General features: G+C 42.8%; 3 protein-coding genes across 4 annotated transcripts; 1 reads left to right on the top strand and 2 right to left on the bottom strand.

Annotated features, from left to right (window-relative positions):
• The first annotated feature begins 26,950 nt into the window (after window positions 1-26,950).
• Window positions 26,951-45,933, top strand: VPS37D (VPS37D subunit of ESCRT-I). The gene is made up of 4 exons (XM_032216105.1): window positions 26,951-27,079; window positions 31,987-32,158; window positions 39,129-39,211; window positions 45,436-45,933. Exons 1-4 carry the CDS (start codon window positions 26,951-26,953, stop codon window positions 45,931-45,933), a joined length of 882 nt encoding a protein of 293 aa, XP_032071996.1.
• A 15,032-nt stretch (window positions 45,934-60,965) lies between these two features.
• DNAJC30 (DnaJ heat shock protein family (Hsp40) member C30) lies at window positions 60,966-63,789 on the bottom strand. Its single transcript, XM_032214858.1, has one exon. It carries the CDS (start codon window positions 63,436-63,438, stop codon window positions 62,725-62,727), a length of 714 nt encoding a protein of 237 aa, XP_032070749.1. The 5' UTR covers window positions 63,439-63,789; the 3' UTR covers window positions 60,966-62,724.
• An 11,488-nt stretch (window positions 63,790-75,277) lies between these two features.
• On the bottom strand, window positions 75,278-126,373 carry MLXIPL (MLX interacting protein like). Of its 2 annotated transcripts, none has more exons than XM_032214905.1 (17): window positions 125,906-126,373; window positions 110,263-110,369; window positions 108,302-108,384; window positions 107,050-107,139; window positions 106,258-106,302; window positions 105,351-105,552; window positions 100,978-101,058; window positions 87,723-87,910; window positions 86,192-86,756; window positions 80,347-80,420; window positions 79,250-79,415; window positions 78,894-78,994; window positions 77,841-77,960; window positions 77,445-77,572; window positions 77,117-77,240; window positions 76,755-76,884; window positions 75,278-75,635 (listed from the first exon to the last, which is right to left on the bottom strand). In XM_032214905.1, the coding sequence occupies exons 1-17, from the start codon at window positions 126,298-126,300 to the stop codon at window positions 75,514-75,516; spliced, it is 2,721 nt and encodes a 906-aa protein (XP_032070796.1). In that variant the 5' UTR covers window positions 126,301-126,373; the 3' UTR covers window positions 75,278-75,513. The 2 variants fall into 2 exon arrangements, with proteins under 2 accessions (XP_032070796.1, XP_032070797.1); XM_032214906.1 differs by having other exon boundaries at window positions 78,894-78,991.
• Between the last annotated feature and the right edge of the window lie 17,806 nt (window positions 126,374-144,179).

The raw sequence follows: 144,179 nt of genomic DNA, 5'->3' as shown, positions 1-144,179 counted from the left end.
CGAACTGTTCCAAAGTATAATGGAATGACTTTTATAGGGGATTCCAGGAGTCGTCCCCTATTTCGATGATATTTTGTATCGGCCGCAAACAAAGCGCAACTTTTAAAACGCGTACGAAAGGTTTTGGCTAGAATTAGAGACAAGGACCTCCACCTTAAAAAAGAAAAATGTAAAATCAATGTACCAAAGTAGAATTTCTAGGGTACATAATCAATGGGTCTGGAATTCACCCGACCTCACAAAAAATTAAAGCCATTAAGGAAGCCCCCACACCTCAAAATCAAACCGAGCTACAGGCGTTCCTCGGGCTCCTTAACTTCTACAGCGTCTTTCTCAAACAGAAGGTGACAGTTGCTGAACCACTACATCAACTCTTAGTCAAGAACACGAAGTGGTCCTGGAGCAAAACCGAGGCCACTGCATTCGCCACTGTGAAAAGACTATTATCAGCAGACTCGTTCCTAGTCCAATACAGCCAAACCCTGCCTTTGGTATTAACCTGTGACGTTTCCCCTTTCGGTGTTGGCACAGTCCTCAGCCACCGCATGCCAAATGGTGCCGAAACCCCCATTGCATTTTACTCCAGGACATTATCCGCCGCTGAGAAGAACTACAGCCAACTGGACCCCGAGGCTTTGGCTGCAGTAGCCAGAGTAAAAAGATTCCACGAGTATCTCTACAGCCGGAAATTCAAACTGATTACAGACCACAAGCCGTTGCTAGGACTGCTGGCGGGGGACCGCCCCACTCCGGTTTCACTATCTCCCCAAATGACCAGATGGACAATATTTCTGGCAGCTTATTCCTACAGCCTCATCCACCAACTGGGCACCACGTTAGGGCACATGGATGCCTTGAGCCGCTGCCCATTGCCCGAAGTCCTAGCTGACCCCACCCCCAAGACAATGGTCCTCCTCATTGACTGTCTGGAAACAGGACCCGTCTCATCTAGTGATGTTGCATGCCACTCTGCAAAGGACACCATTATAAAGCAAATTTTGAACTGGGTGTGGAGGGGGTACCCCAAGGGGCCTGTTGGGGCCAAATTCAAAATGTAGTTTTCTAAGCGGGATGAATTGTCAGTTATTAACGGTTGTTTGTTGTGGGAGGACAGGGTAGTCATTCCCGAGAAATTGCGCATAGCAGTCCTAGAAGCACTGCACCCAGGGATTGTTAAAATGAAGTCTCTTGCAAGGAGTTATGTTTGGTGACAGGGACATACAAGAATGGGTAGCCACGTGCAAACCCTGTCAGGAGTCCAGACCAGCTCCCCCAGAAGCGCCCGCCAAGGAATAGGAGCACCCACAAGCACCATGTTCCAGAATACACATTGATGTTGCCAGACCAGTCCATGGCCAAACTTTCTTCATAGTTGTGGGCGCATTTTCTAAATTGTTAGAGGTAGTCCTGATGAGTTCCACCACAGCAGAATCGGTCATCAAGGTACTACGGAAACTATTCACCACGCATGGGTTCCCCGATGTATTAGTCTCCGACAACGGGCCTCAATTCACGGCCATGACATTCGAAACATTCTTAGCAGCCCAGGGAATCAGACATGCTCTGGTCACACTGTTCCATCTGGCCTCCAATGGCCAGGCAGAACGGATGGTAAGATCCGCAAAGGAAGCCCTCAATAGGATGGGCCCAGGCAATTGGCAGACACAAAATGATCATTATTTACTCATACAACACATCACATCCAGTGCTGCCACTGGGAGAAGACCAGCTGAGCTTCTCATGGGCCGCCGCCTTAGGTCTTACCTAGACTGGCTACACCCGAATTATTCCATCTCAACACCCCCTGACTCCACTGGCAAAGTCAGGTCTTTCAACATAGGAGATTCAGTATATGTACAAAATTATACCAGGGGAACATTATGGATTCCTGTAACTATAATTAGCATGACCCGTCCTCGGTCGTACACAGTAAAACTTGAGGACAGTAGAAACTGGAGAAGGCATATTGACCAACTCCGTAGCACCTGGCTAACTCACTGCTTAGACAGCCAAACATAAGTTCCGCACAATTTGATAGAAACTACACACATAATAACAGTCCTGAGGAAAACTCAAGAATGTCGTATGACTTATCCAGCTACAGAACACTGGAAATCATACATGCTACAATTCGAGTGCTTCCTGGAGGTGAACTATCTCATGGGCATTCCAGAAGTCTGGAAAAAGAACTTATTCTTAGGGTACTGCGGTCGGGAAGTTTTCGAGATGGCAAAAAACCTCTCCGAACCGACCCCTCTACAAACAGTATCCTGGTCTGCACTACAACAGACACTGAAGACCCACTAGGCACCAAAACCATCTAAATACGTTCACTGGTACCAGTTCAATATACGGAACCAGAAGGAGGGCGAATTGATCAACGAGTACATGGCGGCTCTCTGGAAAGCCGCAGCCCTCTGTTCCGGCGGGAACAGAAGTGAAATCTCGTTGGCTGGGAGGTCTGACAGATCCCTTTAAAAGGGGATGCTGTCTGACCATTCTCCAGCCGGATGTTTACTTGACTTGCAATAAAAAGCTGTTGTTATGAGTCTTTGTGTGCCTCCTTTAGCCGATCTAACACAAATGACCTTTGCAATGTTAATTAAAAAAAGATGAAATGTCTGCTGTTGAATTGCATTCATATAAATCAAATGTAATTAATAGTGAAATCCTCTACTTGTCTCATTGGAAGCCCTACTGGGTTCAATGGAAGTGACTCTCTCATAATTATAAACAGAATTGTGCCCAAATATTATTTCCCAAATATTTGGGAACTCTTTAGAACCCCTTTCATTGTGAAAAATAAAATAAAAGAAGTTCTCTTAGGAGATATATCGGGCTAACCAGTTTCCTTTGAAACAAACTCACTATGCAGTGAGTTCATTGCTTACTCAAGAGTCAAATCTGCTAAAACCCATGGAGCTTATTCTCTATTAAGTGTGCATAGGATTATGTCCTAAACAGTAAAATATAAATGCAACATGTCTTAATCCAATAGCTATGAGTGGAATAACAATTCAGCATCATTTTCCATGTGCAACTCTGAACAGCAAAAGCAAAGCAAAGTATTGCTTAATACCTGAAATCAAATATTTCCTTAAGAAGTGTGAAGGACGTGCTCAATCATCCTGTTCTTACCACCCTTGATGTTTGTAAAGTACAGAAAATAATACAGAGAAGATGCATCTTCCAGGAAAGGCTGTGACCAAGGACAAGTGAGATAAAACAGGAGGCATACTTCTGTCTTTTCAGAGTTGAAATCATGAGCTCCTAATACCCACCTTTCAGCCACCAGAGAATGTCAGCATACATCTTGTCCGAGACATCTGAAACAGAGATGAAGAAAATGGTTAGGAACTGGAGCGAAACTGTGGCTGAATGAGGGTGTGGACTCAACTACTCACTCTTTCATTTATGCTCCTCGTCCTGGTCAGATTCCTGAGCTTAAGAACTGGTTCGAAACCTGCTACATTTCCACCTTCCACCAGAATCTTGTACTGATCCCTTCTCATCTCTAGCAAACCTTTCCTACTCGAAAGTTATTGGTTTAGCATTAAGAGCCCTGCCTTGGAACTAATCTGACCCCCAGCAAACAAAGGCTGTGTATTACTGAATGTATTTCTATATATTTAAATGGAATGCGTCCCCACCATGCAGTGGTCAAGGACATTTTCTGCACAGAGAAGGGCCCAAGCAAAAATGCTAATTTTCATTTTGCAAATCAATGGGCTGAACCCACATCCATGGCCCTGAGCCAATCCCGTTCATTTTAATAGGCTTCTGCTTGCAAACTAGATTTCTAAATGTCCCGTTCTACATTCAGTGTTTAGTGGCTTCCAGCGTATATCACCCAAACTTAATAATAGCTATGGTAATGGCAAGGGTTCCCCTTGCACATATGTGCTAGTCGTTCCCAACTCTAAGGGGCGGTGCTCATCTCCGTTTCAAAGTCGAAGAGCCAGCGCTGTCTGAAGACATCCTGTGGTCATGTGGCCAGCATGACTAAATGCCGAAGGAGCACGAAACACTGTTACCTTCCCATCGAAGGTGGTTCCTCTTTTTCTACTTGCATTTTTACGTGATTTTGAACTGCTAGGTTGGCAGAAGCTGGGACAAGTAATGGGAGCTCACTCCATTATGCAGCACTAGGGATTCAAACTGCCAAACTGCCGACCTTTCTGATCGACAAGCTCAGTGTCTTAGCCACTGAGCCACCGTGTCCCACTTTATAGCTATCATAAAGATTAATAAAATAGAATACAGTGCAAGCCTTTTTTGAGATCTAGAGCCACAACAAGCCTTCAAATCAGGGAAAGGGGTAGATGGGAGTCAAGATAAAGGAGAGGAAGGCAATATAAATTAAGTTGGATTTTATTAAAATTTACTTTATTATAAATGACTAAGTACACTTAATATGGAGAGCAAGTTTAGTGTAGTGTTTAAGATGCTGGCCTAAAAACCAGGATATTTGTGAGTTCTAATTCCACCTTGAGCATAAATCTAGCTGGGTGACTTTGGGTCAGTCACTCTTTCTCAGCCCTGGCAATGGCAAACAACCTCTAAAAATGTTGCCAAAAAAACCCTCACCACCCTCCAAGAAGTTCACTAGAAGTCAACACTGACTCAAAGGCACACAGACAGGGGGGAAAACCCAATTAATATGAAGAGCCAGGTTGGCAGAGTGTTAAGGAACCAGGTTTAAAAAATATGGAACTTATGAGTTGTAGTTCTGCCTTAGGCATGAGGAAAGTTTAGCAATGGAAAAAGTTTCCAAAAATATTACTAAAAACAAAAACCCTGCAGGGTCTAATTCAATGTTTCTCAAATTTGGCTAAGGAAGTCTGGGAGTTGAGGTCCACATATCCTAAAATTGTCAAGTTTGAGAAACACTGGATTAGTCAACACTAACTTGAAGACAATAATAATATCTGTAAGAAAGAACTGCTGGGACGACAAATAGACAAAGTAATTGAAAATGATGTATCTAAATTGCGCTGGGACTTCAGAATTGAAAGAGAGAAGCATTTGCCACACAACACCCTAGACTTAACTATTTTTGATAGGAAAAACAAAAAAGTCTGGATAGTAGACATTTCAATACAGAGATAGCAGAACAGATGACCCCAAAAAATGGAGAAAATCACAAAGTAATAAGACCTACAAATAGAAGTATAACACCTGTGGCAAAAGAAAGCAAAGTTAGTACCAATAGTAATAGGTGCGTTGAATGCAATCCCAAAACATCTGGAATACGACCTAAACACTGTCATAAGCACTTGGATTTTAGTAAAAGTAACCTTTTCATGATGAATGGAGTTGAGAGGCAGGGGGTTGGACTACAAGACCTCCGAGGACCCTTCTCGCTCTTAAGATTTTAGGATTATGGACCGGAGGGGTGGTGGTGGGAGACACCTCCCTCCCCAGTTGAGCTCAATGGAGGAAACTCCCAGGGTGTCTCTGCAGAGGCGGTTGAGATTTAGATTTAGATTTAGATTGCTTTTATTTATAGGCCGCCCTTTTCCCTGAGGGGACTCAGGGCGGCTTACAACCTATAGGGAGGGGATACACGTAATGACATATACAGACAATACACAATTAAAAATAGAAGCAACATTCATTCATCATTCGGGTGGGGACGGATCCCAATCTTTAACCCCAGGCCTGGCGGGATAGCCAGATCTTAAGGGCTGTGCGGAAGGTCTGGAGGGTGGTGAGGGTACGAATCTCCACGGGGAGGTCGTTCCAAAGGGTCGGAGCTACTACTGAAAAGGCTCTCCTCCGCGTAGTTGCCAGTCGGCACTGGCTGGCAGATGGAACTCGGAGGAGGCCTAATCTGTGTGATCTAATCGGTCGCGAGGAGGTAATTGGCAGGAGGCGGTCTCTCAAGTACCCAGATCCACTACCATGAAGGGCTTTATGGGTGGTAAGTAGCACCTTGAAGCGCACCCGGAGATCAACAGGTAGCCAGCGCAGCTCGCGGAGGATAGGTGTTATGTGGGTGAACCGAGGTGCACCCACAATCGCTCGCGCGGCCGCATTCTGGACTAGCTGAAGTCGCCGGATGCTCTTCAAGGGCAGCCCCATGTAGAGCACGTTGCAGTATTCCAGCCTAGAGGTCACAAGGGCACGAGTGACTGTTGTGAGAGCCTCCCTGTCAACATTGACAAAATCACAAATCTACTGCAAAAGCCTTACTTGGAAGAGATTACATCCTGCAGTGATACTTTTAACTCCATCAAAGAACATATCTGCCTATCCCAGATCCTGGGAAGGACTCGATAAGTGGTCAGAAATGCTAAATCCAGTCTAAACATCTGGCTGACTGAATGACTGATAATATCAAAGTATTTTCACATTAAAATAAAATTAAAATTAGGTTTTAAGAGGCCTTTGAGGGGCTCCCTGCAACATTCAGTTTCAGTTTCCATGATCTTGAATTAAAATCACCTTATAATCCTTAAAATTCAGCAGTTAAATGCCAATAGCAAGGAACAATAAACTGACTAAAATGAAAGTAGAGTTCCTTAATTATTTCCAGTGGCGGAGCTGTTATATTTTGGGAGGAAAGGGTTTGGTAAGTATGGGGCCACTCCCAAAAGAGTTTCTTCCTGGTACTTTCAGCCCACTATAATTTATTTATAGAGTTAAAGTGCTACAGTTTTAAAGCACTTCCCTGGCTGGTTGTAAGGCAGTCCTTTAGGTAAAAAGGATCCCTAAATTTTGCCAGTCCTGATGTATCCTCTATTCTGCCCATCCAGGTCTCACTGCAAGCTTCCTTTTGAAGGAAGAGCTGCAATGAATACACTATTGAAGAAGATCTGTTTTGGAGCCGAAATGTTTTTGAGTACTTTCCATTAACTGTATATATGGATCTGCTCACAGTCTGCACTAGTGATGAAATATAAAAAAATTGCCACCGGTTCTCTGGGCATGGCTTGGGGGGGGGGCATGTGATTGGTTGGGTGTGGCCAACTTTTTAAACATTTTTAAAACATTTTTTACTACCTATTTGCCCGAGCCGGCAGTAAAAAATGCTTTAAGAAATGAAAAAAAAAACGGTTCAGCTGTGGCCTGCGATTGTGGGAACCTCCCCCTCCCTTTTTAAAGCATTTTTTTATTTCTGGTTCAGGCAAATAGGTAGTAAAAAAATTCTTTTAAAAAAGGGAAAAAAGGTTCCCACGATCACACAGCACAGTTGATTGTCATGGAACATTTTTTTCACTTTTTAAAGCATTTTTTTTTCTTGGCGGTTCCGGTGAATAGGCAGGAAAAAATCCTTTAAAAAGTGGAGGGAAAGCTTCCGATGATCACGCGGTTCACAGCTAAGCCACACGATTCTTGGAAGCTTTTTTTACTACCGGTTCACAGAACCAACGACAATCGTCTCTGCGATCGTCTCCAGGAGGACTTCACCCCTGGTCTGCACCAAGGAAATATGTGCAGCTTAGCTCAAAAGATTACGCATCTGTTCACAAGAAGCACATTTTTGTGATTGCCTCCGTTTGCCTTTGACAGAGAGTAGAAACTTTTCACTTATAAAGATTGGCTGCTTCCACAAAACTTACTCCTCTCAAGCAGATGAATTAATTCAACCAACCAAATGCACTGGGTTTGCACGACACACACAGTTGTTTTTTTTAAAAAAAATGAATCAAAGTGATACTAAACAAGCTGAGCATGTTGAACAAATGAATCTGCTGAGGCTTTGCCTGATCTGATGATGCTCAACTGTACAATTTGCACACTTACAGCCCTTAAACCTGTAAATCGGGGATGTGCAATTTCCATTGGCTCAAAGGACAATGCTGGACTTTGCCCCATTTGTTGATAGCCAGGTACTCCAAAGTGGCCTAGCCAGGACCTATAGTTCTCTTGAAGGGGGGGGATGGGTCCCTTATTATCTTCTCCCCAAACTCAGTTGTTGGCTGTGGGTGGCAACAACAAAAAAATCCAGGTCAGGTTTTGAAGCTGTGTTTTAAATCATTAATGAGTAATAGGGTCTTATCCCTTTGCTGAGCTAAAGTGCTCTCAAGCCATCTTTGAACCAGAAATGATGCCAGCATGAAATGTTCCACATTCCCATTGCTGATCCCTGTCCTGCCTCCCTTGCCTCTGTTTTAGTGGCCACCAGTCTCCTGATTTTCTGCCAAGGTAATGGGTGGACAAAAGTAAAGGGTGACAGATTTTTACATACCTTGAGGCTGTTCTTTAATACTTAAAATTAGAAGGGAAATAATATTTTTAATACCAGTACACTTAAAGGATGACTTAATCACAAGCAGGGAATGAGAGGAATATAATGTAATGAGAAGATGTAAAAAAAGAGAAAAAGAGATATGATTAAAGTACGTTTGTGCTATGGTAAGGTACTAGTGGAGACATAGAAAGAATCCTGGATGAATCAGAGCATGGGAAGAACACCCCAAAAAGACAGTGCCAGGAACCACTTAAGCAGTGCCAAAAAACTAAAAGAAGCTCTACCTCTTTAAGAAAATCAAAACCCCAAAGCGAAGGCACCAGCTGAAAAGAAAACTCAGAACAGCTCCTCAGACTAATTGAAAGACTGGGCATGCTGCCAAAAAAACCCACTAACAAAGTATCAAAGCCTGACCATGGAAACACTTAACAGAGCAATAAAGATAAGCAGGATTAAGCCACAAAGGCAAACCAAGGCACACTGGAACACCTTCCTGCGTCCCTGACAGGATTAACCTTTAAAATAGAAAAGACAAAAGACCTAGGCCCAGGATTAGCCATTAAACCAGGAAAACAAAAACCCCAGGCAATCACTTCAGATAGAGGCACATCAAAATCCATCAAACTGTAGGAGCTTCAAAGGAAAATCAAGTATAAAAAGGCAATCCCCAATCTGCTAGCTAGCCAACAATGCTTAACCTGAATCACTACATCCTCTTTTCTTCCTGAATTAAAGGATTCTGCTTTCTGGCAGCTGGCTTCTGTGTCAATTTCTTGTCAGTGCCAGTGACTACGTCTCAGCTGGGGAATGAACCAAGGAGATTTCTTCCAACAAGAGAAATGCTCCATCTGATTTGGTGGCCAACTGAGACATGAAGACCTAAATCAGTGGTAGTCAACCTGGACCCTACCACCCACTAGTGGGGATTCCAGCTTTCATGGTGGGTGGTAGGGATTTGCTGTAACTCTGCTTTATAAATTTTATAAAGTAGTTACTTCCCTACTTTATAAATCACCATTACTGTGGAACCGGTAGGCGGTTAGAAAATTTTACTACTAACAGAAATACAAAAGTGGGCAGTAGGTATAAAAAGGTTAACTACCCCTGACCTAAATAAACTATATCTATACAGGCAGTCAGCTGGCAATTACCAAAAGTTCATTTAGTGACCATTCAAAGTTACACCGGCACTGAAAAAAGTGACTTTTTTTTACACTTATGACCATTACAGCATCCCCCATGGTCATGTGATCAAGATTCAGACTCTTGGCAACTGACTCACATTTATGGCAGTTGCAGTACCCTGGGGTCATGTGATCCCACCTTCTGACAAAGTCAACGGGGAATCCAGATTCACTTAACAACTGTGCTACTAACTCAACAACTGCAGTGATTCACTTAACAACTGTGGCAAGAAATGAGGCAAAATTCACTTAAGAAATGTCTTACTTAGCACCAGAATTTTTGGATTCATTTGTGGTTTTAAGTCAAGGACTACCTGTAGTACTCTGTCCAAATACTAATGAGGTCCAACCTTACTTAACTTTTTCGATATCAGACAAGATGAGCTAAATGCCTGCCTCTAAACCAGGACTTAATTATCATAGCTAAAAATACAACTTTTCCGCGTGTGGCTAATTCCCAAATTCTTCAGTAGCACAGCCAATGTCTTACTGTGAGAACAAGAACATATTGGCTTGCCCTTTATGATTTCATTCAGTAACAGTAACAATAACAGAATTGGAAGGGACCTTGGAGATCATCCAACCCTCTGTTCACGCAGAAGACCTGTACTACGAATTCAAACTGCCGAATTGTGGGCCTTTCTGACTGACAAGCTCAGTGTCTTAGCCACTGAGGCAAGTAGGCAGGCGTGTTTTGACCTATTTTCCTCCACCGTTTGTGCCCATGAAATAGCAGCATGTGAATTAGGAAACCAAAAATACTGAAATAACTTTGGATTGTTATTTTTTTTAAAAAAAAATAAATGTATTGCCTGAATAAAAAGCAACCATCACTTCAGTGCCAAAAAGGCCTGCCTGAGGCTCCTCTTTATGTGGGCCCTGCCACTCCCTGCTGCTGCCCCTCCTCACAAAATGCCCAACTCCTGAATTATCACTTTGAAGCAGCCAGGATCTGGTGGAGGAAAAGTAAGTGCCTGCCTGTCTTCTGCTGAGCCACCGTGCTTGCAAAGATGCCATTGGGGTGCCACCTCTTGTCCACAAGCAGAAATGCAGGAGAAACGATCAGAAAATAAGTTTCACTTTTTTCTTCAAAAAACCAGAAGAGCCTCAGGAGAAGTCGGCTGGATTCCGGCCTGGTATTGAGCCAGAGTGCTACTGAACAGGGCTCTATAGTTAGGCTGAGGACAAATCCATGGAGCCTCCTTCTCCTGGCATGAGGACAACCCTTTAACTATTTCCAGAGAGATGTCCACATACAACGTACCTTATCTGTCTCTCAATATTCATCCACAAGTAGGCAGCCAAGTGTGGTGGAATATAGTACATCAGGGGCAGAAGTGGGCTGCAGCTGGTTCGCACTGGTTCAGGCGAACCAGTAGTTCCAACCATCGGTTGCCGCCCCACCCCACCACCAGTGCTATCCCATCCTATATAATCGCCATGCTTTTGATGCCATATGCGCGCTCACATTTTCAGTTCTGCCCGAACCAGTTGTTACATTATGTGACACCCACCTCTGATCAGGGGGTCTTTCCCAAGGAGCAAAGAGGCAGCTCAGAGTGGAATCTTTGGAATGTAGAAACCCACAGCAGACCCTCCCTAACTTTTCACAGGGTATGTTACTATAACAGTTATGGTAATAACTATAACAAAGTGGTGTTCAATTATCCGAAAAGCAAACCTTGTGTCATGCCTGCAAGCCATCTTTATTTTTGGACTTCAGGCCTACCACAATTTCTACTGTCTATTTTCTATTATGGGAAAATGGGAGGGGAGATTATACGGAGTTGGGTCATATGTAGCCATAATAGCATTCTTCTTAGAAAGTCAAGGTTATCTTTATGTCTGCACCTGGCCAGAACTGGATGGGAGGAATCTGTCTTCGTGGCAGTGGAAGATTGGACTATGTGATGAATTTATGGGTGTTAGGACAGGATCTTGAACTTTCAGCTGGGTGGGAAAACCTGAAAGCTTTCAGATTCGGGTTTTCCCAGATGTGCCAACATGGCTCTCTTAATAAATTGGAACTTTGAGAAATCCTTTGCCTTGGACTCTGATTTAATTGTGGATGATATTTCGACCCCTGACACCCTGCACCTGCAGGAATATGCTAGGAAGAAGAATTACCATAATAGTTATGCAGATTTATGCTTTAGTCTGGCCTGATTCCTATCTATAGGATATGAAAAAATAAAGAAATCACTGTAGAATAACTTCTTGTGTCGTTCTTGTGTGAGAAAACAAAGCTCCATGCCAACCTTGCCATCCATGCCACTCTAAACCCGAACATCCCTGATATGACAGTGAACACCAGACAAAATATTAGAATAACAGAGTTGGAAGGGATCTTGGAGGCCTTCTAGTACAATCTTCTGCTCAGGCAAGAAACCCTATATCACTGCAGCCAAATCTCTTAAGACAGTCACATCTTAAAAACCTCCAATGTTGGTGCACCTACAACCTCTGGAGGCAAGTCGTTTCACTGATTAATTGTTCTAACTGTCAGGAAATTTCTCATCAGTTCTAAGTTGGTTCAATAGTTCTAGGTTGGACAATAAAACAAAAGTTTGCTTAAGCCTTTCTGCTGATTTTGATATCTAGACTAAAACAAAACTAAGCATGTCTTTTGCTAAGAAATTGCTAAATACTGACAATTCAATTAAAACTAAGGAAAATCCCCTCAAGATATGAAAATCTTTTATACACACAATAGATTTCCCCCAATTCTAAACCCATCACTCAAAGTCAATAGCCGGACTCACAAAGGGCAAGGATTTCAAAACTCCATAGAGTGAGGAACCACATTTCCTCCCTAATGGACCCAATGTTCTCTTTGGGGTAGACTGCGTTCATGCATGTCCTTAAAAAAAGACAATCTCTTGGAGAATAGGAGGAGACGTCGCGACAACACGACGTGTGATCTCAGAGCTCCGAGATCAAAGTTGACAGTTTTGCCGCTGGATGGTCCATCTGAACCTAAACCATCCCGAAGAGACAGTGACAGGGAATAATACATCTTGCAAAGTCCCTGATTGATCCAAGAGAATCTCTTCTAGCCTCAAGCTGCTGAAGTCGAGACAGCTCCGCAATGGGAGGAAAAGCGGAAAGAGAAAGTGTGTCCATCTGGTGAGGAAATCTTATTTTTATAAACGACTGCCCCAAAAAAGATTGAAGTTAAATTAAATTGGTAAAGAAAAGGAAATAAGTGGCAGAATTAAGCATTATTGGACAGTGTGTTATCTTTTTTTATTTTATTTTTTTCTATCAATGGAAGTTTTGTGAATATTTTTTACTTTTTAAAGTGAAAGTTTTGGATTTTCTTCTTCTATTTCTTTTTTTATCTATGGATTAAATTTTTTCCTTTATTTCTACAATACTGGTTGGGATGGATTTTTTCTTTTTATTTGGTTTCATTTAAGAACTTTATTTTTTCTAAGCCTGAAACATAAAGAAGATTTAAAAGGTATATAAAGAGGGTAGTAACCTTAGAGGGAAAAGAAGTTATACTGCCACTTGGAGATTGAGACCTGGAAACATTGCTTTATCTTTTTTCCCTTAGATCATTTTGACCTTGCACTTCAAAAGCTTCAGCTTGTTTGTAAAGAAGAACATGGACTGCTGTGAATGGAGAAGAGGTTCAACATTAGCTGAGCCTTTACTCCGGCCAGTTTTCCGCGCTGCCTTTTTTGCAGCCTAGGCAGATTGCCTCCCCCCCCAGGACAAAGCTAAGCTATTTAAAAGCCAATCCGGGCGGGGACCATTCCCGAGGAATTTCTTCTATTACTATTTAAAATACCAGCTTCAATTTCGCAAAAGGCTCCCTTTCTTTTTTAGCTGCGTCACAAGATGGCGATCTCGTAGCTTTTGTGTTTGATCTGACGTAGCTAGTTGACCCTACCCTCCTGAAGGCTTCTCCGTACTAATTGCTAAAAGATTAACTGAGGGGAGCACAGACTTTGATTTTTGGCTCGCTTGATTGCTTGTCTTTTATTTTTATTCTGGAATGGCTCCCAAACCTAAACAGAAGCGCTTCCTTAATAACATATCTCCAAAAACTGCTATGAAGCCGCTACCCTTGTCTCCTACACCCTCCACGGGAGATTTGCTAACACAAGAATTCCTCCTCAAAACGCTTAATGATTTCAGACAGGAGATTAATCAACTGATATCGGATTTATGTGATCAATTTGATGCTAAAATTGCTCAGGCAAAGCAGGATATGATCGGAGTAATGACAGTCATGACAGATTATATTGCTGAAACGGAGGACAAATTGGAACTTTTGGAAGAAACTAACCTTAATCTGATATCAAAAATTCAAACGTTAGAACAGGAAATTGAATCTGCCCAAAAAGAACTTGTCATGATAAATTATAACAAGACTGCCTTTGCTATACGAGTTAGAGGACTGCGTGAAAACCAACAGGAGAATTTGAAACAGACATTCTTTGAGGCTTTCAGTCGCTTGGTGGGAAGTCCGGGACTTAACTTTGATTGGCAGATTCAAAGAATTTACCGCCAGAATTCCTGGGTAGCAAAACAGCGACAGCTTCCGAGGGACATAATAATATACTTTACTACAAGGGAATCTAGAAATGAGATAATACAGAGGCTTTACGGAAAGAGGTTGATAATTGATGGGGAGGACTTGATTGTTTTTAAAGAGATACCATTTCAAATATTAAGAACAAGAAGACAGTACGCTTTCTTAACCGAAGAACTCAGAAACTCTCAGATTCCATACAAATGGGAAGTCCCAGCTGGTATTACAGTTACATTTGGCAACCAAAAACACCGCATTAACTCCGTCTGTGAAGCCCGAAAATTTTACTACGAGACCCTGAAGGCGGGACTTCCTGATTCATCCGGATCTGGGGAGAGACAAGGAGAAGGAGAAGACAAACAGCGAGACACGTGGCTACAAGGCGGAGGGTGTTGTTTTTCTCTTCCGGAAGGGCAGAAGACTAAAGAATAAAGACTAAGCGATGTTTTTAAAGTTTTATGATTTCCGTCTGGGATAAAATGGAAAAGTGGCATATCGATGATGAGACATGGAGACTGAAAGAAGCGTTGCTGATTGTGGACATATATTGTACAGAAGTTTTGTCTGAACTCTAACTCAAATTGTGCATGAACTATTTTCTTAGGCGAGGAGAGCTGAAATTGTGATCTTTTTGAGTTGCGGTTTGGGACGAACGGAGTTGGGAGGTGCGTGGGAGAGGGAAGGGCAGCGAAAGTTTAATTAGATTACCTGGGGCTAGAACGCAAGCTGATGTTTGTTTGAGTTGCTATATCAATATAAAGTTAAGAAAGATTGGTCGGAGAATCTTCAGGAAAGTGGAGTAAACATGGGAGGAGCAATGAATGTGGATAAAATATATATGTGGATATGGATAAAGGCAGGGTGGAAGGTAAAAAATTTATATGTGGAGGTGGGTAAGGATAGAAAGGGAGGTGTTGGAAATGAAAAATGAAAGAAGTATTTGAGTTTAATGGTGTTATAGAAAGGTTTGGATATTTGGATAAAAAAGAGATAAATTAAAGGTCTGAATAGATAGACAAAGCAAGGAGACTTTTAGTTGGGGAATTCTAATTGATCAACTTACCTGGCTCTAATACAGTTTGAAACCCTGCAAGTAGCAAAATAATCGAAATTTGGAATGAGTCACATTGTTTAAGATTTACAGATAATGGGAAGCTGTGTTAACGTAGTGGGTTTATTGACCCTTTTTGTTTCTTTCTTCTTTTTGTGTGTGAGTGTGGGTGTTTTTGTTTTTTTTTTTTTTTTTATTTCTTATTTTCTACTATTTTTCCTTTTTCTTTTTGGCTTTACTTTTATCTTATTTTTTTAATTTTAAAGTTAGCTGGCCTTATTATACTCAAATGCTTGTTAAAGAATTATGCCGGGCATGGGACCTGCGAAGCCGTAAGGGGGTTAGGGAGGGGGGATTATAGGGGGGAGGGGGGAGGGTGGAATTACAGTTTCAATCTTTAGAACAATAAGAATTCACTTGTGTACTGCGGCTCGTTTTTCTTTTTTTTTCTTTTTTTCTTTTTCTACTTTTATTGTAAAAAACAAATTGAATTGTATGGATACACCAAAGTGAGGAGAAGAGGGAAAGAGAAGGGAGAAGTAAAGAGGGAGTGAGAGGGAATGTAAGGAGGGTGAAATGGAGGGAGGGGGAGATGTCTGAGGGGGTAGGGAAGTAGAAGAGGGGAATGCTGGAGGGGTGAAAGGAAAGTTGGAGGGGGAGAAGAGAGGGTGTATGGGGGAATGAAGTGTTATGTTGGGTTTTTTTTTCCTTTTTTCTTTTTTTTATGCACAGTATATAAGTGATTGTATAAAATGAAAATGAAAATGAAATAAAAGATATATATAAAAAAAAAAAAAAAAAAAAGAACATGGATTGTTTACGCAGGTTCTCTCTGGATGTTTGTTGCTAGCTGGAAAGAAGTGAAAACAAAGATTTGTTTTTAAACTAGAGTGGCAGTGTTTATTAATTGGAAGGATGACACTACTTCAAAAAGAAACCATAACATTACAACAGATTAGGTCTGGAATTCAAAAATTATTAGAAACAACAGAGAGAATTGGGAAGAGATTGGAAACTATTGAAAATATAAACTTTAATGTGGCAAAACCTGATGGAAAAATAGAAGATACTCAGCAAATAGAAGATATTCAGCAAATGGAAAAAGTGGAGGCTGGAGTCCTAAAAACCCAGGGGAAAAATGAACAAAGAGGCAAAATAACTGTGGATATTGACAGTGAACTGAGTGTGGTTGGAGATGGAAAGAGTGGAACAAGGAAAGGGAAGATAGATGGAAAGGTGCTTTATTACAGATTTCAAGGTATAGAAGAAGAAGAAAGAGAAGAATGGATGGACTTAAGGAGAGAAATTTTGACAACACTACTGATAACCAAAGATAAACTGATTAAGGAAGCTGATGGAGGGTTTTGAGATTTTACAAAATATGTAATAAGCAACAAGTTGCGAAGAGAAGTCCAAACAAATTTGATTAAGGCAATAACCAGAAGACCAATTCCACAAATGGCAAAAGAAATAGGACTACACTATTACTGGAAAGACACAGGTTGAGATATGAAAATTAATAATAAAACACTAGTTAAATTTAGTTAAAATTAGAGCATTATGTTAAAAATGTAGTGATAATGATAAAGTTAGGTAAATAATTGATAATGATAACAATGTATACATATGTATTGGTTTGATAAGAGGAAATTTGGTATAAATTTTTAAATGGTGAAAAAAAGGGGAAAAAGCAAGTTAAACATAGTCAAACTATTGTTAAATAAATGACTGATAATGATAATAATGTAATGATTTGTATTGTATTGACATGATAAAAGGGAAAATTGGATATAAATTGTAAACAATGATTAAGAAAAGAAGTTTAACATTTTTCTTAAAATTAGGGCATTATGTTAAAAACGTAGTGGTAATGGATAAAGTTAGATAAATAATTGATAATGATAAGTTAAACTTAGTCAAACTATCATTAAATAAATGACTGATAATGATAATAATGTAATGATTTGTATTGACAGGATAAAAGGGAAATTGAATATAAATTGTAAACAATTATTAAGAAAAGAGGTCTAAAAATTCAGTTATTAAACATAATTAATTTTTATTTTGAATGTGTTATAAAGGTATAATGTAGTTGGATGATATTGAAAATAGATAACGGAATGCCACTATGTAGTTTTGTTTTAAATTTTGGAATGTTTGTTATAAAGGGACGTTAAAACAACTATAGTCATATGAAGGATGAGGTATGATGATAGCAATATATATAAATATATGTGATGTAAAATAGATAATTTGATATGAATCAGGGGTGATGACTGTGGAAGGGGTGCACGAAAGCTCTTTATAACCAAGTTTCTACAATTTGTAATGGAGAATGATTTTGTTTGTTTTTATTCAAAAAATAAAAACTTTTTTTGGGGAAAAAAGATAGACTCTTCTATAAATGTAGCCAACTTTTTCTTTTAACTGGTGGCTACCTTTGATTGCTAAGCTGTTTTCCTCTTAAATAAACTCCACTTCTACTTCAAGTAATTGTCCTGTGCTCTTTGAAATCCAGCTCAGAATGAACCAGAATTTCTTTTAATACTTGATTCCTTGCTCCTGACACCCAAGGTTCCTTTAGTAGTGCTTTCCCTCTTATTCCATCTCCGGATCTGCACACAGGGGATTTAGGAAATATTCATACCCACAGGGAAGATAACCTGAAATGATATGCTCCATATCCACAAATGTGTGGTGCTAATTAACCAATTGATGCTGCCCTGCTTATTTGGTCTTTGACCTGTTTTCCCACCTCTCAACTATGAAGATCACCTGAATCCCAGGTGCTTTTTTTCTTTTTTTTAAATGGGCTGACAATATTCTTTTCTTGATGCATGTAATGGAATTGTAAAAGAAAGGACATACCTTTTGTCCTTCTGTAAGCTTGCCTGGAAGGGAATTTTCTTTCCTCCTTTCCACTCTTCATTTTTTGTCCTTAAGGTACTTTATAGCTGTCACACTGCTCCCCATAGCCAAGTCCCATTCTTAAACTCCAGCTCTTTCGACAGAATTATCTGGCAGTTGCCCAAATATGGATGACCACCAGATGGCAAGCATGAGACAAAAAAACCTTTCTTTGCTACCATCTAATGGTCAATGCATCACATGGTGGAATAGTCAAGCCAGTTTCAAAGAACTATGAAAAAGTTCAACTGACTGATGGTACAATGAGAATGAAAAAAAAATTAACATTGCAACACAAAGGTAGCCAAAAAGTTGTGTATGTCAACTGGAGAGAATTTCCACATGGTAGTTAAGGTGGACAGAGCAGGAGCTGAAACCAGGGAAATAACCAATGATGGCTCTTACAATATAATGTTGCACATTAAAGCTACAGGACTAGAAGCATTACACATGAACCAGGGGTGGGTTTCTCGCCCCGTTCCAACCGGTTCAGTTGGAACGGGGCCAGCGGCGTCCTCGTGCACGCGCGCGGTGCACGCATGCGTACTAGCATCTGTGCGATGCTCCAGCTTCTCCTGGAGGATCGCACAGGTGCTGTATGTGTCCTGCGCATGCGTGGAAGCGCAGAACTCGTCAAAACCGGGTAAGGAGGGCAGGCGGGCGGGTGGGCCCTTCGCCATTCCCAGAAGTTACTTACTTCCGGGTTCACCGACCAACCGGTTCACAGGGACCACCGCGAACCGGTTGAAACCCACCCCTGACATGAACCATACAAGTGGTTACAAGTGAACCATAAATGCCTGCTCTGGGGAACAGCAAGACTTTCTGTTGCCTCTGGAACAGGAGGGTAAGCATAGATTAAACTTCAATAACATACCCACAAAGAAAGCACTAAACCTGGCAACTGACTTCCCTCTCTGTAACTTGAGAAGGTCATCAGCCTCAGGGTTGTAGATTGCACGTTCTGGTCCTTGGCATCCAAACTGTGAAGCCAAAGAAGTAGATGGTTTTTCTGAGCCCACTTTCATCACTGCCTGCTTTTTCCATGGGGCAGTAACACAGTCACATGGGAAATCCAAAACTGCCTCCGACTCCATAGTTGGCTTGTCCAATAAACGTTCTTGAGCTGGCCCACTGAAGTGCATCTCTTGCCAGTTTTGAGCTAGGTGGGCAGTGCAATGCTGCCTAGGTTCTGGAACTGAGGAACTTCTGTACGTCTCCCTCCAGTCTGGGGCTGGTAGACTGGCACGCTTCTTCGACCCTGGAAACCAGTGGTCAGTGTCTGCTTGAAGTAAAGACCACCAAGGTGACTGAGGTCCAAACTTATCTAGACACCGTGGAGGTAAGATGCCACAGGTCCTGGCAACCCCTGTGTGTGGCAAGGCTCTGAGGTTGGTTTCTGCATCGGGCTGATTCCCTGCAGCCAACCAAGTAGGGTCAAGATTCCCTGGGTGAAATGCAGGTATGACCTTGGGTGTGGTTTCAGGCCTGCTGGTGAGCAAGTTCCTCTGAGGCAGGAACTCAGCTCCTTGTGCAAAGAATGGCTTCTGGGCTGCTTCCCATTGTTGATGCAGCATACACCTGTACTCAGATTCACTCTCTGGATGGAAAGCAGGTTTACTGAGGAGTGAGTTTTGGTCACTTGGTAGGGATTCAGACCACAAGGGCTCCTGGTGGATTGAAGTACGCATTGCTTTCTTCTCCTTGTATCTTCTTTCTTCTTTGTTTTGCCGTAGGGAGCCTTTGCGAATAGGGTAATGTTCCTTGATGTTCATAATTGGGGTAGAAACTGGTATGGAGGAGAGTGACTCATCTCTAAGAGAAAGATCTGGTTTGAAGGCCATTGGCTCCATCTCTTGGTGGAGCTGACAACGATACTCAGACTCGGTCTCTGGATGGATGACAGGCCTTTTGGCTTCCTGGGTCAATTCATGTTTTGTTTGGAGGTTCCTCCTCACATCAAGCTCCATAGGTATAGCCTGCTGGTACACTGGTTTAGTCCATGTTAGGAGAGAGTTCTTTCTCTTCTCGGCCTCTGAGGAGAGAGAAGCTCGATGAGGTAACTCAGACCTCGGAGATAAACGTTTGTGGTCCGTGTCCATCTCTTGATAGAATGGCCTCATATAATCTGATCCACGTTCTGCATGGAAAGCACACTTATCATTTGGTTTTATTTCTGAATGATAAGAAGATACGATGACAGTTGGCACTGGGGATGATTTGGGCCTAACTTCTGCTCCAGGAAGTGGTGTCTGGGTTGTTCTAGTCCACATCTCTAACTGAGGACACTCCTTTTTTGAAAAGAAAGTGTCTTGATAAAGAGTTTCTGTTTGAATACATTTATCTTTTGGACTGGGAACAGGTTTACGAGCTAATTTCTTTGGGGTTCGGGATGTATATTGCTGTCCCTGTTCAGTCACTAACTGAGAAGTCATCTTGGATGTTTGAGTCCATGCATCCTTTAAGCTGTTATCAGGTTTTTCAAAGAATCGGGGCAATGCTGGTAAGGAGTCATCCCACCCTGGGATGAAAGGCGTGTATTTATTTTCCATTTCAGGTTTCTCTGCAGTTGATGCAGATCGGCGTCTCTGGTAAATCTCATCTCTTTGTGAATTCAGGCTCTGCTTCATTGCTATAAGCATACGACTAGCTGTCATTTTAACCTGGGCAGGTTGGAGGGAGTATTTTCTATGCGAGTCCATGACAGCTTGAGGAGATATGGTTCGGGTTGATGGCTTTCCTTGTTGTGGAGGGTTGGTTTCTCTTTGGGGTGGAGTATTCTGGTTGAATTGGCTCCCTCGCCTTGGGGAAGTACTCTGAGGGAACTCACCTCCTCGATGGGGTGAAACATTTGGTGGGACCTCCATCGCTTTGTATGGTGAGGCACTCTTGGTGGTGTTGTTTCTTTTCTGAGGAGGAATCTTCTGTGCTGGGTCATTTGGTTGCAGAAACGAAATCTGGGAGACCTCACTCTCTCTCCGTGAAGAAGGACTGGAAGAAGTGGGCATCACTCCTCTTGGAGAAGGCAGCCTTTGGGCAGCCTCACTACCCCTCTGAAAATTAGCAGTACTCTGTGGGATCTCAATCCCTCTCCGTGTGGAGGGAGCTGTGGGATAAGATTTTCGGGGAGCTTCATTTACCCTTCCTCTTTGAGGATAAACGTTCTGGGGAACTGTGCCCTGGGAAGCGTCACTTCCTCTGTGGGGAGAGGCGCTCCGGTTGATGTCATTTCCTCTCTGGGGTGAAGCAGTTTTAGCCATCTCGCTTCTTCGTAGAGAGAGAGGTGCCATTGGAGGGCTGCTCCTCCGACGGGACTGTGGACTAAGGATCCATTCCCGCTGAGGCGAATCTGTCCTTGGAGGTTGATTATCGTGATGGGAATATGGGTTTTGATATGGATCATAAGCTACTTTGACTGGAATAACACGAGACATCTCACTTGCCAGCTAGCCCAGTATGGTTGGTGATCTTTTGTCATTTGATATTACACATTGATCAATTTTCCTTGGATTCTCCTTCAATTTTACACTGACCTTATCCATCCAACAGTGGGCCATTTCTGTTTTTCATAATGGCTCCTTTATTTCCTCAGTTCTACACTAGCCCAGCAAGATCATAAAGCAGTGATGTCATTCCCTTAGACTATGACATCAACTACTCCACACCCACTGGAAGCTTTCTCAGGGATCACACAATTCTGCCACTTCTAATTTTCAGTGTTTCACTTTGTTCATTTCTTCATTACATACCCATCCATATTTTTAATACCCAAATCATCTTATAAATTGTAAGAGTTTAGAAATAAGATGCCATTACCAAACAAGGTCCCACATCTTTGACAGGCCTTTTCTAGAGCTGTCCTCACCCTGCAGCACATATTGCCTCCTAAAATACCGAATGCCCCCAAAATGCATAAATTGCTTCAGATTTGGCTGTTTCATCAAGTGTTTTTCAGCCTAGTGGTGTTTTAGATAGATTGACGTACCTGTTTTATTGCCCTGTTTCCCTGAAAAGAAGACCTCCTGGGATAATAACCCCAATCGGGCTTTTGAGTGCATGCGCTAAAATAAGCCCTCCCCGAAAACATTGCAACACATCATAAGAGCCGAGGTGGCACAGTGGTTAGAGTGCAGTACTGCAGCCACTTCAGCTGACTGCTAAGCTGCAGTTCGGCGGTTCAAATCTCACCGGCTCAAGGTTGACTCAGCATTCCATCCTTCCGAGGTGGGTAAAATAAGGACCCAGACTGTAGGGGAGATATGCTGACTCTGTAAACCGCTTAGAGAGGGCTGAAAGCCCTATGAAGTGGTATATAAGTCTAACTGCTATTGCTATTGCTACATCAGCAGCCCTGAGGTGACCACACTCGCCACCTCCTGCACCTCAAATATAAGAAGACCTCCCTGAAAATAAGGCCAAGTGTTTACTATGGGGGGGGGGAGAAAACAAGACCGTCTTATTTTCAGGGAAACACAGTATATGTATTTTTTTATTTTGTAAATTGCCTCGAGTCCATTAGAAATTGGCAGCATATAAATTTGTGAGAAATTCAGATAGGTGGTGAAATGTATAATTTAAAAAATCCTAAAACACAAGAAGCACAGAAGGGCACCAGGCGCTAATGGCTTGTTTAGTGACCATCTTGTACCACAAAAGTTCGCAATTACAAGAATGATTAAAAGTAACTTTGCATTGTTGACCTCTGAAATTCTGTAAAACAAAGGAAACTGGAGTAAGCTCATATGCAGTGTCACAATTTCACTTAGCGACTGCTTTGCTTAATGACACAACTGCTAGTCCTAATTGTGGTGGCTAAGCGAGGACTATCTGTATGCTGTATGCTTTATTCTTGACCACTATGTACATTAATGTTTGGTTATTGTAATTGATTTTACTTTATTTTTTGATCAGAATCATTTGTTGAGATGGATGGCCATACAAATTGAATCTAAGAATGAACAAATGAAGGAATAACAGAATTGAAAGGGACCTTCTAGGTCTTCTTAACAGCAGATAAAGACATTTATAGAGAGAGCAGCAAGGGGAGTGTGTAACATTTTTAACTTTTTAGCTGAAGTGCCCATGGAATAAAAAATGTCTTATGTCACATGATTGGATCCACATACCTACTGTAAATTGCACCACCTAGGTAATCTTGGCTGATCTTAAACTAAGCGGGACCTGGTTAGGATCAAGCTCGGATGGGAAACCAGGATACATCAGATCTGTAAGATAATGGAAAAACAACCAGAGAGAATGTAGCAGCAAATCTCTTTACTGACTATTGCAAGAAAATGACCCCAGGAGTCAGGATTAATTTATGAGGGTCTTTACTTAAAATCCACTTTCTAGCTATTCTTAGAAGTTTGACTCCCCCGCAAAAGCTTTCTGAAATTGAAGGCAACTTTTTAAAAGTTGAAAGCCAGCTCCACTAGCTGCTAGTTTGCTTCCCAGTTCAATACAAAGTGCTGGGGGTCTTTCATATCTTACACAATATGGAGCCCAGTGATTTGAGGAACCGCCTCTCACTGGTTACTCTACCTATCTGGCAGGAGGGATGGGTTATAGCAGGGGTGTCAAACTCAAAGGCCCGGGGAGGAGGGGGAGATCCTGCCTGCGGGGAACTTAGATCCAGCCCATGGGGCCGCCCTGAAAAGAGCAAAGGACTGGCCCACGGTGCCTCTAACAGAGAAAATGGGCTCCCAATCTCTGTTTTCGGCTGATATGGCCTTCTGAAACCCTCTGCCAGCAAAAATGGAGCTCATGTGGCCCTTGCAAGCTGTTTTTTCTGGCAGAGGGTTGCAGGCCATCCCAGCCAAAAACGGCACTCCGGAGCCTGTTTTCTCCGGCAGAGCACTTGGGCCACCGCAGGTGCTCCTGACACAAGTGACATGCCCATCCCGGCCCCCCGAAATCAAACACAACCCTGATGGAGCCCTCAATGAAATAAAGTTTGACAGCCCTGTGTTATAGGTTCTGTCTACTGATGGGACCCAGGAGTTTTTTTGGGGGGTGTGGCACTTACCCTTCGAAACAATATCCTCCCCTGCAGGTGAGAATGGCCCTGACGATACTGACCTGCCAGAAGGTCTTCATAACCTGGTTTTGCCATTGGTCCTAGGAATCCCATAGAAATACCGAGCCCACAAAATGGCTTTATTGTGTGTAGGATTGTGATTGCATTCTCCCATGTGTTTCGCTCCAGAGGCTTTATAGGAGCCTGAGAAAGGAAAAAAGAGCCTCCCTGTCCCCTGTCCCGGGGGTCCTCCGGAGGCTTCATGAGCTTCCCTGAAGCTTCCGGAGTGCAAAAAAACCCGCCCTACGGGCAAACCGGAAATTCAGGAACAGACTTCCGATTTGCTCCAAGGGGAATTTTGACTGCTCTGGAGGCTTCAGGGAAGCCTCCTGAAGGTCCCTGAAGCCTTCAGAGTGCTCAAAACGACCCTCCAAGCAAACCAGAAGTGACATCCGGTTTGCTTGGAGGGTCATTTTGACTGCTCCAGAGGCTTTAGGGAAGCCTCCTGAAGGTCCCTGAAGTCTCCGGAGGGCTTCCGGGGGGGTGGGGGGTGGCGAGGCTGTTTTCGCCCTCCCCAGGCTCCTATAAAGCCTCTGGAGCCTGGGGAGGGCGAAAAAAACATGAAAAAAATGGGGGGATCGCGCCTGTAGTGCGCTCATGCGCATTGGGGGGGGTCACACATTGCATTATGGGTACACCTGCACACGACCCCCCTGCGCTCCCCCACTTATGGCACGCGAGCCAAAAAAGGTTCGCCATCACTGCTGTATACCATTTCAGATAAATGGTGGTCCACTTTCTTTTTGAGACTCCAGTAATGGAGCACCCACAATTTCTGATGGCAAGCTGTTCTATTGGTTGAATGCTCTTGCCATTAGGAAATTTCTCCTTAGTTCTAGGGTGCTTCACTCCTTGGTTCGTTTCCATCCATTGTTTCTTGTCTTACCTTTTGGTACTTTGGAAAATAGCTAGACCCCCCCCCCTCATCTTTGTAGAAGCAACTCAAATATTGGAACAATGCTATCATGTCTCCCCTAGTCCTTCTTTTCATTAGACTAGACATACCCAATTCTTGTAACATTCTTTTAGCTTCCAAGCCCCCAATCATTTTGTTGCTCTTCTCTGCACTCTTTCCAGAGTCTCAACATCTGTTTTATATTATGCTGACTAGAACTGGGTGCAGTATTCTAACTGTGGACTTACCAAGGCTTTGTAAAGTGGTACTAGAACTTCACCCGCTCTTGATTCTATCCCCCCATTTAGACCAGGGGTCTCCAACCTTGTGGAGTTCAATTCACAGAATTCCTCAGCCAGCAAAGCTACCCATGAGATGGGCAGCTATAAATTCAAGGAAGGACTCACTGGAAAAGAGGCAAATGCTGGGAACAATTGAGGGCAAAAGAAGAAGAGAACGACAGAGAATAAGGTGGCTGGATGGAGTCACCAAAGCAGTAGGCATGAGCTTGAATGGACTCCAAAGGATGGTAGAGGACGGGAAAGCCTGGAGGAACGTTGTTAATGGGGTCGCAATGGGTCAGACACAACTTAGCAACTAATAACAATATAAACTCAACAAATAAATGTTTATAACCATCTTGGTAACTATGATCACCAAACAGCTTGACGAAATTCATTCAGGAAAGTTAGTATAGGGGTGGCACTCCAACCTAGGGAGACCCTTCCCAAATGCCAGGGATTTGGGCATGCCAAAGCAACCTCTGGATGCTTTTTCAGGAATCCTACCTCCCTGCATTGGCCCTGGAAAGAGAATTCATGGCAGTTTCTCTTCAACTGGCACTTTGATGGATTTATAAAAGGGTGCTTAAACCTTAAACTTTCCAGTTGCAAGGTAAGGCTGTGAAAGTTGGACCATAAGAAAGGCTGAGTGCCAAAGAATTGAGGCCTTTGGGCTATGGTGCTGGAGAAGACTCCTGCGAGTCCCTTGAACTGCAAGGCCATCAAATGGGTCAGTCTTAGAGGAGATCAACCCTGACTGCTCTTTAGAAGGCCAGATCCTGAAGATGAAACTGAAGTACTTTGGTCACCTAATGAGAAGGAAGGACTCACTGGAGAAGAGCCTATTGCTGGGAATGACTGAGGGCAAAAGAAGAAGGGAATAATAGAGAATGAGGTGGCAGGATGGAGTCACTAAAGCAGTAGGTATGAGCTTAAATGGACTCCAGAGGATGGCAGAGGACAGGAAGGCCTGGAGGAACGTTGTCCATCATGGGGTCGCGATGGGCAGGACAGAACAACTAACAACAACAAAACCATCTACTAGGAATGTTAATTGCACCAAAGGGGATTAAGGGGTCAAAGGGGTCACGATTCAAATCCCCACTGGACCATGGGGCTCATGAGATGATCTTCTCAGCACCAGGCACCATATCAATTTATATCATCATCATCATTCTGAGATTTGTTCATTTTGCCCAGCACCGGCCTACCTCACAGTGTCGTTATGAGGATACCACGAAGAGTTACCCCGTATTCCCTGCTTCGGGCTCCTTCTAAAGTCTGATGGAGGATTAAATCAGTTAATCATACCTAAAACGAAACAGACTAAAGACCTCACAACAAGCCGGCCATTCCCGCCTCCATGGCCCTGCCTGCCTTAAGCTTAGCACAAAGAGGAGGTGACACGCGCTTGCAGCCACCAAGCGACAGTCCCATTTTCCCAGCGCAGAGCGCATCCTTTCTCTTCCCCCCACTCGAGATCCCCCGCACGCGGAGACGGGCTGGGTGTACTTTACACATGCTCAGACGCTCCCTCTGCCTCCCAGGCAGCAGAGCCCCCTCCCCTTTGTCTGCTCTCCTCCTTTGAGAGGAGGGGGCTGCCCAGCACGTGCAATTAACGCCCTCCTTCGCCGCCGCCTGCGCCGACTTTCTGCCGCGCCCACCCTCCTCCCCAGCCGAAACAACGGAAGCTCGGCGGAGGCGGCCCCTTTAAGAGCGGCGGGGCCGCCCTCTGGCGGTCTGCGGCGGCGGTGCAGGTGCAGGTGCAGGATCCCGCTCCTCCAGGTGCGGCCGCTCCGTCTGCTCCGTCCACATCATGGAGCGCGATCGGGGCCCGCGGGCCTCGGCGGTCGATCTGGGCTTCGGGGCGCTCAGCACGGCGCAACTCCGCGCCCTCATGCGGGACGAAACCTGGCTCGAGCGCATCGTCAAGCTGAGCAGGAAGGTAAAGCCGCGGCTCCCGGGTTGGAAGCCCAGGAGGAGAGAGGATCGGGCCCTCCGGAGGGGAGAGAGAGAGAGAGAGGTGGGAGGGTGGCATCCTGCTTTCCAGCGGGGTCTTCTGCTGCACGCACCCGCGGCTTGCTTTACTCCGACCCCAGCAGCCATCACTCTCCATCCAAATACAAAGACCGCCCCCGCCCCCTTGGAAAATAATCCGAGCATACAAAGGGGCATCGATGCCCGCCGAAAGTGCCCGTGGCATCCCTGGGGCTGTGCCACCCGACCCCCTTTTGCAGCAAATGCAGCTCTGGTTGCCAGCGGGGCTGGGAGTCTGGCAGGGGAGAGGGGATAGTGCCAGTCCAGCCAGGCCTGTGCTTGGTGCCAGAAACAATGCCCAGACCTTCGGCCTTTTCACAGAAGCTCTTGGCCCAAATGCACAAGACTCAGAAGAGGAGAGCTGGGCCCCAGGCGGGGAGGCCCTCTTGCCCCAACTGTTGGCTATGCCCTTGGAAGATCTACCCCCTTCTCATCCCGTTCTGCTAGCTCCGGGGATTACAAGACGCCCCGTATCTCCCTGCCCCAACCTCTAAAAGCTGCCCCTGGGATCCAGTTTGAACCGAGGTGTTCTGCTACCTCTCCAGCCCCCAGAGATGCTATAGGCCCCTTTGTGGACTGTTGTCAGATTTTGGTCTTCTCCACCCACCTGTCACTCAGCTCCCCTCCTTTCCCTGAAAAGCAGTCTCTCCCCCCCCCTCCAAACATTCTTTGAAATACACCCTGTTTATTATGCCAGAAGAAATGCCGAGGAGAAGCAGCATCCATTTGTTTGGGGTCCTGGAGATGGAGTCATCCAGGGCGGGTGTGGGTGTGATGGTTTAGTGGGAGGGGGTTGCTCCCAAGGCCTCAGTGCTTTTGTCTTCGCAGGATAGATCCATCCTGGACCAGACCCTCCCTTCCCTCTTTTTCTCTGGCGAAAATCAGCCACAATGGTGACCACAAAGCCCTGTTTTGTTTCTCTGTGCTGAAAAGAAAGGGATTTCTTTTCCCGAGATCCAGCAAAGCCTCATTGACTCAGCCATGGAAACACGGGCGGGGGTTGGGGTGGGGGGGTGTTGACTGTGTCTAGCCAGGCAGGCAACATGTCTTGTGCTGGGCAACAGAGAAAGGTTGCCGAATTAAGTGCCACAGCATGTCAGGCATTTTCATCATAAATGGCGTATGATTTTTGCCTTTCGACAGGCGTGGAAACAAAGCAGAGCCTCCCTCCTTCTTTCCCTTATTTATTTGGCATCCAGCTAACTTCCTCCTTGCACGCCCCCCACCCCAATTGCAGGAATTCCCCACCCCTTTTTGTGCCCCCCCCCAGACCTTAATTGGAATCTGCTCCTGGTCTCACAGTTGCAACGTCACACATGTTGTCATCCATCCTCACAAGGAGACGTTGAGGCTGTTGATTTTGGAAAGGCACCTTCTCTGCCTTCTCTCCAACAATGGCCAGAAAAACAGCCTCACTTTTACAAGATCTTTGTCAGTTCGGCTAAGCTGGGTACTCTTAGCTTCCTGCCCTTGGTATGCTCTCCAGGCAATGCCTTGATACCAAATCCTTAACCGGGTCAATTAGAAGACTTAGCAGCTGCTCTCAATCGTTGAGTTAATTGTGGTTAATTTTAATATCGGTCTTTTGTTGCTTAGTATGTTGTGTGAACCCAGCCTGTTTGGAGAGTTATGGTTCAGTCTCCTATTCAAACCAGAGTGGGTTAATTTAGTTACCAAGACAGCGTACAGTATTGTGTGAACAGGGGTATTGAGTTGCTAAATCTCACATGGAGCCCAGTGCCCTCTGAAAAATTGCCCATCAAGATAGTCAAGTCCTTTCCCCATAGTTTACCATCCCCAATGGCCCCCATAATTCTAACTAAGATGGTCCAATAAATACATTTGTCTTCCCCAAATATGAGCTCAAATGAAGTACAAGATAAACCACAAAAATTATATAGTATGTTTACTAGAAGACCATCCCAAAATGTTACCTTTTAAGCTTATGGCAATTTGTCATAGTTTCAAGACTCCCATAGACTCACAGTTTGATTTACCAAGTCAAGAAATAGTAAATATTTATCAAGTCAGTAAATAGTAACTTTTGCTTGAAGGGTTGTACTCCCCCAAAATATCTGATGCATAATTGAGATGGGGGGGGGGTATCTATGTATTCTCCAAAGCACCTGAAAGCAGGACAAGAAGCAATGAATGGAAACTAATCAAGGACAGAAGCAACCTAGAACTAAGGAGAAATTTCCTGACAGGTAGAACAATTAATCAGTGGAACAACTTGCTTCCAGAAGTTGAGGCTGCTCTCACACTGGAGGTTTTTAAGAAGAGATTGGACAACCATTTGTCTGAAATGGTATAAAGTTTCCTCCTTGAGGAGGGGGTTGGACTAGAAGACCTCCAAGGTCCCTTCCAATTCTGTTGTTATTCTGGTTTGCTCAGAGGTTTGATAAGAACAGTAGCTCTAGATTACGAATAACCTTTTGGCAGCTTCTCAGTGGCTCTATGCTTGCTGTAGCCAGAAACAGGAAGCCACATTTAGTGATTGAATCAGAGGTGGGTTGCTCCCGGTTCGGCCCGGTTCAGACGAACCAGTAGTGGTATTTTGGCCTGGATCGCAGAACCGGCAGTGACCGAGGCTGGCCACGCCCCCAAACCAGTTCCCCTGGTTCATGGCATGTTGTTTAGTAGTGCACACACATGCACAGTACATTGTAAATTGTTCTTTGCGCATGCACAGTTTACATTGAATTGCACACGCATGCGCAGCACACACAAAGCAAACTGGTAGTAAAATCAGGAGCAACCCACCTCTGGATTGAATGCCAATTGTTGACAGAGAATACGCTGACCATACTCCTTAGATATTTTCTTTCATGAAAAAGGTTTGGAGTTAGCTAGTATGGAGTAACTTCTCAAGGGCCCATGTTATTAGGGGAGGCCTAAAGAGCGTCTGGCAGTGGGAAGATGCTGCCGGATTGTGACAGCTAAGGGCTGGCAATACTTATTTTTCAATCAACTGATTAATGGGGAAAAGACAACGCTAATAAGTACCATTTTGCAGCCTGTACATTGTTTTGTGATAAAAAGGCATGTACAACTTTTTTAAAAACTGGGCCTTATTAAAAAATACAAACATGACTAGATCTATAAATTAATGTGTACCAGAGATGGGTTGCTCCTGGTTCGGCCCAGTTCAGCCGAACCAGTAGTTAAATTCAGGCCTGGATTGTAGAACCAGTTCCCTCGCTGCTCCTGAGCTTCCGCCATTTTGGTTTTTAGTGATTGCGCGTGCGCAGTTCACTGTAAATTGTTCTGTGCATGCGTGAACAACAATTTACATTGAACATCGCACACACGCATTGCGAACCAGTAGCAAAACTGGCAGTAACCCACTCCTGATGTGTACATTCCGTTGGCTTATATATCTGTCAAAAGTGTTGTGTTTGAAAAATTATAAAAACTTTAAAAATCAGGGGGAAAATCTGGGTCCAACCTCAAATATTAATGTTTGGATTTAACAGGAAAAAAAATGACTTCCCCTCAAGTCTTTAATATGGATTATTAGTTGAACTCCCAGAATGAAAGTGTGGCATAATGCCCACTGATTGCATTCGCACAACATGCTAACACTTTTTTTTTTCTGGGTTTGTACAATACATTAAATCTCACAGAAAATCCCTAACCAAGATTAAAATTAAATCAAGCTTGCAAATTATGCCCATACAGCCACCAGGATTTTAAATGACTCTCTTCACTAAGTTGTATGAGCAGTTCTCTCATCTAATCCTTTTAGAGTTATTTTTTTTTCTACTCATAGGTACAAGATCCTTCTAAGATAGGTAAGAATTTTAGCTCAGGCTGAAAGTTGGTCTTTCGCCTAAAGTGGTCATTTTGTGGAGATTAAAATCCATAACTTTGGAGCATCACACTCTTTAGGCCTGTTTATATTGGTGGCAGAAGTTGGAGTTGCTAAATAATTAGACTTATTTTAGGCATCTATTCAGACCAGCTTAATAGGTCCATTCACATTAGTTTTTTGTTTTTTTAACTTGGTTACCAAGTTAATCCACTGTCTGGTTTGAGCAACACTCCGAACCATTAACTAACCACACGGTTCACTGGGTTAACATTATCAAACTTTGTATGCTGCATCCAGGCAGCCTTACTATGACCTGCTTCAGCATGTTGTATGAACACAGCTATTGAACTTCCTATGGCATATATTCACCACAATATATCGCTCCAGGCTCCAAGCAGTTTCTTTTACTGTTTTGTACTGAATCAGCCCAAATCACTTGGTAACAAAAAATGTAATTTGTATCTTCAGATTGTATTGTCAAATACTGTATCTTTACAGCATTGGCTCAAATATATTTTGAATCTCAAATGATGTTGGTGGTGCTAAAGATGGCGGGGATGCTAGCAAAACCATCACTAGGCATAGTGCATAAAAATATACCCTTATAAACAGATAAACCTAGACAAGAGTACAGACAGCAAAGCAAAGATTAGAGAAAAAAAGTAATTCAAATGAGGATGATAAGTTGCCAGATACAGAAGAAACCAGGTTCTAAAGATCTGTGGAACAGTAAAACATTGAGAAAAACAGCAAATCAAACTAGATTGCTGGGGGGGGGGGGGGGGTGTGCCAAATAGGCATGTTATTTTAACAGGGAAAACAGCTTTCCCTGTTTGGGTGGGAAGTCCAAATCTTGTTCTTCATGCATTCATGGGAAAACCATGTACTGTATGCCCAGGATAGCCATGTAGAACCCAAAGAAACTCTGACATGCTGAACAGATAAGCATACACAGACCTTTCAGCCTGGCCCAGATGCTCATTAAATATGTGTCTTTTCAGTTCCAGAACCTGCAGCTGGAGCGGGAGGTGCACCTAGCTTCCAACTATAACCTCGCCAAGCAAAATTTGGGCTTGCAGCCTCGGCTAGAGAATGGCAAAGCTTCCCTCGCTATCAAATACCAGGAGTTGCAGGAGCTACGGGAAACCTGTCACGACAAACAGCAGCGCTTGGGTGAGCAACAGTTGGTGTCTTCCTTTCTCCCCCTAACCCTACCTAGAGTAGAGGCCAAAGTAGGACTATTGGATCTGGGCTGCCTTAACCTAGATCGGCCTTTCTCAACCTTGATTGCTGGTTAGGGAATTCTGGGAGTTGAAGTCAACCCATCTTAAAGTTGCCAAAGTTGAGAAACTCTGTTCTAGATGATCAAGCAAAGGGCAAAACATTTGTTAGTGGTCTGGACGTTTGTAGGTCTGAGAGCATCTTTAAGCAAAAGGGCTTCTTCATTCATGACAGGTCTATGAAAATTCGCCAAGGCCAACTCTCCTTGGCCAACTCACCACACAAGTCATCATGGCCAATTCACGGCGAGACAAGAGTTACACTAATAACAAAGAAATGGTGGAATAGAATAATTTTTCAAAAGGGTGCAAAAGGAGAAACAGAATGAAATGTGAATGGAAAAAATAAAATAAAAAATATTTTAAATAATTAAATAGAATGGTTAAATTGTCCCACAAACGACCTGCCGCCCTTTAAACTAAGCCTACCTTGCAAAAGGTAGGATTCCAGAGTAACTAGTTGATGATACAGGTAGTCCTCAACTTATAACAGTTCACTTAGGGACCGTTCAGTTCCAATGGCACTGAAAAAAGTGACTTATGATTGTTTTTCACACTTAAAACCTTTGCAGCATCCCCACGCCCATGTGATAAAAATTCAGATGCTTGGCAACTGACTCATATTTACGACGGTTGCTGTGTCCGTGGGATCATGTGATCATCTTTTGTGACCTTCTGACAAGCAAAATCAATGGGGAAGCCAGATTCACTTAACAACTGATTCACTTAACAATGTTATTAACAACTGCGGTGATTCACTTACCAACTGAGGCAAGAAACATTGGAAAACGGAACAAAACTCAATTGAGGAATGGATCATTTAACAACAGAAATTTTGGGCTCAGTTGTGGTCATAAGTCAAGGACGACCTGTGGTTAGCTGTAAAGAAGTTTTGTCTTATTCATAATGGGTGGGCCTAGTTTGTGATCGCAGTTGGTTTTATCGAATTTTAGTTTACTGACAACATCTAAATCCCTTTTCCCTATTTCCTGTTAGTCCCTGCTCCCCGGGTACAACTGGAAGGATGAATAGATGGAGAAACACGCAGAGTGAGGGCTCAGAAACTTTATACAAAAAGTGTTTCTTCACTCTGGAATAGTGTTTCTCAAATTTAGCAACTTTAAGCTCCATGGACTTCCCAAAATTCCCCAGCCAGTCATGCTGGCTGGGAAATTCTGGGAATTGAAGTCCCCATAGCTTAAAAAATACTGGGGTTGAGAAACACTGCTTTGGAAGAAACTCATGTTTCTTCCACTGTAATGCAATATGTGAATGAGAAATATGTAATTTTACTGAACACACATTGTGTTTTGATTATAAATTTCAACCTGACTACAGTATAGGTCAGTGTTGGCGAACCTTTTCAGCACCAAGTGCTGAAATGGGAGTGCATGCACACGTGCTAGAAACCAGAAGAGCAGCCGCCCGGGGCGCATGCGCGCCCCGGGAGGCTGCTTTTCTGGTTGCCAGCACATGCATGCCACCAGCCACCTGGTCTTTCCATTTCTGGCACGCATGTGCATACAAAGACCAGCTGTCCGGTGCACATGTGCGCCCAGGGAAGATGATCTTGTGGTTTCCGGCACATGCATGCGCACAGGCCAGCTGGTCTTTGCACACACATGGGCTCCAGAAACTGGAAAATCAGGTGGCCATTGTGCATGTGCAGGCCAAAAACTGGAAGAGCAGCTGCCCTTCCGGTTTCTGGCTCTCCCACGTATGCGAAGACCAGCTGCCCGGAGCACTGGAACCCGGAAGAGCAATGAGCGATGGCTCATGTGCCCGGAGAGATGGCTCTGCATGCCCCTTCCAGCTCATGTGCCATATGTTTGCCACAGGTAGTCCTCAACTTACAGCCATAAGGGGGTTATGTGATCACCTTTGCTAACCTTCTCAGTTGGCTTCCCACAAGCAATTGATTGGGGGGGGGAGCCAGATTCGCTTAACAACTGCATGATTCACTTAACAACTTTGGACAAAAAAGGTCATAAAATGGAGCAGAATTCACTTCACAACTGTCTTGCTCAGCAATTGAAATTTTGGGCTGAATTGCGGTCATAAATTGAGGACTACCTGTATGTGATATTTAGGGAGACACCTCTTGGGGATCATATGACTTCATAAAGTCTAAACCAATGAGGGCTAACCTTTTTCTCCTATTGTGCCGAAATTGCACCCCCTGCGGCCCATTTTGGGCTAGCAGGCCTCCCTGAAGCCTCCTGAAACTAAAACGGGATGCGGAAGGGCACCGCAGCCCCCTATGGCCAGTTTTGGGCCTAGTAGGCCTTTCTGAAGCCTCCTGGGGGTGGCTCACACGACCCTCTCACTCCTCATTCATGCGCACGCGTCTCCCACATGTGCGGCAGAGACCCGAAAATCAGCTGGCTAGTGGGAGGCATGAGTGGTGGAACTGAGCTGGGCGACGGCTTGCATGCCCACAGAAAGGGCTCTGCGGGCCACCTGTGGCAGGACTACTATAGGTTCACCATCACGGGTCTAAACCCTCCATGGAGTTGGAGAAAGAAAGAGATTGACTGAAAGAGACAATTAAAGGGCATAGCAAAAAACAAACCCGTCTCTCCTCCCCTCTTGCCCTATAACTGTGATGACAAACCTATGGTGCACGTGCCCAAAATGGCACGTGAAGCCATGTCACCCAGCACGCGTGGCCTTGCCTGTTTGTCTTCTGGCTTTCTGGCACGCATGCACGTGTGATGATCAGCGGTCCTTCATGCATGTGGCAGTGCCGAACACTGGTGTGCACCTGCGCACCAGCCAGCTGATTGGTCAGGCGTGCATGCACACTAGAACCTGGAAGTTGGGCTTTTCCAGAGCATGATCCGTTTACATGCGCAGCAAAGCTGGCTGAGGAACTCTGGGAATTGAAATCCGCAAGTGTTAAAGTTGCCAAGGTTGGAGACCCCTGATTTAGATCCTGGGAAATAGAGTTTGTGGAAGGAGATCAGAGATGGGCCGCCTGCTGAGACCCCATTCCCTCTTCCCCTTCCACGTTTGCCCAAGAATCACAGGCTACCTTCTCTCCAGAAGGTACACAGGTACTCCTTGACTTACGACCATTTTTTAGCAATCATTTGAAGTTACGACGATGTTGGAAAAACCTGACTTCCGACTGTTCCTTGCAATTACGACCGTCACAGCATCCATGCAGTTGCCATTTGGGTGCTTAGCTTGCACTTATGACAGTTGTGGCATTCGGCAGCCACGTGATCCCAGCTTGGGATCTTCCCAGCAGATTTCCAACTTAAGCAAAGTCAGTGGAAAAGCTGGCAGGGAAGGTCACAAGTCAGGTGGTTCGGTGTCTTCCTTAATGCCCACGGTGATTCACTTAACGACCCTGGCAGAAAAAGATTTTTTTAAATGCCAGGTGGGGCCACGTGGTGTTTCAGTTAACATTCATGCAGCCTCGCTTAACGACAAACTTTCTTGTTCCAAATGTGGTCATAAGTAGAGACAGTTTTAACTATTTGATTGCATCCATGTGCTCTGGATGGGCTGCCTTTGAAGAACACCCAGACGTTGATGCTGGTGCAAATGCAGTTCCCCATCTGCATTTGCGTTATCCTTACCTGTTCCACAGACATTGCACAGGCTTTTGACAGGATAGTGCCATGATGGCGAACCTATGGCATGCATGCTGGAAGTGGCACGCAGAGCCATCTCTCTGGGCACACCAACCATCACCCTGCCGGGTTCCAGCATGATAGCTGGTGCGCATGCATGCACCAGAAAGCTGACCTTCCAGTTTCCAGCGTGTGCATGAATACTGGCCAGCTGGTCTTCGCGCACCAGAAACCAGGTGACCAGCATGCGCATGCTTGAAATATGCGGGGGCTGGGGAACTGCTCTTTGGGTTTCTGGCACTCCCATGTGCACGCACCGAGGAGCTGTTCTTCCGGTTTACAGCGCTTCCCTGTGCATGCGCAGTCCCCCATTTCGGCACTGGGTGCCGAAAAGGTTTGCCAACACTGGGCTAGTGAGTACAATTTAAACTACACATAGTCCTCGACTTACAACATTGCTATTGCTATTGCTATTGCTATTTAGTGATTGTTCAGAGTTACAACAGTACTGAAAAAAGTGACACATGGCTGTTTTTCACACAGCCATTGCAGCATCCCCATGGCTACATGTTCAAAATTCAGCTGTTTGACAACTGACTTATATGTGTGATGGTTGCAGTTTCCAAGGGTCACGTCATCACCTTTTGCGATCTTCGGAGAAGCAAATTCAAAGGGGAAGCCAGATTCACTTAACAACTGGGCTACTACCTTAACAACTGCAGTAATTCACTTTACAAACGCAGCAAGAAAGATTGCAAAAGGGGGGGAAATTGACTTAACCAATGTCTCACTTAACAACAGAAGTTTTGGGCTCAGTTTTGGTCATAAGTCGAGGGGACTTTACTCAGATACTTCTAGGACTACCTCCATGGCATAGAACCAACCTACCTGGTGTGTTGGACACAAGTTGAGAATTTGAGATTCTCCCCTTCTCGGGTGACATGGAAGGGACAGAAAAAGTTCAGAGTTTTTCACTTGATGCTCCGTCTCCGTGGAGCAGTTTTATTCGCTGGAGAAGCAACTAGTACCCTCCTGTAAAAATTCAAAGCAGAGCTTTTCACGTTGAGCTCCTAGTAGAACATTAATTAATTTGCAATTTTTAATGATTGGATGTGATCAATCAATACAGATGCTGGTTTAAGCAATCATGTTTCTGATTCTCATTGTTTGAATGGATTCTGTTCAATTTTGTGAACTCCCAGAAATCCATGGAGAATCAGCAGTATGTAAGTACTGTAAATAAGCAAACGCTTCTAATTCTTTGAACATTTGTGAACACAAAGGGCCAACCTGAAGCCACCCTACAATTCTTTTACAAGCTCCAACTGAATCATGAATGTTGAAGTCGAAAGGGACCCAATAGATCTTCATTGCTGGTAGATGGGGGGAGGGAGTGTTCCAAAATGTGCAAGCTGGCAGTTGTGCCTAACCAATTGAAGTCCCTCCCCATTTTTGTATGTGACACACGCAAAAAGGGTTGGCTCTTCCATTGCAAAATCACACGTCATCTTGGCATTATGGAGACACATTTTGATTACCGTGTTTCCCCAAAAATAAGGTTATATTTTCTTTTGACCCCCCCCTCCCCCTCAAAATAAGCACTTGGCCTTATTTTTGGGGAGGTCTTATTATTTTTGAGGTGCAGGAAGTGGAGAGTGTGGTCACCTCATGGCTGCTGCTGTGTTGCTATATTTTCGGGGAGGGCTTATTTTTGTGGGAGGGCTTATTTTAGCGCATGCGCTCAAAAGCCCGACTGGGCTTATTATCCAGAAAGGTCTTATTTTCGGGGAAATAGGGTAGATATGGATTTGGATTTGAATTGGGCCATATGGGCACCCATTTCAAGTACATGACTGTGAGTGGGGTTTGTCTAATCTAACACTATATATAAATATATATGTGTGTGTATGCAATACACACACACACACACACACACACACACACACACACATACATATATAACCATATATATAACTTACTGGGATTCGAACCAGCTAGCTGATTGAGAGCTAAATAGCTTGAAATAGTTCTATACTAGTCTCCCTTTATTTATCTATCAGCACAAATAAAACACACACACACACACACATATACACACACAAATATATATATATATATATATATATATATATATATATATATATATATATATATATATATATATATATATATTAGCCTATAAGCCATATCAAAGCACAAGGTTCAAACACATATCACTAATAAAATCCTGTACAAACAATTTAAAAGAAGAGTAGGGTAAAATACAATACTTATAGGATACGATGCAATATAATTTAATACACAAATATGTAAAATAGAATAAAGTGACATAAAATTATATTTCGGTGTTACCCTTACAATCTACCCCAAAGAAAAGCGTTAACATTAAATCAGGCTCTCCTGCAACTTACTCCATTACTGTATCCAGTGGTGGGTTCTGGATCCGTACCGGTTGGAACGGGCCCGGCGTCAGCCACAGGAACATGCGCAGCACGCATACACACACATGTGGCATGCGCAGGGATTGTACCTGCCTGCGACGCTCTGCGATGCTCCAGCTGCTTGGTGGAGCGTTGCGCAGGTGCCGTATGCGCCATGCACGTGCATGGAAGCAGCAAAGGCTTAAAGGACAGGTAAGGAGCTCAGGCGGGCAGGTGGGCCCTCCAGAACACCGTACCAGAACGGTACCTGGTGCTCTGGGCAGGCTCCATACCACGGCGTACTGCCTGCAACCCACCACTGACTGTATCCCACCCTAACCCTAACTCTAACCCTCCAGTATGGAATGAGAGAGAGCAGGTTTGACCACCTTCTCGTGAAATCCCTCCAGATATCTGACAAATGGTATTCTATCCTTCCTTGGTCCTCTTTCCTCAGAGTTAAGAGTTTAAGAGTTTATTAACATTTATAGGCCGCCCTTTTCCCTGAGGGGACTCAGGGCGGCTTACATAAAATCAGGGGAGGGAATACAGACAGTAAACATAGACATACATAGAGTAAAATACTGAACAACATTCATTCAGCTAAACACCTTGTCCCCAAATCAGTCCCCATAGGTCGTAGACTTCCAGTCCCTTTCAACAGGAGAAAGAGAGAAGACGGAAGCTGAAGGCACTATTATAGTCTCTCCCTTCGGAGTTGGTCACCTGGGATTATATTCTGCTTGCACAGATTGGGGAGCATGCCCTGGTAGGCATTCCTTCCTGCCAGGGTGCAAGGATCACACAACACAGCTGGCTGACATGTGGATGTTAAAGCTGAACTTGCCTATTTGTCCAACAGGAGTGTGTATGGCAAAGTGGACTCCAGAGAATGCCCTGAGCAGGCTACAGGCTGAACTGGAGAACGTAGAGGCCAAAGTGGAGGTGAGTCATGACCAACAAGCTACCATGGCTTCTCCAGGGCTGCTCCCAGAAGTCCTCTTTTTTTAATATGCAAAAGGAATAAACTCTTTCTCTGAATCTTCTTCCCACCCAGAGATAGAGGAGCAAAGTGACTCCAGGCCACTGTTCTCCATGCCATCCCATCAGAGGTCAACTTCCCAAACTGGTTCCAGCCTATGCCCGGAAAGGCAGAGGTGTGATGGACCAGGAAGGGAAACAAGAGAGTTTTCCTGTGCTTCTGTCTAAGCTTGAGAAAAGGGGCCCTTTTTGCTACTTGAATGTTGGGCTTCAAGGAAGTGCAGTGCGGTGGTGGGTTCTGGATCCCATTCCAAGCGGTACAGTTGGAATGGGCCCGACGGCGTCCATGTGGATGTGCGCAGCACACGTGCATAAACACGCAGGGCGCTTACAAGTGCGCCGAGCGCGCATGCATCTTAGCACCTCCGCAAGTCTCCGCAATGCTCCGGCTGCTCCGTGGAGCGTCGCATAGGCGCTGTACGCTCCATGCGTGAGCGCGGAAGCCTTAAAAGACAGGTAAGGAACTTGGGCAGATGGGTCCTCTGAAGCACCGTACTGGAACAGTATCTGGTGCTCCGGGCAGGCTCCGGTACGCCCGTACCGGGGCGTACCGCCTGCAACCCACCACTGGTGCAGTGATCTAACTTTTCCAAGCTGCTACTCAAGAATTGGCTTGTGGCCAGTATGGAGCTTTGAACAGCCTTTTTAGCTTTCACAAGCTACCGTATCTATCTGGCTATAATTGCAGACACACAACACACTGAACTGGGCCAATGAAAGATCTAAACAACTGCATTCCCAGAACATATCAAACTTGTGCAGGATTAACTTTAGGACTTTTTTCTTTTTTATTTGTTAGCTGAGCCCTCGAGCTGTTTGGTTCATTTTGGTTCAATGTATTGTGCAAAGTTTTTTTAAAAATGGGTTGAATCATCCGGTTCAATGTGTTGTGTGAAGCCTTCCTTTATGTTATTACTATTACCATATCAACGATAAATATCAAATTAAACATGTTGGACTGTTTCAGTGGTACTCAAGCTATGGAACGTCGTCCCCTCCTTGGGAGAGACAGCAAGACACTTGGAGTGGAGGTGAGGCATGATGTTGTAGGGACACATAGGCCCCTACAGCATTTATATATTTAAAAAGCCTCCTTCGCATCAAGCTCAAAGCTGGTGACATCATGGACACACCCAGGCTCACCATCTGCCTGCTTCAAGGATTATTATTCCCCAACTTTTCTGTCTAGTCTAAACTCTGGGATTCCAGGAGGTCTCTCATCCAAGTGTTAACAAAGATTGATGCTTGGGGTTGGACTGGAAGACCTCCGTGGCCCCTCCCAACTCTATTATTCTATGTTCTATTCTATCTTCTAACTTAACTTTCTGGATCAGTCAAAGCTAGCTGAGTGCTGCCATCTGCTGATAGCCAGAGTTTTAGAGTCTCTCCTGGTAGGAAGAGCGGGTAGCACAGCTTTAGTACTGCGGCCACCCCGGCTGCCCTTCTTACAATGAGCTTGCAATGAAACAAAACGCCATACAAGTAGTCCTCTGCTTGTGACCGTTCATTTAGCAGCCATTCAAATTTATGACGGTGCTGAGAAAGGTGACTTATGGACTTTGATCTTACAACTGTTGTCGTATCCAGGCGCTCATACAATCACAATACGGATGCATGGCAACCAGCTTGCACTTATGACATACAATCGCCTTCTGTGACCTTCCCATATTGGCTCCTGGCAAGCAAAGGAATTGGGGAAGCCAGCAGGGAAGGTCACAGTCACATGATGTCCCACTTAATGACTGGAGGTGGTTTGCTTAATGACTGGGGCAAAAAAAGGTTGTAACATTCGATACAGTCACCTGGTGCCTGCCTTAAGGAACACGCTGGATTAACAGTGAATGTTCTGGTCTTAATTGTGGTGGTTGATCAAGGTCTACCTGTAGAGCTTTTGACTGGAACAGCTTATTTTCCATTAAGGCAGTGTTTCTCAACCTTGGCAACTTGAAGATGTCTGGACTTCAACTCCCAGAATTCCTGGTTGGGGAATTCTGGGAGTTGAAGTCCAGACATCTTCAAGTTGCCAAGGTTGAGAAACACTGCATTAAGGGATGACCGAAAAGCCTTTTCCAAATGCCGTTGTTGGATTAGCAGTCTAAGCCACTGATACAGTGTATCCGGGTGTTAAATGCCTGTGCATTGTGTGTACACACATGTGTTCGTAGGGGATTTTGCATCTTGGTTTGCAAAAGAATATGGTCAAGAGGCTAAGAAAATAGAGGGAACCCATATGCCAATTATGCTTGCTAAGTTTTGTGCTGGTTTGAATGGCTTGGAAAGAACTGGTTTCCATTCTTAAATGAGATGGGCAATGTGGGCCTCTCCAACCGTTTTGGACTCCAGCTCCCATCAGCACCCATTGGCATAACAATGTCTTACAGGAATTGTAGTTCAGGACAACTGAAGGAATTTGAGTTACCTAGCAATGTTTGTAATCTTGTCCCAGGCATCCTTCGGCAAATTCCTTTGGCAAATTGTGAATGTATTGGTGTTTGCAGCTTCCCTTAATCACCTTTTGAGCTAATACAATAGCAATTTCCCATAAGATTGTGCCAGGAGTTGCATTTACACAGTGCAATTAATTTGATTTTTGAATTAACCCATGTTCTGGATTTGCACAAAACATTAAACTGTGATAGCATTGTAGAGGGTGTGGCTCTTCTTCTAGAGTTTGGCCTAGGGCAGAGGTGAGGAACAATGGCCCTTTATGACTTGTGGACTTCAATTCCCATGGAGGGGGCCACGGCTGGTTCAGGAATTCTGGGAGTTGAAGTCCACAAGTCATAAAAGGGCCATCGTTCCCCACAAGCTGGACTAGGGTGATTGGACCCCTTGTGAGTTCGATATTGGCCAGATTTACAATCTTCTTCTTTATTGGTTTTCACTTATTTGTTTTTGACTGGTATTATATTTTATTCTTTTTATTATATTGTGAGCTCTCCAAGTCACTTGAAGTTAGGAATGACCTAACTAAATAAATTAATTTAATTTAAACAATAAACTAACTAAACAAGCTGGATTCACTCCAGCAACCTAAAAACTAAGGTCAGTGATTAAACTTAGTATGTTGTATAAAAACATGTACCATGTTTTCATGTGGTGGCTTTCTAGATTTATACCCTATTTGTCAGCCTCCTCAACTATCCAGAGGACTACAACTAAATGAGGTAATTCTACTCTATTGTAAGGTTACATTAACTTGCAAGAATCTTGCAAGTCTGAAAGTACAAATCTCCTACTGTTGCTTTTTCCAAACTGATAAGTTAGGGAGGTTCCTTTTTGAGGTTTTTTTCTTTGCCTGTTTTACAGCTGCAAGTTCCCCCACCACTTATTTAATTGTTCCCTAAGCAGCATATCTTTCCCTCCACCCATCTCCCAGAGACCATTCTCACATACCATTACATCACTTGTCCTCTACAGGCTTATAGTGGCCTTCATTACACCCCCTTCTCCAATTTCTCTCACAATAAAAACTTGGGTTCTGGGAGTGCTTGAGTGCTGGGAGTGAGTGACCCAAAGTTATCCACTGAGCTTCCATGGTTATGGATCGACCTGAATCTGATTGAATCTTCTCAGTCTTTATCCAACACTCTTAGTCATTAATCAACACTGTTAACCATTGTATATATTGGCTGTCTTTATTGGATTGCTTAAAAATACAAGCAGGGAGATGGAGGAAGACAGAGAATCTAGTCTATATAAACAAGCTAGGTGAGACTACATTTCCAAACAATGGACCCAAAATTTAATTTGATCTGTTTATTAAACATTGCAATACATTTTCAGCAAAACTGAGCCAACAAGAGAGTTGGAAAGCTCCCAGAAATAGCAGAAGTAAGTTTGGAATTTCTTTCTATAATCACAGCAAGCACAAAAGGAATAGGAAATTCCCTGTGTACAAACTCAGGGGAGAAAATGTCCATTTCAGGTGTCTACGTAGAGTCTGATGGGATGTATGTAAAATGCTATAGGAAAGAACACAATCCCCGTCTTTCTGTTCCTACGCTCCTTTCTGCCTTTAAATTCACTGTACCATCCCTAGTGTTACAGAGGGCTTTAGTCAGAGTTCATTTGGAATACTGTGTCCAATTCTGGAGATCTCACTTAAAAAATATATTAAAATATAAATATAAAAATTTTTATTGATAAGATCATGGGTGGGCTTCAAAAATGTCAGCAACAGGTTCTCTGCCCGAATGCTGGATGGGTGTGGCCATAGTGGGTGTGACCTAGTCGGCCTCCTGCGCCATGGCGGGGGGGGGGCTGTTTTTACTTTCTCCAGGCTCCGGAGGCTTTCCTCGAGCCTCTGGGAGGGCAAAAACTGCATCCCCCAAGCTCCAGAAGCCCTCTGAAGGCCAGAAATGGGCCTGTTTCCAGCCTTCTGGAACTTCCAGGTGGCCCGTTCTACCCCTTTCCTGAGCCTCCAGGCGAATCCTCCACTTACCTCGCATCCAAAACAGGCCACGTGGAGACTCCTGGGAGGAGCGGGGTGAAGTGGGAGGGTCATGGCAGAGTGGGAGGGGCCAGCCAGGTGTGTGATTTGGAGATTCTCCAAACTGTCCATAACATTAGGTACGGGTTCTCCCGAACCCGGTTAAACCCATAGCATAAGTATACATATCAGTGGTGGGATTCAGCCAGTTCGCACCTATTTGGGAGAACCTGTTGTTGGAAGAAATCTCCTTTTGGTTTTTTCCACTTTACAGGGCTAATCCTGTAAGGAAGGCAGGAAGGAAACATTCTGGTGTTATTTCTAACCTAATTTATATTGCCTTACTTCGAGAAACTGCCTCTCTGGTTAACCCTTATTACATTGTAACAGCTAAGGTGAAGCGCCCATTGACATGAGTGACATTGAGTTGGCCACGCCCACCCAGTCACATGACCATCGAGCCCCACCTACCCAGCTGGTCATTAGAGTAGAGAACCGGTTATTAAATTATTTGAATCCCACCACTGATATATATATGTTGTATTTGTGCTGATAAATAAATAAAGGGAGACTAGTATAGATCTATTTCAAGCTATTTAGCTCTCATCAGCTAGCCATACCCTTACTGGGAATCGAACCTGTGCTGTATTGCATCTTAGGCAGATGTGTTAACCACTAAGCCACAGAGTTCGACTCCTTATCAGCCAAGCCAGGGTGAAAGGTATCTATTTAGAGTTACAACCCCCGATATGCCCAAATATGGGAGGAAGATCACTACTTCCATTCTCTGTCCTTTGGCTCGTCACAAGAGACCATCCGGACAGAAACCCAAAATAGCTTGAAATAGATCTATACTAGTCTCCCTTTATTTATTTATCAGCACAAATACAACAAATGTAACAAAAAGGCAACAGTAACAATATTGGGTTTCTGTCTGGATGGTCTCTTGTGACGAGCCGAAGGACAGAGAATGGAAGTAGTGATCTTCCTCCCATATTTGGGTATACTGGGGGTTGTAACTCTAAATATATATATATATGTATAAGATTGAGCGAGTATAGAGATGGGCAAGAAAAAATTGCAAGATCTGAGGGACAAAACATATCAGAAGAGATTGGAGAAAGAGAATATGTATGGCCTGGAGGACAGAAGGGAAAGGCAGAGACATGACTGAAACCTTTAAATATATTCAGGGTATGAATAAAGTTCTAGAAGGCAGTATTTTTAATATTAAAGCAAAAACATCAAGAAACACAGGGACATAACCTCAAATTGACATGAGGGAAGTTCTGAAGGAATGATAGAAAGTATTACTTCACAAAAAGAGGAGTGGAAGCTTGGAATTAACTCCCACCCGAAGCAGTGGTCATCAATAACTGAGTTTAAACATGGTTGGGATAAATATATGTCCATCATCCGACAAAAATTAAAATAAATAAATAAATAAGCATACCAAAAAAAACCCCGAAGGTCAGACTAAATAGACTACTAAATCTTTTTCTGCTGTCAGTTTTTTTTATGTTTCTATGCTACGTAAAGATTAAACTCCCACTTTTGTAAATAGAAATGGGGATGAGCACCATATTGGTCTATGGCTCAGCAGGAAAACCCACCGGGAAATGCTGGTTGTTGAAATTTGCTTGGAACACCAACTATCCAAAGTTGGCCGTTTTCATCCTCCTTTCTTTGTCCACAGGAACAAATGGAGCAGTTCCTATGTTGGGATCTCCCTATTGAGAGCTTTGTGGAGTCTTTCCAGCACAGCCGCATGCTCTCCCATCTTCGTCGCACTCAGCTGGAGAAGTTGCAGGAGATCCTGAAGGTGGAGAAGGCAAAAACTCCTGAAAAGCCAAGCCCGAGCTGTGAAGAGGAACAGCCTGCAGTCTCCCCAGCACTTCCAACTCCTCCTCCTCCTCCTCCTCCACCTTCGGCTCAAGCGGCCCCAGCTCAGAATAATGGGCCACCTCCTAAGGTCTTCCAGCTCCGCTTGGCACCGGCATTCTTGATCCCCTCAGAGGCTGTGCTCCCCATCCCCATGACAGCAGCCCCTCAGAAGTGCTGCCTGCCCACTCTGGCCACCTCGCACTCCACCACTAACTTTGTGAGCTCTCCCTTGAGCCTGATTGGGCACATCCATTTGCCCCAGGCACACCTGCCGCACCAGCAGAAGAAGAAAGAGCCGCCACATCGGTAGCTGCCACAGCACCAATGGGACATTTTGACCAGAGCCTCTGACACCAGCTACGATGGGCCAGAGTCTGAGGTGTGATGCCAGCCTGCCAAGAACTCCACCTTCCCAGACTTGGTGGGAGATAGGGGTGGGCGTATGGCAGAGAGCTGGCTCCCTTTTCTCTCTGGCTGCCAAAATAATTTAGATTCCATCTCCACTCTTCCCCCCCCCTCACCATCCCCCACCTCCCCAGGCAGTTTGGCTGGCGGGGTTGATCCAGTGTTAACTCTATGTATAGGTGGCCAAGACCGCAGGGAGTTGTGCCCTGCCTCCCCCTTTCCCACTTGAGAAATAAGGAAAGTTATGTCGCTTCTTCCCCCCTTCTTTTTCGGGAGCCTGAATTCACCATCATGCACTCATTACGCCTATCTCTCGAGTTAGGTGGGGGGGGGACCTCTTGCAAACTGCTTGTTGCTTTTCTGGATGCTGGGTGTGATCAATTTCAGGCAGGGCTATCTCTAACCCCCTCCAGGCAGTCGGCCGGCTGATCTTCTCTGTGGCACAAGGGACTCCATTTCAGTAGCAAGTAGGAAGAGAACATACATGGCAGGGGACGGGGGTGGGGGTGGGGAATAGAGCACAGCACATTTCTAGGGGGTGGAGAAAGGAAGGGTAGGCCAACTGCTTGGAGGGGGCAGTTTTTGGAGCTAAATTGGCCCCCTTCCTATTCATTTTTTTCTACTGGGGCAGGGGGGTATCTGCAGATGAAGTGGGGAGGGGTCTATTGATGTGATGGGGAGGGGGTTTGAGGTTGCAAAGCACAGGGTAGAACATTTTAGCCCAAAGTTTATGCCACGGCTAGAGAATGGGTTAGTACCAGCATAGGCACACGGTCTCAACAGGGTATGCATAAACGGGAGAGATGAGGCAGCCCCACGATGCTCTAAGGGGAACATGCCTTCCAGGATGGGTGGGGGAGGGAGCAAGGAAATATTTTCAAGCAAACTTTTCTCTTGATGCGATGTGCTTGCTAAAACAAAAACAAAAAACTGAAGGATGAAATTCTGGGGACAGCAAGGAGGGAGATTTGAACTGGGGAAAAAATTAAGGTTCTCCTAATTTTAATCCCTTCCCCTCAAGCAATTATAGGTGTGATTGGATTTAGAGGGTACAATGCAGGTGACGTTAGCTATACCGAGATCCCGAGTGCCATTGACTACCTATCCAGTCTCCAGAAAAACCTTCCTTGATTAGAATGTAAAATGGATCACTTTTTATATTCGCCTCTGTGGAGGCTGCCCGTAGTATCTCTGAGTGAGTCACTGCTTTTGGATTTTCCTCTGCAGTGGCCTTCCAGGTTGTGGATAATACAGTACTGTTATTTATTTCCCTGCTCAGGGATATAAGGGTCCATTCGGCCATTCCCAGCAGACAGCCCTGGCTCTCTTGACCTCCTCAGAGCTGGCCAGAAAATAAATTACCCTCTTCAGGCTGAGATCAAGGTTGTTTGTAACACTTTTCTACAAAACTGAATTCCAAAAAGATCAAAATTCCCAAGCCTTGAAATGTCCCTTTCAAATATCAAAAAGTTCTTCACTTTTCGCTTCTGTGCAATGAGATTTTGTTTCAGCTCCAGCAAGGCTGAGTTTGTGAAGACCCATATGGCAGGACACCCGTTTAGAGCAGGGCAGCTGAGCTAGCAAGGGGTTGTGGCAGCCAACTGTGCCATTCCCTTTAGAGCAGGATTGCCCAAGTTGACAACTTTAAGATGTGTGGACTTCAACTCCCAGAATTCCCCAGCCAGCCATGCTGGCTGGGGAATTCTGGGAGTTGAAGTCCATATGTCTTTAAAGTTGCCAGGGTTGGGAAACTGCAGTAGAGAAAGGGACTTTGGGTGGCTTGTGATTAGAAAGTGTGAAAGGTGTGGCTGTGAGCCGGAATTCAGTAGACAGATTGCCCAGGCTCACCAAGTGAGGAATGGCTACTTCCTGCCTCAGTGGGTAATGTTAACCTGCAACTAAAGCCACCACAGCCGGTTTGGAGGGCTGGGGTTGGTGGAAATTGTGCCAGGAAGGACCCATTGGGCATCTTTTTTTAAATCCTGGGTTGCAAAACCAAGCCCCTAATCTTTGTACGAAAAGATTAGAAGGCAGGAATTTCTGTTGCAATGGGGGAAGCGCTTTTAGAAAAGCCTCTGCCACCATTTCCAGTTTTGGGGTTTTCAGTGTTTTCTTAAAAAAAAAAAAAAAGAACAGTGAAGGAGGTGAAATCTAAGTAAGTATCTTATTTTTCCTGCCACCAAACACCAGGGCATTTCCCAGCTCACAAAGGTACTGCTGCAGTCATCCTGGGAACTTAATAGCAGTCTTCATGGGAACTGGAGCAGAGTTAGGAGGAGGACCAGGAGGGTTATCACCATGAAGGAAATAATCTCTGCTCCTGGTATGAGATGCTGCCAGCATTCATTCAGGATCTTCCAGAACTGAAACCCTTTCTTAGTCTCGCCCCAATTAGACTTGGAGGGTGGTCTCCGATTTCTCCCCTAAGCTAGAATGTAAACGATCTCCTATTCAGCTCCAGTCTTTTATATTTTCTCCATTAGATTCACCAGCCAGTCAGTACAATAGCATATTGTCTTCGGGCGAAAACCCAGACAGCAGGGTTTTGAACGACGAGTACAGCGCGCAGGGTGGGTGGGTTGGTATGTGAGGCAAAGCCATGTAATGCAATCCATCCCTGAGAACTCCACAAACACACAAACCTTCCTATCTCTTCAGAGGTAAGATGCTGGACAGCTAAAATAAAACATTGCACCAACTCGGATCTGAAATTCCAAACTCCAAAATTCAGTTGGAAAAGAAACTCCGTTTCCAAAACTCTGGTTTTAATACAAAAAGTATCTTTGGCCAGAAAACGTGAGCCAAATTTTTGTTTTGAAGTATTCATTGGTCAAGTTTACCATTTCACAGGCAGTTCCCCCCCCCCCCCCACCTTGTATCCTTTAAGTCCAGCAGCATCTATAATTCATGTGGATGGGTCACACTCAAGGCCCAATGTATCTAGTCTGGCATTTTCTTTGTAACCGTCGCAGCCAATCGGAAGCCTCGGGAAAGCCTATGAATGGAGCATCTTTCAGTAGTTTGCCCCCAGCAACTATTTCTTAAAGGTATACTGCCTCTGAAATGAGAAGATCTGCTTTATGCTCTCATGTCTTACAGCCAATGTTAGACGCCTCATTCATGAATTTGCTTCCATGGTTTAATTACGAAAAAAAAAAAGAATAGAGGAAGAGGGCATTACATTAGGAGAATATTTGTGCCAGCGTTTACAAGGATGTTTGAGTTATCGACATTTGCTTGAAAATTTCCACTCAAATCTATTTCAGCTCCCAAGAAAAAGGGAACAAGAGAAGGCCATTTCTCAAGTATATGTTCATTCATTTAAATGCATGCAAATTTAAAGTCACTAGTTTTCTAGCATTGATGCTGAATTGTTTTTATTTTTGATGGCTAGGTTCAAAAACAAAATAGCCTGCTGCGATAACCTGGTTTGGCCCTTGCAGGTGCCCAGATCCTGGTTTTCTTCGGTGGGAAGCAGGAGTGGGTTCTCATTGACCAAGAGATCAAACCGGTCCTACCATCGAAAACAATCCTCAGTATCTCAAAACAAGCCTAGAGGCCACAACACGCTCTTGGAATGTAAATCTGCTCCTTCAATTTTACCACAAGATGGAAGGGACAGGAGGGGAGGAGGGGCCATTTCCAGTCTCCTCTACCTCTCGGACTTCACTGGATCCCCTCCCTCAATGACGTAATGCACAAGCCGGAACTGGTTCTTCTTCTTCTTCTTCTTTTATTTTCTCTTTCCTTTGGGGACTTTGCTGCAAAACTTTATACATGTGTGAAAGGGGGAGGGGTGTCTTTCCCAGAGGTCATCCGATTCTGGCAGTGCCCCCAGCAGCTTCAAGGTAGACCTCATGCTGTCTTCGTGAACGTTTTTTTCCATGTAATGTTTTTTGGAAACATAAGTGTGGAAACATAAATGTGGAAAATATATATATATATATATATATATATATATATATATATATATATATATATATATATATATATATATATATATTTAAAATATTCTTTGGAATAAATTTAAATACTACATTTCTGTATGCAGCGTTTTCAAAGCTTGTTATTCTATATGTGGGAAAGGCACCTCGGAGGGCCATGGTTTTTGCAGGAAGGCAGAGAATGTATTGCTTTTGTCTTTATGTTGGGGTTCCCTCAGCAGGAATTTGCAAGACTCCAAGGTCTCCCCATACACTTGCTGTGGTTAAATATTGCGATAGACCCAAAATAATCATATTGGGGTTTAAGATTATGTTGGTTCCCAAAACATGCTGAATAACCAAGCACTTGATGCTATTTTACTAGTGTCTAGCATTTTATGCCAATTCAGAAAATTACTACATTTACCAGTATGGTTGCACATTCAGATCCGTCACTTATTCATTCTGGAAATATTCGTGCCAGTCTACGGGCAGCCTTTGCCAGCTTTGTTTGAAAGCATAACATGACTCGGCTTTTCCTTATTATGTATTGTCTTCTCCTACCCCTAGGCACCGTATATCCGAGTCACAAAAACGTCCCTCGGAAAAATGTATTATTCGTTATCTAGCAGCTCAGATATAAACGTCTTTATAAAGCTGAAGTGAAGGGCTGCTGGATAAGTGTCAATGCGTTCCTAAATCAGTGTCTCTTAATCCTGGCACGTTTACAATGTGTGACTTCAACTCCCAGGAGACCCCAGTAGTAATTCTCACTGGGGAATTTTGGGAGTTGAAGTCCACACGGCTTAAATTTGCCTACGTTGAGAGATACTGGGGAGAGTATCTGTTTGAGCATAGCCTTCGGGGAAAAGAATGGGCCATTTAAAAGCTGTAGCAGTGCCTTCTGCCAATCATATGAAAACCCAGCTGAGAGTTCCACAGGTGCCAGGTAGGAGGCTACCCAAGAGGTTTCATTCCAAGAGATTAAGACCAACATAATCCCCTGGGAGGCAGCACAATTTTCTGGCTATTGCTGTAAATTAAGATTTGGCTGGAGCACCAGGTCAGCTGAAGGCAGGAAAGTAGGTGGGAAGATAGGAATGGACCCTGATTGAATAAAAAGTATTGTTTGTGCCCCGAAGCACAATTTGGCTGCTTCTCCAGGGTCCTGAATGGAAGTAAATAAGCAATTATGACTTGGACTGGATTCGTGCAAGAGCTCAATTTCATGCAAGATCTGTTAAAAAGAGTAGATACCATATCCATGTTCTAAATAAAACAACTTATGATATCAATAGATTGGTCTGGATAAGTTACCAATTGGCACCTGCCATGTATAATAGGGAGTCAGTGATAATTGACTTATCCCTAGAAGATTGCTTTGAAGCTTGAGAAAAATGTGAGCAAAACAATTAGGAAAAAATAATTACACTGTCATGCTTATTCTTATTAATTGCTACTATTAATACAACAATATTATTTATAGCCTTAGACCCCTGCAATTGACAAGTACAAAACTTTAAAAAAAATACTATTACTTCCCCAGAGCCCTGAAATGAATAAATAATTCTAATAAGAAAGAACAGTATTAAAAAAGAGTACGTTTATCTCTTTATCACCTTGGTATCTCTTGTTTTAAACTGACTTGCAAACTGAATTTAATCCTGGAGATCCAGCTGGAATTCTCGTTCATATCCGTCAGGGTCGTTGTGTAGATGAATTGTGAACACTGAATTCTATGCCAGAGAGATAAGATAAAAGTAGAATTGACTTCAGTTCCTGAGTCATAGATACACGCACACACTAAGGAAAGCATTTTAGTACAGAATGCCATGACTGATCCCAATGGGCATGAGTAAGAAACACTAATGAATTTCCTTCCAACTCAACTGTGTTGGGTTTCAAGACATAATTTTTTTGTCCTTTTCTAGAAATCAAGTATCAGGTAGATCTTTGTAATGGTTAACTTCTCAAATTCTGGGAGTTTAGGTCCACATATTTTAAAGTTACTGAGGTTGAGAAACCCTACACTAAAACAAAAGCAAATATTCCAAAGTAGGGACAATGTCTGAATCCAGTAATGATGCCATTGGGCACATGATACGAATTAAAGGCAAATTACATTATTCACATGATTTGTTGGATGACATAATGGCCTACATGATGTCACTTGCTCCCCTTGCCAGTTCTATGGACATCCGTTTATTATTTTCCGTCTGATGCCATTTGATAGTTGCTACAAAATGAGACATGCCTAGAATTGGAAAATTGGGCTGCTCTGGCATTTATACTGTTTGGTTGCAATAGTATTTAATATCTCTGATGCTTATAAAAATAACTTGTCATGTATTGCTCAGGTTTTTTTGCATCCTGTCTGCCATGTCGATCGTGGCATGGCATTAAAATGTTCGCAAACATTTCAGATACTATTTGGGTGAGGTAACTGGTTAGTGAAGCTGTCATCTGTGTTCACCTAATATCTAAATATAAACAAGCCAACAGGATTGGATTTAAAATCTAGACACCATTTCCCAAGTCTAACCCATATTACTGTCACTAAGCTTAGTAAATCAAATCAAGTTTTTATTAAGAATGGTAGGCCAGCATAAGGAGGATGGGACACAGTCAATTGAAAAGCATAGAAGGTATATCAGATCTAAAAAAAATATGAAAATGTGAAAAAATGTTAAAGCAGAAAGTATACGGGCAGTCCTTGTCTTAACAACCACAATGGAGAGCAGAATTTCCATTGCTAAATAAGGCAGTTGTTTAAGTGAGTTGCACCCATTTTGTGACCTTCTTTGCTATGGTTGTTAAATGAATCACTGCAATACTTAAGTAACGTACATGGTTCTTAAGCAAAGCCAACTTTCCCCATTGATTTTGCTTGTGGGAAGCCAGCTGGGAAGCTGCACTTGGCAATGATGATCACCTGACTCTGGCTATTTGCAACCCTCATAAATACTGTACATGCAGGTTGCCAAGCACTCAAATTCTGATCCCGTGACCCCGAGGATGATGCAATGGTCACAAATGTGCAAACTGGTCATAGATCATATTTTTCAGTGCCGGTGTAACTTTGGTCACTAAATGAATGGTTGTAAGTCAAGGACTACCTATTCGTGAAAGTCTATGAGAAACTAAAAGAAATGGTAGGACTAAGCTTACTATGTTTTGAGAATGCATCTTCTAGATCTTCACCGAATCTGATTAAAGATTTTTTTTAATTTTCTGTAGCCAGGAAGAAGTAACTATACAAGAGGGTTTGAAGAAAGGGGAAGGTTAGGGAAGATGATCTTCTAGATCAGGAAAGGATAGTACAGTATTGGAAAAAATAGCAATAGCAGTTAGACTTATATACCGCTTCATAGGGCTTCCAGCCCTCTCTAAGCGGTTTACAGAGTCAGCATATTGCCCCCAACAATCCGGGTCCTCATTTTACCCACCTCGGAAGGATGGAAGGCTGAGTCAACCTTGAGCCGGTGAGATTTGAACAGCCGAACTGCAGAACTGCAGTCAGCTGAAGAAGCCTGCAGTGCTGCATTTAACCACTGCGCCACCTTCTATTTCTTAGAAGCTAAGAAATAACAGGAATTTGATGTCCATCAAAGCAGTAACCTGACAACATTTGCCTTGAAGCAACTAGTTTCCTAAGTAAATTGGGGTGGGTAGGGGTTATATTTCTCTTTCCTTGGAGAGCCTAAACAACAGGTTCCCTTTATATTGTCCTCAGAACAGTCCTGTGAGTTGTGACTCAGAACATGTGTCTGGCCAGAGTCACTCCTGATTGTGGGTAGACTTGAAAGTGGGCCTTCCTGGCCCAGCTCCAGTCCTTGAACACTCCACTCCAGTGGCTTTCCATTAGGCTCAGTTTTTCCTTGGTGGCCGGGAGCCAGCACACAAGGGAGCTGATGCTTGCATTTTTAAGCTCAGTATTAAATTCCACACAGGCTGGGATCAGTTGGAAGGACTTGGGCCAGCAGCCTGGAGCCCTCCAGGATAAATGGTCAGGGAATGTTCAATCTCACAGAAATCTGCATTGCCAAAGGCTCATGCGCATAGAATGGGAGCAGCTGGCAGAGAGTTCCCTTGGCACGGCCAGCTATGCTGTTTAGGGGAAGCACCAGACAAAATATTGGCAATAAATAGACAAACGGATAAACAGCGACATTTTTGAAAGCGGGGGGGAAGTATTTTGAATATTGCTACTAATAAAACATAAAATGTGCATTTAATTAACAACCACTGGATATAACCACAAACCAACAGCAATAATAAGAAAACACAGATAAAGGCAGAAGACATAGAGACCTTATTTCTTAAGAGTCCAGGTAATTTTAGGGAAGACTCTTGAAGGGAGATCCATCCCATAATTCAAGACTATGTTCCAGGCTGTGTTTCACTTTGTTTGCCAGTAGAAAGAGAAGGCTTTCTTTATTATTTATTCATTTACTGGGGCTTATAAACCACTCTAATGCAAAAGGACTCTGAGCTTCCCACTTTTACTATTGGCGATTCATGCACCATGGAGTTTTTCATTCATATATCTTTGAAACAAATTCACAACCTGGTTAAAGAGGAATTTCTCCAAACTTCCTGAAAATTCCTTTCCTGAAAACCTGACTTTGCTTTTAGGGGTTAAGATGATTGGTGAGCCCGTTGGTTTAGGGGGTGTTAAACTGTGTTATTCAGGACATGCACTTTTTTTCTTTTGTTGTTGTTCATGACTTTTAATATGTAAGCTTCCAAAAATTGTTTAGAATGGGGTAACCTTTAAAATGGCAGGGAAGGAAGGAAGGAAGGAAGGGAAGAGTTGAGACTCTTTTGCAGTTCTAGTGGTGTTTATGATACAGCTAATGACTTCCAGATCTCTTATTTGCTGAGTTGCCATGCAGAAAAGAAAAATCCAAACCTGCAAAGACAGAATTATAAAGGGAATTTGGAAAGTTCAATACAGTAAAAGATTAAACGACTTGAGTAAACAGTAACTTGCTAGCCATCAACAAATTAAAATAGAGTGGATTGAACACTGACATAAAAATCACAGAGGAAACAATGTTGATTTCACAGTCAGGAAAAATACAGCAACGACAGTACAGTGGAACCTCGGGTCACAAAAACTTCTGACCACGACCAAATCGGGTGCCGACCAAAAAATCCGCTAAATGTTTCACTTGGTTCACGAACACATCCACGGGTGGCAATCAATCACAGATGCAGCAATTTCCTCTTTCATGCCTTTTTTTTTTGTGCACGCATGCGCAGTCAGTCTTGTTTCCAGTTAACAACCAAATCGGGTGCCGATTGAAGTCCTGGAATGGATTATGGTCATGACCGGAGATTCCACTGTACTTGTATAAAATGCAGTCAGTGACCAAATAATATGAATTAGATTAAACATATATTCAAACGTTTTCCATAATCTTGGTTTATGCTCCAACAATGAATGCAGACCAAAAGTAGGTTGATGAATTGTATGGTCAAGTTAAATTAATTGATAGAATATGTAAGATATAGAGTAGTGATGGCTAACCTTTTTCCCATCGCGGGCCAAAAATGGGGGGAGCACAGGGGGATTGTGTGCGGGTGTGCCCACACCCATAATTCTATGCATGCGACCCCTCCTTGTGCATGCACATGCCTCCCCCCTGCACATGCGCACGTGACCCTCGCCCTCCCCCTGCTTTTGACACGACTGACCTGTTTTTCGCCCTCCCCAGGCTCCAGCGGCTTTCTCTAGTAAGGAGGAAAGCATACTGTATGGCCTAGGAAAGCAAAATGGAGTAGAAGTACAACTTACCAGTTTTTGCCAATCCAATTATTTTTTTCATTCTTCAAGCCAAGCGGAGGGGAAGAACACTATCAACCACTTTCCACAATATAGTCTTGAGTGTAGGTAGTCCTCGACTTACAACAGTTTGTTTAATGACCAAAGTTACGACACTGAAAAAAGTGACGTATAGCCATTTTTCACACTTATGTTACAGCATTCCCATGGTCACGTGATCAAAATTCAGATGCTTGGCTACTGACTTATATTTATGTTGGTTGCAGGGTCATGTGATCAGCTTTTGTGGCCTTCTAACAAGCAAAATCAATGGGGAAGCCAAATTCACTTAACAACCGTGTTATTAACTTAACTGCAGGGATTCACGTAACAAATGTGGCAAGAAAGGTCATTAACTGGGGCAAAATTCACTTAAGAAATGCAACATAAATTTGGGGTTCAATTGTGATCGTAAGTCAAGGATTACCTGTATATATTCAACTTTGCTAAGGAAATGATCAGGAATCCCTTCAATGTGCTGAACCTTACTCATGGGGAACCAGAGGAACTGTGGAATGAATTCAAAGAACTTGTTAAGGATAATTATGAAAAGAGAGTAGGAAATAGGGAGCAAAGAAGAGAGAACAAACGGTCGAAATTATGAAGATGACAAGTAAAACTAACGTCAGAAAGACAAAGATCTCAAGAATGAACTTAACAAAGAATTTTGGAAAGCTCTGAGAAAGAAAAAAACAGGGGCAGTATTAGACCAATATCTCTAAAGGGATCAAAGATGGAAGCAGGCAAACTCAGAAGGGAATTTCAATCTCAAATCAGCCTCAAAGAACAGGTAATAATTGACTCAAAGAAGATCAAAGAAAGATAGAGTGTGCTTAAGTTCTCTTCAATAGAGGTGTCAATATCTAAGTCAACTTAGAAAATATTTAATCAGAATTGTAACTGTAAATATATCTATTTACAAGAATCTCCAATATTTTTAAAAAATGAAGTTAGATCAGCACTCCAATCATTATCAAATCAGAAGTCTACAGGAATTGGTAGAATATCTACAAAAATGTGGCAAACAATGGAAGAGTCAGTAAAAGCTACAACTTAAGTTATGCCAGCAAATCCGGAGAACCGCCATGTGGCTAACAGATTGGAAACAGTCAGTTTGCATATCAACACCAAAGAGAGGAGTCTGAAAAGTATTATGTGAGTGTGTAAAGTATTGTATGATATCCTCAATGTCACAAGCTAGCAAAATAATGCTAAATTAATCCGACAACAGATGAGAGCTCTACATGGGAAGGGGAATATTACGTATTCAATCTGGTTTTAGAAAAGGCTAAGAACAAGAAACATTATTGCTGATGCAGGCTAATAATTGGGAAAGCTAAACAATACTAACAAGACATCAATGCATGTTGAATTGGTTATAAAACAGCCCTCAGTTGTGTCAACTATGTCAAACAAATGGTGAAAAGAGTAAGGTTCTACATTTAGGCAAGAAAAACGAAATGCACAGGTACAGTATAGGTGGTACCTTGCTCAACAGTAGTAACTGTGAGAGGGATCTTGGGAGTCCTAGTGGACAACCATCTAAATATGAGCCAGCAGTGTGCAGCAGCTGCCAAAAAAGCCAACAGAGTTTTAGGCTGCATAAACAGAGGGATAGAATCAAGATCACGTGAAGTGTTAATACCACTTTATAATGCCTTGGGGTAAGGCCACACTTGGAATACTGCATTCAGTTTTGGTCACCACGATGTAGAAAAGATGTGGAGACTCTAGAAAGAGGGCAGAGAAGAGCAACAAAGATGATTAGGGGACTGAAGACTAAAACATATGAAGAACGGTTTCAGGAACTGGGTACGTCTGGTTTAATAGAAAGAAGGACTAGGGGAGACATGATAGCAGTGTTCCAATATCTCAGGGGTTGCCACAAAGAAGAGGGTCAAACTATTCTCCAAGGCACCCGAGGGCAGAACAAGAAGCAATGGGTGGAAACTAATCAAGGAGAGAAGCAACTTAGAACTGAGGAGAAATCTCCTGACAGTTAGAACAATTAATCAGTGGAACAGCTTGCCTCCAGAAGTTGTGAATGCCCCAACACTGGAAGTCTTTAAGATGTTGGATAGCCATTTGTCTGGAACAGTATAGGGTTTCCTGCCTAGACAGGGGGTTGGACTGGAAGACCTCCAAGGTCCCTTCCAACTCTGCTATTGTATTTGTATTGTAAACTCTGGGATGTTTGGGGGAATCTAGAACATCTCATTGGTTCTTCAGGTTAAACCTGTACAAAGGACAGGAAGCCATGGTCTAGATCAGCCTTTTGGGCACTGGTTCCGTGGAGTGAGATTTTCCCACGGTCCGGAGAGGGCATGATTTCATCCCCCTGCCTGCATCTCATGGATGGGACTTCATCTGTTTGTGTGGCCCAGTTTCTGGCATGCCGTGAACCAGTGCCGGTCCATGGCCCAGGAGTTGGGGATCCCTGGTCTAGACGGAACATGATGAAATAGGCTTGCTCTAGGTCAGCAAAGGAATGAGACAAGGCTGCATACTCTTTCCTTATTTATTCCATCTCTGTGCTGAATATATATTGAGGGAGGCTGGATTGGAAGATTTGGTTTTAAAACAGTAGGAACAAACATCAAATAATCTGTGCTATGCTGATAGCACTACTCTGAGAGCAGAAAGTGCAAAGGATTTGCAAACTCAGGTAATGAAAGTCCAGCAGCAGCCAAAAAAATGAGGCTAAGTTTTAAATATAAGAAAGTTCAAAATAATGACAAGTAGAGCAAACAGTTTTCAAACTGACAATGAAGACATCGAACTGAAGCTCTTAGGATCATCAACACAAAAGAAAGTCAAGAACTAGCACCTGTTAGGATAGCAGTGAAGGCGATGGGAAAAAAAATTGAGATGCTATGATCTCTGTCTGTAAAGATCAGAGTAATTCAGTCAGTGGCTTTCCTTCCTTTCCTGTGAATAGGAAGGTTGGACTTCAAAGCAATATAATAGAAAACATGTTTAAGCTTTTAAACATTGGTGTTGGAAAGGACTGCTGAGAATACCATAGCTAGCCAAGAAAAAAAAAAGCTAACAGAGGAAATCAATGCAGAATTCTCACCTTAGGCAGAAATTATCATTGTTAAATTATAGTAGTTTGAGCATCCTTATTATTTATACATGATATATGGCCTGGTTATGAGGTTATACTCCAATTGTTTCTGACCACCTGGTATTCAGAGCAGGTGCACTCTAGATATCTACTATTAAACCACTAAACTTCTGGGGCCAAGAAAACGGTGCTTTCTCTGTCGCTGCCCCCACTCTAGAATAGCAACCCCCAAAGATAAGAAAGGTGCCCATTTCCTTGGCATTCCAGAAAACCCTTAAGACCTGACTCTCTTCCCGTCAAGGGGTTTGTGTTCATTGATGTATGGGTGGGGCCACAAATTAGTATTATATTTATTGTTCTGGTGGTTTTAGTCCAGATCATCTATTTACGTGCTTGTTTCTATTGTTCTTTGGATTTTGTAAACCGCCCAGAGTTTAATGGAGTGGCTGGCTATAACAAATTTAGTAAATTATTCATGCAGCATTATTAGATTTTGTTTGTAAACAATCAGTTCTCTGAGAATAGTTAATTCCCCCACTCCTATGTCTAAGATACTACACTGCCAATAAAAATAATTTATAAGAGAGAACATAACAACTCAGCATAGTTGAGGTTGTCATTTTGAGAGTAGTGGCAGCAAACTATATTTCTCCCACAATTAGAAGTACTTGTGATACCAAATAAACCGGTTGGCAGTCAACACAACTGAAAGTTGCCAGGCCTAGAGACAACTGATGTAAAAGATGCTCCTCCCCACAACCTGATCAAACTCCAAAGCCAAATTCTAAAGTTTCATATCAGGCTTTAACAAATTTAGATATTTGGCATTGGGGTAGGTGTCTTCTTTTGGCTATTTGGCAGAAATGTCACACATCTGAATTCAAGCAATTTAGGGTGTTTTGAACCACACAGAATACATGTTTCAGAGTCAGTTTCCTAAGGGTCAGATTGTGAGATGTCGAGGGTGGTTCATGGACTATTCTAGGTATATGACAGGTGTATTGTTCATTCTTGGCATGTGACATCATGGTAAGAATGGCTTGCACCAACAAATACCTCTAGGTTCAAAGTAACACCAGGGTATCTCACAGATCACAACATCTCTATTGTGAAAGCCTTGATAGCACACCAGACGTAAACTTCAGTCCTTTATTTCAGGCTGTTCCCACAAGTCCATTCAAATGAAGAATAGAACCAAAGTTCAGCCTTGCTTTGAGTTCCTGGGCTCTCCCATATTAGAAATCAAGCACAGCTTGTTCAAATTGTAGCTGGTAAAGTTGGCTGGATCCTTATCCTCACAGAAATCTCAAGGGACAGGTTATTTTGCTCGTGTACTGGCTGCTCAGAAACTGCTGATGGAGAGAAGGGGAGGGGAGTCATCTTAGCCCTCTATCTGCTTAGGTTGAGCAAGAGAAAGAAAGATCTGCTTCCCATTTGCCAATGGGTAGCCCTTGGTTACAGGCAGCAGCCGCTGTCTCTGGGATGCCAGTCAGGCTCTGCTATTGGTGGAGAGGGCCAGCCAGGCTCTCCAACTTGCTGATGGGCCACCCGTTGCCTTGGCAACAGCAGCATCCAGATACGCTTGTGAAGGCAAGGCAACAGAGATTCTGCAAGCTTCTCCAGAAAGCCCTAGCGACCACCATGCAGTTCCACCTGAACCTAAGCCACACAATGCAAGATTGGTAGGGAGGAGGAGGGGGGGGGGGGGGCGTTGGTAGAATTCCTTGAAATGTTGCACAGAATGCCTAGGAGATCCTAGCAGGTATATTTCAGCGTACTGTCATACTGCAGGAAATCTTACAGGAGCTCTCAGATGAAATGGTATTATTATCTCAGGGGTGGGGGTGGGACAGACAACACTAAAAAAGCTCAGAAGCTTTCATTATGGGCATCTTATAGTCTCTGTGTCCATGCTTAATTTAACACAGGGCTTGGTGCTCAGCTATGAAGCGTGCACACTTTTAGAAAAGTGCCCCTAAACGTGGAGGGCTGGTTATATGACAAGTCAAAATGCCATTTGCTGATTTATGATTGATCATATACTCTTGTGCAATACTACTTCCGTGTGCTTTTTCCTCCATTGTTACATCAATTATTACAACGCCAAAACTGGCTTCTGCATCTTCCAAGGAACTTTATTCGAAAGTGATCCTTAAAACATCCTAGGGATGAACGGGAACAACAATCTGAAATGTGTCCAAAATTGGCATCTAATAGAAATCTACCTGCAGAGCACAATCTAAAGGCAGTTAAAATAAATTAAGCTAATTACAAAGTACACAAAAGATAAAAATATATATCACTCCTAGTCTGGCGTTTCTTCATCACCAAGAGAATGGGACTCTTTTTTTCCTAGTTTGAGATTGATGGCTGCTTTTATGACAGTCATCAATCACAAGGAACTTATTTCCTCTCACTATCCATATATGGGGATTCATTCTTCTTAAATCCAGCTAGTTCAAGAACAAAGCACTCTAGCTTATGAATCTAAATGATTTCACTAGCAGTTGTAGATCAGTACAGTACTAGGACTCCCTCTATAGTACTGTTTAGGAACAACATTCCAGTTTTTGAAAACAAAGGAGAATTGCTAGAGGGGAGGAGTTATTGGCTAAAAACTGAAAAAGGGCAGGCACTTTTTCACTGTCATCCAGACTAGGAGCAGACAGTTTAGGAGACTCAGAATGAAAATCATACAGGAAGGAAAAAAGAGAAAAAAAAGGTTTACACCTATGAAGGACTAAGACTGAAAGAGAAGACGTGTTTATAGATGTATTTGTACAATATTCTAAATTTGGCTTGTTTTTATGTTCTGGTTTCTGGGATCCTATTATGCAATCCCATTGTTTGATTTGTTAATGATTTAATACAGTGTGGGAAAATGGGAGAATTCAATTACACAATTGCTTGGGTGGGGCCAGTTAAGAAAATTGATAAATAAAATAGCTTAAACAATACTGTGTAAATGTAGTTTTAGAGGGGGCAGGGGAAGCCCTGGAAAGATTACTGCAGAGAACATCATCTTCAATTAAAAAGCACATTTTGGACACTATTCTAAGTCATCCCCAATGTTAATGTAAAACATGTCATAGTTAAAGACAGCTCAATAACATGTATCATCAATCTTTGTGCTTTTGAAGTTTTAAAACAAAGTGTGTGTGTATAAATTTATGTTTGTGTGTGGTTTAAACGTTTTGTAGACATAAGGAAACCACAGTACAGCTATATGATACAATCTGCAAAAAGCCCACAGTGGTCAGTTTATCCAATTAAATTCTATTTAGGATAAAGACATGATTGGCTCTCAGTACCAGAAGTCAAACTGTACAGAAACTGTCCCTCTATTTGAATGCTTTAACAAAAATGAAACATTTGTTCATAACATTCCAATTTCTTTCTGTATTTTTACATTCTGCAGCAGCCTTGGGCCCAAATCCAGGACAAGTCTCAACAATCGTATAAATATGCCTGTGCAAAACCAGCAACATTTTCAACCCGTGAAAAGGAAAGCCCCCCCCCCACCCTCAAATCCTTCCACTCTTGACTTAAAGGAAGAGGAAGAATTTCATGCTATTAGAAGTGGCATCTGACGATAATATTTTTCATGGGCAAGCACCTATATCCCTTCTCCCGAGGTTGTTAAGCGTGGACAATTAACTATGTAAAACTATGCCTGTTTCAAATCTTTCTAAAACTGTAAAGTCCTTTGGGCGCTAGATGAAACTTCCGCAAGAGACTGGTGGTGTAACAACCCAAAAGCTGCTGAGTGTCCTACAGCAGAAAGTTCACAAAATGTCTCGCCAGTTTTTTCTGTTTCTCCTGCTTCCAAAGCTTCCCCAAGAGATCAGCATGCAAAGTCAGCACAACTTTCTCCTCTCTTCACTGGTGTCTGAGTAGGATCATGACGCCGGATAAAAACATCACGAGGAGAAAACTCTCAAGGAATTTGTACTTGTCCTCCTCCATGGCCTTTTTGCGCTCCTGCATTTCTTGCTGCTTTAGGCGCATCAGGCGCTCCCGTTCCAACTGCTCGCCGTAATGGGCTCGGTAGAATTCATCGAAGTTGAAGATGGGCTTGCCTGAAGGGTGGCCAGAGGTATAAACTGGCTTCTTGTACACTGTCTGAGCAGCAGAAGCTGCTGCTTTACTTTTGCCCGAGGGCTTCTTGGCGTTGGAAATGTCCTTTTGGGTGAGGAGGCCACGGTCGTACTTCTTGCGCAGGCTGAGGCTGCCCAGCACCTGGTAGGCCTGAGTGATGTGGATGAAGCGATCGGCCGCCTCCACGCTGCCCGCATTGCGATCCGGGTGGTAGAGGAAGGACTGTCGGTAGTAAGCGGTCTTAATTTGGGCCTGAGTGGCGTTGCTTTGGACTCCCAGCAATTCGTACAGGTCCTTTCGTCGAGGACGGCGCCAAACGTTTCCTCCCCCTTCCCCTTCCTGGCCAGGACCTGATCGCTCACGAAAGGCGACGGAAAAGACAAGAGTGGGCAGCGCTGCTTTGGGCCTAAGACCGGCTCCATAGGACGGCCAGAGGAGATCTGAGGCGAGCACAGAGGAGGCCCTTGACTGGCGCTGCGACCTTGCCAGGGCCATAGGCAGCGCCTTTAAAAGCCGACGGCGACTCGCTCACCCGCGACCTCCGCCATCTTGACTTACCCGACCGCCTTAAGCAAAATCAACCGGTAGCCCAGAAAGGAAGCTCATTGGAAAATTCTTCCAGGCCGGCCGAAAGGCGGGGCGTAGTCGGCTATTGGTCAGATCTTGATGGACGTGGCATGCAGCCACTAAGCAAGAAGGCGAAAGCAGAGAGGCGGTGCGTCCCAACGCGTGGAATGACCACGCCGCATGAGCAAAGCGGCCAATGAGGTTTCGTTTCCGGTAAGAGCGGGGAGGGGGGGAGGAGAGCGTGGTCTGCAGACAGACGGGGAGCTCGGCCAATTCAAGAGCTGGTAGGTGGGGCAAAGGACGATACGGGGGAAAAGTACGTCACACGCTGCGTTTAATCTGTCTGATGAACTCTGTTTCTACGTCACCCCACCTGTCCGCCAATGGGAGCGCTTTATAGGGTGGCTTCGGAATCCAAAGCGTCTGAATCGAACGGTGGCAGAAGCTGCGTAGTTCGGGACTTTTATTGGCAGCACCTCTAAGGCAGTGGTCTCCAACCTTGGCAACTTTAAGACCTGTGGACTTCAACTCCCAGAGTTCCTCAGCCAGCAAAGCTGGCTGAGGAACTCTAGGAGTTGAAGTCCACAAGTCTTAAAGTTGCCAAGGTTGGAGACCACTGCTCTAAGGGACACTAGAAGAATTTAGTGCCGCCTAGCACCGTCCTGTTATTAAGCTCCTTAATAAAGAATGATTGGTGGGGTCATTGTAAGGTTCTCTGTTTCAGTGTTAACACAACCCTATTAAACCATGGTCGTTTACCCTAACAGCTGCATTCGGACAATATGGTATTATAAACGCAATTATTTTGCATGAACACAACCTCGGTGGATTCCCATGTGATGTTAGCCTGTGCTCTAACTATAGTGTTGAAAAACTATAGGTGATTGGACTGATTTGAAATGTTATGCTATATGCCATGGGTTTCCAACCTTGGCAACTTTACTGGCGGACTTCAACACCCAGAATTAAAGCTGGCTGGGGAATTCTGGGAGTTGAAGTCCGCCAGGCTTAATGTTGCCACGGTTGGAAACCCTTGCTATATGCTGTGATTTGTAAATTACAGTTGCTGTATTCCTGCATTATCTAAACAAATTTCATTATCAGAATGAAACAAGCCCAATTAAAGCATGTCGTGATATATGAACACAATCTCTGTCTCATTGTATAATACAGTAGCTTAAACCTTGAATTATAGCAGTGTTGTGGCCATTGAGGTGGGCGGTAATTAGATTATATTTGCAGTAGGAGTTACTTGAAGACTTCACAGATTATTCAGGGAGAAGATCCAGGGTCTGAAAAAAAGTAAGGGAGTCTTGGTTCTTTTCAGTCATGGTTAGATGATAAAAACTAGATTTCTCTTCTCTTATAAATACTTGACCTTTTACTCCAAAGTTGTGGGGGAGGAACGAAGAAAAAAAATCTACTTTCAGGGTCATTTGTCCATCTTTGGTTGAATATAAACTAACAAGATTAATATAGGCACCTGTAACAAGCTACAGTGATGTCAAAATGACATAAGCATTGTTACGCTTTCAAAATTATGCAATTATGTAGTTTATTTTATATTTATTGATTTTAGAGTAAGCACTCAAACTGAGCGGCCTTGAATTACCAAACATTTTGAAATGTGGTTGCTGAATGAAGTAAGTGTAATATGTGATGGAAGTAAAGAAATTGAATGTGTAATGAATGGTTAGCATTGAGCAAGGAGTAAGTAAGACAAGGGTGTGTGATGTTTCCTTTATATATATTTTTTGAAGTATTTATGGGTAAAAATGTAATGGGTTCTGGTAGCAATAGCAATAGCATTTAAACTTAAATACCACTTCACAGGGGGGCTTTCTTTCTTGGAATTTGAATGGAGGCAGGCCTGACAGGTACTAGAAATTTAGTGTGTGTAATCTATTGTACTGAATGAATGTTTATCAAAAAAACCCAAACATGGTTGTATGTGAGTGCACTTCTGTCCATTTTTTTAAATAAAGAGGGAGTTATGTTTGTCAGGAGAAACTGAACAAATATATTGGATACAATGGCTACAGGGTATTTAAGAACTGGGTGATAAAACAGAAAGGCAAAAAATGAATTTGGACTGAATATAGAAATAAATTATCAGTATGAAATGAGCATAAGAATATGGTTTGATTATGCAGCATAAAGAATGAATGAGGATCAGATTGTAAAACAAGCTTTTCTACAAAGAAATGGATTGAGGCAAAAACTGGGAAAGATGCACTTGAAGAGAGCCTCAAAGAGAGAAGTGAAAACTATAATGAGAAAAGTGATGAGTGAGCATGATAGAAGCAAAGATTATTTATCACAATGGAAGGGTATGGAGAAGTGTCCTGAATGGTGCTAGTGTAAGTTAGATTTAGGTTTAGGACCAAAATTCCTGTATGTGGCTCCTGTGCTAAAAAAATCAAATGAAAGTGTGGATTAGCACAATGTGAAACCAGTTTTATGAAGTATTCTGGTTATCAGGTTTCCCTGAATCCTGATTTTATTGTAGATTTTATTGTTTATTTGCCAGAGCAAAATGAGACTCTACAGTAGTTTATCAGCTATATTTGTACTTGTGCGTCCCCATTATTGGAATTTCTTGAAGTTGTTTTCTAGAGCTGGTTGACATCTAAGTCTGTTGGAACCAAAATAACCAAGAGACTTTTGCTACCATGAAGACCAATAGGTGTATTATACCACATATTCTGAAAATGCACTATACTGAAAGCATTTTATTGCTAGTGGCCGCAGAGTTTCAAAATCAATGTGTCTCTTCTACCCTATAGAATCAAGATACTACTTCCATATCGGAAGCACTGAGACGCTTCTGGGATGAAAGTGTAGAAAGTTAGCACCCACTCCTTTCCTAGAAGGATGACATATTTTAGGAGATATTAAAAAGGCAGAATATTATATTTCCCTAAAGGGAGAAATATGCTCTTGGAGACAGAAAGCAGCCCCCACCTTTCTTAATAGCCTTCAGCAGATGTCACCCCTTAAGAAATAAAGAGCTTATTGAAAGAAGCCAACTATCTTGGTAGCTCTATTCATAGGCAAAGCAAATACTGCAGGCAGAACTCCATTCAAGTTAGAATATTTTGAAATTCTCTGCAGCAAAGTCTGAACCAAAGGTAGGATTAGCCCTCAGCCACAATAGGAATTGCCCAACACACTGCCCACTTTGACGTGCAGATACCCTTTTAATCCAGCGTGCAAGCATCTGCCTTGTTTCAATGGCAGGCCTGAAGTCTGGGCAAGCTATCTAAAAGGGGAAGGAAGAATTTAATCAACTTGTTGTGGCATTGAGAGGATTAGTGGATTGGCTTGCAAGTGGAAATAGCGGTGAGCCTTGGCAGAAAAGGAAGATCGCAGAGAAGAACGGGCAAAGCACTGAGTCTCTAGACGCAGTGTTTTTCAACCTTTTTTGTGCAAAGGCACACTTTTTTCATGAAAAAAATCATGAGGCACACCACCATTAGAAAATGTTAAAAAAATTTAACTCTGTGCCTATATTGACTATATATAAAGTGTTTTTCCCACGGCACACCTTACACTATGTCACGGCACACTAGTGTGCCGTGGCACAGTGGTTGAAAAACACTGCTCTAGAGAGCCCTATAAAAGAACGCCAACTTAGCAGAGGTGAGAGCAGCTTTCAGAGACAAAAGACCGGCCCAAAATAGCTGGTGAAAGTGAGCAAACGGAAGGGGAGACAACAAGAAAGAGCATGAACTGACTCGAACAAGAGAGCACAAAGAAGAAAGACATACAGACTCAAGTGGAAAGAAACTGAGAGGGAGGACTTGGAGAACTGTGGTGTGCTTGGGGGCAGAGGCTGGCAGATAGCAGTTAGGAAAAAGAAGAGGACAGCGAAACAGAAGGGGAAGAGACTGATGCAACAGCTGTGCCGAAACTACCTAGAACTGTTTAGAGCAGAAGAGCATGGACAATTTTGCAAAGACTGAACAGAAAAGTAATTCGACCCAGAACTTTAAAAAAAAGTAAAAGAAAAGGTGTTGAATAAATTGACTGCATTAATAGTTTGGTGAAATACTTATTGGAAGATATACATCAGAAAAATTTGTAGGTTATGATAAATAGAATTTAAACAATTAAGTTATAATTATATACAATATTTATATAATATTTACAATACCAATAAACAAGTATTCATATCTATCTATATATATTTATAAACAAGTAAGTGGAAAGTTTGTGGATAGTTTTATGTATATGTATATAGTTATAAATGCCTATTTGAATTAATCACATTAAGGATATAATGAAATAATTGCACTTTTAAGATATAGCACTATTGGTATAAATAAGTATTGAGGCTTTCTGTCTCTGTCTTTCTCTTTCCTTGTCTTCTCTTTCTTTCTTATTATTACCTGTTGTTATTGAATAATTTAGAGAGATATATAGACATTATTTAAATTGTTTATACTGCTTTAGGATAACTGTTTGTGGATTAATATAGACAAAATAAGATAAGTTAAGGAATTATATATATATATTTTAAACAAACAACAAACTTAACAGTGAAGCAAATATATTATTAGTAATACCTAGTGTAAAACTGTACAGCCTATTGATAGCAAATTTAGGATTGTGATCAAAAGAGAGAGAAAAAGAATATTGATAGAAAGAAGGTAAGTTGAAATAAAAATAGCAGTTAAGATATTGGATGCCACTTTGGGACAACATATATAATATATTAAAAGAACAAAATAAAATTTTAAAAGAGATGACGAGTATCACAACAACATCACTGAAAGCCGGAAAAAAGACAACTGTAAATCCAGCGATAACGGTATCGACTGCCTCTCCAGCATCCTAAAGGTCATCAGAAGGAATGGCTACAATGGAGAAACAAAATACAGCGGCGAATATCCAAAATATGTAGGCAACATTGCTAACCATCCAAGAAACTATGATCAAGCTTCAAGAGGCGATGACTAAAAATCACAGTGAATTGAAAACGGAGATGAATGAAATGAAAACAGAGATGAGTGAAATGAAAAATAGCAATAGCAGTTAGACTTATATACCGCTTCATAGGGCTTTCAGCCCTCTCTAAGCGGTTTACAGAGTCAGCATATCGCCCCCACAGTCTGAGTCCTCATTTCACCCACCTCGGAAGGATGGGAGGCTGAGTCAACCTTGAGCCGGTGAGATTAGAACCGCTGAACTGCAGATAACAGTCAGCTGAAGTGGCCTGCAGTACTGCACCCTAACCACTGCACCACCTCGGCTCTCAAAATGAAGTTAAAAATTACATACAGAAATTAGACGATAAAATGGGAATAATAAAAACAAACCCTGGAAAAAAATGAACAGTCAATAAAAGCGGTAAAAAAAAGAACAGAACAAACAGAAGAAACTAGAGCTAGTTGAACAGCAGATGAAAACATCGAACAAAAACTTAGAAGACTCCCTCGTCCATCTGAAAATGGATCGTGCAGCATTTTATCTCCGATTCCAGAACGTAACAGAGACAAAAGAGGAAGATATACAAATGATAATGGCCAGAATAATAGCAGAGATGTTACAAAGAGACAAGCATGAGATCTTAAATGAATTGGATGATATATACAGGGTAAGCACTAATTATGCCAGAAGAAACCGATTGCCCAGAGAAGTACACATCAGATTTGCGAGGAAAAAAGTGAGAGATATATTTATAGAATAACAAGAGACGAACCGATGGTGCACAAAGGAAAGGAGATACAAACCCTGAAACAAATTCCGTGAAGAGTGAGGGAGCAACGGAGAGACTATCGATTTTTGGTGACACAACTGATTAAACGAGATATACTATTGAGGTGGTTGGTGCCTGAAGGGATGCTGGTAACTTGACAGGAGAAAAGGATTAAAGTTGATAATTTGGAGAAGGCACAGGATTTATATGAGCAACTAGTAGGCCCAGAAGAGGAACATAGCAGTAAAGAGGAGTTAGAATCTAGAAGCCAGGAAGAACGACAACAGGGAATGAAGGAAGGAGGCAAGGAGAAAGTAGTAGGGAAGAGAAAGAGTGACAGAGAGAGGAGGATGTGAGGAGGAACCAAAAACAAGGAGCCAAAAAAGAAACTAGGGTCAATAAAAAATAAAAGACAGGCAGAGAATTAGGAAATGGAAGAGGAAATTCAATTATTGTCAGTAAATATTAATGGTTTAAATTCACCAACAAAAACAAAGCGTATCTGGGCAAAATTAACAAAACAAAAGGCAGATATAATATGTTACAGGAAACACACATTAAAAAACAAGATATAAAATACCTGGAATGTCCTAAATTAGGAAAATTATATGCAGCATCAGCAGAAGAAAAGAGAAAAGGGATAGCGATATATGTTAAAGATGGGATAAAGACAAATTTAATTCATGCAGACCCAAAGGGAATAATATCAATGATAGAGATATGGATAAACCAAAAATTGGTATTATTGGTAGCAATATATGCTCCAAACAAAAATCAGAAGGACTTTTATAAAAAATTACACACAAAAATTAGAGAAATTGGATTGAGAAATATTTGTATAATAGGAGATTATAATGCCATAGTTACCTATGTGACAAAACAAAAACAAAAAAAGTATTACCAACAACTTGCTTTGAGATGATGGAGGAGCTAATTTTAATAGATATTTGGAGAAAAATGGAACCAGAAAAAAAACACAATTTACCTTTTACTCCAATCCACATCAATCCTGGTCATGGATTGATATGGCATGGCTGAATGGGGAAATTGGGGCAGAAAAACATACAATTGAAATATTAACAAATGTCTGGGCAGATCACAGCCCCGTTAAAATAATTTGAAAAAGTAAAAAAAACCTAGACAAAGATGGAAGTTAAATTTGCAAATATTAAAAGAAAAAAAATTATTCAAAAATGTAGAAATGAATTGGGAGTTATTCCTTAAGGAAAATGCAAAAGAACAGACATCTATACACAAAATCTATGGGACACCATGAAAGCTTATTCCGGAATTATTATAGTGTATTCAGCAAAAAGAAACAAAGGGAAATGGGCACAACAGAAGATATTAGAGGAGGAAATTAAAAATTTAGAAATAGAATTACAAAATAAGCCACACAATGACAAAATTAGAAAGGATTGGATGTTAGCAAAACATAAATTAAACATATTATACCAGGAAGAAATGGTAAAGGGCCTAAAACTAACAAAACAAAACTCCTTTGAGCAAGCAAATAAACCGAGGAGGTAGTTGTCATATAGATTGAGAAAAGAGAGAGAAAAAAGATTAATATATCAACTTCAAGAGGAAACTGGTGAATTACAACATATCAATGGAATGGAAGAAAAAGATGCCTACAAGTTCTTTGAGAATCTGTATAAAGGGGAGCAAGTAGATGGAAAACAATTAAAGGAATATCTGAACGAAGAAGAAAGCCCGTCAATAACAGAGGACAAGAAATAAATATTGTCAAAAGAAATAATGAGACTAGAATTGAAACAGGCAATCCAAAAACAGAAAAATAATAAAACACCAGGCCCAGATGGATTTCCAGCAGAATGGTATAAAATAATAGATGAATTGAATGAATTGATAGAACCCTGGATGTTGGAGATGTATAAGGTACTGATGAAAGCAAAAATACCGGATTCATCGAGGGAAGCACACAATACATTACTATTTGAGGAGGTGCAGATAAAAAACAGATTCAGAACTATAGGCCAATCTCATTGTTAAATGCCGACTATAAAATATTCACAACAATAATAGCGGAGAGATGGAAAAAACTATTAAATGACTATATACACCCAAAAATGGATTTCTCCCAACAAGACAAATTAGGAATAATATCAGAATAATAGCAAATATCTTAGAGTACTATAAGGCGCATCCAGAGAAACAAGTGGCACTTGTTTTTCTGGATGCACAGAAGGCATTCGACAATTTAAATTGGGAATTCATGATGCAACAAATTAAGAATATGAAATTAGGGGACCAATTTGAAAGACTAATAGAAATGATATACTCCACCCTAAGGGCAAATATATTATTAAATGGGGAAAGTACAGAGACCTTCAAAATAATGAAAGGAGTAAGGCAAGGCTGCCCACTATCACCTCTGCTCTTTATCATGATGCTTGAAAGTCTGCTAATAAGAATTAGGCAAAATCCGGAGATAAGAGGAACTAAAATTAAGAGAGAGGAATATAAAATTCAGGCTTTTGCAGATAATTTGGTATTCATTATAGAAGATCCATTAGAAACAGGAAGTAGTTTAATTCGAGAATTAGAAAAATATGGAGATGTAGCAGGGTTAACGATTAATAGAGAAAAGATTAAAATGATAACTACAAATTTGAAGGAAGAACAAAATAAAGAATTAGAAAGGTTCGCCTGGTGCACCAATTGCATCCCTACCTGAACTGGGAGGATCTTACAACAGTCACTCATGCCCTCGTGACCTCAAGGGCATGAGTGACTGGACTACTGCAATGCACTTTACATGGGGCAGCCCTTGAAGAGTGTTCAGAGACTCTAGCTGGTCCAGAATGCAGCCGCGCGAGCGATCGTGGGTGCACCTCGGTACACCCATGTTACACCTATCCTCCGCGAGCTGCACTGGCTACCTATTGGTCTCCGGATACGCTTCAGGGTGCTAGTTATTACTTATAAAGCCCTACATGGTATTGGACCTGGGTACTTGAGAGACCGCCTTCTGCCGATTACCTCCCACAGACCCATTCGATCCCACAGATTAGACCTCCTCCGTATTCCATCTGCCGGCCAATGTCGGCTGGCGACCACTCAGAGGAGGGCCTTCTCTGTGGCTGCTCCGGCCCTTTGGAACAAGCTCCCCATGGAGATTCGGACCCTCGCCACCCTTCGGGCCTTCCGGACGGCCGTGAAGACCTGGCTGTCCCAGCAAGCCTGGGGTTGAGTTTCCCCCCCTACTCGAATTTGCTGTGTCTGTTGTGCTTTTAAATCGTTTGTATTGTCTGATTGTTTTTGTCTTACTTTTTGTAATTTCCCCTCCCTTGGCTTTTGTTCAGCCGCCCTGAGTCCCCTCGGGGAATAGGGCAGCCTACAAATTGAATAAATTCCAAATTCCAATAATAGGATTGCAAGTGACAAAGAAAGTTAAATATCTTAGAATATGGCTAATTGCAAAGTGCTCAACTATAAAAGAAAATAATTATACAAAATTAAAAGAAAGGGGGAAAAAGGAATTGCCCAACACCCCTTCATTGCATCACCCTCAGAAACTTCAACCAAAGGTAGCTGAGTCAAACACCTAGGATTTATACTTTGCCTATAGAGCCAGCGATGACCCCTACATAACCCCTACATGGCCCTATGAGAGTCTGACAACAGCCAATAGAATACATATTCTTGCACAGGAAGAGGAAGTTCAAGTGTAAAGCCCAAGAGGAGGTATTAAAAAAACCCCACTCTCAACTCCATGTAGTCAGCTGCCCAGAACCCATGTGGTTCTGCTTCAACTTTAAACTTTTTCAATCAGCCTCCATGTTTCCAGTGTCTTTCTCCCAGCTTGGAAATGAACCAGATGGATATTTCTTCCCACAAAAGGATTAGCTGGTGACATCACTGTTGCCCATGGGATGCAGAGTTGGGGGCTCCTTGTATGTCCCATTAATTTCAAGTATCAAGGTTATATTGTTGAGAATTCAGCTATGCTGATGCTGGAGGAAAGAACAAATGAGAGGGAGAGGAACGAGCACAAGGCCTTGCAATTTTCTCCAGTAGCCTGCTTGTCCTTTTATATTAAGTAGCCCTTCCCCTGGATTTGTCATGCAGTTTACTGACAAAAGTTTCCTTGCCTGCCTATTTGTACTATTCAGATGGTGATCTGAAATTGTTGTGTGACTAGTAGCTGGGCCTTCAGCCAGTTCTGAAGAACCGGTAGCGGAAATTTTGAATAGTTCGGAGAACTGGCAAATAGGTTAGCCCCACCCTCACTGCCTCCCAGCTGATCTTCTTTTGTTGTCCTGAACAGGAGAATGAAGCTGGAAAGCATGTTAGTGGGGTGGGGAGGGAATGTGGATTTTGCAGTATCCTTCCCCTGCCACGTCCACAAAGCCACACCACGCCCACAAAGCCATGCCCACAGAACCGGTAGAGATAATTTTTGAATCACAACACGGGCCTTAGCTCTTCTGCTAGCTGGAACAATATTGAGAGACAATAAACTTTTTGGGCACTCATAGTAGGAATTTTTTGCTTTTATTCTGGCGGGTAGTCTTTCAAAAGGTCTGGTTTTGCCTTCATTAGAAAAATTGGATAAGATGGATCTTACAGTGACACCCCAGTCGTACTGCCAATTTCAAACAGGACTTCTACTGCAGAAGCAATATTCCTCTGAATCACAATGCTAAGATCAAGCAGAAGGGGAAAATGATAAATACTGTATATCATTGTGGATCCTTGGTGCTCTCAAAGCTTTGTTTTTTTCTTGCAGATGTTATTATCAAAGATCAATGAAGTGCAGTGAAACTTCTGCAAGCTCCAATAACACCAAGTATCCACAGTTCAACCCTGAACTACATGTGGCCCTGGAGCTATGTATATTCTTGGAAAATGGGAAGAGGGTAAAAACATAATTGAAGTTATAACTGTCTCCCCTCAGTAAAGACAAACAGTGATGATGTAGTAGTAAACAGGAACTAAAGCATGATGCCCTTCCCACGTATATTTTTTTTAGGGATGTACCTGCACTTGTAAAGTAATGCACCTGTGAGGATACATAGCTTCACAAAGCCGAAAAGATGCCACAATGTCATCTATATTTCCTGTTGGACTTCCAAAGTGGATCTACAGCAGTGGTGGGTTTCAATTTTTTTTAGAACCTCTTCTGTAGGTGTGGCCTGCTTTGTGGGAGTGGCTTGCCAGCCATGTGACTGGGTGGGAATGGCTTGCCAGCCATGTGACTGGGTGGGCATGGCCAACTTGTAAAATGAGGCGAAACTCACTTAACAACGCTCTTGCTTAGCAACCAAAATGTTGGCTCAGAAACTCTGGCATTTGAAGCACGCAAGTCTTAAAGCTGTCAAGTTACAAGACCGTTGCACCCCTAACCCTTTAGAAAAAAAACCCCAGGGGTGTTCAAACTTGACAGCTTTAAGACTTGTGGACTTCAACTCCCAGAATTCCTCCTCTCGCTCTTCATCTTGATGATGTGCGGACGGGCGGGGGGAGGGAGCTGGAACCAGTTCTAAACGGCACTGTGGATTTGTGGAACCTCTTCTATAGAAGAGGTTAGAACTGGCAGTTTTAAGACTTGTGGACTTCAACTCCCAAAATTCCTCCTCCAGTCATGTTGGCTCAGGAACTCTGGCATTGAAGTGTGCAAGTCTTAAAGCTGTCACGTTACAAGACCCTTGCACCCCTAACCCTTTAAAAAAATAACCAGGGATGTTCAAACTTGACAGCTTTAAGACTTTAAGGTTTAGATAGGACTCTTAGAGGCAGGCGGGGTGATTGGTGAGCCAGCCAATCAGTGAGCGGCAGGCGGGGCAAGCATTGTGCGGACAGGCGGGGGAAGGGAGCTGGAACCGATTCTAAATGGCATGGTAGATTTGTGGAACCTCCTCTATAGAAGAGGTTAGAACTGGCAGGAACCCACCCCTGATCTACAGTCATTCTAAGACTTTGAACTGAAGCCAGAAAAAGTACTATGGAGGACTGAAGATCCACACCTACAGTATATGAATCAGAAATGTATAAACTGGAAGTGTCAGCTAAGCCTAACAAGAGAAAGCACACAGATCACACAGATCTTATAGTTTAATCACTTCTGTTTCATGAGCCAGGTTGAGAGAGAAGGCTGGTCCAGATGGCTTTTGAGTTAGAGAAACTTTGGCAAAAAAGTCAACACAGGAGAGGCTTCTTCGATAAGCTTCCTGCAGAGAACCAATCAATCAGTTGTTTCATAAACATAGCTCTTCTGAAGGGATGAAAGAATCCTCTAGCAGCTGTTATTCTCTGGTTAGCATCCCATTTTGGGGCTAGGAAGAGCCATCGATGGTACTTGTTCCTGTCACTGCTTGAGTAGCCTGTTCTGGGATGCCAGATGGGTTGGTCAAGATTGAAGTTGAAACACTCAGCTGGCGAAGGGAGCTCAGTACAGCTAAGGGGAAAAAATGTGCGGAGAGTATAAAATCACAAGACAACTCTAAAACTGTTTCTGCTCCTTTGCTCTGATAGGCTTCCTTAGGGAACAGAAATATTGAATCTTGCCAGAGCAAAGTACAGCAATACTTCTCTCCAAAGAAATAGCACCACAGAATGCACAAGTGGTATGAAACACACACTTGTACTCATGTTATAAACCTTCACATAGATACCGTCTTCATTCTTTTATTCTGTATATCCTGTTACATGCTTTCTGAATCCACCTATGCTTTATAGCGGTGTTTCTCAACCTTGGCACCTTTAAGACATATGAACTTCAACTCCCAGAATTCCTCAGCCAGCATTGCTAATAAACATTTTTTCTTTGAGAAAAGAACTGACATATCATAACAAAAAGAAAAGGTACAAAATCAAAGAAGAAGGTGAAATCCTATCATTACAACTATAATCTATATATATATAAGTGAAAACCACTTATGCGTCACCACGAAATCTCCAGAACCGTAAAGCCTACAAACTTGAAATTTGGCACGTATGTTCCTCTTAGCTTCTAAGTGCCCCTTAGAAAGGATTTTTTGAAATGACCATCAGAGCATTAGTATTTCTTATATTATTTTTAACATGCTATGATGCTAAGGAATTAGATGTTCTACTCTCCCTCCCCACCTGAAAAGAACTCTATTCCAACTGCCACTTGGGCATGGGCAGCACATGACTCATCTGGCCTGTGGGCTGGGATGAGGATCAATGGGGCCAGGCTGAGGGAGAAAAGGGATAAGATAGAAAAGGCCTCTGTGGGGCAAGCCTGAGGGAGAGAAGGTGGATAGGAGAGAAGAGGAGAGGCTTCTGTGGAGCAAGCCCTCAGGAGAGAAGGGGTGAGGAGAGGCCAATCGTAACTACTCATTAATGTTCAAGCTTTAATTGTCAATTTTTCAAGCCCAATCAAATAGTTCCAAAGTGAAGCACGGGTATCCAACCAACTAGTAGAACTATATAGAACATTAGAACAAATAACAACTGAACAACTCCATACTGGATTAAAGTTTAAATGTTAAACTGCCCTTTGCACCCAGAACCATCCTAACTGAAAACGAAAAGGAAGTCAATGACTCACTGGGTCGCAGTGCCGGAAGTGAACAGTATTGTTCCAGCCAGGCCAAAGATGTCTGACCGAGGCTTTCTAGGCTGCTGGTGGAGACCATCCCGTTGAAGGACTCAAAGAGAGGCCGCATGATGATGCTGAACTGATGGAGGAGGAGCAGTTAAGGAGCCAGCTTTGGGTTTTGTTTTTTTCTCTCTCTCTGCTACCTTTGCTAAGTGGCAAATTAGATACCCTGCTGTCATCTGTGCCTTGCACAAGGAATACTTGAATCATTGCAAGAAATACTTAAACCATTGGCAATTTCAGAGAACGGTTATTCTGGACAATGCAGATTCCCTTTCAGGAGTGCAAGCAGCCTCCTCCCCAAAGGATACAACCCAGAACTTCCAATTCTGTAAGGTGCACAAGCGGACGTATTCGTCAAACATATGTCGCATCTGGTCAAAACGCTGGCGGGTGATGGGCACCCCCGTATCAGGCAACTGCTGCTGGCAGAGGCTAAAGAAGAAGAATGACAAGTTAGGGAGAAGCCTGGATTTCACACAAAAGCCAGGTGCTACCATCTCCACGGCCTCTGGCCTGTGGCTCCCCCCCTTTACTGTATGCCCAATTGGCCATGCCAGAGCTCCATGTCAGCAACCAAAAGACACCCAAATCACTTTCTTTGCCAAAGAAAGCCAGTGGTCCTCCCAGCAGGCCTACTTGATGGAAACGTTCAGCTCCTCAATTTGATCCCGCAGGCGCTGGGTTTCATCCTGCAGGGTAGCGCGTTCCTGCTGCAGCTTGCAGATGTATTCTGCTGTTTTCTGCAGGGTTGTGGCCTTGCTGATCTGCATAGTGGGGTGAAGGAAGGGAGGAAAAATGTGTTTGGACAGCTTCCCTGGCCCGGCAGCCTCCACACACACACAGCTCCTATAACATCTGCTTTGCCTGCCAGCTGTGGATTACAAAGCTTGCAGAACTCATCCTTCAGATTAAGGATGGCTGACAAGACCAAAGAAGAAGATTCTCCAAAATGGCGTCAAGAACTGCAAGGGTAATTTTGTGGCCTCTGTTGAGGAAACTGGCAAGGATCAAGAACGGCCGATCAGCACTCACCTTAAGGCTGGGCTGGGCACTCAGAGTGCTCACTAGGCCATGTAATGTGTCAAACCCCAGTTTGATGTTAAAACGGCGTTTCTGCTCTGCAGAAATGTGGATGATTCTGCGGCTCTCAGTCTGGGAGGGAAGAAGGGAATTTTCAGTGTAAAACTTAGATGTTCAAATGGGACTAGAATTTCCATTGCTAACCAGTGTGGATGTTAGGTGAGTGTGCTCAATTTTACAACCTTTCCTGCCAAAAGTTAAGCAAATCACTGGTTGTTAAGTGAATCTTATGGTCATTAAGTGAATCAGCACCACCCCAATTGACTTTGCTTGTCAGAAGCTGGCTGGGAAGGTCTCAAATGGCAAACGTGAGCCCAGGATGCTGCAACTCTTCCAAATACATACCAGCTGTATTGTTTTGATAAAATGAACATAGGGTGGCTATGATGGTCGTAAATGTGAGGACCGGTGCTAAAACAGCTTTTTTCAGTGCTGTTGTAACTTTGAAAGTCACTAAGTGAATGGTTGTAAGTTGAGGACTACCTGTATGTAGCTCCTGAATCACATTGCCAAAATCTGGTATCAAATGGTCATATAACTGGAATGCATTTCCTGCTAGGTTTCCATAGGAAAAAAACAAAGGAAAAAGCCGCTAAACTGTTTTCTTGTAGGACTGATCAAATAGGGCTTTAAAACAAAAATATTGATAGGGTTTTTAGGTTTCTACTGCCTTGGAAGCTGAGCATTTCGAACAGGGTACAAGAAGGCAGTTTCATTTTCAGGTTGCCCCTTTGTTCTTTGACACAGTCACAAGCTGTGTTTTTTTTTTACGAGTTCCATCCCTAATGATTGATTTTATGCATGTATTTCTAAAAACCGTCTAGAGGACAGCAAGGAAAATGTCACAGACCAATGAAGCATATGAGAAATAAGCTGCGATAAATCAGAGGGTTTTTACTAATGAGGGGTCATTGGTGCTCTCCCTTATGAGTTTATTATTGCTTCACAATTCACTAATCTCTGGGTTTGACAGGGTTAATATGATCTGAGGGAACATGATCTTACCTTGCTTGGTTCTGCCCTAGTTTGGCTTGCATAGAGAGGGGATGAAACTAGTCCCTCAAGGAAGACAGGAGGTCCCTGTGTCATTCTTTGGTTATTGGCTGCTGGAGGGGGGGGGGGAGGACAGAAGAAAACATACAATTATTGATTGCTACTGAGCATTCACAGACTTCTTCTATGGAACATATATTCAGGCAGAACACTGTCCAGAATAGATAGAACTACTGGTTGATTGTAGATCAGTGTTTCTCAACCTTGGTGACTTTAAGTCCTGTGGACTTCAACTCCCAGAATTCCTCAGCCAGCTGGCTGGGGGATTCTGGGAACACTGTTGTAGATGCTGGTTTCTAATGACTCACCACAAGTAGGAGTGGGGGAGAGGCGTTCCATCTTGGGGACAAGCAATGAACCTGTTGATGCTGTGGTTGCAATGGACTGCGAAGGGCTGGAGATGGGGGACAGCTGAGGGCTGAGCTCTGTTATTCGGGGCAAAAAGCTGGCGGGTTCATCACCAAATGTGTTGCGCTTCAGAAAGGAAAGGAAAAAACGGTTAGCACCGTACAAGGGAACATTAAGCATAGGAGTGTCCATGGAACCTTCTGCCACCAGATACTAAAAATTACTCTAGAAAGGAGAACAGATTCATGGAAGAGAAATCTATTAGCTATAGTCCTGATTTCTAAACAGCCAGGAATGGAATTTCCAGCGTTGGAAACAGTATACAGCAGAGGTGGGTTTCTGCCAGTTCGGCCCGGATCGGGCGAACCGGAAGTGGCGGTGGCGGGAAGCTCTGCCCACCCACCCAGACATTTCTGCAGATGTGCAGAAGCATCATGCATGTGCAATGTGCACACCAGCGAACCAGTAGTAAAAAAAGTGGAAACCCCCCACTGGTATGTAGTACTTGGGAATAGCAGTTTTTTTGGACAAGCAGCGAATTGATATCTGCCTCCAGCTCTGTTGATGAACTTCCCAGAAGAAGATAATGTGTCCAGTCACCAGTGGAGAAAAGAAGCTGAACAACCTGGGACTTTCTGTCTATGAAGTGCTACCATTCTTCCGTTACAATTTCTCCTCTAATAAAAGCTAGTATTGGCAATCTAGGTGTGGGATGTATGTTGGTTCATTTCACCCATGGTTGGGGCAGTTTCCCCTCCAACTGTCTAACATGATATCCTCCGACATAGAATAGAATAACAGAGTTGGATGGGACCATGGAGGTCTTCTAGTCCAACCCCCTGCCTAGGCAGGAAACCCTACACCATTTCAGACACTTCAGACATCAACCAGGGTTTTTCACTTTCTCCTGAAATCCCAAGTTTTAGTATACCAAACTGTCCAGGTGAGATACAACTCCATTCCTTTCAGTTTTGGAAGCACTTTATCTTAACCTTTTTCCAAACCCAAAAACACCCCCCCCCCAAAAAAAAAGATTCATTCTCTCACCAACACCTACCAGGGTCTCAGGTGCTGTGGCAGCCACGGTGTGGCTGGGAGCAGCCAGGTTCTCTAAACTAGGTTCTGTTTTTGCTGTAAAAAGAGGTAAAATTAAGTCAACCCATTTAGAGACCACAGTAAGGTTTACACAAGCTGCATAAGCCTAAACCAAGGACAAGAAAGTCCAATCCCTGCATTCATGTAAGATGTGATGGTGCAGCAGATAAACCATGCTGAATGAATGATTGGATTCACACAGCATCCTGACACCTGCACTCCCATATTATGCTGAACCACAGACTGCCCAATTTCATTTTAACCTAGGTTAATATGTTGTGTGAATCCAACCAAACAGTGCTTTCAAATTTAATCAGTGCTCAGGATGCTTTAACTCTAGTGCAGCTGAGGTATAGTTAAGGAGGGAGGTCTCTCTTCCAAATGGAATCTTGTCCCCATGAACAGCATGAAGCTTAGCTAGAGATGGGGCTAGCCTTTTATTTCCCTGAAGGTCTTTCTGGGTTACTGAAAGAAAGATGCTAATGTTTTCTTAGGTAACAGGGAAGGGGCATCCTGATGGATCCCCCCATGTTGTGGAGCACCTGTACATCAGGAAAGAAACAAATCTTGCTTTATCCCTCTGTCACATAGCTACTAGTTACAGCTTTTTCATCAGGCAGCAAGATCTTTCTGACCTTGTCTGGGCTTGAAAGCTAAGCAGGGTTAGGCCTCGTTAGTACTTGGAGGGGAGACCTCTTATGGAATAGCAGGTCCATATGTTAGACAAGGAAGTCAAAATAACATCTAGAAAAAGAAAATTATTCCTCTACTTTTGCCGTACGTCCAAAGAATGAACCTGAAGGGATCCTGACTCAAATCTTTTTACTTCATTAGGGCTACAGATCTGAAATGGAGAATGGTCCATTGCCAAAGATTACCGTTACCCAACTAAGAGCAGGAACGGCTAACAATCCAAAAATAAATGGATCATTGGCATGCAATTTTGTTATTTTGTTCTGGATTTCAAGAGATGGTCTCTCTTTCCTTTTTACTCTGTGTGCGCTCATTCTTAAATCCGATGATGGGAACTATTATTTTTAACATTTATATGTGCCCAGTTGAAAGGCAATAATGGCCTGAAAAACAGGATAAAAACATTTTATTCATTTATTTGTATCCCACCTTTTATTATTTTTACAAATAATTCAAAGTGGCAAACATATTCATCTTCCTCCTCCCTCTTCCTATTTTTCCCACAACAGCAGATCTGTGAGATGAGTTGGGATGAGGGAGAGCGACTGGCCCAAAGTCACCAGCTGGCTTTCATAAGTAAAACAAGACTAGAACTCACGGTCTCCAGCTTTCTAGCGTGGTGCCTTAACCACTAGACAAAACTGTCCAACATATAGATGAGGATGAGGATTTATACACCACTTTTTAATGTTTTAGCTAGAGTCTAGAGAAGCTTGTTGTGTTCCACCAAAAGTCTAAAAGATTTTTCTTTTGGTCTCTCCATTGACCACTAGGGCACATCCATACAGCTGTTTTGCCATATTCCTCCCAAGCTATTAGGAAATCATGCTTCCCTCACATTCATCTTCATTGTGCTGTGAAAACAGGTGTGGGCTACCCTGCTTCCCACTCACTTTTAAATGTCCCATTCTAATCTAGGGGAAGTGACTGGTGCTTTCCTCTTCTCAAATCTCAGTCCTGACAGTTAGAACAATTAATCAGTGGAACAACTGGCCTCCAGAAGTTGTGAATGATCCAACACTGGAGGTTTTTAAGAAGAGGTTGGAAACCATTTGTCTGAAATGGTATAAGGTTTCCTGCCTGAACAGGGAGGTTGGGCTAGAAGATCTCCAAGGTCCCTTCCAACTCTGTCATTCTGTTAATCTGTTAATCTTCCACCACATGGAAAGGATCTTCCAACGGTAACACAACTGTCTCCTTATTGCATGCACAATTATGTTTTCCTTTTTTTTCTTTTCTATCACATACAATCAAGATCAAGTGAGTTACTAATACCACGCTATAAAGCCCTAGCAGGACCACACCTAGAGTACTGCATCCAGTTTTGGTCACCACGCTATAAAAAAGATGTTGAGAGACTAGAAAAAGTGCAGAGAAGAGCAACCAGTATGATTAAGGGACTGGAGACTAAAACATATGAAGAACAGTTAAAGGAGCTGGGCATTGCTAGGCTAGTGAAGAGAAGGACCAGCAGAGAAATGATATCAGTGTTCCAATATTTGAGGGGCTGCCACAGAGAGGGGGGGGGATCAAGCAATTTTCCAAAGCACCTGAAGGCCAGACAAGGAATAATGGATGGAAACTGACCAAGGAGAGATTCAGCCTTGAAATAAGGAGGAACTTTCTGACAGTGAGAACAATCAACCAATGGACAGAAGTTGCCTTCGGAAGTCATCACTCAAGACTTTTAAGAAGAGGTTGGATTTGCCATTTGTCAGAAATGGTGTAGGGTCTCCTGTTTGAGCAGGACTAGATGATCTATAAAGTCCCTTCCAACTCTGTTAATCTGTTAAGCACACAGTGAGCTGAACTTTTAAAAGAATGCTTTTTAACTTTGGTTCCACTAGTCAATTGTTCAAGTGCTAGGTGGCAGAAAGTGTTAGGGTTTTGTTTTTTCTTTGTTTTTGTTTTTTTAATTTGTTCAGTCAAAGATGCAGCTGTCAAAAGCTGGAGATGGAGAACAGAACAAGGTTTGACTAAGGAGAGCCGTGTGACAGCTGTAAAGTTCCCCAAACCCTCCGTGAAGAGAGGGAGGGAGGAGCCAAGACTGCCCGGGTACAATGGAAGGTGGAAATGACTTTGGGAAACAGGAGGAAGAGCAGCAGATTAGGCAATGGACAAGTAAGAGGCAGATGAGTCTGCAGAAGGAATGTGGGCATGGCAAAGTTCTCAGAAAGGACCCTCCCTAGTTTCTTCTGCAGAGGTAGGGGAGAGGGGAGAGAGAGGAGTACTTTCACACCTGCAAGATTCAGTTAATGCAACCTTACAATACAAATAGAGCTTGTGCTCCTGGATGCGCTATTTGTCTGCGCTAACTGGCAAGCCTGACATCTGGGAGGAGCTGCCATTGGAAATAGAATTCTCTGCTATCAGGCTACAGAAGTACAAGAGCCATTATACTTTCCATTATACTTTCCATTATACTTTCAATTACATGCAAAGATGGGCTAGTCAATTTCAGGACTTTGCACTCCTTTGACTGACACAAAATATAATCTATAAAACATGCAGAGGAGTCATCTACAATTTAAATGGCTTCTCCTATAAATTCATTGGCTGAAGTGGTAACCAGTACACTAACCAGTCAAATCGATCTATTACTTGTAAAAATAGTTCAGAACCAGAAAAAGATTGCAATCTTCTACATGTCTACTCAGAAGTAATGTTATTAATGATACACTTTTCTTTGAGTTCTTGGAACTTATCAGTTGCTTTAATTCATTTATATGTACTGTTTTATATTTATTGCACTCTTTTGTAAACCACTATGTCAGAACTGATTTGACAGTATGCAAATAGAATAAAAATGAACGTTCAATATGCTATTCAGAACTAATCTTACTAATAATGCATTTATCCTTGTATTCCTAACACTGATTAGTTATTGGTTGCTTTCATTCATTTTTAACTTCTGCATGTTTTTGTTAACTCTTTTGTAAACTACTATAGGTCTGTACTGTTTTGGCAGTATGCAATAGAAAGTAAGTTCAATAGGATTTAGTCTTTGAAAAGAATAAGCAATTTAGGTCCATGCATGCTTTGACCATGATTTGGAAGAAATGATTTGGAAGAAATGATTTGGATGCTTTCATATAAGCCCAGCGTCTCTTTATTATTCATTAAAAGAGATGCTTTGCCCAAATGTAGTACAAAACAGTATTTCCAAATCATTTTAAAGTATACACAGTACCTTCCAAATGCATTGCTTCTATGGTCTCCAAAATTCTCAATAGGACTTTGGCTACTAATAGTCCAAAACCCAAAAGGTTTCTGTTTGAATTGTTGACTTATTTGTAGAACTGAATCAAACATGTCTTGGCAACCTCCTAAACATATAAAGGGAACAGGACTGTGGCCAGCTAAAGAAATGGTGCATGGATTGGTATATGAGAAATGTCATTTTTGGTAACTAATAAGTGCCAACCATTTTTTTTAAAAAAACAAGCAAAATGCATGCAATATAGATCTTAGAAGAGGATATCTATTCTTTCTTTTTCAGCACAATTTAATGCAACATATTTTCTCAAAACATATTTATCATCTGTGCTTTTATACATAGTAATAACAATAATGGAATAGATTCAGGATCATGCTTATATTCAGTGATATCTACTTGATATTAAATGTTGCATGGTTCATGTCAAATCTCCCTTAAAAGTAAAGGTTCCCCTCGCACATATGTGCTAGTCATTCCCGACTCTAGGGGGCATTTCAAAGCCAAAGAGCCAGCACTGTCTGAAGACGTCTCTGTGGTCATGTGGCCAGCATGACTAAAGGTCAAAGGCGCATGGAACGCTGTTACCTTCCCACCAAAGGTGGTTCCTATTTTTCTACTTACATTTTTACATGCGTTTGAACTGCTAGGCTGGCAGAAGCTGGGACAAGTAATGGGAGCTCACTCCGTTATACAGCACTAGGAATTCGAACCACCAAACTGCCAACCTTTCTGATCAACAAGCTCAGTGTCTTAGCCACTGAGCCATCGCGTCCTTCTAATAGAATAGTTCAGGTTCATGCTTAATTAATGGAATCTAATGAAATAGATTCAGGCTCATGCTTGGATTCAGTGATATCTACTTGATATTCAATGTTGCATGATTCATGTCAAATCTCCTTTAAATACACTATATTGCCAAAAGTATTCACTCACCCATCCAAATAATCAGAATCAGGTGTTCCAATTACTTGAAGAGCTGAGGTGGCGCAGTGGTTAAATGCAGCACTGCAGGCTACTTCAGCTGACTGCAGTTCTGCAGTTCGGCTGTTCAAATCTCACCGGCTCAGGGTTGACTCAGCCTTCCATCCTTTCAAGGTGGGTAAAATGAGGACCTGGATTGTTGTTGGGGGCAATATGCTGACTCTGTAAACCGCTTAGAGAGGGCTGAAAGCCCTATGAAGCGGTATATAAGTCTAACTGCTATTGCTATTGCTATTGCTACTTCCATGGCCACGGATGTATAAAATCAAGTACCTAGGCATGCAGACTGTTTTTATAAACATTTGTGAAAGAATGGGTCGCTCTCAGGAGCTCAGTGAATTCCAGCGTGGAACTGTGATAGGATGCCACCTGTGCAACAAATCCATTCGTAAAATTTCCTCACTCCTAAATATTCCACAGTCAACTGTTAGCTGTATTATAAGAACGTGGAAGTGTTTGGGAATGACAGCAACTCAGCCATGAAGTGGTAGGCTACGTAAACTTGTCCAACATCAGTGTGTGACCTCACAAATGCACTTCTGGAAGAATGGTCAAAAATTCCCACAAACACACTCTTAAACCTTGTGGACAGCCTTCCCAGAAGAGTTGAAGCTGTTATAGCTGCAAAGGGTGGACCGATGTCATATTGAACCCTATGGATTAGGAATGGGAGGTCACTTACAGTAAGTTCATATGCGAGTAAAGGCAGGTGAGCGAATACTTTTGGCAATATAGTGTATGTCTAAATCTGGATTTCATCCAATGCTTTAAACTAGTCTGAACATGCTATTAAGTAAAATGAAAATAAGATCTTCTTGAATGCAAGTCATTCTTTAATTAGACTTTGCAGTCTTAATCCCAATGCATTCCCAGCCTGGCAAATCCCCTCAGGAAATATTTTGCCTCGTATTCCTACCTGTGCTCAGCAGCTCTGTCAGACATTGGTCAGATATTGTTGCAGCAAGTGGGGGGACAGGAAGTCTTGGGGATCTCTTGTTCTTGACCGTTGCACCCTTGGTCTTGGGCCTGTCACTTCCAGATGGGGACTGTCCTCTGGCCAGGCCAGAAATTGGCAGACTAGGGAGCAGATGTGATGCATTGAAGGGAGAATGGTATCCAGATGGCAAGTCTAAATTGTAACCTGGTATATTTGGGGGAAAACAGGCTGTGGAGAGGGATGGGGAATTAGGACAAGAAAAGAGAGGGGCAGATGGGTAGTGGAACTTGGAGCAAGGGGCTGACAGTGGTGGGCAAACTGGCTGTTGGCTGAACAAAGGGGCTCTGGGCAGGGAGGCAGGACAGTAAGATCCATAGTGGTCAAGGCTGAGCCATTTGTTGGGGAGTGTGTAGGGAGGCAGGGGCTTCTGCTTGCGATCAGGACCAAAATTGTTGGGGGAGGTTGAGGGGGAAGGAATGGGAGGGATCTCAGGGCTGAGGAAGGCACCAGGTGAACCAAGCTGAGCTGGGCAGCCACCTGCAGACTGAAAAAGAAAAGAGAGGAGAAAGAGGCTGCAGCAGCAACAACAAAAAAGGTTAATTAACATATCCTCCCAGCTCATTGTTGAAGTGGGCAGCCAACCAGAGAAAGGGAAAAGTGGCAGAAAGTCAAAAAGAGGAAGGCTCCAAATTCTATCTGACCTATAGAAACCCAAACTGCTCTATCCGAAATGCTTTGGCCTTTGAAAGTTTATTTAGCACTTAGAATAACTCTCCTGATTTGGATCGTTGTAAAATCAGCCAAATGAAGTAAAATAGAATAACCGCTGGCAATTTTTGAGCTAAATCCTGCAGTACTGTGGATCTGAATTTTACAAGTGGGAAATAATAGTGGGGTGGTTTATTCATATTTAGATCACCAAAATGTTGCCACTTTATATACTCTGTTGTACTCCACCCCATTACTAGGGATGTGATAGGCAAGAATTGATCCTTGATCTTCAACTTATTTTCCCTGCCCAAATAACACTTTGCACATGAATCTGTTTATTATTCCACATTCAATTTATACTGAGAATTCCTGCAAATGGGCAAATGTCTCCCTCTTAAAGTCTGGATACAGCAGGAATGTAGGCTGAACCCAGACTGAGTTGGAAAGGGCAGAAAAATACAAAAGGAGAGAACAGGCCCCAAAACTATAATGTTTCCCCAAAAATAAGACAGGGTCTCATTTTCTTTTGACCACCGAAATAAGCGCTTGGCCTTATTTTCGGGGAGGTCTTATTATTTTTGAGATGCAGGAGGCACCAAGCGTGGTCACCTCATGGCTGCTGCTGGGTTGCAATATTTTTGAGGGGGGGCTTATTTTCAGGGGAGGGCTTATTTTAGCGCATGCGCTCAAAAGCCCGATTGGGCTTATTATACGGGGCGGTCTTATTTTCGGGGAAACAGGGTAAATCAAAACCTAGGGTGGAGGATTGGAGAAACAGATGGCCATCCAGCTTGCACACCTGAAGACGAGGGCTGCTCAAGTTAGGCGAACTGGCAGAGCCTGTGGGAAGCAAGGCATTGGACGGGCTGGGAAGAAGGTTGCTACCACCACTATCAAAAAGGGTGTCTGGCAGGGGCAGAAAGCAAGGCTGATCTGTGTAGCTCAGAGGGGTTTGTGCAGGCACTGGCCGAGGGCTGGAGAAGAAATCTAGAAAACAAAAGAGAGACCTAGTCGGTTAGACAGTTTTATACGCCACAAAAACATTCCAAATTTGACAGGAGGCATACATGATATAGATTCAAGCTGCTTACATGCTCCGTGCTTTACTTTATTACTGTGGAATCAAGAGTTATGGAATTATGAAAGTCTCCAAACATTAGGAATTGCAGTATTTATGTAGACCTCAGGCTATTTCCGCCCCATCTCTATAAAAAGGCAGTCCAATTTGAATAGTGTCGAGAATACAATATTAGTTCCTTTCAAACATATATTCAGCTAAAAAACAGAAATCTTCCCAGAGTGATTGAGGAACTCTTTCAACTGGGTAACAAACACATCATGCGAACAGAAAAATGAATTAATTCAGCAAGAAGGTTAAGGGTGTGGTGTGGGAAAGCAGTGATAATATAAATTATAAAGACACACAGAGAGTTTTTCCCCTGAATGCCATCACTCTGCTAAGCAACTAATTCTCACAACACTGTCAAATTATCTACTAAGACTGTATTACTATTATTCTTCTCTTCCTTCCTAGTACCCATCTCTTTCCTAGTACCTATCTCTTTCCACTTATGACTATAACCATGTTGCTTGTATTTTTAAAATTTATATTGTTTTATTTGTTTCCTAGTATAATTTAATACAATAGCAGAGATGGAAGGGACCTTGGAGGTCTTCTAGTCCAACCCCCTGCCTAGGCAGGAAACTCTATACCATTTCAGACAAATGGCTATCCAACATCATCTTAAAGACTTCCAGAGTTGGGGCATTCACAACTTCTGAAGGCAAACTGTTCCACTGATTAATTGTTCTAACTGTCAGGAAATTTCTCCTCAGTTCTAAGTTGCTTCTCTCTTTGATTAGTTTCCACCCATTGCTTCTTGTTCTACCCTCAGGTGCCTTGGCGAATAGTTTGACTCCCTCTTCTTTGTGGCTTCCCCTGAGATATTGGAACACAGCTATCATGTCTCCCCTAGTCCTTCTTTTCATTAAACTAGACATACCCAGTTCCTGCAACCCTTCTTCATATGTTTTAGTCTCCAATCCCCTAATCATCATTTGATTGCTTATTAATAACCTATGACTATCACTAGGTGTTGTATCTTATGATTCTTGATGAATGTATTCTATTTTATTTTTCTTTTATGTACACTGAGAGCATATGCACCAAAGACAAATTCCTTGTGTGTCCAATCACACTTAGTCAATAAAGAATTATATTCTATAATGTGATATCCAATTTGGATCCTGGATTATACCGTAGCTAAACAGAAGTGCCTTACCTGGGAGACACCTTCAGTTTATAAGTTTACCTTCCTTAACCAGGGCTCTAGGTATTGTCCGAACTCAAACTTGAGTGGTGAGCTCAGCTAAGTTTAACTGCTGACCTTAGAAGTTCACGAGTGGATCCAAGAGCAACTATAACAAAAAAGACCTGATCCAGTTGAAGCATCTCTGCTGCTCTTGAAGTTTTTTTCTTACTTATGGGAATATGTAAAATGAGATAAGAGTACCAGGAGGTTATCCCAATTGGATTACTACAGTAACTTTATTTTATAAAAAGGAGATGTCTGGGATTCAGGCCCTGTAAAGATAGGTAAAATATTGCTCTGACCAGGGAGGACAAGCTTACTAGGTTTCTTGCTCGTGGATGGTACTCATGGATATTTGTATTCAGAATTAGGACCAGACTTTAGTTAATTTATTGTTCGAAGTTATGTGAATGCAGAAAACTCTGTGTGTGTGTTTGTGTATGAGAGAGAGAGACAGAGAGACAGACAAAGACAAAGATACAGAGATACACACACATACACAGAGAGACAGAGAGACAGAGAGACAGACAGACAGACAGACAGACAGACAGAGATACACAGAGAGATACAGATGCAGAGATACCGAGAGAGACAGAGACACACAGAGAAAGATACAGAGATACACAGAGAGAGAGAGACAGAGACAAACAGAGAGAGATACAGAGATACAGAGAGAGAAAGATGCAGAGAGACAGAGAGAGACAGAGAGAGACAGAGAGAGACAGAGAGAGACAGAGACAGATACAGAGATACAGAGAGAGATACACAGAGAGATACAGATGCAGAGATACAGAGAGAGACAGAGACAGACAGAGAAAGATACAGAGATACACACAGAGAGAGAGAGAGAGACAGAGACAGACAGAGATACAGAGATACAGAGAGAAAGATACAGAGACAGAGAGGGATGCAGAAATACAGAGACAGAGACAGACAGAGAGAGAGACAGAGAGAGAGACAGAGGTACAGAGACAGAGAGAGATACAGAGATACAGAGAGAGAGACAGAGACAGAGAGAGATGCAGAGAGAGAAACGGAGACAGAGATACCAAGAGAGAGAGATACTGGAGGTGGCTAATGGACTGAGGGATTCTACCTCCACCCCATTTACACCTTGCTCCCTTCCTTAGCTCTCTTTCAATTTTAATGTTAATATTTATTATTTTAATATCTTACTGTTTTATTCTATTGTTTTTACTCTATTGTAAGCCACTTAGAGTCACCTCCAGGTGAGATGGGTGGAACAGACATTTAATCAATGCATAGATAAATCAGCCCACACAGCCACTGAGCTTAAGAGACATTGCACCCCCTTCCTGATGCTGATGGTGCTGCCTTGGAGAAGCCACTGCACTGTTCTCACCTGGCCAGAGATGGTTGGAAGGCAGATGGCTGGGTTTTGTAGCAGCAGAAGCAGCAGCAACAGCAGCACACCAGGGAGAGTGGCTGCAATTGTGAAACAAGCATTTTCACCACATAGAGAAGCAATCATGTGTCAGATCCTACCCATGGGCCACAAAAGTATTAGCCGACACCTTCCAGCCCTGACCACAAAAGGGTAATGGATGCTGGGGGATAAAATTGCCACGTTTGCAATCTCTACGCAAAGAAGATTATAGTCTACTGCAGGGGTGTCCAACCTTGGCACTTTAAGATGAATGGACTTCAGCTCCCGGGATTCCCTAGCGAGCTTCAAGTCTTAAAGTTGCCAAGGTTGGACGCCCCTGGTCTAGTGAATTTCTGGTGAGTTAGCTTTGGAGAACTGAGGGGGGAAAGCCTTCCACTTAAAAAGTGTGCTAAGAATCAAAGCTTCCTTTTAGAAATGATTCTTGTGGTCTTTTAGGTTTATTTCAGTAATAAGCAACGTGAGTGCATGTCTGTGTTAAATAGCAATAACCCACAGTATCGATGAAGTAGGGCATCCAATATTTTGTATTCTGGGGCCATACTTGGTCATGGCTGAGTGAAGCACCATACTGGCGCAGTGGCTGGAGCTAGGGGGCAACACATGGATGAGGCCAGCAGAAAGGCTAAAATCATTTCATGTAAACTTACAACTAATTCAAACTGATGCTTATGAAACGCAGCTGATACTCCCTGTGTTTAATAATTTTCCCCTTCTGACATAAGGAAAATCATGTAGCAGATCTGTGGAGCTTGCCCCAATGATTGCTTGGGTCCACATACGATTTTGGAGCCTCAAAATGTAAAACTCCCATAGTCGTGGAAGAAAACATGGCAAGTGTAGGCCTCCCACAAATCCACAAACACTGTTTGGTCAGGAGAGAAGGAACCAAACAATCTTTGTTGTAAAGAAGGTCAAACACAATTTTTGTTGTATACATGGTGTACAATGACAATAAAGGCTGTACCACGCACCTCCCTGGAGGTATCAAACAGGTCTGTGTCTGCTTTCTTGCGCCTGCTTTGCGTGCAGCCTGTGGCTAACCACATCCCATGGTCTTCCCGAAGCTGAGCCCCGTGACCCAGCTGTGGCTTTACTCTCCCTTCCTGTCCCTGCAGCATAACTCTCGTTTCTGGAGGGTCAGACAGCCCAAACCGCTGCCTTGGCACTTTCGGAGTTGCGTGAAATGGGCATAGTCATTCCGAGCCTCTTTTCTTCCTCAATCCAAAGTGGAAATTTTGAAAACCACAACCCCACATCAAGCACTCTGAAGATTTTTCCACTCGATGTGTGGGGGTTGTTCTTTTTCCGATGTTGATTCCCAATTTTAAATTGACCGACCTCAGTCATTTTTGTGACCTAGAACCTTCATTTTTAGTAATATAGAATTGGCATGGGTGAAAAGCAGGGAGATTGTGCACAAGGGGAAGACGAGTGTGCCCGCATACACACACACACACACACACACACACACACACACACACACACACACACACACAGGCAAGGGAAGATTAGAATGTCTGAGGTTGCATCAACCACTTAGTAAATTTATTGGGAACTGCATCTACAATACTGGCTCAGTTTACACGGCAGCTAAACTAGTTTTAGGTGCTATAATGCTTGGAAGCCCAGATGCTGCTTTAGCATGTTTTACAAACTTAAGGCATCATGTTACAGTATAACACAATGTGGTTTGTTTGGGCATAACATGTCACATGAATGTAACAGTTGTGTTTTGCTGAAGTGGGTTTAAAGTCTGTTTTTAAATTAACTTCACTATCTTGTGAATAGAATTACAAAAACCAAAATGCTACCCAAGCAAGTAAGAAACATGTTTATGTGACAAAATCCATTTCTTCACAATGTAGCAACTGCTGGAGGTAGACCATCCTTTTCATGAGCATACGTGACACAAAAGAACTAAACGGCTATAAATGTGTCAAAACGTTTCAGCTAAGGCAACTGACCACACTCATTTTGCCAGTTTCTTCAAGTGAGGCCAACAGTTGTTTTCTAAAGTTGGCTGCTACTAGGAATATACAAGTTAGAACTTTGTGACAAAGCCTAACATTAAGACAATTAATATAAAAAGAGTGTTTTGGTGGCAAAAATGTTTCACTGAGGCATGCTACATCTACATAAGGTTTAGGCTTTAATGTATTGTATTGAAAAGATCTGAAAAACCTAAGGTATTTTTTTTTTTGGAGAAAACAGTCTTCCTGTTTCCACTGAAGAATTCATAATATACTTATCACAATACATAGGAGGCCCTGTGGATTTTACTTTGCCAGCTGTTGCTGACATTAGGAGGCGGGGCATATCTACGTTTAAAGGCCATTGAGCTAGTGGCACCCAAAGGCAGGTGGCCAGCATAATGTCACAGAGTGTTGTTACCTTCCCAACAAAGTGGTACTTATTTATATACTTGCATTTGCATGCTTTTGAGCTCACCCCATTGCGTGGCACTCAGGTCTCAAACCTAGACTGCTGGCTTTCCAGCTGACAAGCCCAGTGCCATAACTGCTGAGCCCTCTGCTGCCCTATTATAATATTATAATGCAAGTAAATAAATCTCTCCAATAAGATTTATTGGTATCTTTCATTTTAATACATACGGTATATAGCTAATCCTTCAAGAGCAACCTATCTAAAGTTGGATTAGTAAGATTTGGATCTTGTGTCCATAGACTTCTACTTTCCTTTAACTCTTTAGAAACATTATAGAATCCAGAACTGATGCAGGCAGTCGCCCACGTATACCATAGGTTCCAGCTAAGATAATGTTCCGTTTCTCCTTTGTCCCTCAGCCAACCCGTCATTCTGTCCATTTCTGCACATTCATAAATCTTTTTAATTATGGCATCTTCCGATGGTATGGTAGTAGATTTCCAAAATTGCGCATAGGTTATTCTTGCGGCCACAATTATATGTAGGCTCAAATGCCATATAGATTTACTCATGTTTTCTGGTTTTATGCTTAGTAAAAAAAGTCTTGGGTTTCCATTCCATGCTTGCCCCGGTAATCTCTTTTAGCTAGTTTTGAATCCTTCTCCAGTATTTCGTGGCCTCAGTACAGGACCACCAAATATGGTAGAATGTCCCATCCCTTCTTCTGGGATTAAGCCTATTTCTATTGTGCTGATTTTATTTTATTTTTTTCTAGTGCAACCTACCTTTGAACAGCTCTCTGATTGGGAGAATAGAAATTCATTCTTTTGATGGTTGGGTCTTAAAATATAATCAATGATAGTTCTTCTGCAAGTAATAGAGGTGAGGAAGAATATTCAACATACATTTTATTCTTCACTGGAACTAGAACTTGTTTGGGTTCCCAATAAATGCAAACAATGATTGTTGGGTCACCAACTGCTACTATTATAATTTTATTTATTTGTATCATAGCTCATTATTGTCTTCTCTATGGTATTTGCAGAGACGTGCTAAAGGAAACTCCAAGGAAAACTAAACTGCATGCAAAAATATGCACTGACCTATTGTATGTACATGTACAATTGCATTATAGAAGCAGAACATTACAGAAATTTCCAATAGCAGATTGTGCTCAGGAATGAAATTTCCCCACAATTGGTACCCGATATGTCAAAAAGATGCCTGATAGGATTAACCATCTTCTGCAGCAATGCAACAAAAAAACTTGTGGCACTTTACATATTGACAAGACTGCAGTCAACACATCTGATCTTTGAACAGTTATGCATTTATAAATTTCTAGTCCTTAACAATATAAGGACTCTTTTGCTTCTGCCAAAAAAATAGCTCACTCAGGAAGCACTCCCTCAGTCTCAAGAAGTACCCCCCTACCCACAAATTTCCCCAACTCTGCATTCTTGATTTTCCCACACCCATAAATTATGCAATATGGTAAATGCCCATCCTGATTTTTGACCCCTCCAAAATTAATTCCCTCTGACAACAGAATACACCCTTACACACACACACACACACACACGCACGCACGCACACACACACACACACACACACAGAGCCCAGCTACTTCCTTCTTTCCCCAATCTTTCAGAGCATCCTCCCCCACAATGTTTCCTAACATATGCCCTTCCCCACTGGCACTTACACAAAAATATACTGTAGCTCCTTTTCACATGTAAACACAATACAAGCCCTGTTTCAGCTCCCTCCTCTACCAAATTTACAAACACATACAGAAACAAACGCCCTTATCTCAAGAAATCAGTGAATAGATTTTCCCTTTCCCAGGACTGCAACTTCTTTTACAATTGATCATTAGCATATGGGATATTTGTTATTGCTGAAACTGCCCTTTTCCAAAAGAAACACTTATATTATTTGTGTCTACAATAGCCCTGACAGGTCGGCTACATAAGGGCATATGTGCCTTATTTCCTCATCAAATCCACAGCAGGTTTTTTTCCTTTATTCCCCTAAATACTTGTTCAACCTCTACCATACTACACAGTGTAATCCTGTTTGTTCAAAAGCCCAGTTGTATTCAAAAGATTTTATTCTTATATAAAAATTGCAGCCTATTTCAGAGTAAACCTATCCAGGATTGCAGTTATGCAATTGCATTCACACATATGCATTATTTATGCCTATTTCATTCTTCTAGCAATATCCTTTGCTAGAAGTAAATAGCCTCCCTATCTTTCTCCCTGCAAGACTACAAACTGTCAATATTCTTGGTATGATTTTAAACAAATAACAAGCAACATTGATGAGTTAGGAATATCTATTTTGCTTTAAATCCTGCCCCCCTGTTCAAAAAGTACAGTTTTCAACTTTGACAGCATATCATTTCCTCTCTCTCTGCATCTTTGGAGACTAAAATGAATAATATTAATAATTATCATTATTATTATTGCAGGTACTACTATTATGATAGTTTAAGTAAGAGTTTGATCAACAGGCTGAACCGTAAAGAAACTACAGTAAGTGAACCAAATCAGAAAACAAATCCACCCTTGTGCATGTGCAGAGAGTTATTAGGACTTTAATTGAACTGCTTAATCGTGTTATAAAAATGCAGCCATTGACTCTGTAAATTACATCATTGCAGCTTTTCTTGGTATGTAACTGTCACTTGCAAGCATTAACTGAGAAGGCCAAATATAAACATATCCTGGCCCTCTCTGTACTAATTATAGACTGTTCATCTCCCTACTGAATATAAGTTCTCCAGGGTAAGTCTTTTCTCTCACTCATGCTATTTTTAAATTTTGAAAAAGCAGGATAGGAAGATTATTGACACTTTTGAACATTGGTGTTGGAGTATACCATGGACAGAAAAAAAAATATCATTGAACAAATTAACCCTGAGTTCCCACATGGGCACAAATGATCTGGCTCAAATTATCCTACTTTGGACACTGTATGTCAAGACCAGTGTGATCTAGAAAAGGTTCTAATATTGAGAAAGATGGAAGGAAAGTGAAGAGAACAACACACAGCAAGGTAGATGGACTCAGTTATAGTGGCAATAGTGCAATGTTGGAAGACCTGAAACACCAGGTTAGGGACAGATCTATCTACCTAGTCATGAAGAGTTGACAATGACTTGACGGCACATGATCAATCATGTTATTTTGCACAATGCTGGTTAGTTCATGCAGTCTTAAATGTTTGCATCAATATATTAAACTGCATAACTGTACATCGAGTAATGGAAAAACAGCAATGCAATTCCCATTCACTGGCTTTACTCATTTATTTTTATAATTTAATCCTACTTTTCTAGGACACTCCAGGTCATGTATTGTGTAAACCATAACATATCTTATTTGGCAGGCATAACATGTCATACACAAATAACACATTAAGCTTGCCAAAATAACTAACTACTGAATAAGAAATGACTGTACTTAGCAAACCATGAACTATAGTATATGTTGTGTAAATCCAAATGTTATTTACTCAATAAACAATGTCTTATCACTTAACCATGTTAAGTGATAAGACATCACTTAACATGCCCAAATTCAACCAAATATGCAGTGAGGTGTGTGAAATAAGGTATGGCAATAAGCACACTCCAAGTCAGACAAGGCTGGGCCTCATATAAATTTTGCCATTCTTTCCCTATAGCAAAGAAGATTATTCCATACAATATGGGCAGCCAGACTAAAATTGTTATTAAGGAAATCTATTCCTTGGCTTCTAAACTACAGGACAGAGATTTCATGGTATAGCATCCGATTACGCCAGACCAAATACAGATGAAGAGTGCAAAAGCTAGCTGTAAGTTTCCATACAGATCACACATTAAGTTTCTTTTCTTGCATCAGCCATATCTCCTTGGGGGTTCCCCCCACCCCAAGATGTTAAAAAAACCCTTTCAATTTCAATCTTAATGGGAAAAAAAACAATTTATACATTCATTATACTTCACTGTTAACGGCCAGTTCATAGAAAGGCTTGGCAAGTATCACAGAGTGTAGAAACACACCACAGATTGTACAAATAGCTGCGGATCGCAGTGACTAAAAGTTAGCGGAAACAAGTAGATTGTCCGATCTCTAAGACTCAGTATGAGACCATGGATGATTGATGAATAAACCGTAAATTGCCTGTAATCCTCCTATTTTATTCCTCTGTGAATGCTAAATGCACTTTTGCCAATTTCTTTCAAAGACTTGGGCAGAATCAGTCGGGATGTGAGAAAATAAAGTAGTAGTAAGGACTATTTAGCAGAGGACCTTCCAGGGAAGGTCCTCTGTTGCAGCGGCTCCTTGCCCCACCAAATAGTTTTCAGCTTCTTGGGAAGAAAGGTGATATTTTATTTACAACCCCACCCCTGGAGCAGAGAGAATGATCTCTCCTAGCTGCCTCCATACATTCGAGAATTCCAATTTCCAAGCAGCTTCTTCTTAGGATTGGAAGGCCCAAATCAGAAAACATCTAAGAGATATTGTGCTTCATCTATAGCCATGAAGCAGCTGTAGTTTGCTACATGAGGGTGATTGAACTAGGTAGGACAAGGCAAAATTCACTCTATAAATTCCTGAGAGATGCAAGAACTCCCCACGTTGCTTTTCTGGTCTCTAGCTACTTTGTTATATGCAGTTATGTTTTCACAACTGAACCTCACCTCTGGGGTAGAGATGAAGAATCAGATGGCCCAAGTCTACAGAAAGAGAGTGCTCTGAACAAGTACAGAGAGCACTTCCTTCTTTCCCTGAGCACCAGCTCTCTGGCAGCCCTTAGGTTTATAGGAAAGGGCTATCTATGCCAGGGAACAGGGAGGGGACCCAATAAAAGCAAGGCTCAACTCCCACCACATCTGCCCCATCATCTCCTACCTGCAGGGGAAGGCCAGCAGCAGTCTGTCACCATCCCCAGGGACTGCCGTGGTCCTGCCATGGGGACTTCTCCATATGGTTCAGGTTCCTCTCCTCTCCAGACATTCAGAGCAGCAAAGGGGGGGGTGGTTCCTCATTCAACAGGGGCCTCTGCCCTTTGACTGACAAGCAGAGGAGCCTGCCTGGGGACAGAGTTGGTGACTTTACTGCCACTCCTCTGCATTGCAGCAGCGGTTTTTTGGGGGGGGGGGGGGGCTAACCCAGGTTTTTCCTTGAACTACTCTCCTTCCATAAAAAAAAGTCAAAGAGGCTTCCGGAACATCGAGATAAGAAGGGGGCTTTTTAGAAACGTTTTCAGTCCCTGGCACAATGCAGGCTCAATTTAGTCTTCCAAGATATGGAAGTTTGGGAATATAATCAGGTTAATGTCCACTGTTTAGTTACAGGATGGGGACAGTGATGAAATTACTACCAGTTCTGTGGGCATGGCTTGGTAGGCATGGCAGGGGAAGGATACTGCAAAATCTCCATTCCCACCCCACTCTGGGGCCAGCCAGAGTTGGTATTTGCCGGTTCTCAGAACTACTCAAAATTTCCACTACCGGTTCTCCAGAACCTGTTAGAACCTGCTGAATTTCACCCCTGGATGGGATTCTCAGGTGGCGGCCCCAAAACCCCTGGAAGAGAGTGCAGTTCAGACACCAGTCCTTTAGTCCTTCCTAAAGGAAACAAGGCTTAACTGAAAATTAAAGTCCCTAAAATTCTAGCTGTGAGATAAACTGCCTCTGAGCATGTCTGAAGTGTTTCTCTTCATTGAAACATCTATTTCCTTGATTTTTTTAAATTACTCCTGAGATTTGAGCTTAACAAAAGATCTAAATCAAGCCCTTATTTACTGACTTTCCTTGTATATTTTTAAATTATTTTTTGGGAACACAGCCAACACAGTTTTCCCCATCATCACTATCTTCACACCAGAAAAAGCATTATCAATTTCTATGCATCAAGACTGACATTAAAAGCAGTAACTTTCAAAAAAAAATGTTGGTAGATTCTAACTCCTTAATTAAAAGATTTCAACAATTAGTACGTACAATCATATTCGCTGGGTCTCAAATATCCTGGACTACACAGCTAAGACCACAGCAGTGGATCAAAATCATTTTAATTATTTCAAGAGTTGTCAAATGTATGGCTATTTTTGCTGTCACCTTTCCAGTGGAAGCCACCCAGTCAACAGAAATAAATTTTTAAATGTTAAATTTTTAAAATGTTAAATTTTTAAAATGTTAAATGTTTAACATTTAAATGTTAAGTTTAACATTTAAATGTTAATTTTTTAACAACTCTTCTAAGTTGGTGACAGTACAGAGTGTCATATTAAAACAAGGAAAGAAGGATGCCTTTTCCTTAGGGCTCTGACTCAAATGCACATACTATTGAAGCAATTAATTGAGGACAACATGTGTAATGAGATTTCAATTGCACCCACCATTTACCTCTTCACTGCATCATCATTCAAAGGTATCCATCACCTTTACAGTTCTCAGTCACTCTAAGAAGGATCCATCTCTTCTCCCAAACCAGGTACTTTCTAGGTATATTGGGAGTCCAGTTCCAATGATTCTAAGCCAGCATATGGTTACTGGGAATTATACTACAGGGTTGTAGTGGATTGGGGGTGGGGGGGAGTTATCAGATTGGAGAAATCTGAATTAGAGTTTGTCAACCTGAAGGAAGAACACAACTTTCCTGGCACCTTACTTCTGGTTGAGTACACACCAGGGGTAGTTCCTGCCAGTTCTAACCTCTTCTATAGAAAAGATTCCACAAATCTACAGTGCCGTTTAGAATCGGTTCCAGCTCCTTCCCCGCCTGTCTGCACATCATCAAGATGAAGACCGAGAGGAGGAATTCTGGGAGTTGTGAAATCCACAAGTCTTAAAGCTGCTATGTTTGAACACCCCTGGGGTTTTTTTCCTAAAGGGTTAGGGGTACAAGGGTCTTGTAACTTGACAGCTTTAAGACTTGCGTGCTTCAAATTCCAGAGTTTCTGAGCCAACATTTTGGTTGCTAAGCAAGAGCATTGTTAAGTGAGTTTCACCATATTTTACAAGTTGGCCACGTCCACCCAGTCACATGGCTGGCAAGCCACTCCCCCTGGTCACATGGCTGGCAAGCCACTGCCACCCGGTCACATGGCTGGCAAGCCACCCCCACAAAGCAGGCCACACCTACAGAAGAGGTTCTAAAAAATTTTGAAACCCATCACTGGTACACACAACATATTAAAGCCAATATTACATGATGGCTTGGTTCACACAATGTGCTAAGATAGCAACTGTTTTTTTCACAATTTTCTGAACCCCAAAATACCTGACCCCATTTCAACCTAGTCAGCATATTGTACAAAACGGATCATGAGTTTCTGCAATAGGATGCTTGAGAAAGGGTTTCATGGACAAGTACCTTGCACAAAACCCGCATGAGCTAAGGGGTTGTTTTTCCATTCCTTGGTTCTAAGTGTTTCCTAAATTCAGAAACACATCGGTAAAAGGAGTGAAGTGACCCTCCTCCAGCCCACATTTTACTCTTCAGTCCTTCATTTGGCTGCTTCCTGGTCTGCAGCCCCCAACCACCCCCTCCTCAGAAATTTCCTCTTTCTTGAGTAGAAACTTTTCCTTCCTCTCTGAGTAGCCCCTGGCATGGTTCCACATTCATGTAGCGCAAGTTATATTTGGGGAACTGTTAAAAGTGGAGGCTGGAGAGCCATCTGTCAGGGATGCTTTAAATTGGATTCCGGCATCAAGAGTGGGATTGGAGTTGAGGACTTTCCTCCTCCTCTTCCTCCTCCTCCCTCTCCTTTCCCCCATTGCCAGCAAATTGAGAAAATGTGACACATTAATAGAACCAAAGGGCCTTAGAATGGAAGCCTCTGCTGAAGCCTTGAATGCGCCTCACAGGTCATAACCATCAAATGGCTCCCATTCTAGATCTTTCCCATGATCTCTTCCGCTTCCCCCAGAATAGGCTGGTTCCTACCAGATATCTCCATGAAATCATCAAGATTTGGCTGCAGTGGGGCCAGGTCTGGTTGGATCATGTCCGCGTTGCCAACGTAAGCTGTAAGGGAGGAAAAGAAAGCGAAGATTTACCATAGAACTCATGGAGATCTATGAGTGCGATGCAGCCAACTAAATTTATCTATATGAAGAGTTATATCTCTATAGCTATTCTGCTTGCCTAGCTCAGGGGGAAACACTGCCCCTGTTCATGGAGGTTCTGATTACAGCCCAACTTAAGAACTGCCTTGCTGTGTCAGATCGACTTAGGTCTTTTCCGGAGGATCATGAGTGGGACAAGCCAGAAACACTCATACTTCTAGGTCAGGGGTGAAATCTACTTACCTTCACTACTGGTTCACAAATGTGAGCGCATGCATCACCTCTGCGCAAGCGCAGGACCTTACGTGCATGTGCAGAGATTCAAAAACAGACATGATGACGTCCGGGCAGGTGGTGTAGCCTGCTACCAAAGCAGGCCTGCAAAGGTAAGTAGAACAGCGGGGGGTGGGGGGGAATCTGCTGTGCCACACGATTTAGATTAGCTAGAAAGCAGGAAATCCTGCTTTCTAGCTAATATAAATCGAGTGGCACAGCTGATCGTGGGAAATACTGGTTCGCCTGAACCGGTAGCATTATTTTACTATCGGTTCAGGTGAACCGGTAGCTTTTTTTACTACCAGTTTGGGTGAACTGATCTGAACCGGTAGCATTTCACTCCTGCTTCTAGCGTTCAGGCACCAATCTATATAACCTTTCAATAGTTGTATCTGCGCTCAGCCAGACTTTTGCTTGTTGCCACCTGTTCCTCCCACATAGACATTTAGCTTTCAAAAGTGAAAGGTAAAGAGCAGTAGAAGCGGATGTTTATGTGGCTCATACAACTGTGACTCTTGTTATTTAATCATGCAGAAAGAGAGGAAGGGAAGAGGAGGATTTTGAAAAGCAAAGTCTGCTCAAGGCCTTTGGACCAAACTAACTGACCTGGGCAGGGAACTTTAGGCCATTGGATCAATGTTTCTCTGTCCTCATTCTAAATGTTTCCTACTCTCAGCAACTTTAAGATGTGTGTCATCAACTCCTAAAATGTCCCATGCTGGCTGGGGAATTCTGGAAGCTGAAGTCCACATATCTTAAATTTATTAAGATTGAGAAACACTGTTCTCTAATTACCTGTTTAAAAAAGGACACAGTAATGTAGACCAACCTGTTAGGTAAAGGTTCCCCTTGCACATATGTGCTAGTTGTTCCTGACTCTAGAGGCCAGTGCTCGTCTCCATTTCAAAGCTGAAGAGCCAGCGTAGTCCGAAGACGTCTCTGTGGTCATTTGGCCGGCATGACTAAACGCCGAATGGAACATGGAACGCTGTTACCTTCCCACCAAAGGTGGTCCCTATTTTTTTACTTGCATTTTTACATGCTTTCGAACTGCAAGTTGGCAGAAGCTGAGACAAGCAACTCACTCCACGCTCATTCCATGACGTGGCTCTAGTGATTCGAACCATTGAACTGCCAATCTTTCTGATTGACAAGTCTTAGTGTTTGCAAGCCTTGCATTCTTGATCTGCTGTCCTTCAACTTAGCTTGTGTCATTAATGTGTCTGAACCTACCTCTCTGCTGCTACTAGCTCTAACAAATATATAGGGAGACCTTGCTTACTGTCTTGTTTAGCAACTGTTTGAACTTACACAATGTTGGAAAAGTAACTTTATTACTGGACCTCACATATACGACAATTACAGCATCCCTGCAGTCAAATGATCAACAATTGCATGCTTAACAATAGGCTTCTGATGGAGAATGGAGAACAGAAGTAAGACCACAGATGGTGATCACCCGATGTTTTGCTTAACAATCTGCAATGATTCACTTAATAACCACAACAGAAGTAAGGTTGTAAACCCATAGCAGTCATATGATGCTTCACTTAGCAACTGGATTGCTTAACAATGTAACTGCTGGTCCCAGTTGTGGTTACTAAGTGAGGGCAACTAGTACCCTGACCCCAACCCCTAACCTCTGAACATAAAGTTACATTTAGCTATCATAGATAAGAGCTATTGACAAATCAATTCTCATAGTCTGAATTAATCCCTTTAAGGGTTTATAGTTTATGACTGTGACTATCCATATGACTAATTATTTTATGCTGTGTCTCATTGGAAACATGATGATTTATGAGATTAAGCATCTCATTCAACATTATTATTAAAACCGTAAAAAGAAATTATGCTTCTGGAAGCATAATTTAGAAAAATGTTTATTACTTTTTAATGTTATATGATTAAAAGCTAACACAGTGGTTAGAATGCAGGATTGCAGGCTGACTCAGCCCCACTGCCAGGAGTTTGATTCTCACTGGCTCAAGATGACTCAATCTTCCATCCTTCCAAGGTCAGTAAAATGAGGACCCAGATTGTTGACTCTGTAAACCACTTAGAGAGTGCTGTAAAGCACCATGAAGTGGTATATAAATTTAAGTGCTATTGCTATTTTGGAGTAGTGATAGTAAGTCAAGGAAAATATCAAACCCATGTGACAGCTATGAAAAAGTAAATTTCATGCTGTAGATGTTTCAGAAAGAAATTGAAAATAAAACTGACAATGCTTTATTCAAATCAGTAGTAGGACTACATTTGGAATACTGTACCATTTTGGTCACAACTTCTTTAAAAAGTGGCAGAATTATAAACAATACAGAAGAAAACAAATGTGCACAGGTTGGTAACCCTATGAAGAAAAAGCACAATGTGTGAGAATGTGTTAAGTGGGAAAACTATAAGCAGAATATGGTTGAGTAAATTAAAAGTATGCATGTGGCAGGAACAACAACTCAGAGTCAAAAGATAGAGATGAATGGTGGAAAATTCAGGATGGGAAAAAAAGAAGTATTTCACAAAGCTATACTATGAATTTCTATTGTGGTAATAACCAAAACCATTAAAGCCTTTAAAAGCCATGAAACCTTGTCATGGAAGATAAAACTATCAAAGGTTACTATTAGGATATCTTTATTATTACCTACAGCTTTTTGTCAGTGCATTTTGTGATACTCATACCTTAAAGGGGAGCTGCCAACAACTTTTAGTTGATTTTTTGGGGAGGGAACCAGGATTTTATAATGGAGTAATGGACTATATATAGACTAATGGACTATTTACATATTATATATATAGGGGACATATATAGGTGGCTCAGTGGCTCAGATGCTGAGCTTGTCGATCAGAAAGGTCGGCAGTTTGGCGGTTCGAATCCCTAGCGCCACGTAATGAAGTGAGTTCCCGTTACTTGTCCCAGCTTCTGCCAACCTAGCAGTTCGAACACACGTAAAAAATGCAAGTGGAAAAACAGGGACCACCTTTGGTGGGAAGGTAACAGTACTCTGTGCACCTTTGGTGTTTAGTCATGCCGGCCACATGACCATAGAGATGTCTTTGGACAGTGCTGGCTTTTCAGCTTTGAAACAGAGATGAACACCGCCCCTTAGAGTCAGGAACTCTAGCATATATGCATGAGGACTATTTGGTCTGATCTTTAATGGACTATTTGGTCTGATGAAGTTCTCATGAGATATTATCTCACCGGCTTGTGAATTCCCTAAAAGTTACTGGCTCACCTCAAAACTGAATGCAAAATTAGAGAGACCAATGCTCTGCTGTAGCCTAGTGCTCTATGTGGGGCTGCCCTTGAAGAGCATCCAGAAGCTCCACTTGGTGCAAAATGCAGCAGCCTGCATGGTTTTGTGCATATGTATCACCTCTCCTGCAGGAGCTGCATTGGCTGTCGATTTGCTTCCAGGTGCAATTTAGGGGGCTGGTTGCCACCTTTAAAGCCCTTCATGGCTTGGGACCAGATTATCTCAGGGACTGTCTCTTTCCAGTCATATCTACCCAACCCATTAGAGCATGGAGGCAAGGAATGCTGCAGATCCCATCCCCTAGGGAGATACACCTAGTGGGACCCAAAAGAAAGGCCTTCTCTGTGTTGGCCCCTCTCTCTGGAACATCATCCTCCCAGAGATTAAAATGGCCCCCATTCTAGCAATCTTCCGAAAGGCGCTGAAGACCTGGGCCTGCCAGTGGGCCTGGGGAACGCAGGGAGGGATGGAGCCCATTAAATGGCTCGTGTGAGGTGCTGTCACCAGGGCGGGGGATGGGGGTTTATTATATTATTTTATCAATTTATTATATTAAGTTTTATTGTTTTTATACGAGGTTTTATATTCTGTAAGCCACCTTGAGGTCACCATGTGCGAATAGGCGCCAATATAAAGTCCCTAAATAAAAATAAATAGAATTAAAAAAAAATCTTCAGACTGTCCCAAAGCCAGGAGAGATGGACACCAGAATTACCTTCCTCTGATGATGACTGAGGTGGACAGTTGCCCTGAGTCATGGTGAACAGGGTGTCTGAGATGTCTGAGAGGAAGCTGTCCATATCAAAGAGCTGCCTTCCCTGCTCCTCCTCCTCTTCCTTATCCCGCAGCAGCATTGGCACCACATTGGAGAACAGCTGGTTACACCAGTTCTCTGTCGATTGCCAAGGTACATCTTCCTGCATAGGAGAGAAATGAATTTTCAGCTGGGATCTCATCAGGATCCCTTTGCTGTGGCCCGCCAGTGGCCAGCGGATCTTGCAGGAGATTTGGACAATGAGGAGGTTGGGGAGGAACATAGGCCAGTCCTGGAGTCTGGGGAAAGCTCTGATGAGGGCTCTGTGTTGGAGGCAGAGAGGGGGCCAGGGCCGTCTGACAGTTATCAGCCGCCTTCGGAGTCGGACATCAGTGGGGCAGAAGAACAGCTGGAGTCTGTTCCCAGTGTGTGCATGCGCAGAGCTGCCAGGAGAAGGGAACAGCTAAGGAACAAGAATCGACTCAGGAGTAAGGCCACAGGTGGACGGTGAATGGCCCCTCCCATAGGGAATAAAGAGGAGCAAAAGGGGAAGGGAGTTTGCAGGAGACAATTAGTTCTATTCATTAGGATGAAGATCTGTTCCTGACTTCTTGCCAAATAATTGCTGCTACAGGGTGGTGTTTGGACGATATCGGCCTGGCAGCTCTCCAAGCCTGATAAAAGTCTGTAGCTGTGAAATCTCTTGAAAGATTGTTAGCTGGGACTTGGCTGGAGAGGAATTTACTTTAAACTAAATAAAAAGGGTTTTATCGGGACAAGGAGTTGGCTTCGTGCTTTTGGGAATCCTAGGTCGGAACACCCTTTATATGCAGCTCCAAATGGATTCAACCAGATTCTCTTCACTCACCGGTTTTGGGCTGGGAACTTCCCCTTCCCGGCTAAACCTGTGGAGCTGTAAGAGAAATGCTATGTTAGACTTGGATTTCAATTGAGGAATGACACGTTTTCTGATTGGAGCTGTTAAAAGACAATCAGAAGTCACCCTCATTTCAGTGGGAATGAAAATGACAGGTAGTTCGAATCATGCTAATAAGGACAATGCTCTTAAATAAGGTAGATGGCTCTAGTGGTTCCTAATACTCTTTCAGGTAATCTCAGATATCCTTAAGGTACAAAGATGTGCAAAAAATTTCACGCCTCCTGATTGGAGCTTTCTCCTTTAGGCACAAGTAATGGGAGCTTACTCCATTATGCAGTGCTAGGGATTTGAACTGCTGAACTGCTGACCTTCTGATCGACAAGCTCAGCGTCTTAGCCACTGAGCCACCGCACTCCCCATATGGTATATAGATAATAACATAATAATAAGAACAAGCTTGCAGAAGCAGAAATTCCAGAGCCAAAAGTTGCCATCTCTTGTGAATCTTGGGAAAAGTAAACTGTGGGCATTCCTAATCAAAGACCAACTGAGCCTCTAGGTGGAGCTATTACCCAACTCATGATTTGACTTTTGACTCTCTCCATTACTTTTAGTCCTCTTTTGTCAACCTGTCATCAGCAAATGGTGAATGGCAGATGCAATCAGATGACATCAGGAGGTATCTGAGGACAGATACGGAGTCTATCTTTTTCTATCCCCCCCACCTCCAAGCAGGTCAGCTTGATAACATTGTCAGGAGAACGGGAGACAAATCCTTACTCTTTTCTTATAGTAGGTCCGCCATTTGTGATACTCTTTCATTACCACCTCAATTCTTCGCTTCCAGTAGTTTCCCTCCAGCACAACTGCCTGAAGAAGGAAGACAACAAGCCAGAAGAAGAATAGATTAAAAGAAAAATAATAATACATTTTTTAAATTGCAATTTTCCAAGTTCAGCCTGGCTTTTGGGATGATAAAACCATTTTAATATTAACATGTATTATCCATGTACCTGAAGGGAAAGATATTTAAATATTTAAAGGTCTCCAACACAATACTAAAACTATCTTGCTGAGTAGATTAAGATGGATAACATCACACTAAACTATAACCCATGGCTTTTAAACGATATCTGGGACCATATAACAGTCACAGAATATAAATAACCATTTCATGCTATAGCACAATAAAAGGAGGATGGGAGAAAAAGTCAAGCATAAGGAAACACTGAGCCAGTTCACAAGATGCTCTTGTTTTCAGTGTCTGATAAATTAATAATGTCAATAATTTATTAAATATTAAGATGCTCAATTCCCAGCAACTCCAAGTGGTTCTAAGGACTCTCTATACTGGATTAATTTTAACCTTGGTCATTGGTGATTTATACATGTTCTATGAACTCTGCTGCTTATATAGAGTGTATTTTGCAATCCAAAAACTTTGCATTTTTGATTCAGCAATCAGACTGTGTGTTGCATGAAAACTGCAGAGATCTCAAAAGGTGAGGGTTTTTTTCAAAAGCAACTGAACTTGATTATTTTTTTTTGAAGATAAGATGCTTCTTGGATGAGAAGTAAAACTTCTTCAAGAAAAATCAAGAAAGTCCAGTTGCTGTTTGGAAAAAAAACACCTTTTGGGACAACCATGACCTTGATGACTGAGAACCTTCATAGACAAAGCCAAATATGTTGTGTGAACCTTGTTGACTTTTCCTAACACCCTGTAGGGGAAGGAGTGGTAAAATCTGGGGGAAGAGTTAAAAGAGGGAGTAGCCTAGAATCTCTACATAGCCACAAACAGTCCAGCCCCCTCACCTCCCCCACTTGAATTCTGTTAAATCTTTATCTAATTCTTAGCAAATGCTAACCATTAGTTGAGAATTTACCTGTGCACAGGCATAAGTAGCAATAAATCAGTTTAATTGGACCTTCACATGTGGACCTAATCTTTCATGCTTGTACCTTCAGCATCATCTATAAACACACAGTCACACACATACTCATGATATGGAGAAAATACTGCACCACTTACTTCTGGCTTTCGATGCTCATCTGCTTCAGACCCATCCAGAGGAGTAACAAATCCACAAACAGAGGTCTTCCTGCGTTCCACATCTGTGTAAAGAATCCATTACAGTAAAATATTCCATTGTCGAGGCAAGCTGAGGCGGCACAGGTATTCCTCCTGCTTCTCAGTATCTATTTTATGAGACGACCATGTCATTTGCTCTGCCCCCACCCTCTCTTTTGTCTCTCCTCCCAAAATATATTAAAGCAGAAAAGATAGAGCTATTGCTCAAGGTTTTGTAATCAAGCAGAAGGACATGTAGGAATGTTCCCACACACACTCATTTTTCCCCCAACCAGTGCAGTTTGGATTACCACACTCATTATCCTTGGTCATGCTGGCTGAGACTTTTTGGACTTGCAGCCTAAAACAGGGATGGCAAACCTTTTTAGCAACAAGTGCCAAAAAGGGAGTGCGCACACCAGTGGTGGGTTTAATTTTTTTTTTATAACCTCTTCTGTAGGTGTGGCCTGCTTTGTGGGAGCGGCTTGCTGGCCATGTGACTGGGTGGGAGTGGCTTGCTGGCCATGTGACCAGGAGGGAGTGGCTTGCCAGCCATGTGACTGGGTGGGCATGGCCAACTTTAAAATGTGGTGAAACTCACTTAACAACGCTCTTACTTAGAAACCAAAATGTTGACTCAGAGACTCTTGCATTTGAAGCACGCAAGTCTTAAAGCTGTCAAGTTACAAGACCCTTGCACCCCTAACCCTTTAGGAAAAAAAACCCAAGGGTGTTCAAACTTGACAGCTTTAAGACTTGTGAACTTCAACTCCCAGAATTCCTCCTCTCGCTCTTCATCTTGATGATATGAGGATGGGCGGGGGGAGGGGGCTGGATCCAGTTCTAAACGGCACTGTTGATTTGTGGAACCTCTTCTATAGAAGAGGTTAGAACTGGCAGGAATCCACCCCTGGCGCACACGTGCATGCCTGAGCTGAACCCCGGAAGAGGAGCTGCCCAGGGGGCATGCGCATCCGGAAAATGAACTTCTGGTTTTGGCACATGCATGCACACCAGCCAGCTAGTCTTCTGGTTATTGGCGTGCATGCACATGCGACAATCAGCTGGCCAGCACGCATGCTCACACTGGAAAATGGAAGACCAGATCTTCTAGCTTCTGGCACTGCCACATGCATGAAGGCCAGTTGATCATCCCTCACGCATGCACGCCAGAAACCCAGAAGAGGAACAGGGGACCCCACACGTTCCAGGCGACATGCTCCATGTTTTACTTCAGACACAAGTGCCACAGGTTCACCATCACGGGCCTAAAACATCTGCTGGGTACCAAATTATGGGGGGGGGGGGAACCATTCTACTTCAATGTTTCTTTATTCACCTCCCCCCATTTTGCCATTTGCTATTCATGTAGCTGAGCTTTTAGGCTAACAGTCATTACAATATCTACTCGAACACTCCCATCCCCAAATCTAAATTTACTGGTGCTTGGATCTAAAATGTTTTTCAGATGTGGGCAATGCAAACAATGAAGCCCATTCCTGGCTCCTATCTACTGAAGCTGAGTTGAATTCCCAACCATCTGCCCCTTCCAACCAGAGGTGGTATTCAGCCAGTTCTGACCGCCAGAAGTGGAAATTTTGAGTAGTTCGGAGAATCTACAAATACCACCTAGCCCCGCCCACATCTATTCTCTGCCTCCCAAGTCCCAGCTGATCAGCTGGGTCTTCTTCTGTTGCCCTGCACAGGAGAATGAAGCTGGAAAGCAGGTTAGGGGGTGGGGAGGTGGGAAGGTGGGGAGGGAAGAGGGATTTTACAGTATCCTTGCCCTGGAGTGGGGTGTAAATGGGGATTTTGCAGTATCCTTTCCCTGCCATGCCCACAGAACCAGCAGTAAAAAAAAATTGAATCCCACCACTGCCTCCAATCCTCTCCCCATCTCCTTCCCTAGTCCCCAAACTCACACTGGAGGTACCAAGCTCTCCAAATGGCATTGTTGAGGCGGATCTTGTCCCGACAAAGTAACTGTAATCCTTTGAAATTCTTCCACTTGGGGGATACCAGCTTCCCACTGAAATGTCAAGGAACAAGACATGGATTTAAAGAGGGTGGGGGGATATCATATAAATGGGGAACAGATAGACCCCAGTTCCTTTTCTTAACCAAGTTTGTAAGTCTTTGAAGTGATCCAATATCATTTTAACAAGCCAGGGCTAATGGAACTCTAGTTATATTTATCAGTAATCATTTGCTAGAACAACTAAATTGAGCAGTCATGAAAAGAGGCAGAATTCCTTCTTTAAGTGTGGTTGTCTTCATGTCCTGTTGATGGGCTGCCTAGAGATATTTAGTTGATTGGTGATGAAGGCAACTACCGTAGACCTGATGAATTCTTGTTTGATTGAACAAAACATTTATAAATCAGTTTTTATTAGTTTACATAACAAAGATAGGATTAGCCTTCTACAGAAACTCATCACATGGTATATGGGAAGAAGCAATGCTCAATCAAACTTGGACTCAAAACACAGCCTAGAGAGTTGCCCCTGCATGGCCCCATGGGAGGGAAAAGATACAAATGGAATAAATCTATTGGTGGCCCATTGAGGAAGGTGGGGCTATTAAGAGTCTGTTTCCTGCCTAAAAACATGTTTGTACATTTCTTATCCAGGGAAATATAATATTCTGCCTTTTCAATATTTCCTAGGACATTTCATATTTTCTAGCTGAGGGGTAGGTGCTAACTTCCGACAGTATGAAACTAGAAATGAGTGAACGCATGGGGTTGTATCCGCCCGCACTGGTTGCCATCAAAGTTCTCTGTTTTGCCATTGTACACAATGCCTCTGTGGCAAAATACCTTATCATTATTATTTACTTTAGGGCACCTTGTTTCAGTCACAATTACTAAGGAATAGGCAACCTCCGAAGGTGAACAGAACATTCAGAAAACGTGTTGTGGCAATATTGAGACAAGTCCATCCTGTTTTGGTTTTCTGAAATGTTGGTAAGTGTACAGCAAGTGTGTGGATCTAAACTTAGGTCCTTTCACAGGCCATGTCCACCCCTCTATTTAAAGGCTTGTTTTTTTCTAAATGGCTGTGTTCGCACTGTATACTGAAGTAGATTAAAGTCCAGTTGGATAGTTTCTGGTTGGGAAGCACCTGGCTGATACTGGCCAGGTTTGTCTGAGAGCACAGAGAAGATTGTGAAAGGTAGGCTGGAAAATTGGAAAACATTCCTGGAAGAAGACCGTTGAAAACTGCCTGGTTATATCCATGTGGTCCCTAGAAGTGAAGCTTCATTGGGGGCAGCTTTGCCTTTTAATTCCTGATTCACTACAGGGATCTATAGTACAGAAGTCAGCATCTTCTGTGAACTAGGCCCTCATGTAGCAATAGCACTTAGATTTATATACCACTTTATAGTGCTTTTACAGCCCTCTCCAAGCGGTTTACAGAGAGTCAGCAAATTTTCCCCAACAATCTGGGTCCTCATTTTACCCACCTCGGAAGGATGGAAGGCTGAGTCAAACCTTGAGCGTGGTGAGATTTGAACTGCCAAACTGCAGGCAGCCGGCAGTCAGCAGAAGTAGCCCGCAGTACTGCACTCTAACCACTGCACCACCGTGGCTCATATTAAACTGTAATGTGTTTTATTAATTTGGATACAGCATGTGATTTAGTTAAGGTTTGTTATATTATGTGAACCCAGATGAAGAGTCCCAAAGCCCTTAGAAAAAAAACCAGTGCATGTGCTCGAAAGGAGAACTATTGAAACAAGAGTAAAACCATATTGTACCAATTATTCCCCCACTATAGCCACGTTTCCAGGAACAGTCAGCCGGCTGTTTATTCAGTGTGCAAAGCAGAGCACATTTTCGCTAATCTATGTGCAGAGACCCATGTATAAAGCCAGCCTTCATCATCTCCTGGACAGGAAAGCAAGCAAACACCAGCTGGGATGGAAAACCCTGTAAAATAGCAGCCAAATGTTGAAGGAGGTAGTGCAACGGAGGAAAGTGCACAACATGCACAACGGAGGCCAGTGCTGAATTATAAAACAGAAATCCAGAGTGGAATTGTGTAATCTTCCCTTAATTTGTTGCCCTCCAGTGACATTAGACTACAAATCCTATCATCTTTAGTTATCATGGGTTGATATGCTACAATGATGGCGCACTTTTAGACACCGAGTGCCCAAACTGAGCGCACGCCCAAACTGAAAGGTGCATGCGAATGTATGGGCATGCACGCATGGATGGAAATTTCTCCTTAGTTCTAAGTTGCTTCTCCCCTTGATTAGTTTCCACAAGAAGCAATGGGTGGAAACTAATCAAGGAGAGAAGCAACGTAGAAATGAGGAGAAATTTCCTGACAGTTAGAACAATTAATCAGTGGAACAACTTGCCTCCAGAAGTTGTGAATGCCCCAACACTGGAAGTCTTTAAGAAGATGTTGGATAGCCATTTGTCTGAAACGGTATAGGGTTTCCTGCCTAGGCAGAGGGTTGGACTAGAAGACCTCCAAGGTCCCTTCCAACTCTGCTATTGTATTGTATTGTATTGCATGCCCAGACCAGCTGGCCGGGGGGAAGTAGGGCATCCCAACAGCAGCAGCACAGCAAGAGGTAAGATCTTTTTCTTTCGTGAGCTTCTGTTTTGTCGTTTGCAGGGAAACAGAAACTCACAAAAGAAATGCCATCTGACCTGGGGTGACAGCACACGTGCCAGCAGAGTGGGCTCTGTGTGTCACCTCTGGCACACATGCCATAAGTTCGCCATCACGGATATAGTAGATCGAATAGAGTATGCACCAGAGTTGGTATTCAGCCAGTTCTGACAGGTTCTGGAGAACCGGTAGTGGAAATTTTGAGTAGTTCAGAGAACCAGCAAATACCACCTCTGGCTGGCCCCGCCCCCAATTGATTCACTGCCTCCCGAGTCCCAGCTGATCGGCTGGGTCTTCTTTTGTTGCCCTGCACAGGAGAATGGAGCTGGAAAGCAGGTTGGTGCAGTGGAGAGGGAATGGAGATTTTATAGTATCCTTCTCCTGCCACGCCCACCAAGCCATGCCACGCCCACCAAGCCATGCCACGCCCACCAAGCCATGCCACATGCCCACCAAGCCATGTCCCCAGAAATGGTAGCAAAAAATTTTGAATCCCACCACTGGTATGCACCCTTTTTCCTCGTTACCCCATAGTTTTAGACTACAATACCCACAATGGATTTCTTGACATTAGTTCAATTACTACCTGCTATTATGTGACATTCAAAGTCTTCAGGTGAATATCAAAACATCTATCCTAAGAGAGAGTTTTATGCAGACAAGTGAATCATTTGCTAAATTTTAGAATCAAGCAAAGATTAAAATTGGAGACAGGGGACTATGTATACAAACATTAGAAAGACAAAAAACCAGAAAGTCCAATGGGAATTGTAGTCCTATGTATTGGAAAAGCAATCGTCTGAAAAAAGTTGCTCGAACTGAGAATTAGTACTTGTCTTGGAGGAATTTTTCCTCTCTTTCCCCCGTGAAAAAACGGCAATAAAAGTGGATATTATATCTCTAAATAGCCTTCAATAACCATTTCTGCTATCTTTCTTCCTTCCAAAAAATGAAGTGGGTGGAAGAAACATGTCAAGCTAGGGCTTCATTCATTTAACTATTATGAACTTTAATTATTCATAAGTTAAAGACTAAAACAGTGTTAATTAAATATAGTTACTGTGTTCCCATATGTTAAAGACAAATGAACTATGTTGACTATTTATACAACAGACTTAGTCAGTTTATGGAAATGAACCATAAAATAGCCAAACAGGCTATCTCTGACAATAATTAAAGATACCAAACCATACATACACCCACACAGACACAGAGTAAACTTCCTGTGTTTAAAAGTAACTGAACAGTCAATCATCCCTAATCAAAAGCAGTTTATAGGTTTATTACAGTGTCTCCTGTGTTCAAAAGCTACTTTTGTTACCAGCAATTAAGCAAAAAACCCAAATCTAAAACCAAAGATGCCCCTGTATCAACCCACAGCAGTGGGAGTGAACAGAAGGAAGACCACAGTCATTTTTTTGTCAAATGTTTCCATTCTCCAGTCTTATCTGGCAGCAGCCATGATTACATCAGCTCTCAAAAAACCTTAGGTAGCTGCCAAGGGATCACAATGGCAGCAGAAAGAGGAAAGTATTGTTGATTTTGTCATCATTTCTTAGTCTCCTAAGTACATGTAACACGTAAGGATTGCAGAATCACCAGCTAGGTGTGTCTGAAGAGGACAAAGCATTTCCCCTCTCTTGATGGCTGCCTTCTTCCAGGGTGAGATATGGTGGATAGGGCTAAAGCAAGCACTATTGAGATGTGATCTCTTGCATAACAGTAGAAGCACAGAATGGAAGAATTGGAAGAGATCTTGGTGATCATCAAGATCATGGTACTTCAAAGCAAGTATCCACTGCTATATATCACCCTGCAGGTGACGATCCAGCCTCTGTGTAACACTTATAGTGAAAAAAACTCCAGTACTTTCTGAGGTACAATACCACAGTGTTGAAGACCATTATTAGGAAGGTTTTCCTGATATATATCCAGAGGTGGTATTCAGCAGGTTCTGACCAGTTCTGGGGAACCAGTAGCGGAAATTTTGAGTAGTTCAGAGAACTGGTAAATACCACCTCTGACTGGCCCTGCCCCCATCTATTCTCTGCTTCCTGAGTCCCAGCTGATCGGGAGGAAATGGGGATTTTGCAGTATCCTTCCCCTGCCATGCCCACCAAGCCACGGCCACAGAACCAGTAGTAAAAAATTTTTTAATTCCACCAATATATGTATTCCACAAAATCTACTTTCTTTTGGCTGAAATGAGGCTGAGGGCAATTTAAATTTGACCATGTGACCATGTGAAACCCCCAGAGCTAGAAACTGAGTTTGCATATTTGGAGGGGATCACGGTCACATAGAACATATTTGCATAATGCACTTAAGTATGTCAGTTATAGATCTAGGATCTACTTTCGTATAATTTCTAAGTCAAGTGTTAATCTTGTCATTTTTTTAAACTGTTTTTGGTTAATTTATGCCTCAATATATTGCACAAATCCAGAAAATGAGTTATTTCAGTAACCAGGTCAATGAGATGTGTGAATACACAGCTATTCATCTTACGTGATGGGCAAGAACTGTCCTTAACTATGGATATAACCAAAAGAAAAACGGGAAGGTCTAAACCTGAATTATTGTAATTTCTTTAGCTGGGACTGTCCTTGAAGACTTCTTGGAAATTGCAGCTGCTGCAGTATCCAGCTGCCCATTCGATAAATGGTCAACTTTGTTATTCTTTCATCACACTGCTGTAGAAGGTGAACTACGTACCACAATATTTTGTACTTTAAGATTTAAGATGTTCAACAGGACATAAATACAACATTTCTTACTTTAAGAAGAGTGGACTTCAGTTCCCAGAATGGGAGAATAGGTAGACACTGGTCTACTGGTCCAGTTTGTTTCCAAGTACAATTCAGGGTGCTGGTTATATCACTTGGACCTGCGTATAGCAATAGCAATAGCATTTAGACTTACTGTATATACCGCTTCACAGTGCTTTACAGCCCTCTCTAAGCAGTTTACAGAGTCAGCATATTGCCCCCAACAATCTGGGTCCTCATTTTACCCACCTCGGAAGGATGGAAGGCTGAGTCAAGGCTGGTGAGATTTGAACTGCCAAATTGCAGGCAGTCGGCAGTCAGCAGTCAGCAGAAGTAGCCTGCAGTTCTGCACTCTAACCACTGCGCTACCACAGTATCTTTGAATCCACCTAGAACAGTGTTTCTCAACCTTAGCAATGTGAAGATGTCCGGACTTCAACTCCCAGAATTCGCTGGCTGGGGAATTCTGGGAGTTGAAGTCCGGACATCTTCACGTTGCTAAGGTTGAGAAACACTGACCTAGAATATGCCTATCCAAAGTGCCAACAGAAAGTCCCTACTTAGCAGGAAAAGGTTCAAACCCAGGTACTTTTCTGTGGGGGCTAGTTCCCCAAAAGTGGTCCTTGTGCTCTTCTCTCATGATCTTCTGAAAGTTTGTAAAGACCTGGCTAAGTCAAAGCCCCACATCAGCAGACTGAAATAATGAGCCAAGTCTCCTTTCTGAGCTGCCACTGAATTGGGGAATTTGGACTCTATGCCCTGATTCAGAACAAACACTCTGCTAGTGCCAAGTAGGTGATTTGGGCAAAGGAGCCTATTGCCATCAACCTCACCGACCAAAGCTCTCCAGCTGCCTAGGAGCCAAAGGAGTCCACAGATTGGACAATAATTCACATGATCTATTATGCTCTTTATTAAAATAGATTTATTCCATTTGTATCTTTTCCTTTGGCTGTTTTAGAAAGGGAGAAGAGTTAGATTCCCTGGAACACTTACTATGTTTGGAAACCATGCTAAGCCATGGGATGTGTAAATATGGATTGAATACAGATCCCACATGATTGACTGGCTTCACACAACTTGCAAACCCATAAACCTTGTTTTCACAAACCAAAATGGCTTCAGTTGTTCACCATGCTAAATCATGCTACTAAACCAACCACAGTATGTTTTAGCCTGTTCCGCCAACCCAGCCATTCTCTCACATGGAATTGGACCGTGATGGCGAATCTATGACATGTGTGTTGGCATGCCGTCGTCACCAGCTGCTCTTTTGGGTTCCAAACTGGGAACAACCTCTTCAAGAACTGAGCATTTAAGAGAGTTACATGGAAATCTCTTCTGACATATCCATAATTCATTCCTATATCACTGTCTTCTTCTTCTACCTTCATCCCATCTCCTTAAACCTTAGAGCACTGTTGGTGAACCTTTTCGGCACTGAGTGCTGAAACGAGAACATGCGTGTGCGTGTGTGAATGTGTGCGTGTGTATGTGTCAGAAACTGGAAGAGCGGCCACCTGGTGCACGTGTGTGCACCGAGCAGCTGGTCTTTCGGTTTCCAGTGCATGCGTGCGCACTGGCTACTTGGCCTTCTGGTTTCTGGCATAATGTACAGAGGAAGAGCAGCTGGCCAGTGCACATGCATGCGTCAGGAATCTGGAAGATCATCTTCCCGGTGCACACATGTGCACCAGGTGGTTGCTCTTCGGGTTTCCAGCACTCCCCTGCATATGAAGACCAACTAGCTGGTGCACTGGAACCCAGAAGAGCAACAGGCGACGGCTCAGGTGCCGGGAGAGATGGCTCTGTGTGCCATTTCTGGCACGCATGCCATAGATTTGCCGTCACGGCCTTAGAGCAATGTCTAATTACATCTAGCTTATTGCTCTGATTACTCTATAAATAAGGAGAAAGCAGTTGCCACGTGTTCAGAATACAATGAAATCTTACTCTGGGTGAATTTCTTATTGTCAAAATTAGCCAGACCTTTGGGAGAATGGAGAGAAGGCCAAGGCCTGCAACTCAAGTTAAATGATAGGAAAGGAGAGAGAAGCAATCTCCTTGTAGCACTGGGCTCATCAGAATGAACTTTGTTCTGTTCTTCTCTAGAGAGCGGAAGACACATAATAACTTGCCCTATCAATCTCTTGGAAAAGGTCACTCGTATCTAAATGTTAGATTGTAAAAATCAAAATGGAAACATTCCCAAATGACAGGCTGTCTCGATAGAGGGCTGCTGGCCAAAGATGACTCATGAATGACAGCTAGTGGGAGTGATCTTCTTCCAGGCATACATCAGCTTCTTGTTTCTTGAATTAAGACTTCTCTGTCCTCCAGTCAAAATTAGACAGAAAACCATCTTATTCCTGCATATGCACAGGGTCTAAGACTCAAAAATAAAGACCACTTCTCATGAGATGAGATTGTTCGGTCCAGAATGAAATTCTCACACACATCCACCCCACTGACATGAATGGAAGTATACCAATCACTAACAGAGCCTGGACCAAATTTTAACAAATAGGGATAAATGAAAAAAAAAATTATAAGAAAGACTAATCCTTGATTTACAACCATAATTGAGACAGGAATTATAGTTGTAAGTCATGCCAGTCCTTAAGCGGCCTGTGCCTGATTTTATGGTTTCTTTTGTGGAAATTGTTAGCCAAATGCTGTGGTCATTAAGCAAACCCACTGTGCACCACCACGGCATCGGCGCCATGATGGCACGATGGTTAGAGTGCAGTATTACAGGCTAACTCTACTCACAGCCAACAGTTCGATCTTAACCTTATCAAGGTTGACTCAGCCTTCCATCCTTCTGAGGTCAGTAAAATGAGGACGCAGATGGTTGGGAGCAATATGCTGACTCTGTAAACCACTTAGAGAGGGCTGTAAAGCACTATGAAGTTGCATATAAGCCTAAATGCTATCACTATTGCTAGTGCTATTTTGCCAGAAACCAGAAGTAAATGCCAGTTTCCAGGAAGGAAAACCATTGCAAATCGCAGTCTTGTGACCACTGGATGCTACCAATGATGGTAAATGGCTACTGCCAATGGTAAACATGACTAGCGCTATTGGTAGCATCCCACGGTCACATGACTGCGATTTACAATGATTTCTTTTCCTGGAAAAAAAAATCATTGTAAATCACAGTCATGTGACCAATGGATGCTACCAATGGCAGTAAATGTGGGCTGGTTGCCAAGTGCTCAAACTGTGATTATGTAACTGTGGTGGGTGGGGCAGCCAGCTCATAAATAGCTCTAAGAAGGTCTGCTGTAATTTTGAATGGCCCCTAAATGACCAGTTGTAAATTGGGGGCTACCTTTGTCTCCTCCATGATCTTTTAACAGGATAATTAGGGGAGACTGATTACAATTGCAGAATAAAAATAGCCACGCCCTATTAATGGTTTATATGATGCTGGCTTATTGTCCCACAGATCTGAAGGAATGGGAAAGAGTGGCAAGGCAAGAGGGAGTTCATAAATGAACAAGTACAATTTCCTTTCAAAAACCAAGCAAACAGAAAGGATATGTTCTGCCAGAAAACTGTTAAAAGCACAATGAAGGAGCAGGATTGAATTTCAAGACAGATAGAAATATAGTCAGGAAATATTAATTTAGTTCAGTTCTCCAGAGTCAGATGAATTGCATACTGGGGCTTTGAAAGAACTCACTAATAGCCTGTCTGAACCTTTATATACTATTTTTGAGTGCCTTTGTAAAACATGACTGGGCGAAGAGCGTCTCTTTTCTCTTCAAAAGAGAAAAAAGAAAGCCAACCAGCCAGTTAGCCTGACATAGATATCTGGGAAGGTTCTCAAACAAGTTATAAAGAGCCTGAACTGCAAACATTCTGAGAACAAATCGTGACAAACTAACCCTAGCTCATATTTTTGTTGGGCCATTTGTTTAGTAAATCGTGAGAATGCTATTGCTTAAGGTGACCAGACGTACTGATTTCAGCGTGACAATCGCGCTTTATAACAATTTTTCCCGCTTCCCACCGCGTTTTTAAAAAGTCCCGATTTTCTGACTTCATGTTGAAAGCCCAGTGGATTTGCTTAAGAAATCCTAACCGGGGCAAGACAAAAGACACCCTGTCTAACTAACCTCTCTCTCTGTCTCAGTACTTTCATTGAAGATATTAAAACTTTAAAGCAACAAAACGGAGCCCCTCCCACTCACCCATTTTACTTACTTTTATAAGAAAAAAAATGATCTAGTACCATAGAGCTGCAGGAAATGGCTAGAGAGGTTACTTCCTGGATTTTCTGGAGGGGAGGGGCACGGAGGTTGGAGGACTGCTCAAAAGATGGTGGCATTTTTCCCTGACTAATTTCCCCATTTCAATTTGCTCAGTTCTTTGTATAGCTAAGAGGTAGTTTGCTCCCTGTTCGGCCCGGTTCGGCTGAATCAGTAGTCGAATTCAGACCTGGGTTGCAGAACCAGCAGCGACCAGGCCTGCCATGTCCCTGAACTGCTTCCCTCGACACTGCTGGGCCGCCGCCATTTTGGTTTTTAGTGACTGCACATGCGCAGTTCACTGTAAATTGTTCTGCGCATGTACGAAGAACAATTTACATTGAACAGCACCTTGGAAACAGTGAAGGACCGGCCCGCAGTACCTCTGCCAGTGAAAATGGAGCTCAGGAGGGCCACGTGCGCCCTTCCAGGGTCCATTTTTACTGGCAGAGGGCTGCAGGAGGCCATTGGAGCTCAGAGCCCATTTCTGCTGGCAGAGCACTCGGGCCACCATAGGCGCCTCCAACACGAGTGACGTCAAAATGGCTGTGCCCACCCTGGCTCCCCTGAGGTCAAACACAACCCTGATGTGGCTCTCAATGAAATCGAGTTTGACACCCCTGGACTAGAAGATCTCCAAGGTCCCTTCCAATTGCAGTGATTCCCTTAACACAGTGTTTCTCAACCTTGGCAACTTGAAGATGTCCGGACTTCAACTCCCAGAATTCCCCAGCCAGTGAATGCTGGCTGGGGAATTCTGGGAGTTGAAGTCCGGACATCTTCAAGTTGCCAAGGTTGAGAAACACTGCCTTAACAACTGCGGTAAAATAGGTCATAAAATTGGGGGGGGGGATCATTTAACAAATGTTTTGCTTCACAACAGAATTATTGGGCTCAATTGAGGTCTTACCTCAAGGACTACCTGTACCAAGGCCTCGGTTAGAATGAGGCATTTGCATGCTTATGGTCGCAGAGAATTATGAGTTCAGGAGTATAGAAGACCCACCTGGCTCCAGCCCAAGACCCAGCCATCTGTAAATCCCAGCTTTTGTTTGCATCAAAATAAAACATTGCTTCTACCACTCACAATAATAGCTATATATTTGAGAATATGTAAAGAATTTTCTAAACTTTTTGTAGTTGAGATGGATGGGGGGGGGGGGAGGAGATTAATGCCTTCTCCAAAGTGTAGGAAACTGAAAGTTAAGAATAAATTGCAGAACTGAGGAACAAAGCATTAAGAAAATTATGTAAACCGGCCAGATATCTTAATTCCTTTATACTGGCTTCTTCTTGGCACAAAGTTTCAAAACTTCCCAGGATGGTATCCAACCATCATCCCAACGGTGTTACCAATTTTTGCAACAAACCCCTGGGAATATTTTCAGGATAGAAATGTTTAGACACTGCAATCAAATAAAGCAGGGGTCTCCAACCGTGGCAACTTTAAGCCTGGAGGACTCCAGGCTTAAAGTTGCCACGGTTGGAGACCCCTGAAATAAAGGATTATGGAAGAAAAATGACAGAAAAAATAAGCAAATGCAAACATAGGATGGGGAAAAAGAAATACACAGGTAAAGGAGCAGATTTAATTGCAAAGTTATTTTTATATAACCATAATAAAGAAACAGCAAGCATGCAGCGATGTCATAATGGAACTCCGATCACATTCAAGAGTACTAGCTCCATTTTATTGTAAATTTACATTACAGGTAATCCTTGATTTATGACTGTAATTGACATTATAATCCTAAATTGTGATAATTGTAAAATGGGTCACCCATGTGTCTGACCCAATTACGCAATCTTTTAGGAGCACCTATTAAGTGAATACCATGGTTGTTAAGAAAACTGCATAAAGTTTACTCCTAGGGTTACAATTACTGCAGATATCCTTGATTTATGACCATAACTGACCCTGGAATTACGGTGGTAAGTTGTTGTAATTGTAAGTCGAGGCATCATGTCATCAGATTTGACATTACAACTGATTTTACAGCCATCATTAACCAAACATTGTGGTCATTAAGGAAATTAATTCACCCAGTAAGCATTTTTGCTGGAAACTGGAAATAAATACCAGAAACCAGGAAAAAACATAGCAAATTGTGGTCATGTGACTGAGATGAGCCAGTTGAAAGGAACCCAAAATGAGATCGTATCAGGGGTGGTATTCAGCAGGTTCTGACCAGTTCTGGAGAATCGATAGTGGAAATTTTGAGTAGTTAGGAGAACCTGTAAATACCACCTGACTGGCCCCGCCCCCATCTATTATCTGCCTCCCGAGTCCTAGCTGATCGGGAGGAAATGGGGATTTTGCAGTAACCTTCCCCTGGAGTGGGGAGGGAATGGAGATTTTACAGTATCCTTCCCCTGCCACACCCACCAAGCCACGCTCACAGAACCAGTAGTACAAATTTTGGATCCCAACACTGGATCATATGATTACAGGGGGTTGTGCAGCTATCATAATTCCAAAAATGGGTTATAAGTCACTCTGGGGAGATCCATTGTAACTTTGAATGGTCATTAAGTGACTGGTCCTAAGTTGAGGACTACCTGTGAAAGCTAATTGTATTTATTTATTTAGCATAGTTATATAATCACCCATCTTCCAAAAGCATAACTCTAAGCAACATACAACATGGCAACTGGATAAAAATTGTCCAGTTTAGTAGGATCTAGTGATGGCTTCTCGAGTAGGAGGTGAACCAGAGGTGGGTTCCTACCGGTTTGGACTGGTTTGGCTGAGTTGGTAGTAACTTGGCCAGCCATACCACTGAACTGGTTCTATCGGCAGTGCCTAAGGTGGCATCATCTTAGTTTTTGCTTCTGCGCATGCGCAGAAGCAATTTTTTACCTACCGTGCATGCATGCATAGCACCCCCCCCTCAAGCGTGGCCCTGAGCAATTCGGCAGTAGGAGAAGCTGGAACCCACCCCTGGGGTGAACCAATACCCCATAAGAGGGTGGTACAATCCCCTCTTGTCTACCACTAGAATCTAACCACGTGACATCTATCCGGGCTGTTTATATGAAGCGTGCATCCCGACAATTTAACCAGCTGATCCCAAGTTCTACAGTATGAATGAAAAGTGAATCATTTGTCTCCATATTCATTCTTGTCATGACATTTCTTTAAAGGGGGAGGGGAGTAGCGGAGAGCACAGTCTATATAAAGCAGAAGGAATTGTGCTTAGGCAGCAGTGAGATCATAGGTGTGTGTCGGGTGGGGAGAGGGTGTCCTCACAGTGTTTCCACCTTCGGATTTGCCTGAACTGGGGCCGCCTCAGGGATCAAAGTAAACAAGGCTTGAGAACAGCATGTCCAGAAGTCAACAGCCTCTGGAAGCTGGGAAAATGGCCTCATTTAAACAGGTCTTTGCTGCAATACCCCACAACTAAGGCTGTCGCAAACTGCCAGTGGATTGATGAGAAGGATCTACTACAAAATAAATGCTATTATTCTGACTTTCTCCATGAAAACAAAAAATAAAAAAACATACAAGCAGATTTTTTCAGGTTAAACAGCAATACCATGCAAAGCCATAATTTTTAGGCAAGTGGATGACAATGTCTCTTTCAAAGAAAGAGGAATAAGGATCACAAATTCACCTAAACCAAACCCCAAATGATTGGCAACACAATATACTAAACTATGGTTTATTACCGTAACTACAATGGTGAGGTTCTCATATGTGAGAGGGAAAGATAGAGAGGGAAAGCAGGGAGTCCAAACTCCACCCAAGAGGAAAAGGATATGGCACTTCCTACCACCTGCTTTCATGTAGAAAAAAATTAGACAGGATAACCTGATTGAAAGCTATAAATTAATCTATGGCATAGATAAAATATTTGGTTTTTTTCCCCCCTCCCTCGTTGCAGACACTAGACGCAGAAATCATACAATGAAGCTGACCGGATGGAGAATTTGAAGAAATGAAAGAGAACACACACCACAAAATTAATGTGAGGAATTCATTTCCACAGATGTAGTGATGGCTATTAATCTGGCTTGCTTTAAAAGAGGCCTCTGGTTGGCTCCTGAGAAACAAATTACTGGTCTGCTCCAACAAGACTGCACCTATATAATTGGGGTGGGGGGAAGCTTCCAAGCAAATAGCTTTTAATACTTGTAGTAAGTAACAATAGCAATAGCACTTATGTACTGCTTCATAGGCCTTTACAGTCCTTTCTAAGCAGTTTAAAGAGTCAGCATATTGCCCTGAATAATCTGGCTCCTCATTTTACTGGCCTCAGGAGGATGGAAGGCTGAGGCAACCTTGAGCCTGGTGAGACTCGAACTGCAGAACAGGTCTGCAATCTAAAAAAAAAATGTTATTCTTTCCTGGATAAAAAGAAGGTGAAAGGGCTTGTGATACACTAAAGGGACTCAAACAAATTACAAAATCTGGACTTCCATTAATATGCCACTGAGGAAGCACAGTGATTTCACCATAAAAGTTTTCTGGGAAATTGCTGGAACTTTGGTTAAAAGAAAAGCTAACTGATGATGTATTTCCCTCTGATCAAAAGACCTCTCCTGCACATAGCTGTTCCTCTCAATCCTAGGGAAGAAGAAAAGGGATAAACTCTTGCTGATGGGGTGGGGCGGGGGTCAAAAGCCCTTTTGCAAAAGGCAGAAGCAGGTCCCCATGACCCTTCATCAATAGCAAGATTCTATCTTTTTCCTTCTTCCCTAGGATTGAGAGGAAGGGCTATGTGTTTCACACTCGAACCAGACTTTGTAACCACTCACTAACAGTTCACACAACAAACTTAATCAACACCAAGAAAAATAGCTTGGGTTACTCCGGTATCCTAACCAACCTTATCTTCCTTAATAAACAGTAATATTTGGCCAATCATACCTAAAGTTGGAAAATAAGCAGTAGGCACATGGAAGGAGACGTCCAAGAAACGAAGAATATAGACCAGGCAGAGAAGTACAAAAACAATATAACCCAGAAGATGACAATAGCAGGCTTTCCCTTTTATTTTACCAATTTCATGTGGATTTTCATTGTTGAGCTTGTGAAGTGTGTTTAAATGTTAATGTAAACTGTGCAGATGATGGTGATGTTTAAACTGTGGCTTAATATAATGGATAAAACTAGCGAGGGGGTTAATTAAAAAGCAGCAAGGGAAATTTCCCCTTCTTATATGAGACATCGCAATATCCTGTGGCATAGAGTTCCAAAGTAAATTATATCCGAACAAACTTGTTAGTTGGTCAGATGTAGCTGGCAGACCAACACAGGAGACAATGCTTTGATCTGGATTCTGGAGCAAATGAGGCTTTGGATGCTCCAGGGACTGTAGTAATGCTTCCCCAATCTGGGAGAGGCCTCATTGGCATACAGATTACTAAAATTCTGGGGGAAAGGGTGATAATCTGGAGTCACGTTTTCCCTGCAGTTCATTAAATTGGTCCCCCAACAGATTTAGAATCTGCATTTTTGCAAGGTTGAAATTCTGCAAACACAGGATGAATTTCGGGATTCATCATTACTGACAGCCTAATGCTTCTGCTAGCTTGGAGACTGCAATTCAAGGAATCACCCCCCAAAAAACCTGAACTTCAACTAAGAAAGAAAGAAAAAGACTATGAAAATAAGAGTAAGTTAACAGAAGAAATCCACAAGGTTCCTATTTTTGCCTCCACTATGAGACACCAGGTTTATCTCTGACTCCCTCAGCTACCAAAACCTCAACTCTGGAATTAATCCAATCCCTACATCAAATCCTTTGCATTGCCTTTCCGAGATTGTTCCCATCTTGGATCAAAAGCCCCCTGCGCTTTAACTGAACCACTGGGATTCCTGAGAAAAGACACTTCAAACCTGTCACCTCTCAAAGCCACCTGTCAAAAGAATTGAATGTGGCTGGAGACAGGAGGCCCTCCTAGACTCACCTGTAAGCCAGGCTCATGCACTCAAACAGGCGGGTGAGAGTGGGATCAATGCTTGGAGGATCTGGGATTTCTGGCACCGCCTGGTGATGGCGCCGTCGGGGCACTAAGTCGTTGTGCGGACATGACACCATGAAGTGACCACTGTGGATCACCTGGGAGCAGGCAGGATAACTCGAGCCAGGCTTGGTGCTGTTGAAGGCTGGGTTGTCTGAATCCGAATCAAAATCCGAGTCGGGCCTTGACCCCATTTGCAGTTCCATATACGGCCCAGATTGTCCAGGCTGAATGATAGCCATGGTGAAGGAAATGGGATTTGCTGGGGAGCTCCCTCCAGCCCAGCTGTCAAAGCCAACACAAACACCAGGATCTTCTTGCAGAGGCAGCCAATTCCACATACGTAAATGTCTTGTGCAATTAACACTTAAGGTAAGGACATCATGGGCAGAACCTTACCTGGCACTCGCTAGAGCTCTGACTCCAACAGCAGTCTTTATAGATCAACCTGATGTGGTTCTGCCCCCTAGATGGGTGGACACAAAGAGTTGCCAGGAAAAAATTAACACTTTGTTAGCCAGTACAAGGGTGCATTCGGATAGCCAGAGGCAACGTAAAACAGCTCCAGATAAGCTGGCTAACTTTTGATATTGGTGCTTATACCTTTAATAGCAATCTAATCTTCTATCATTAGTGGGGCCATAATGTTGACTTCTCTGCTATGAAAAGAAGATTTGCTTACTGATTTCTGCAGGTGAAATGGCTGTTAAAGGCCAAAGGACTCAACTATGTTCCCCCCCCCCCACCCAGTCGGTTGCCAGTTTAATCTGAGTTGGATTAGCAATTATAGTTGTCTCATATTGTCAATGATGATAGAAAAAAACCCTAAACTGACTTATAGACATATGTGCATAATCCCACCACCAAGCAGAGCTGTCAATGAGCTGGCAAAACAGACTTTGTTTGCATTGGCTAAGAACTGCTGGGAGCATGTGCAGGAAAAGGGAGTTGTATGCTGTGTTTACCCAGTACTAATGCATCCCCCCACCCCCACCCCAGCATTCCCAGCAAGCAAACACAGATTAAGAGACAAAAATAAGTAAAATCATAGCAACCTATGTGCGGCACAGTATGAATCAACATAAAAAGCTATGTTCCCGGATCCTAGAAAAACAGCAACAACACAAAGGCAGCAGGGTTCTTTCCAGCCCTTGCCAAGATGGGGGAGGGCCATATGGTGTGCAGGATACTCTCATGAGACATGTGGAGCCTAATCATAGACGGACACATGGTCAGGGTCATTTTGGCTATATTCGCACAACATGCTTAACTTGATGGCTGACTTAACCTATTTTCTGTGTTTGCACACAATATAGTAGACCCTAAATCAAATTGGCTGGATTTGTACAATATGGTAAGCAACAAAAATTAACCTAGAGTAACACTAACCAAAGTAGCATATTGTGTGAATATAACTGCTGGGTTTGTAATCGGGTTAAGCAACTGATGAATAGTTGCGGGAGCCACAGGGATCCGTCTCAATGCAGGCAGCCCTTGATTGACAATCACAATTGGAACATGAACATCTGCCGCTAAGCAAGATGGTCGTTAACTGAGTCATGCCTGATTTTATGACCTTTTTTGCCATACTCATTACGTGAGTCGCCATGGCCATTAAATGAATCCATCTTTCCCCATTGTCTTTGCTTGTCAGAAATTATTGTGGCTCCTGGTCCCTCCAGCAGTCAAATCATATGAGGAGGAGGCTTGGGAATCAGGGTCAGCATCAAGGCAACCTGTGGGAGAAGAGGGAATGGAGCTTTCAGACAGACACAGGTGGAGCCTGGGGTGTCCGTCAGCCCTCCAGGTTTGGAGGCGGCTGATGAAGAAGAGGAGGAACAGCTGGGTCCAGTGCCTGACACACGGATGCACAGAAGGAAGAGGAGAGGAGAGGAGAGCAGTGGAAATCTATGGGCTGATCCTTGGGAAGGAACAGCTACCACCGCTAGCGAAGCCCCAGCCTAGCTCTGGGGATAAAAGGCAGGGGGCGGAGATGAATAGATGTGGCAGACATCTATTCATTTCCCTGCTGGACAGACTTGTTTGCCTGTGTTGAGAGAGAATTTTTTTTCCTGGGGCTGCTGGTGCTCCTAATAAAGGAATCATTGATTAAACTCCTCGTGTTTGGGGAGCTGGGTCAGAAGAGAAACAAGAAGGAAAAATCACAAGTAGTAATCATGTGACCTGAGACACTTTGTAAAGACATGCCAGTTGCCAAGCACCCAAATTTTTGGTTTGTTTGTTTATCACATGACCACGGGGGCTTGGCAATGGCCCAAAGTGCAAGCACTGATCATAAGTCACTTTTTTCAGCCACGTCAAAACTTTGAACGGTTGCTAAACAAATTGTTGTAAGTCAAGGACTGCTTGGAACTTGAGGACTATTTTTTTCAAGGTCATATAAACTGAAACTTTAGTAGAACTATGCACATGCCTATGTTCTCTAGGAAATCCCAAGTAGCTGGACAATAAGACCCTGAAGTGGGGATGGGGTTCATTAAAGCAAAGGATCCTTCTTAGGAAACCAACAGAAAACCAAAACTTACCACATAAATGCACAGTCTACACCTGCCTTTGAAGCTTTTTTTTTTTTTTTTTTTTGCTTATTGCCCCTTTCAACTGACTGAATTTGGCATGATTGGGTGCCCTAAATTGAGCAGCCACTTGTCAGTGATGCTGTTTTCACCATTGCCAAAAAGACGTTGTCTGCAATAGTGGAAAGGAATCTCAGGTTTTATTTTTGGACAATTGACAACTCAACCACTAGGGGCAGCAGAAGATCTGAAGTAGTCCAACTGGCACCGTCAAAAGTCTGCGTAGGAGAAGGAACCACCTTCCTAAAAGAATGAATTGCAAAGCAGTTCTTAATCCTTAAAGCTTTTCCTCCTCTAATTTTTGCTCCACAGCAAGCAAAATTAAAGGGTTGCCGTTGTTCCCCAACATGGAAATGTCTTGACAAATGGGAGACCAACTGAAGCTCTCGGTATAGAGCTTTCAAAGTAATAACCATCATTTTAAATTGGGCATGGAAGCCTACTGGTAATCAATAAAGGGACTTCAGGACTGGTGTTATTTTTCCTGGCAGGATACTCCTATCAATAGTCTAGCCACCACATTCTGCACCAACTGTAGCGTCTGGGTCATCTCCAAAGGCAGCTTCGCAAACTATGCATTATAGTAACCTAACCAGATGGTGATCAAAGCATGAGTTACAATCAGAGTATCTTGGTCAGCGTTATAAGCTGAAGTTGAAGAAAGTTGCCCCCTGGCCATAGCACTTACTATTTTAACAAGAGCTGAAAGACAAGAAGGACAGGGAGTCACAACCTATTCCTTCATGGGGAACCCAGAGTAACTGTTGGGACTGGTGTTATTGGATTACACAGCCATTCATTAACAAAGGCAACTCCATTTAGATAAGACAGGGGTTGGCAACCCATGGCTCTGGAGCCGCATGTGGCTCTTTCTTTCATCCCTCTGCTGCGGCTCCCTGTTGCTGGCTGGCTACACAATTGATAGGGCTTTTAGTTAGGACAAGTAGAGGAAAAATGATGCCGTGCTAGAGGAGACTCTGGGGGGGTGGGACTGGACTTCCGGCCGGCTCCAGAATTGAACGGGGGGCTTCTGGTTAGGATCTTTGTGGCTCTTTCAGTGTTTAAGGTTGCAGACCCCTGAGATAGGATTTGACACAAGCTTGTTTCATCCCATCCACATTCTCATAGGCTCCAGGTACTGGTTCAAAACTTCTTATGAGATTTCCAGTCCAGCCCAGGAGACTTTATATTAGTAGATGTCATCAACATATTGATGATACCACACTCCAAATGGACAGATGACCTCCCCCAGCAGTTTCATATTAAATAATATGGGGGAGGGCACTGAGTCATGTGGAACCCTCACTAGAGATCCTAGGAAGATCAAGCTTTGCTCCTCATTACCACCAACTGGAACCACTCACTAAGAGCAGAGCCAACCGCAAAATGACATTCCCAACTCCCAATCCTCGTAGATGAGCTGGAATGACATCAGAGTTTTTCGTATCAAATACCACTTGAAAGGATTATAGAACCAAGAAGACAACCCTCAAGGCATCCAATGCTATTTTAGCCACATGCCCAATCCTGAATCCTCATTGCAGATCATTCATCCTCATAATTTAATGAAGGGATATCTATCAAACTAAACCTGCATGCGTCTCCAGTAATGGCCCATGGAAGAATCTTTCAGGACTCCTACTGCCAAGATACAAATTAATTGCCCTCCTTTGGAACTGCTCCCCTCCATTAACATCAATGGCCTCACAGAGAATGTCCCACAACTAGCGGTGCCCCTTAGTCTTCATGACAGATACCAGTGGTGGGATTCAGCCAGTTCGCACCTATTCGGGAGAACCAGTTGTTAACTTTCTAAGCAGTTCAGAGAACAGGTTGTTGGAAGAAATTTCCCTTTGTGTTTTTCCACTTTACAGGACTAATCCTGTAAGGAAGGCAGGAAGGAAACATTCTGGTGTTGTTTCTAGCCTCATCTTTATTGCCCCGCTTAAAGAAACTGCCTCACCGGTTAACCCTTATTACATTGTACTTGAGAGACCGCCTGCTGCCAATTACCTCCCACAGACCCATTAGATCTCACAGGGTTGGCCTCCTCCGGGTGCCATCTACTAGCCAATGCCATCTGGCTATTACCTGTGGGAGGGCCTTCTCTGTGGCAGCTCCGGCCCTCTGGAATGAACTCCCCGCAGGGATTCGGACCCTCACCTCTCTCCAGGCCTTCCGAAAAGCCGTCAAAACCTGGCTTTGCCGGCAGGCCTGGGGGTGATGAGTTCCCTCCCCTCTCGACATGTATGGTTGTGCGACTGTTGCTTATTTTTATTATCTGTATTTTGTCTTTATGTTCCCCTTTCTCCCCTCTTGAATTGTTCGCCGCCCTGAGTCCTCCCGGAGAAGAGCGGCATACAAATAATAAAATTCTATTCTATTCTATTCTATTGTAACAGCTAAGGTGAAGTGCCCATCGGCGTGAGTGACATTGAATTGGCCATGCCCACACGGTCACATGATCATCAAGCCACGCCTACCCAGCTGGTCATTAAGACAGAGAACCGGTTGTTAAATTATTTGAATCCCACCACTGACAGATACACACCCTTACTATGCATATCCTTTTTCTCAACCTATTTGCCCGGGGATCCTCTTTTCAAGCCCTTAAAACAGCTTCCATCCCTTCGTCTCCTGGCCACACATTCCATACTAAACTGACGATCAGTTGAGCAACAAGAATAACAGCGACGATAACAACAGAAACGTGATTCCTTTTCGCCTGTTCTGAACCTGCTGTTGTTTCTCTTAAGAAATGGGGTGCGGGGGGAGGCACAGAGGGAAGCAGATGGCAAGCAGAGGCACAAAGCAGTGGGGTGAGGAGGGAGCCTCCCTCCAGAGCAGCTGTGGGGGCGTGATTTCCAATGAAGCTCCTTTGTCAGGAAGGTACAATGGTCTGTCACCCTGGCAAAGGCGAACGCCAGAGAGGCCTTCCCTATCAGGGCAGACGCCAGGCTCCAGAGTTATCATTACACACGACGTTGCTATGGCACCCTGTGGAAATGCCCCCCCCAGTGAGGCCATAGGGTGCGTCAGCAGGATGCAAGAGGGCTGCCTCAGTGAAGACCGGGCCTAAAAATACATCCAGGACAAAATCGGATGTGCCCCTCCCCTGTCTCTCAAGAGGGAGCCTGCAGGGGTCCCAAATGATAGACAAGAGATATAGAAGCATAGAAAATACAAGGATCCCCAACTGAAAGACACTATACATTTTTTTGTCTGGTGTGGGGCAGGAAATCAGGAGTTTGCAAATAAGGATACATGGAAGGACACCCCGGTGGTCAATGACCTCACAGACTCTTCTTTGGCATTCGCTGACCCTTTTCCCCCCAGCCTCCACAGATTGTGCAACCAATCTCTGCAGAACAGCGACTTGCTGCCGTTTAAAAAAAGCGAAATAGCATTCCGAGTTGTCAACATGTTTGGCACATATATTTTCATCACGAAACCAAAGCCTGAAGCTTCATTACATTGACAGTCTTCCTTTCCCCGGGTGACATTGCTTTGTCATTGCCCCCTGCAGTGGCCCTCAGTCGCCATGGGGGGGGGGGGACTTCTTAAAATGCCTGAAGAATGTTTTCATGCGATGCGTGAAACCAGTCAGTCAAGTCATTTGTTAAGTGAATCACCGCAGTTGTTAAATTAGTAATATGTTGAAGTGACTTTGCTTGTCAGAAGATCACAGAAGGTGAATACGAGTCAGTTGTCAAACATCCAAATGTAAATCATGTGACCATGGGGATGCCACAATGGTCATAAGTGTGAAAAATGGTCTTAAATCACTTTTTTTCAGTGCCGTTGTAACCATCAAGCGGTCATTAAATGAACTCTTGTAAGTTAAGGGCTACCTGCAATAGTTTTCTGTTGTGGCCCAGCAGGAGCCGTTGGGGCTGCCACCAGACTCCGACAGCGAGGGGCCCTATGAGTCGGCTTTGGAGGATGTGGAGGACCCTGGACAGGGTTCCGACTCTGAGCAGGGCGCAGAGAGGCTGGTTGGCCACCAGGAGGCGCCTGAGCCTTGGACCAGTGGAGAGGAGACAAGGGAGTGTGGTCTGGATGTCAGCAGTGGGGAGGAGCCAAGGGAGTTGTTCCTAGATGCCCGGCACCGGAGAGCTAATAGGTGTAAGGAACAATTATGCAATTACAGGAGGTAATTGCACTCAGCTGGTGGTCATTAGGCTCCTCTCCAGGCTATAAAAGGACTGCTTGTGCACACGCCCCCTTTTGCAGAAGTCAACGCAGGAACTAATGTCGGAGAACATTATTGTGAGCTTGGCAGGCTGGATTGCTGCCACGGCTTATCTATGCTGGATTGCTGCCCAAGTTTGTCTGTGCCGGTTTGCTGCCAAGGACCTGTCTGTCTGTTAATTAAATGCCCTAACTTATCTTTGGCTCGGAGTGTGTGTTGGTGTGGGATGAGGGGGGTCAGAATAGTTTTCGTACCTTAAGTATTTATGACATTTACACCAGAGGTAGGTTTCTGCTGGTTCGGCCCGGATCGGGCAAATTGGTAGTGGCGGGGGCAAGAGGCTCCGCCCACCAACTCAGACACTTCTGTGCAGAAATGGCATGCACGCACACAAGTAAACCAGTAGTAAAAAAAATTGGAAACTCACCACTGATTTACACCTTGCCTTAAATTTAAGGAACTGACAATTGTTGGAAGAAATGTCCATCTGGGTTCAGTTCCAAGTGGGTAAAAAGACACTGGATTCATGGAAGTTGCTTGGAAAGAAGGTTTTAATGGTGGATAAGACCACATGCCTTGAGGTCCTGGGGGAAAAGGCGATCACATGCCTTGGGTGAAGAAGGGAAAAAAGGGCAGAGATGCTGAGAGGGCCCTGGTTTTATGCCCTCTCTGGGCCCCACCCCAGAGCTTCCCATTCCTGTGTAAGAAATGCATTCTGATTGGTGGTCAGACTCCCAGGGGCCGGTGCAGGGGCAACTCTGTAGGCTGTCTCCCAGGCTTCCTTGACTTGCTGAGTGATGATGTAATCTTCCCAGGTGCCATATGGTGAGATGGGTAAAAGGCTAATATTATCATGTCCTGAGGTCCATGCTTTAATTCCATCACCCTGGAACTGAAGGGTGGAGATCTTTGTTATGTAGAATAGACTGGCTCAGGCCTTAATGGCTCATTCACAAAGGTGAGGGCAGCTCACTTTCTGCCTCTCTCGACTTTCTACTTCTCTTTTTAAGCGAAATATTCTGCCTTTTTAATATTTCCTAAAATATTTCATTTCTCTAGGAGAGGGGTGGGTTTTAACTTCCAACACAATAAAGTAAAGGAAATGGCTGCATTCATACAATGCATTTAACTAAGTCAAGAAAAGCTCAAGCAGACACAACCTGCTAACCTCATTTAATGTTAGCAAGGTTAGCATTCTGTATCTTAGTGTAAAACCTACCCGGTTTAATTTATTGTTAGGTTTGATGAACAAACCCCAGGAAAAAAGGGTTTAGCTTCTGTACTAAATGTAAACATAACCAGTGAGTTCTATTAAATGGGAGCTTAAACCTGGGTTTCTCCAGAGGAAAAGACATGTCTGAAAACATTGCTGAATTTTCATCAGTTCTGGTTGGAACAAGTGACCTGACAACTGAATCCTTCTCCTCTCTAATCTTGACCTGGTATCTCTAGCACCTAAATTACCTGAAATCAGTCTTTAGTTCCAACTCAGAACTGATTCGCAATGCAAACCCTTGGTTTTAAACAACCAGACATTTATTCTTACTCTTTTTTATACCATCTGCATGAAATTCTGAAGAATCTTATAATTGCAACACTTTTAGGTTAACTTGATTGGCCCCAATAAATGTGTTACTCAGGTATGATTTTAAGTTTTTCTGCTACTGAACATTATGGTGATGATTGTTCTTTATTCCTAAAGTTGCGAAGCTATTTAACATCAGTGGGCAAGATGGTAAGCTCAAAATGAGAATGTTCACAAGAAACTGAGATTATTTTCAGAATTACAGCATGCTACAACGTTCCAAGATCTGATCTGATGTAGGTATGTAAATTACAGTATTTGTGTGACAACATAGTCACTTTTCATAATTATTTCTCATTCTTCTTGTAGATGTCCATGCCATTTACACATACATGTAGGATAATTTCAAAGATAATTAGGAAGAAATGCTCAAAAAGGCATGGGACTTTATGTGCAGCATTTCTTTAAAGCTTCAGGCTCTCTTTTCAAGACCCTAAAAAAAAAAACTGATTATCTCATTAACTCATTAAAGTAGCCGCTTTTTCATGTTTTGCAGAAGTGTGGAAAAATGAGGTGTGGCATTTTGAACCAAATATAAGTCAATCATATACATTTATACTTAGTCATCTAACCACACAATCTCACACACTCACTTATTTTTCTCCTGCTCCATGCTAGCCTTTCAACACCCCACTACAGACTACAGATTCACCATTATCATTTGCTACAGGAAAGAGTAATCTGTTTCCAATTAGTATAATGGGTGATATATAGGATCATTCAATTCAAAACCTTCAAAATAGACATTCAATATTGAGGTGAGAAGAGCAGGAGGATAAACACAGCTTCTTGAGAGAAAGCAGAGGAAGGATCCTGCCTATGTAATGCCCAAAAGAATGAAATATTGTACATAAGAAGCCGGTCAGCTAAATAGAGAGCCATTGAGATCCAGGAAAGTGTAAACTGAGTACATCCTTTTAAAGCAGCTGCATCCTTTTTCAGACTTTGGTGCAAATATGAAAAACAGACCAATAGGGAATAAAATGGTGAAAAAATGCCTATATTCACACAAAATGCATAATTAGGTCAATTAAGGACCTAGCAGCTATATTTGCATAACATGCTATGCTTAATTAGTTTAACTTTATGCACAGCATTTTGAGAACTCCTTTGTTTGGTTAATTTAAGTTTCAATATATTGTATAAAACCAGAAATGTGGTTTCATTTAATAACAGGTTAAACATGTGTGGAACAGAAACCTTAATCAGATAAAAGGCAGCTAGAAGTCAAAGATAATGAAGGAACAGAGCTCTTTGAATTTAGCACTGGGGAGGCCAACTGTACTTTTAATGAGGACAGTTTCAGAGTAGAAACCTGCTCAAGAGAGAACAAGGGAGACCAAGACAGTATAAAATTTGTAGAAGTGGAAAAAAGCAACCGCTTTCTGCAATTTAGAGGCAAATTAAGGCAGCTGCTGAGAAGAAAAATGATTCAAAGGATGGCTTTTTGAAAATAGCGGATAGACCCAGTTAGTAAGGTAGAGGAGAGGAAGACAAAACAATTTCTTGACAATCAAGAAATGGTTAAGACCTGGTTGTGCCAGCAACCCATGGAGATCCCAGGGATAGATGAATTTGTGAGTTGGCTCTGTTAACAACCCTGTGTTATTTTTTTTTGTTTGGGGAGGGGGAGTTAATATAATTTTAAATGGTGATATTTATTGCTCCTATCTTTGTTGTATGCTGTCCAGAGTAGCTTTTGGTGAGATGGTCGGTTATATAAATTACATACATAAATTTTTTATTTTGTGAATATTTTTTTGCCGCCTATCTCATCTTGGGGAAATTCTAGGCAGAGTGGAATGAATGGAAAGGGGTGGAATTATGCAAGGACTGTAAGGCAGCAAATTCAGCAAGCAAGAAGGAAAAGAAAGGCTGAAAATGGGGAAGAAAGTGGGAAAGCTGGGGGAGGGAGGGGAAATAGTTGATGGTTTTGATTTTAGAACTGGAAGCAAGAAACGAAGGCTCAAAAAAGATGAAAAGATGATTTTACCATTAGTCAATTTATTTAATCAGTTTATATGGACAACCAACTCACAATCAAGACTCTGAGCCTCTAACTTAGTATTTAAATCAAAATAGCAGCAATATGTAGAACAAGGATGGGTGTACCACCCCTACTGCAATCCCACTGACTATATATCCTGTCTGAAATGAATCCAGGTTAATTTGTTTCTTCCAGGGTCTTCTGAAGCTGCAAACCAACCACCTATATAGGGAAGGTTGGAGACTGGATAAAGATTGTCATGAGTAATTGGATCCAGTGATGGTTTCTTGAGGAGGTGGTAGAGCAGCACCTCTTTAAAAGTTGTCAGAACCCTGCTGCTCGGATCAAAGTAGTAGACAATATATTTAAATTGCGGCGGCTTTAATTCCTTAGGACTTGTGTTTATACCAGGGGTGGGGTATGGATTTTTTTTACTGCTGGTTCGCTCAGGGACATGCTTGGGGCACGCACATGCGCAGTAGTGAAATAATGGTTTCTGCGCATGCGCAAAAACCAAGATGGTGTTGCCTACACCACCGCCGATAGAACTGGTTTGGAGGTGTGGGCGGCTGAGTTACTACCTACTCGGGCGAACCGGTCCAAAACGGTAGGAACCCACCTCTGGTTTATAGCACCATTATATCATGGACAATAATGGTAAAAAAATAAATAAAGCTACGGAGAATGATGAAAAGTTCCTTCACGTAGATGCTGTGAATAAATAAGAAATCAGGATTGAACGCTGCATGGAAGAAAAATGTCATAAGGATAAACAGCTGAAAACATTTTTAGAAAGCATCATGCGTGGATTCTATAGGGCTGCCTGCTAGATTTTCAATTCCCAGAAGTCAGGAAGAAACTCACGAAAGCATATACATTTTAATAAAAGGAAGCACCTTTTCAGAGTCTGATAAGATGCCACCAGGTGCCTATTTTTAGATACAATTGACTAACATCGTGCCCTTCTACGATTTCTAAAATGCCCAGGTGGTGGCAGAATACCCAGGAAACATCTTTCAAACAGGTTATATTTTATCTTGAGCTTTGGCCAACTCACCTCAAAGGAACATACTATACATGAAAGGAGTTGTGTGCTCAGTGGCCAGTTTTAAATTCAGTTTGACCAGCAAATCTCAACTGGGGCTACTATGGTACTTCTATTTACCAGTGCTTCCCAAAAAATTAGAATAGAATAGAATCTGGAAGGAATCTTGGAGGTTTTCTACATCAGAAAGTCCTTACAGTATTTAAATGTCCCCGTTGGGATTGAGTAGGGGGTTCAAGTGTCATTGCTCAAAGAAAAACCATTCTTACCCAATTTGGGATAATTTACCCAGGTCTGGGAAGCACTGATTTCCACTGCAATGATTCTTCTGGTCATTTCTCAAAACTGATGCCCAAAGAAGATAAAACAGGCCAGGCTACACCAGTCAGTTAATAATCCTACTTGTTAGGAATATAATCTAACAGTTGGGTTGGCAATATATAAACCATGTAACAATGTTGTACCTGTTTCTTTAAATCATACTGTAAAATGTGATTGGTTGTTGTTTTACTCAATCGGCCATAAGAGTGAGCCAGAAGGACTGTTAGTTCTCTGTTTGTTAGATGCTGGGCTGATCTGATCTGAGTGTTTTTGGAAGCTGGCTGTTAGAAAGTGCCGTGAGCTATTGTAAGTTTTTGCAACTGCTAGCAAACTTTGAGTACTGAACTGATTATATAATATTGGACAATGTTATTTTGGATTATCCCTTAACTGAAATACGTTGATGACTGACTGTCTTATCCATGTATGACTTGGACTGTTTGATGGACTCTGATACCTCTAATTCCACAAAAGTAAAAGCCTATCTAAACTGCAGTATCTCTGTATGCTGGTTTGTGTGTTCTCCAACACAACTCTCCAACGCTTCGCTGAACGCACTCGGTCTCCCAACAGGAAGCTTGCCTAACACTACTCATATAATGACCCAATGCCAGCAACTAAGCCAGAATCATAATTCTGTATTAATGCAAACAAATGTTCACATTGAGGAATATTACACCCCTTAATTTTCCCTAGTAATAAGCAACCAATTTCTCATTTCAGAAATCATGGCTCCTTGAACAGGATGTCTTTCAGCACAGACAGAGTGTATTTCAGTTGAAAACACTCCTTGACTTACAACAGTTCACTTAGTGACCCACTCAAAGTTACAACAGCACTGAAAAAAGGGACTTCTGACCATTTTTGAGACTTATGACTGTTGCATCATCCCCATGGTCAAGAGATTTGCATTAGGATGCTTTACAACTGACTCACATTTATGACGGTTGCAGTGTGATCACATTTTGCAACCTCCTTGACAAGTAAAGTCAACAGGGATACCAGATTCACTTAACAACCGGGTTGCTAATTTAACAACTGCAAAGGTGGCAAAGAAAGTTGTAAAATGGGCCAAAGTTCACTTACCAAATTTTTCACTTAGCAACATATATTTTGGGTTCAGACAGGTTGAGACGTTTGAAGTTCAATCTGTTGTGAGAATCTTATCAATTATCTTAGCATGTTGTGTTAAGGCTACCACACTAAGTGATAAAATACTTTATTTGTTTGGATAGAAAATGTTTCATATGTTTTCTTAAATTGAGTGCAGCAAATACAATCTCAGTGTAATTAGTCTCACACATTTTCTTTATAACTATGTACAACCTAAGATTAAACTCAATCTTATCCAGTGATAAGTGGTACTTCTGTGTAATGTAATTTGAACTATTTATGTACTTTCAGCAAAATCTAAAAATGCACCAGTTTTCATCTAACACTCTCAAGCAAAACCATGGTTAGAACAACTTGCTTAAGAAACAGTTCACAAAAGCTTTTGATGGCAATGTATAGTTGGATTAGCAGACTATGCAACCCCAGACTTGTGACAAATAAATCATAACTCTATGTCAGTCTGTTGGAGTTTTCTCAATGAATTATGGTCAAACCTGCTTAGCATCTGTGAACATAGTCATGCAATCCATCATATTTTCAGAACTTTGAAAATGGGCCATAATATTATATAAGAACCCCATAAATGAATAAGACATAGCAAGAGAAAGGAAGGCATTAACTTCTCTCTACCTACAATCTATTGGATTTAGATGGAAGGCTCCTTGAGTTTAAGATTTGGTATTTTTTTTCCATTTTTGTTGCATTAATAACCCATTTCTCCAGAAGCTAAAAGAGGCACACCTAACACATTCTTTTTATCTTTGTCCTCCCAATACTCTGAGGAGATAGTTTGCTTTTAACTCTCATCCTCATCTGTCCAGCAACAGTAATTCATACAACATCATCTTAATCAAGTTATTATAATCCCATTTTGGGTTCCCATAGAACATTGAACCACAAAGTAACCAAGTATATGGGGTTGCTGTAACAGGCTAAAGGGGAAAAAGGGGAAAATGATTAAAAGTAAATTTAATATGTTGTTCAGTGCAGCTGCCAGATTTGTAATTGACCTGATTAAATGTGTTCTGTGACTGCAACTGCAGAGTTTCACACCTGACTGGGAATTTGAATCTGGTCTCCTCAGTCCTATTCCCACAGGATGAATTTACATATTATATTAAGCTATAGCTTGTTACACTACGACACACTGAATAAACTACAAATTGTGAGATGCACTTAATACACCAAGCCATAAATCAGTGCTATCAACAGAAGCTGGGTTCATGAGATCCTAAGCCACAAGCAAACTTGACATATAATGGGTGACCCATTAATCCATAAAATTTAACTAGGGTTTATTCAACTGACACACTTTTAATGGCTTGCCTAATATACTAAAACACAAACTTAATTACATAGGCAAGTTTTGTACACATGGTAAATTTAAATGTAATTGGAATGTTTCAGATTCAATGTCCTATTTCAATAGCGATTGGAATTGTAGATTGGAGGGTTTTTTTCAACAGTTATTTTTGTGCTTGTTATTTTTGCTCTACATTGCCCATGGTTACATTGTTTGAGCTGGTTGGCTTGATAAATCCAATAAATAAATAAATCAGAGGATATTTGTTAGGAATATGATCTAGTGGTTGGGTTGGCAATATATAAATCATGTAACAATGTTGTACCTGTTTCTTTAAATCATACTGTAAAATGTGATTGGTTGCTGTTTTCCTCAATCGGCCATAAGAGGGAGCCAGAATGACTGTTAGCTCTCTGTTTGTTACATGCTGGGCTGATCTGATCTGAGTGTTTTTGGAAGCTGGCTGTTAGAAAGTGCCGTGAGCTATTGTAAGTTTTGCAACTGCTAGCAAACTTTGAGTACTGACCTGATTATATGATACTGGATTATGTTATTTGGATTATCCCTTAACTGAAAAACATTGATGACTGACTGTCTTATCCGTGTATGACTTGGACTGTTTGATGGACTCTGATACCTCTATTTCCACGAAAGTAAAAGCCTATTTCAACTGCAGTGTCTCTGTATGCTGGTTTGTGTGTTCTCCAACACAACTCTAACAATGCTTCTCTGAACGTACTCGCTTTCCCAACGGGGAGCTTACCTAACAATATTCATTTTCAGAATGACAGCAAATAGTAGTAAAAACAACTTCTTCTTGTGCCATATCCATCATTGGACATTGGCTATCATATTGGCAATCCTGTTTTTGTCAACAGCCGCATGAAAAAGTACTGCTGAGTTTTGTGGAAACCAGTAAAATCAACACATGTAAATGACTTGAACACAGGAAATCAGTAAAAGACTCATAAACCTACTTATCCTTCTGCAACTCTGAGAAGTAAGATGATGCTTAATTTTAGTTTTTAAAGGAAGAGGAATAGAATATAATAGCAAGGAAGCTATTTTTATAAAGACTTCAAATTGTGGGATGCAGAATTCTAAGAGTTCTGGTTTGCTGTCATATGGAAATAAGGAAAATCAGATTTGTAAAGGAATTCTGTGTCCTTGGCCACTTGGAAAAGCCACTGTCTGTTAGCAAGTGGAGGAACATGAATGGGATTAGTCTCCCATGATCCAATTATAATTGTTATAATTCCTTTACCGTATTTGGTTTGTCTTAGTCAATTGCACAGAACGGAATCTTCCCTGCCTCTAGTCAATTTTATTCTGCCTTTGTTAATATTGAGCAATCCTCTTTTTTCCAGCAAGAAAAGAGGGAGGAATAGTTGTTTAGGGGTGGGAATAGTTCATTTACGTCTAACCACAGTGGTGGGTTCCTACCAGTTCGGCCAAGTTCGGCCAAACCAGTAGTGGTATGGCAGCCTGGATCGCTGGAACCAGCAGCGACCCAGGCTTGCCACGTCCCTGAACTGGTTCCCATCTCTTCTGCCGTTGCTGGCATGTTTTTGCCCATGCACAGAAGAGATTTCAGTCAACTCTGCATGCGCAGCAACGCGCAAGTGAAGCAAGCAGCATGCGTGCAAAACGCCCTCTCGGTGAACTGGTAGTAAACCGGTTAGGCACTTACCACTGTTTAACAGAGCTACATAAAATAGGGAACTGAACCTGATCCCTGTCAGGTTGGCAAATAAACTCCCATCTCATTTCAGCCTTAATAATATGTAAGTCGAACCCTGCTGAGATGTTTTTAGAATTTTGTCTAAAACGTTTAGTTTCAACTGTTTAAACTTTTGTTGTTAGAAACTTTTTGAAACCCACCTGTAATTTGCACAGCATGAACGGAACTAGGGAACTGGAGCCCTCTTCAATTTATGTTTAATTGGAAGCTCCAGTTTCAATCCAGTATCGCTTGTTCTGAAATAAACCTTATTGCCCTGAGTAGGACTGAGAATAAACCTGCATCAGGTCCAGCCGTACAATTGATTGGTGTATGGCTGATTGGTCCATTGGATGTCTCTGAGCATGTTTAGAGTGCATAGCAATGATGGGATTCATTTTTTTTACTACCTGTTCTGTAGGTATGGCTTGGTGGGCATGGCAGAGAAAGGATACTGTAAAATCTCCATTCCCTCCCCGCTCAAGGGGAAGGATACTGCAAAATCCCTATTCCCTCCTGATCAGCTGGGACTCGGGAGGCAGAGAATAGATGGGAGCGGGGCCAGTCAGAGGTGGTATTTACCAGTTCTCCAAACTACTCAAAATTTCCGCTCTGGTTCTCCAGAACTGGTCAGTACCTGTTGAATACCACCTCTGGTGCATAAGGAAAAGATAACTGTACAGGTAATCCACAACGTATGATTACAATTCAACCCAAACTATCTGTTGCTAAGTGAGGGCAGTTGTTAAGTAAATTTTGGCCTACTTTACAACCTTTCTTGCAACAGTTGCTAAGTGAATCACTGCAATTGTGAAATTAGTAACACAACTGTTAAGCGAATCTGGATTCTCCGTTGACTTTGCTTATCATAAAGGACATGAACCTGGGATACTACACCCGTCATAAATATGAGTCAGTTGCCCAAATGCCTGAATTGTGATCACGTGACCATAGGGATGGGGGCAGCGATCCTAAGTGTGGAAAATGGTCACAAATTACTTTTCCCAGTGCCGTTGTAATGTTGAACGGTCGAGGGCTCCCTGTATTCACGTCCAGGTGGGAATTGCCCCATCGTCGAGCGAATGCAGCGACTCTACACGTGGGAGTCCGTCCCCAGCACGTGGAATAGGAAGCCTTCCCCCCCCCCGCGCCCCCCGCAGGAACATCGTGGCCGCTTGCATCCCCGTCGAGTGGGCGGGGAAGGAGGGGCCGCCGCCTCCGACACGCCAGCACCGGCGCATGTGCCGCCTCCCGCCCTCTCTCCGCTCCTCCCCTGATCGCCCGCCCGGTGCCGGAGAGAGAGAGAGAGAGCCGAGCAGCGCAGCCCAGGAGAAGCGAGCGCGATGAAGGACCGGACGCAGGAGCTGCGCACGGTGAGCAATTCGGACCGAGCGGCTGAGGGTCTCCCCGCCGGCCGGGAGGAGGGAAACGGGAAGGAGGGCGGCGAGACGGCGGCTTTTCCGCGGCAACAGGCGGCTCTCCGCCCGCCTTGCTCTCCGACAGCTGCTTTTCTTCGGTACCCGGAGGGACGCCCCGTCAATGGGAAAAACGAGCGAACGCTTAGGAAGAGGGCGGGCGGGGGAGGCGGCAGTGGCTACCATCTCCTTTTCCTGAAGCTGGGCGCGCCTGCATCATCTAGCTGGGGAGGGGCGCGCGGCGAGGGGAGGGATGCTCTTCTTTCCCCTATGGGCGTGAGGGGGGGGCAGAGATTTGGGGTCAGAAGGGGTGGTGGGCTTCCTTCCATTTCGGTATCTTTTCAGCGAGTGTCTTGTCTGCGTGCGCGGGAGGCGGGGGCGGGAATGTCTTTGGCAGACGGTGGGGTGAGTTGCAAAGAGGAGGATGGATGGATCACGAAAGGATGGATGGAGTGAAGGAAGACCTGGAACAGAAAGTGTGGGTTTTCTGGTGGATCCATTGATGGTGGGAATGTGATCCCTGGCCTGGATTCGCCTAGGCTTAAAAACTGTAAAATATGCTGTATTAACCTAGCCATTGTAGTTGATTTGGGGGCTATGTGGGACTAGAACCCTGACAAATTAATGGAAACAAGGTTCAGTTAATGAATGATGGCTGTGGTATGAACACAGTTATAAAGAGAGAGAAGTGGAATGAAGCAAGGGAGAGGATGCTGAGGGTTGGATCACTCAAAGGATGTAAGGATGAAGGGAGTTTGGGCAAAAGACACTTTGCTTTTACAAGAAGTCTTTGACTTAACAATCATCCTTTTAGTAGCTGTTTCAAAGTTACAATAGTACTGCGGTTGCAACAGCACTGAAAAAAAGTGATCTACTGCCTTGTATGTAGGACTCCCTTGGTCAAATTTTATAATCAAAATTTGCATGCTTGGAAACTGGCATGTA

The sequence above is a fragment of the Thamnophis elegans genome, chromosome 4, assembly GCF_009769535.1.
Source record: "Thamnophis elegans isolate rThaEle1 chromosome 4, rThaEle1.pri, whole genome shotgun sequence".
NCBI lineage: Eukaryota > Metazoa > Chordata > Lepidosauria > Squamata > Colubridae > Thamnophis > Thamnophis elegans.
The sequence above is the reverse complement of the archived record's forward strand: the minus strand, read 5'-3'. Positions and strand labels throughout refer to the sequence as shown.

Bases quoted from the DNA above. Each gene is read 5' to 3' on its own strand.
- VPS37D (XM_032216105.1), top strand. From the start codon at position 26,951: ATGGAGCGCGATCGGGGCCCGCGGGCCTCGGCGGTCGATCTGGGCTTC. The intron at 32,159-39,128 runs GTGAGCAACAGT...TTTGTCCAACAG, and splicing joins CGACAAACAGCAGCGCTTGG to GAGTGTGTATGGCAAAGTGG. The intron at 39,212-45,435 runs GTGAGTCATGAC...CTTTGTCCACAG, and splicing joins ACGTAGAGGCCAAAGTGGAG to GAACAAATGGAGCAGTTCCT.
- DNAJC30 (XM_032214858.1), bottom strand. From the start codon at position 63,438: ATGGCCCTGGCAAGGTCGCAGCGCCAGTCAAGGGCCTCCTCTGTGCTC.
- MLXIPL (XM_032214905.1), bottom strand. From the start codon at position 126,300: ATGTGGAATTGGCTGCCTCTGCAAGAAGATCCTGGTGTTTGTGTTGGC. The intron at 108,385-110,262 runs GTGAGTTTGGGG...TTCTTTACACAG, and splicing joins GAGAGCTTGGTACCTCCAGT to ATGTGGAACGCAGGAAGACC. The intron at 79,416-80,346 runs GTAGGTGTTGGT...TCCTTTCTGAAG, and splicing joins CCACAGCACCTGAGACCCTG to CGCAACACATTTGGTGATGA.